This window comes from Cnephaeus nilssonii, assembly GCF_951640355.1.
Source record: "Cnephaeus nilssonii genome assembly, chromosome: 2".
Taxonomy (NCBI): Eukaryota; Metazoa; Chordata; class Mammalia; order Chiroptera; family Vespertilionidae; genus Cnephaeus; species Cnephaeus nilssonii.
The window spans coordinates 114,775,580-114,913,118 of NC_137073.1; the positions used below are offsets into that span (position 1 = coordinate 114,775,580).

At 53.7% G+C, this 137,539-nt stretch overlaps 3 protein-coding genes across 14 annotated transcripts; 2 read left to right on the forward strand and 1 right to left on the reverse strand.

The window, feature by feature from the left end:
* Positions 1-8,528: 8,528 nt before the first annotated feature.
* Positions 8,529-53,900, forward strand: MAP3K1 (mitogen-activated protein kinase kinase kinase 1; the record flags this gene model as incomplete). 2 transcript variants are annotated; one of them, XM_079782430.1, is made up of 20 exons in its annotated part: positions 8,529-8,872; positions 27,703-27,853; positions 29,416-29,613; positions 29,852-30,052; positions 30,817-30,933; positions 31,277-31,425; positions 33,433-33,554; positions 34,036-34,117; positions 34,223-34,403; positions 36,693-36,965; positions 39,131-39,252; positions 40,411-40,502; positions 40,771-40,960; positions 41,219-42,494; positions 42,798-42,950; positions 43,565-43,727; positions 47,821-47,952; positions 49,073-49,215; positions 49,864-49,995; positions 51,410-53,900. In XM_079782430.1, the coding sequence occupies 20 exons, from the start codon at positions 8,529-8,531 to the stop codon at positions 51,557-51,559; spliced, it is 4,371 nt and encodes a 1,456-aa protein (XP_079638556.1). In that variant the 3' UTR covers positions 51,560-53,900. The 2 variants fall into 2 exon arrangements, with proteins under 2 accessions (XP_079638556.1, XP_079638557.1); XM_079782431.1 differs by lacking the exon at positions 8,529-8,872 and adding an exon at positions 17,673-17,883 and having other exon boundaries at positions 51,410-53,899.
* Positions 53,901-55,535: 1,635 nt separating this feature from the next.
* On the forward strand, positions 55,536-63,315 carry SETD9 (SET domain containing 9). Of its 10 annotated transcripts, none has more exons than XM_079782453.1 (6): positions 55,536-56,241; positions 57,476-57,843; positions 59,931-60,054; positions 60,186-60,373; positions 60,801-60,906; positions 62,724-63,315. In XM_079782453.1, exons 1-6 carry the CDS (start codon positions 56,144-56,146, stop codon positions 62,950-62,952), a joined length of 1,113 nt encoding a protein of 370 aa, XP_079638579.1. In that variant the 5' UTR covers positions 55,536-56,143; the 3' UTR covers positions 62,953-63,315. The 10 variants fall into 10 exon arrangements, with proteins under 10 accessions (XP_079638579.1, XP_079638581.1, XP_079638584.1 ...); XM_079782455.1 differs by having other exon boundaries at positions 60,258-60,373; XM_079782458.1 differs by having other exon boundaries at positions 60,258-60,373; positions 62,861-63,315.
* Positions 63,316-63,783: 468 nt separating this feature from the next.
* MIER3 (MIER family member 3) lies at positions 63,784-87,719 on the reverse strand. 2 transcript variants are annotated; one of them, XM_079779980.1, is made up of 14 exons: positions 87,650-87,719; positions 86,788-86,812; positions 83,635-83,780; positions 81,072-81,206; positions 80,521-80,592; positions 79,527-79,647; positions 78,360-78,445; positions 77,649-77,721; positions 76,441-76,592; positions 74,282-74,363; positions 72,997-73,091; positions 68,435-68,562; positions 68,215-68,357; positions 63,784-68,129 (listed from the first exon to the last, which is right to left on the reverse strand). In XM_079779980.1, exons 1-14 carry the CDS (start codon positions 87,656-87,658, stop codon positions 67,681-67,683), a joined length of 1,716 nt encoding a protein of 571 aa, XP_079636106.1. In that variant the 5' UTR covers positions 87,659-87,719; the 3' UTR covers positions 63,784-67,680. The 2 variants fall into 2 exon arrangements, with proteins under 2 accessions (XP_079636106.1, XP_079636107.1); XM_079779981.1 differs by lacking the exon at positions 80,521-80,592 and having other exon boundaries at positions 63,785-68,129.
* Between the last annotated feature and the right edge of the window lie 49,820 nt (positions 87,720-137,539).

Sequence of the window (137,539 nt, forward strand, 5' to 3'; positions counted from 1 at the left end):
AGATGGAAATCTACAGCTTGTGTGTTAATATCTATTCCCAAAGGAGATGCGTCTTGAAAACAGGCTTTTGAGGTCCACTGAGAGAGCAAACGTGATGAAAACAGATAAAGAGTTTGCCTGGCGGCGTGGCTCCGTGGTTGAGCGTCGACCTATGAACCAGGAGGTCACAGTTCAATTCCCGGTCAGGGCACAGGCTGGGGCTGTGGCACATGCTGAGGCCTGGCCGAGGGCACTCGGGCGCGGGCACCTCGGGAGCGGGCACCTCAGGGCGCGGGCGGGGAACGTTCGCTTTCACGCCCACGTTGTTTCCCACACGCTGGAACAGGCATGTTTCCTTCTTAAAATAACACATGACAGACAGCCGACCTGTAAACGTAAGTAACGCGTAACCGTACAACAATGGATCTTCCGAAACGCGTCTCCTCAGCAGTGACGCTGTCGGCTCCCACCGCGCCCTTTGCCAAGGGTTTTCGTGAGGAGCCGTCAGCTGATGAACAGGGCGAAGTTCAGCGGTTTGGGCGGGGTCAGAGGGTGACGTTAAATGCTGGACACCAGACCGTCTTCTGCACACGTAACAACACGTTCACTCACGGACCCCAAGCTCCCGCTGCACATGTTTGACCTACGCAGCCTCTGGGCTTCAGTCTGAGACGACAGCGTTTCGTGCACACTCTGCGTCCGCCAGGAGTTACGCCGGGCGCTCTGGCTGAGTTAAAACCAGCGCCGCCTCCTGGCACGGCCGGCCTGGGCTCCCGGGCTCCGGGCATCGCTGCCGCCGGAGCCCCTGCCAGAGCCTCTCCAACCGCAGACAGTTCTGCAGGGAAACCCGTCCCCGTGAAGGAGGGAGCGTGTGACCGCAGCCCCAGCTCCACTCCAGTCCCCGGGGCCGCCCTCGGCGTGACTGGCGGGGACCGTGGGCGGGCGTCACCGGGCTGTCGGGGAGCACAGGGCGGCTCCCCCAGGTTAAGCAGGAGCCGCTGGGTGTGGGACGTGCTCCAGGTGGTGGGACACTCACAGGCTCTGCTTTGGGGTGACGGGGGGCGGGGGGGGGCGCACTGTGTTCTGGGGCATCGGTGCGCATGGAAGCTGGACGGCGACGTATTTTAAGGCGAGAAAACACGGGGTTCTGCAGAGTCACACCGGGGAAGCGAACGCTGCATCTTTTTTCTTAAAATGTATTTTACCAGAGGCCTGGTGCACGACATTCATGCGCTGGGAAGTGGGGGGGGGGGGGGGGGAGTCCCTCAGCCCCGCCTGCACCTTCTCGCAGTCCTTAGCGCTGCCACGGAGGCAGGAGAGGCTCCCACCACTGCCACTGCGCTCGCCAGCCGTGAGCCCGGCTTCTGGCTGAGCGGCGCTCCCCCTGTGGGAGCGCACTGACCACCAGGGGCAGCTCCTGCGTTGAGCATCTGCCCCCTGGTGGTCAGTGTGCGTCATAGTGACTGGTCATTCCGCCATTCGGTCGATTTGCATATTAAGCCTTTTATTATATAGGATTGGTTTCAGAGAGGAAGGAGAGGGGGAGAGAGAGAGAGAGACATCAGTAATAGGAGAGAGTCATGGATCGGCTGCCTCCTGCACGCCCCACACTGGGGATTGACTGGCCGGGCGCGGCCTCCTGGGGCATACAGGTTGGTTGTCTATCATGTGTTATTTTAAGAAGGAAACATGCCTGTTCTAACGTGTAGGAAACAATGTGGGCGTGAAAGCGAACGTTCCCCCCCACCCCGCCTGCGCCCACGCCGGCGAGCGGGAAGCCCTGGGGCCGCCCCCCGAGGTGCCCGCCCCCGAGGTGCCCGCCCCCCGAGGTGCCCGCCCCCGAGGTGCCCGTCCCCCGAGGTGCCCGCCCCCCGAGGTGCCCGCCCCCGAGGTGCCCGCCCCCCGAGGTGCCCGCCCCCGAGGTGCCCGCCCCCCGAGGTGCCCGCCCCCGAGGTGCCCGCCCCCCGAGGTGCCCGCCCCCCGAGGTGCCCGCCCCCGAGGTGCCCGCCCCTGAGGTGCCCGCCCCCCGAGGTGCCCGCCCCCCGAGGTGCCCGCCCCCCGAGGTGCCCGCCCCCCGAGGTGCCCGCCCCCGAGGTGCCCGCCCCCGAGGTGCCCAGGCAGCACCAGCCCCCCGCCGGGGCCTCTGCCGCGGGTCAGCCTTTCATAAAACATCGGCCCTAAAACAGGTGTGAATGTCCTCCGGGCCAGCTCCTTCCTGTGGAGAGGGAGACACGGAGGCAGGAGGGGAAGCGACCGCCGTTTCCTGGGAAAATGACCGCGGGTTTTCCCACATCCCGTCCTGAGGGAGCGCAGGGGGCCATCCTGCTGGGACACAGGTGAGGGCCGGCTCCACGCGGGCGCCCCGACGGCTGTCTGTGACAGGTGTCAGAGCGGGCGCCCTGGGAGCGAGAGCTGCGCGGACGAGGCTCCGGGCGGGTGCCGTCTCACGTCCCCCGACAGCACGGGCCTGGCGCGGCCCCGAGGCTGACGCTGAGGGTTTGCGGCGCCGACACAAGCATCTGAAGCGAAACGTGAAACACAGCTGACAGCTCCTCACGTGACACCAGAGCCAAGAAGGGCCCTCGCCGGTTCGGCTCGGCGCTCGGACCAAAGGCCCGGTTGGACTCTGGTCAAGGGCCTGTACCTGGGTCACAGGCTCCATCGGCCCCAGGCTGGGGTGTGTGCGGAGGCAGCCCAGCGAAGTGTGTGTCTGTCTCCCGTTCCCTCCCACTCTCTCTGAAAACCAGTGGGACGATGCCCTCGGGTGAGGATCAACCAGTCAGTAAGGGGTCGGAGGCCTCACGTGTCGCCGTTCTCTGGACTCTGTCAGGCCTTGTTTAGGCAGCACCCACCGCAGCCCACACCCCTCGGCTACCAAGGACTGTGGGGTCGGGCGATCAGGTCAGCTTACAACCATAGCCTTTTGGCTGTAATTGTGCCGGGAGGGCTTTGCCACAAGTCAGTCCGAGGCTTAATCCTGTCCGAACGCTGAAGCCACTCTCCACAGGTTCATACTTGTTCGTATGGAAATCCACAAGAATTAATAAATAACACAAGAATAAATCCTGTTTTGTGTACTCACCACTGTAAACCTACTTTTGCCCCACCCTGTATATCTTAAATATTTTACTTTAATTTAAAATATAAATAACAAGGTTTTGCGGTTTGGGGATTTTTCATTCTGTGTAGGGCTGCAGTGCCTCAGTCTTTTGCGTGTGGGTTCACTAGGTAGAGTCCCATATCTCTTTCTTATAAATATTGTCTATAATTTCCACATCTAGTTTTTTTATTTTTTAAATATATTTTTATTGATTTCAGAGAGGAAGGGAGAGGGAGAGAGTGATGGAAGCATCAATCATGAGATCGGCTGCCTCCTGCACGCCCACACTGGGGATCGAGCCCACAACCCCAGCATGCGCCCTGACCAGGAATCGAACTGTGACCTCGGGGTTCATAGGTCGATGCTCAACCACTGAGATACCCGGCCGGGCCACATCTAGTTTCTTTACAGCGAAGTGAAAAGGTTCTAGCAAAGGAAGTCCTTGCAGACTTAAGTGCATTCTTCTCCGTCTTCGCAATCATCATTCCCACAACTAGTTCGACAGACTGTCTCCGAGGACCCAGCCCATTCGTCTTTGAAAGCACGCACCTTAGTTTTCATTGGCGCACCTTTCTTTTTGCACTCACACACTGTTTTAATAATAATCAATTTAATAGAATTTAATTAAATCCCCTTAGGAGAGTGTAATAGGTGTAACCAGGTTTGGGGCCGAGTATGGCGGGTTCTCCTGGGGCCCGTAGCTCCCCCGGTGGGAGGACAGGTGAGCAGGTGCCGGGGCGTGGGCACCCTGTCCCGGGAATGGCGGGTGTGACTGATGAGGCAGCGAAGCAGAAACTGGTTAAGAAACTCTCTACTATCATGTCACCTGTAGTGTCCTTGTTGGGGACCCATCATCCCACAGATGACAAGGTCTTCTGACTTTGAACATCTGGAAACACGTGGGAACTACGGTGGAAAGAGCGTGGAGAAGCCGAGTTCCAGCCCCAACTTCCCTGTGTGTCCCAGGATATTCGTCTCCAGCCTGAGAGAGTAAGGTTCATTCTTACCCACCACCTGGATCTCACTGAGGCGTGAACACACACACACACACACACACACACACACACCCGATGGATCTGAAATGGCACTTAGCTCGATAAATGCCCACTGATACAACTATCTCTAAAAGGGAATATTTTATCTACGTAATTCCGTAAGGATGGAAAACAACATCCTCAGAGGAGACGCGAGCGCCTTGCATGTGCTCAGTAGGCGCTCCCTGCCAGTGCCGGTGACATCTGCCCACGCGACATCTGTGCACGTGAAGACATGCAGCAGCAGACACGGGTCCTCCATGTGAGGCTCCCAGAAGTGCTCTGTGGAGGCAGTGATCTGGGAAACCGGTGCCAAGGTCACTGAGGTCACAGCATCTGACACCATCGCAACGCGGGTCAGAGAGGGTGGACGGGAGGAGCTTGGGAATCATGGCTGGGAGCTCTCCGTGCACAGCAGCCTGCAGCTGTCGTCAAAGAAGTCAATGGCCTGGCTGGTGTGGTTCAGTGGGTAGTGCGTCGGCCTGCCGACTGAAGGGTCCTGGGTTCGATTGTGGTCACGGGCACATGCCAGGGTTGCGGGCTTGATCCCCAGTCGGGGGGCATGCAGGAGGCAGCCGATCAATGATTCTCTGCTATCACTGACGTTTCTCTCCCCCCCTCCCTTCCTCCCTGAAATCAATAAAAATCTATTTTTAAAAAAAGAAATCGGTGCAGGCAGCTGGACACATGCCGCTGGGAAGGGCACAGAGCAGGAGCCACAGCTTCTGGCCCACAGCCCGGGCCCACAGCTCCAGGCCCACAGCTCCAGGCCCACAGCTCCGGGCCCACGGCTCCGGCCCACAGCTCCGGGCCCACAGCCCCGGGGAGCCCACAGCTCCGGGTCCACGGCTCCGGGCCCACAGCTCCGGGCCCACAGCCCCCGGCCCACAGCTCCGGGCCCACAGCTCCAGGCCCACAGCTCCGGGCCCACAGCTCCAGGCCCACAGCTCCGGGCCCACAGCTCCAGGCCCACAGCCCCGGGCCCACAGCTCCGGGCCCACAGCCCCCGGCCCACAGCTCCGGGCCCACAGCCCCCGGCCCACAGCTCCGGGCCCACAGCTCCAGGCCCACAGCTCCAGGCCCACAGCTCCGGGCCCACAGCTCCAGGCCCACGGCTCCGGGCCCACAGCTCCAGGCCCACAGCCCCCGGCCCACAGCTCCGGGCCCACAGCTCCGGGCCCACAGCTCCAGGCCCACAGCTCCGGGCCCACAGCTCCGGGCCCACAGCTCCAGGCCCACAGCTCCAGGCCCACAGCTCCGGGCCCACAGCTCCAGGCCCACAGCCCCCGCCCACAGCTCCGGGCCCACAGCTCCGGGGAGCCCACAGCCCCGGGGAGCCCACAGCTCCGGGCCCACAGCTCCAGGCCCACAGCTCCAGGCCCACAGCCCGGGCCCACAGCTCCGGGCCCACAGCTCCGGGCCCACAGCCCCCGGCCCACAGCTCCGGGCCCACAGCTCCAGGCCCACAGCTCCAGGCCCACAGCTCCGGGCCCACAGCTCCAGGCCCACGGCTCCGGGCCCACAGCTCCAGGCCCACAGCCCCCGGCCCACAGCTCCGGGCCCACAGCTCCGGGCCCACAGCTCCAGGCCCACAGCTCCAGGCCCACAGCTCCGGGCCCACAGCCCCCGGCCCACAGCTCCGGGCCCACAGCTCCAGGCCCACAGCTCCAGGCCCACAGCTCCGGGCCCACAGCTCCAGGCCCACGGCTCCGGGCCCACAGCTCCGGGCCCACAGCCCCCGGCCCACAGCTCCGGGCCCACAGCCCCCGGCCCACAGCTCCGGGCCCACAGCTCCAGGCCCACAGCTCCAGGCCCACAGCTCCGGGCCCACAGCTCCAGGCCCACAGCTCCAGGCCCACAGCTCCGGGCCCACAGCTCCAGGCCCACGGCTCCGGGCCCACAGCTCCGGGCCCACAGCCCCCGGCCCACAGCTCCGGGCCCACAGCCCCCGGCCCACAGCTCCGGGCCCACAGCTCCAGGCCCACAGCTCCAGGCCCACAGCTCCGGGCCCACGGCTCCGGGCCCACAGCTCCAGGCCCACAGCCCCCGGCCCACAGCTCCGGGCCCACAGCTCCGGGCCCACAGCTCCAGGCCCACAGCTCCAGGCCCACAGCTCCGGGCCCACAGCTCCAGGCCCACAGCTCCAGGCCCACAGCTCCGGGCCCACAGCTCCAGGCCCACAGCTCCAGGCCCACAGCTCCGGGCCCACAGCTCCAGGCCCACAGCCCCCGCCCACAGCTCCGGGCCCACAGCTCCAGGCCCACAGCTCCGGGCCCACAGCTCCAGGCCCACAGCTCCGGGCCCACAGCTCCAGGCCCACAGCCCCCGGCCCACAGCTCCGGGCCCACAGCCCCGGGGAGCCCACAGCCCCGGGGAGCCCACAGCTCCGGGCCCACAGCTCCAGGCCCACAGCTCCAGGCCCACAGCCCGGGCCCACAGCTCCGGGCCCACAGCTCCAGGCCCACAGCTCCAGGCCCACAGCCCCGGGGAGCCCACAGCTCCGGGTCCACGGCTCCGGGCCCACAGCCCCGGCCCACAGCTCCGGGCCCACAGCTCTGGGCCCACAGCTCCGGGCCCACAGCTCCCGGCCCACAGCCCCGGGCCCACAGCTCCGGCCCACAGCTCCGGCCCACAGCTCCGGGGCCACAGCTCCGGGGCCACAGCTCCAGGCCCACGGCTCCGGCCCACGGCTCCGGGCCCACAGCTCCGGGCCCACAGCCCCCGGAATTCCCCTCCAGCCGGATTCCCCTCCAGGCGGTTCCCTGGCCGCAGAGGGACACCCATCCGTCAGGCGTGTCCTTCATCTTCCTCTCCATTTTTTTCCGTGTCCAGATGCAGAAGGACAACCAAATATTTGCATAAAAGATTGACGGAGAGAAGGACTCAAAGCCCAGAAACCGGGCAGAGACCAGCGCGGAGCCAGGGCCACGCGGAGCCGTGGACGGAGGTCGGGGACCCGGCAGTGGGCGCTGAACCCGGTCACTCGGTCCAGTTCTCATCGCGACGGACACCCGAGGAGGAGGGGGGCCGTCTTTGCGGGGACCCCGTCTTTGGGGGGGACCCCTCCTCCGATCTCCGGGCCGTTCCCGCCGGAGGCGCGTCCTCTCCTCGTAGGTGCCGGTTCTTCCCTTGAAGGAAGGAGCAGGGGGGGGGGGGTGGGGGCCGCCGGGGCCGCCCTGGAAAGCGCATCATCGCAGCCCCGCGCAGACCGAAACGGGAGCAGATTTGTCTGAACGTCCGGGACGGTCTGGCCGGACTGACCCCGAAGCGCCGGCTGCAGAGGCCGGGGGGGGGGGGGGGGGGGTTGTGAAGCGGGGCGGTCAGAGCCCGGGCCCGTCCCCGTCCCCCGGTACCGCTCAGCCCGAGGACCCCCGCTCTTCGGACTCCGAGAAGTCCGGGCGGCGCTGCCCACAGTTCGGACTCCGAGGCAGCCGCCCCCAGCTCAGGGGGCCCCGCCCCCGCCGCCTCGGGGTTTCGCGGGATCCGGGCGCGGGGGCCCCGGTGGGTGGGGGCGGCGGGAGGTTTCCGCCGGGGGGACAGGAAGCGGGAACGCGACGCAGCGGCTCCCCGCGCCCCGAGAGGGTGGACAACCGAGAACCCGTCCGGGTGGGACTCCCGCCAGCACCGCGCCCTCCCCCAGGGCGGGCGGGGCGCGGGGACGTGGCGGGCGGGCGGGGCGGGGCGCGGGGCAGACCTGGCCGAGGGCCCGGAGCCCCTCCCGCCTCGTCCCGCCCCCGACGCCGTGCGCACCGGGCAGGTGTCGGTCCCGCCGGCCGGGCCGGGTCCCAGAGTCGTGGCTGCCGCGGGGACGCAGGTCCCGGGCCGCGAAGTGCGTTTGCAGCACCGGCCGGGGGAGGGCGGGGGAGGCGGAGCTTTAAGTCAAACACGCAGGTCTCCGGTCCGGGCAGGTCGGCCGGACGTCGGTCCCGTCTGGGGGGGGGGGGGGGGGTCCGCGCGGGGTCCCCGACGCCCAGGGCGGACGGCAAAGGTGAACACGACCCCTGCGCACCGGGTCCGAGCGCAGTCCCGTCGCGGGGGCGGCGTCCCCTCCACCTGCGCTCCCCGCCCCCTGACCCGGGTCCCCGCCCCCGACCCCCGCGTCCCGGTCCCGATCCTCGTCCCGCCCCCCGCGCACGTGCGTCTCCTCCCCATCCGGACCGCGCCCCGAACCCCGAGGTCCCCGCCCCCCGCGCGCGCGGCGCCCCCCACCTGCGACCCGTCCCCGGCCCCGGTGTCCCCGCCCCCCGGAGCCCCGCCCCCCGGAGCCCCGCCCCCGCCCCGGAGCCCCGCCCCCGCGCGCCTGCGTCCCGGCCGGGGCCGCGCTCCCCCCGCGGCTGCGCAGAAGGCCTCGGCCCCGCCGCCCCGGCCCCGCCCCCGCCCCGCCCTCCGCCTGGCGGACGCGGCCGCGACAGAAAATGGCGGCGGCGGCGGGGACTCGCGCGTCGTCGTCGGGACTGGCGGGCGCGGAGGCGGGCGGAGGGTCCCTGCAGGCGGGCGGGGCGCGGGGCGCGGACTGGCGGCGGCGGCAGCTGCGCAAGGTGCGGAGCGTGGAGCTGGACCCGCCGCCGGCCCCGTCCCCGTCCCGGTCCCCGTCCCCGGCGCCCGAGCCCGCGGGCGGCAGCGCTGCGCAGCCCGTGCCCGAGCCGCCGCCCCCCGGAGCCGCCAGCCGCGCCGGCGCCCACGCCCCGGAGCCGGGGGACCGCGGCGACCCGAGCGCCGCAGGGACCGAGCCAGCGGAGCCGCCGCCTGCTGCCGCCGGGTGAGCCGCGGGCGGGACGGGGCGCGGGGCGGGGACGGGGCGCTGGGACGCGGGGCTGCGCGCCCTCCGGGTCCGGATCCGCGATTGTTCGCGGCCGAGTGACAGGCGCGCGCGGGGGCCCCGGGGACCCCCTCCCGGCGCTGTCCCGGGGGCGCAGGGGCAGCGGGAGGCCCGCGACCGGGACCGGCGAGCCCCGGGCGGACACGGGCCCGGCCTCGGGGCAGGCGCGGGGGCGCCTGTCACGGCCGCGGGACCGGCCCTGGTTCCGGACCGGGGCGCCGGCCGCTCCGGGGACGCGGCTGCACCACGAGGACCGCGGCGACTTGGTTGGCCGTTTGCGCGCCGGGCGCGGGGCCGCGTGTCCGCCTTTCCGGGTCCCGGCGGCGACTGTCCCCGCAGCCGCCCCGCGAGGCTGGGACCCCGGGCCGGGCAGCGCCGGTTCGGCCCGTCCGCCGGGGAGGGAGCTCGCACCCGCGGGTCTCGCCGGGCGCGTTTCTGTGCGGGGACCTTCCTCTCCGTGGGGCGGTCACCCGCGCTCCAGGGTCCCCGCGGCGTGGGCGGCCGCCCCTCCCCGAGCAGCGCTGACCTTGGCCGGAGTGTTTCCGAGACGGCACCGGGCAAGCGTTGGCTTCCGTTACCTGGCAAAGTGGTCTGGCGCCTTTTTAAAAACTTGATGATTTAAAACCACCGTGTTTTCATGGAGGTTGTCCACGCGCGCGCACACCCCGACCCCGAAAACACGGTCCCCTGCACCGCGCGCCGAGGGAAGGGCACCGGCCGGCGCTTCCTGTCGGCGCGGGGCGGCCTCCCGAGTGTGCCCGCTCCCGGCCCTGCACGCGGGTTCTCAGAGCAGCCGGCCGCCCACAGGCCCCAGAGAGAACGCGGAACCCCGGGTCTGGTCACCCCCTGCTCTCGGGAGACCGCTGCGTGCGGGGACGGCCCCGGCCCGCCGTGTCCGCCTCTGGTGGGGACGAGCCTCAGCGCTGGCTCGGCGGAGCGGGGACTAGCGGGGGCAGCGGGTCCGGGCTGTGCGTCCGTAACCGAGGTCTTCCCTCTTTGTTTACGGGGCATTCTCACTGCGAAGAGGGTGGAATTATGGGCTTATCAGCATGATCGTTTTTTAAGGATGAATTTCACCGGCCAGAATGCTGGTTTGTTCACCCCAAATGTCACACCTGAAGACTTCATTTATGGTGAAAGATTTATTCTCCAGCTTTTGAAATACAGTGACTCCCCCACCCCCACCCCCAATTTCCTTGTCAGAGGGTTAAAATTCATTTGACTCTGTTGGTATAAACACTTTCATTGTAAGCTGTTCAGTAAAATCTCATTGGAACTCTGCGTTTTAATTTTCCTGACAATAGTTACATTCATACTTCCAGGAGGAAAATCCAGCGGCTTGGAACTGCTTTTACGTGGCAGTACAGCGCGGGTCTGGGACCCCTCTGTCCAGAGAGTTCTGACATTTTATTCCAGCGTTTCCTTCCGTGGTTAATCTTTGGATGTAGAAATCGAACGTGTAGAGAGTGCATTTGTGAAGTATAAATTGCACAAATAATACTCGTATTAAAAATAGAAGGTTCCGGTCCGCCCCTCGTCCTCGGGGTCGCAGCCGAAGTCAGTGAAGACTTTGTGCCTGTAAGTGGCGCCCAAGGGTTTGGAATTTTTCCTTATTTTACAGAATTAGGGGCTTTTTCTTCCAATGTGCTGTCTTTGAAGAAAAATTACAGTGCTGCTCTCCAGCGAGCGGGCTGTTGTGAGTTCGGTGGATACAATTACTCCATCCTATTTTTGTAACAAAAAGGCCTGGCTATCAGTTTGCTGGCCCGATGAGCGAGCGGGGTGTCTGCGCTCGTAAATGTTGGTTTTTGTTTAAAACTGAAGCTGTTTCGTAGGCTGCTTCCTACCTCCTGGCACTCAGCTTTCACTTCCTGTTAGACGCTGCGAGGCTAAAAATACAACGGAGTGATTTACTTTTTTTTTTTTTTTTTACTAAAGGAGGTATAGAAACATTATTACCTAAAAATAAAAGTTTTAATTACGCTGGTGACCTTATAAGATAGTAGAAGCAGTTACATAAGTGAGGCTTCCATGAATGTGTGTGTTCTGTAGCTGTGAAGGGTCTCTGTTTTGAACCAGGGAGGGAATGAGTGGTTCTGCAGGGATTAACCTTATTAAATAAGATTCTGAAAGGGAAAGATGAGCGCTGGCGTGGGTGCCAGCTCCTGCTCTCCTTCCCTATCTGATGCTGCGGGGGACCGGTTCGCCAGCATTCCTCCCGGGGAGGCTCCTGCGCACAGAGCGAAGCAGCCCTCTCGCAGGCAGGCCTGGCTCCCGGCTCCTCCCGCTCCTCGAGCAGAGGGCGCAGGTCCAAGACACGTCCGACCTGTGACCTGTGACCTGTGGCGTGAAGGTTGCCACATAGGGAAAGAGGCGTGGCCTTCGCCTCCAGCCGAGAGGGGCCAGCTGCAGCTTGCCTGGCGTCTGCCCAGCTTCCAGGAGAAATGACGGGGTGGCCAGGCATTCCCGGGCCGGGTCCCCCGAGGGGAAAACGGGGCGCTCGGTGCTCCGAGTGAGAAAGTGCAGCCTTGGCATGTTGCCGCCTGCTGTTCCGGGTGAGAGGCGTTTGGCTGCGGCGGCGGCGGCAGGGAGCCGAGGTGGCGTGGGAAAGCGACCGCCTGGAGCTGCGGCCGCCTCTCACCTGGGCCGCTTCGCGGGTGCCGCTGCTGGGCCTGCCCTGGGCGCGGCGTCGTCGTCGTCCCAGTCCTGGCCGCCTCGCACCGAGCCCAAGTTGGACGGCGCTGGGCAGGGGAACGGGAAGGTTGGTGGGGGGAAATGGACCAGGGATGAACCGCGTTCTTCCAGGAATACTTTAAGGCAGGGGTCCCCAGACTTTGTAAACAGGGCCCAGTTCACTGTCCCTCAGACGTTGGAGGGCCGGACTGTAGTTTAAAAGAAACTATGAACAAATTCCTATGCACACTGCACATATCTTATTTTGAAGTAAAAAAACAAAACGGCAAAACACCCGCATGTGGCCCGCGGGCCGCAGTTTGAGGACGGCTGCTTTAAGGTCGTTGTAAACGGGCGAGGATCAGGAACGGGCTGAAAGCAGGCGGCCCCTCCGGGGGCCAGAAGCGGGTGTGGCTGCAGCGAAGCACGGCCGGGAGCAGTGGGGGGTCTGGTGCCTTTTCCGTGGTCGCCTTCCCTGTGTCGCCATCACCGCTGCCTCTGCTTGCGCTTCTGAGGCGGAACTGAAGCCATCACCACACGACCGGACTGCACGGCCCCCTTTCTCCGCCGCTCTTCGCTGCCTCCGTTTCTTTTTCAAATTAATAAGCAGACTGGCGTGCCTTTAAGGCGGAAGTGGGCCGTAACAAGCTGGCAGGTTTCTCTGCGGGCCCAGCGCCAGCGCTCGCGCCGCAGCCCGGCCGTGCCGCAGCGCAGCCAGCCCGCCGCCTCCTGGCGGGCGGGAGGGCAGTCGGTGGAGTGCCCGGAGATGTCTCGCTCCTGCTGCATTTCATCGTCCGTGGGCGACGCGGACGTCCCTCCCTCGCCTCGGTGACCTCCCGGAGAGACTGTTCCCTGGGCTGGGCGCCCCGGTCTGCGTGGGGGAGGGAGAGCATCCACATAGACCAGTCCTGTGGGTGGATCGCTGGGCGAACAGGTGTTACATGCACCCCCACGTTCAGTGCGGTGACACAGGGGACCCCAGATTACACACGTGTGCTCGGGATCTCACCCGCACGGCCCACACGGCGCCCCTCTGACCTCTGAGGGCCCGGGGTCCCCAGGTGCGTCGTGGGGGGGCCCTGAGCATTGTTCCTCCGCGTGGTCACTGGCGCTGGCTCTGCCCCTGGCCTCCCGTGCTCCTGGGACGCGTGGTCCTCGGGACGGAGGAGCAGTCTCCCCCAGGTTATTCCAGCCCCTCCTGCCTGTGCTCTCCGATCCACGGGAACGCGCACAGGAGGAAAAGTAAAACCGGGGCCTGGGGCGCGAGAAGCTCAGCGCCTGCCATCGCGGCTTTAAATCTGTCTTTGCTACGAGAAGCCCGCTCTGCTGGTGGAGAACAACAGGAGCTCCGGGCGATGGCACAGTGGGTGCCCGGCTCGTGGGCGTGGGGCTGGGGCTGTGGGAGGAGGAGCTGTCCTGGGGCCCGAGCACCAGCCGCGAGAGAGGGAGGGAGGGAGGGAGGGAGGGTGCTGGGCGGTGGCGGAGGCTTCACTCCTGACCGATGTGATGGTCCGTTAGTGCCCGAGGGGTCCTTTAACCGCTGTAGCGTCGAACCCCTTCGGCGGGTCGGCGGCTCTCGGCCTCCTCGCTGTCCTCACCGATGCCGGCTGGTGTCCGGCCCGGGAGCAGTACCGGGTGCCACTTTAAAATCGGTGGATCCGAAGGGACAGTGACCTACCGGCGTGAGTCCGTGCGTGTCTGCTCGGGCACGGCCTGTTCTCAGGAGCTGTGGTGCGGCTTGGGGTCGGCACTCGCTGTCTAACACGGGGGAGTCGGTAACGTGGGCTGATGTGTGTAAAGTAGACCTTCATCCTTCAGTCACCAGGTGTGGCCGGAGCTGTGCTCCAGCTGTCAGGTGCCGGGAGTCGAGGCTCTGCTGTTGGGGAGGGTCTGGCGTCTGGGCTGATGGACGGCCCTCCCTCTGTGGACCTGACCATCCTTCCTCGGCCCGTCGTCCTCTGGGACGAGAACGTGAGAAGACGGGTCCCAGGCTTCGCCGGCTCCTCTGCCCCCGCCAGCCTCCGCGATGCCTTTGGCCCGTGACGGCACGGCCCTCGTGGAGGCTTCCGGGCCTCGCGGGCGTGTGGCCTGCGACCCGCCGCTGTCCCCTGCTGCCCGTCCGCTCCGCTCCTCCGTGTCATGTAGCCAAAGTGACCGTTCACAAGAGTACATCTGGTTATAACAATTTCCTCTGGAAAATGAAGTTAGTTTTTTAAAATTAGCAAATTTAACTTCAAAACGTCCCCGTGTTTCCACTGGAAAAGCCCAGAGAGCTGTGACGTGCCGTGGAGTCCCCGCCGGCCCCAGGCTCCGCCACACTCGCCCCAGCTCCCACAGAACGGCTCTCTTTCAGGTCCTCAAACTCAGCCACACGCCTGCCGCCGGGCCTTTGCACGCCACACCCTCTGCGGGAGCACGCCCCGTCCCCAGCCAGCTCTCGTCATCCTGATCTCAGCTCACTGGTGTGACTTACATGTTATCTCACGCTTTTCCCAGACACGGAGGCCTGAGGGGCAGCGCCCATGGGTGGGTGGGACCCAGCGTCTGGCAGGAGACCTGGCACAGCAGCACTCAGCAAATACCTGACTGAGTGGGGGAGGTGCTGGCAGCCGGGCGTGCACCTGTGGGCCATCTGTCTCCCTTCGGGTCCTCACACTTTTTAAACGGGGCCGGTTCACTGCCCCTCAGACCGCTGGAGGGCCGGACTAGAGTTTAAAAAAAAACTGAACAAATTCCTATGCACACTGCACATATCTTACTTTGAAGTAAAAAAACAAAACAGCAAAAACACCCGCATGTGGCCCCGTGGGCCGTAGTTTGAGGACGCCTGGCCTAGGCAGTCGGCGCTTCCCTATTCCTGCGGGTAGACCCTGGGAGGGCCTGGCTGTTAGCCACGCGGTGCCTCCCGCGAGGGCGGACGGCACAGCCGGGCATGGAGGGAACAGCCACGCTGCAGGGTCACCTGCAGGGCGGAGAGGACTGCTCTGCGTGTAATTCTGCACTTCCCCGGGAGCTGCGCGTGTGTGTGTGTGTGTGTGTGTGCGCGTGCTTGTGTGTGTGTGTGTACGTGTGTGCGCGTGTGTGTACGTGTGTGCGCGCGCGCGTGTGTAAGTGTGTGCGTGTGTGTGCGTGCACGCATGTGTCCATACACATGAATAGGCACCAGAAGGAGTTGTGCGTTAGTGTGACGATTCCTTCTGTCAAGTCCTCAGAACGTCGTGTAAACTTCAGACCACGTTTAGGATTCTTGTCCTAATCACTGCTTTACCCCAAATGTATTAACTTCTGCCAGTCATTCCACTTGGGACAAGTAGAAGTTCACGTTGGCATTAACGCACGGATTTTCGCTTGGCCGGCGTGGCTCAGCGGTTGAGCGTCCACCTATGAACCAGGAAGTCAGGGTTCGATTCCTGGTCAGGGCACATGTCCGAACTGCAGGTTCGATCCCCAGTAGGGGGCGTGCAGGAGGCAGCCGATCCATGATCCTCTCTCGTCATTGGTGTTTCTCTCTCTCCCCCTTCCTCTCTGATGTCAGTAAAAATATATCTTTTTTAAAAAGCAAGGATGTGCTGGGCAAGCACGGCGTGAGGTTCCGAGGACCTGGAGGAGCTGTGAGCCCAGGCGCTGGTGTAACTGAGCCTGCAGCCCTTCCCGCCGCCCGGGGGAGGGAGCCCTGGCCCCAGAGGCTGTAACCAGACCCGGCTTTGAGGTTCTCTGATTTTACACTTGGGCCTGGGCTCTGGGCGGCTCAGCCTCGCGGACACCTCCTTAGGGTCGTGTTCCTGCAGCCTGCGTGCAGCGCCAGGAGAGGCAGCAGCCATGAGAAGGGCTGGCCGTGGGCGAGGCCGAGAGCCAGGAGCGAGGACATGCTCCCTGCAGACGGGGGCCACCTGGTGTCGGCTGGAGCTCACGCGCCTGCACAGCCTCAGGGTTGTGCTGTCCACATCGCAGCACTGCCTCTTGGGCATCCGGTTCCTTGTGGGTAAATGAGTGAGATCCCATGTGCGTGCGTGCGGCTTTTTAAGGGCGACCGAGGCCCGTTCCAGGTTGTCCCGTTTCTCCAGCCGGCGAGCCGAGCCGGAACGCTGGGCCCGAGGAAGGCTTTTACTCCTTGAGGAGCAAACGCCTGGCTGACCTGCAAGAGCGGCTCCTGTGGCCTTGCGGACACGCGTGGGAGTGTCCTCAGAACGCCACGCCATCGGTGCCGCGCGTCAGGGACGCCTCGCGGGTGGTTCAGTGGGAAGGTGTTGCTTTGTCCGTTGGCCATGTTCTCTGCGGTTCCTTTAGGCACTTAGTCATCGGTCACCGCCAACACACTGACTCCTGGGGAGGTGGGGAGCCAGGCAGCGAGGCCAGCGTTGCACGGAGGGCGGGCCCTGCGGGGTTCTGGTTCAGTGAGATGCTCCTGCGAGAGCATTTAACGCCTTCGTGCTCTGAAGTGATGTTTTGAGACAAACGGTTCACATTCCTTCCTTTTTGTTCTCTCCTTCAAAATAATTGGCTATATCTGCTACTTCCTTTCTGGATTTCTGTTGGTGTTCTTAAGTTCCCCTTGGGCAATCAATCAAATGACATCCATTGAGCCTTAGGTTGTGAAGGTGTGCTGGATTGCTGTAGACGTCAGTGTATGTATCTGAAAAAGCGTGAGCGTTTCCGTGTAAGTTTACTTTGAATTTTGAGACTGTGTCTCAGTTGCTCTGGTTCAACGCTCCCCCATGACGTTACACAACGTCCCTCTGTGTGTGGGAATCAGAATTCACAGGATAAAACATCTTCACGGAACCATCGCTCAGTCCTGAAAGCACAGAAGTTACTTTGAAAACGTGTGTCTTCGTCCCTAGCGAAGGGATGGTGCTGTGCGGCCTGGGGAAGCTGCTGTGTCCGCAGCCTGGGTGGCGGTTTGAGTGTCGGGCGTGGAGTGTCTTTTTCATGGCTGCATAGTATTCCATGGTGTGGCCAGCTCATGAAACAGTTTCCTGGTTTTAGACATTTGTATTGTTTGCTTCTCGGCTGTTACACTCGGCTTCAGGGACTACCATTGTGTGTCTGTTTTCGTATGCTCGTGCATTTAGTTCTGTGAAACGTTCAGGAGTGGAATTGCTGAGTCAAAGGACATGCACCTGAGACACAGTCACGTGGCCGTGGCCCTGGAAAGCGCCGGCCAGGTCACGTTGCTCTGGCAGAGAGCCTGCGTGCGAGGGGCCGGCCCGGCTCCCTGGCGGCGAAGGCTGGCTCCTCCTGCTCCTTCCCAGGTTTGGGCATCGCTGCGCCTCGTCCTGACGCCTCCAGGCGCTTCCTCTCCCTCGGAGAGCGCGCTGGCTTCCCGTGCTGAGCGCTGGCGCCCTGCGTGTTAGAAGCTTCGCTCCGACTTCCTCGCGGCTGGTTTTCTCCGCGGCTGTTACGGCTTTGGGGTTCCAAGGATGGGTCGCCTTTGTTTTTTCTGTTCGGCCTCGAGACCCGCCTCTTCGTGAGGGGCGGAGACTTGCTTGGTCCCCTCGCCGCCCTCGGTTCCCTCACCCCTCACTCCCCAGCTCACCCTCCTTTTCCTCCGGGAGCTTCAGCGGGCGCCTCTGGAACACGCGTGGGCCCGCTGCGTTGAGTCTCACGCAGGCGTCACCCGAGCGAGCGGTGGGTTTCCTGCTCGTGCTGCTGGCATTGCAGAGCGCGGCCTCGGGGCAGTATGGGTGCCCAGCAAGTGCTGTCGTGGGAACAGCCCCGGCCGCCACGGCCTTCCACCCCGGCCCACGGCGCAGGCCCCGGGCCTGGCCCGCCGACTGGCTGTGGGAAAAGCACTTCGGGTGTGAGGTTTCTGAGCGCCTCCGTCCGCTCTGGGCAGAGGGGCACACGCCAGGTGGGTGCCCAGCGTCAGATCCGCCATCACTGCAGACCGGGCAGAGGCCCAGCCCCCGAGGAGGCCTGTGAGGTGGCAGGCGGGTCCGTGATTCCTGGGCACAGGAGCCCGCTGGGCCGCAGAGGCAGCGTTTCCGGGGAGGGAAGCTGGAGCCTGCCAGGCCCTGAGGAATGCGGGGAGGTCAGCAGGTGACAGGGGCCGGCAGTTTCGTGGCCTCGGGGCGGGGGCGTGGCGCCGAGACCTGGAGGAGGCGAGGAGGCCCGCTGTGCCCGGAAGCCCCGCTGTGGAACGCAGGGGGCAGGCAGCCGGACCCTCCTGGGTCGGCTCCTGGCTCGGTCAGCCAGCACAGCGCTTCCTGCCGCCTCGTGCTGCACTGGCCAGCCCCCAGGTGCCCCCTGGGGACAGAAGAAGCCTTTGTCGCCGTCAGGTAACCACAGGGCACTTGGAAGTGGGTCAGGAGGCCCGAGGAAGGGCTGCCTCGGCGGGCGTGGGCTGCCTGGGAACCGCTGGGCAGGGTGCGGGCAGCCCCTCGGCCCAGCCTGGTCCTGCACTGGCTCGGCTGCTGGGCTGGTCGCCTTCGGGCGGCCCGCGGCGCAGTGACGTGGTTAGGAGCGGGCCCAGGAGTCAGCTGCCAGCCCTTCTCTGCACCTCCACGTTCCCTCTGGAAATGGGGAGAGTCGTGACCTCACAGGTGAGGGGAGATCAGGCCCTGCTGCTGCCGCGAGTCCCGGGAAGGCAGTGGCACAACCGTGGCCGCCCTGCGAGCTGCTGGGTCCCCCTTGTTTTGAGATTGATGGAGGGAAAGTGCCCGAGGGGGGGGCGCAGACCAGGTCCCCCTGGGTCTCACTTCCTCGCCGGTGACACGAGGCGGCTGGCTGTCCTGGCGTCCTGGCTCCCTCACGCTCTAGCGACTTCCCAGTTCAATTTGAAACACGTTTCTTGCGGCTAAATTTATTCTAATTATTGAAACAATTCACTTTTTGAATTTACAAACTCATGGAATTTAACCTGGGTACCAACCATAAAGAAAATACAAAAGGAAAGCAATGAAGGCTCAGGGAAGAGAAAAATATTTGTTAACTGATATTAAATGATGAGAAAATACTTTTTAAAAAACATAACTGCGTATATGTGCTCAGTAAATACACTTGGAGAGCAGTTTAGGAAATAGTTTAAATCTGATTTTGATGACAATTAAAACCTCTCTCTTTCCCTCGACGTTAACGTGCGAGGAAGGGACGTTTCCGGGGATCCCCTCCGTCGGCAAAGCAGTCCCCGGTTCCTCCTGATGTTTACAAAGCCCTTTCGTGTGTACACGTGTGCAGACGTGTTTGCTGTTATTCGTTGTTACAGCTTCTGTGTACAATGTGTACGGGAGACACAGTGCTTAGAACACTGGTTACGCCTCAGATTTAATTACGTTTGGGGGTTCTTTCCCCATAACCTGGACGGAGGCGGTTACTGGGAGTATGAACTGCACCATCAGTCTTTCTTTTTCCTCTGATAACTCGGGGCTCCAGTGCTAGAACCCGGTGACTTTCCAATAGGTCTGGAGCAGGACTCTAACCGTGTCAGTCACGGGGTTGCCCAGCCGGAAGCACCTTCACACAGAACTCAGCTCCTCGCGGTTCTGCGCCCGCTGGACAGAGCCGCCGGCTCTCGCTGAGCGCGGCACCCAGCAGCACCGCTGGGGTCCCCGGGACCTGCCCCTCCCGCGGCCCGCCGCCACTTCCTTCCTCCCCTGATGGTGGCGGGGGTCACACAGGCCCTGGGAGCAGACGCTGCTCCTGCTCCAGACGCGGCTAATGAGGACCAGAGCCCCGTCCTCTGAGTCTTGGTTGCGGGGCCTGTGCTGCCAGCCGCGGCGACCCGAGAGCCGGCTGCCAGCCGCGTCACCAGTAAACGGGCAGCGAGCCTGTCCTCCGCGCACCCCGGAGTGATCGGCGGTTTTCCGAGTGGACAGTGGATGCTCCCTCCGCTGCAGGAGGGCCTGCTGGGCGAGTTAAATGGAGCAGAGACCGGAGAGCAGGGCCGGCCCAGTGGGGGTGGGTCCCAACGGCAGCCTCTCGTCCAAGAGAAAGGCTTGTGCTCAGGAACTTCCTGCCTCTCCTCCCTCCTCCCTCCACCCTCCTCCCTCCTCCCTCCTCCCTCCTCCCTCCTCCCTCTCACTTCCGGGCCGAGCTCTGGCGAGAGGATGCCGCCACCCGTGTCTGAAGTCAGCTTCTCTCTAGTGAGCAGCTTGCTACAGAAATGTGCTCAGGATCCGCGTGTAGCGCGCTCAGGATCCGCGTGTAGCGCGCTCAGGATCCGCGTGTAGCGCGCTCAGGATCCGCGTGTAGCCCGCTCAGGATCCGCGTGTAGCCCGCTCAGGATCCGCGTGTAGCCCGCTCAGGATCCGCGTGTAGCGCGCTCAGGATCCGCGTGTAGCGCGCTCAGGATCCGCGTGTAGCCCGCTCAGGATCCGCGTGTAGCGCGCTCAGGATCCGCGTGTAGCCCGCTCAGGATCCGCGTGTAGCCCGCTCAGGATCCGCGTGTAGCGCGCTCAGGATCCGCGTGTAGCGCGCTCAGGATCCGCGTGTAGCCCGCTCAGGATCCGCGTGTAGCGCGCTCAGGATCCGTGTGTAACGTGCTCAGGATCCCCGAGCCGGGTGCTCTCGTTAGCGGCTCCCCGAGCCCGCTGCCCCTGCTCTCCGTACGAAGATACTGCGGTCCAAGGCTGACGTTCACATAGAGTTATGCCTGGTGACTGCCATTCACTTATTGATGTTGCTCTTCCCCACGACATGAGGTAGCACATGCCCACCCCTAGTGGGTTCTGCAGGCACCTTCCCTGGGGTTAGGGGAGCCTGGCAGCTCTGAGAGAAGACACAGTCCCCCACCCATGGTCCCCCTGACCTGCATCCCCCCCACCTGCGGGCCCCCACCCGGGCCTCTGGCAGACAAAGGAGATGACCTTTGAGTTGACCTCGAGAGAGGTCACTGGGGTAAAATGAAACCTGCTCCATCCCTTCGCGGCGTCTGACGTCCCACTGTGCGGCCTTCTTAACTTACATTGCGATGTGTCTGCCGTCGCGTTGGTCTCACGCAGCGCGTGCTGCCCATGGAGGCGTGCCCGTGGGTTGGCGTGGCCGCTGACATGCTGCGGTGCCTGTGCCGGCAGCCGGGCCTGGAGACTGGCCCCTGGTCTCAGGGAAACTTGCAGGAAGCCGAGGGCGATGTGAGTGCTGCCCGGGCGGGCCCTGCAGCCACGGTGATGCGAGCAGCAAGGACAGGAGGCAGGACAGTGCTTCAAGGACGTCCTCCTGAGAGAGTTCAGGCCCCGCCCTCAAAGTCCAGGGCGATCCCCTGTCGGGTCCCGGAACCAACTGTCTCCTGTGAGTCTTCCTGGCGTTCCGTGTGGAGACGATCCCTGGGAGGACGTGCTGCTCAGCCCCGTGTTTGACGCCGTCACGTCCAGCTCCGGCTGCAGCCCCTGATGCCGGGGCCGAGGGATGAACGAGTGGCTGCAGGTCCTGCGGGCCCTTGAATTCCTTGATCCGCAGGCCGGGTTCCTCTTGTCGGCTGTGACTCCGCCGTCGGAGGGCGCGGGGCTTTCGGGAGAGCAGGGAGCACGGGGAGCCCGAGGGGCCGGCACGGTGGGAGGGACCTTGTCCAAGGAGAGGATGGTCGGCGTGTCCCTGGCTGGAAGGCCAGGCGGCAGACGGTCTCCACGGGCGGTGTGTGGGTGCCCGTGTTGGAGCGGGTGCCCTTAGGGGTGACAGGTGCCCCTTGAGAGGCCAGAGCAGGACAGAGTGGGGGGCGGGGTGCACAGGGGAGCGGGGTTGGTGCGGCCAGCAGCCTCTGGGTGGTTGGGTTGGTTGGTTTTGAGCAGGAAGATGGCAGAAGCCCCGAGGCTGGAAGGTGGGGAAGGAGGGTTCGCGGTGAAGTAGCGAGCGAGCTCCTGAAACCCTGACGCAGGAGGGCTGGCCCGGGTGCCGGGGAGCAGCCTGTGATGGCGTTTCCATGGTTACTAAATGCTCCATAGCAGTTTTCTCCGAGTTCATCATTGTAGCTGATGCTGTAACAAAACATTCATTCATTCAACAAATTGAGGAAGGGTTGGCTGCGTGCCAGGCCCCGGGTACCAGCGATGACAGAGGGACTCCCGCTCTCGTGGGGGCCGCATTGTGACCGAAGCGTGCACTGGCGTGCTCGGGGCCCCTGCCTGAGGCCGTCCTCGGCCCACACGCTCAGGGGCCCTGTCCACCCTCCTGCGGCCCCTGCCTTCTCCACCTCTTCCCGTCGTCACTGCGAGTGCTGTCCTGGCTCCGTTCTCACGGGGTCAGCGTGGGCCGCCTGCCCCGGTCGGACGGATGCTGAAGGCACAGTGTGGCGGCCGGCAGCTGCTCTGTGGGGGCCGTCGTGCTGACAGAGGGTCTGTGCTGGAAGAGCGTGTGGGCGGCTCCTCGTGTCCCTGGGAGCACGCTGGCCGTCTCGCAGCTGCGGTGCGTCCGTGATCGGCAGCGAGAGGTGACGCTGGCACGGGCAGTTGGCGTTGGTCTCGTCGCCTCAGGAGCGGTGACTCGGTATTGCCTGTGGCCACGGACAAGCCAGGCCCCTGCCCAGCGGACGTTTGCCATCGCGTGTCTGTGAGCAGCGAACGGTGGGAAAGCTGCTGCGTGCGGTGGCTCCGCTTCCGGTGAGTGCTGGGCCCTCAGCAAAGTGCCGTGACGAGACGGGCCCTGGGGACGGGCAGAGCGACCCCGTCCGGCTCGTGCTCCCGATTCCCGTGGACTTCACAGCTCAGGTGCCGCTGTGCCTGCAGCACGAGCTGCCACGGCTCTGCTCTCCCAGCCGGGCCGAGTCCGCATTCTAACCAGGTGCCTGTTCACGCTTCTGCGGGGGCTCCGGTGCACCCCCAGACGGGCGGGGCCGGCCCCCCCTGCCCAGACACCCCACCCCCTGGATGTGGGTGCCAGCCCCCATTCTCCCCGTCACAGCTGGCCCCTTCCCTGCCCCCTTGCTCCCGGCAGGATGTAGGCTGTGGTTCTGCCCTCCCCTCGGGCACGGGACCATCTGGAGTTTCTGGGCCTCTTTCCCGTTGGCCACAGGGAAGTCGCAGCTTCTCCCTGCAGTTTCCCGAGAACCGGCGGTGGGTACCGAGTCGCCAGGGCCTCCGGAAGCTCGTTCTGGCCTGGAGGCTCCTCCCAGCCTGTGTGTGAGTGCAGACGGCCAGGGCTGTCAGGGAAGACAGGAAATGGGAGAGGGAGACGGCTTGGGTGGGGGGGAGGGGGCGGGGTTCTCTCAGGGACAGGAGTCAGGGCCCATGGCTGCCCTCAGAGGCCGCCCAGCCAGGGGGGGGGCACTTGAGGAGGCCTTTAGAACAGGGTGCATCTGCCCATGGGGTGGAGGACGACCCCCAGACTGAGTTAGAGGGCCCGGGACGAGTGGGGGGGACTGGAGGCAGCGTCTGTGACAGCTGCTCCTAGGAAGGGGTGACCCTGAACCTGAGTGGGGACGTGGGCCTGCAGGGTCTCAAACCACGGGAGCCGCCTCAGGAGGGCCTGGCGGGTCTTGGTCATGTTTTGCTTCTGTAACTCATCACCTCACATTTTATCTTGTTGGAGCTTCACGCAAGGATATGTTTGTATTGATTTTGGAGAGAGAGAGAAACAGAGGGGTGAGAGAGGGAGAAACAGAGAGAGAGGCAGAGAGACAGAGAGAGGATGGATGTGAGAAACATCGATGGGTTGCCTTTGGCACATGCCCTGACCAGGGACCCGCAGCCTGGGGATGTGCTGACCGGGACTCGAACCCACAACCTCTTGGTGCACCGGATGATGATCCAGCTCACGGAGCACCGGCCACGGCTAAATTCATATTGATTAATTGCCAGCTTTGTTTCCATTTTCCAACTTGGAGGTTTTGAGGTTAGCATCAGCCGAAGGACAATAACTGAGTCGAGGTTACTCTAGGTCAGTGGTCGGCAAACTCATTAGTCAACAGAGCCAAATATCAACAGTACAATGACTGAAATTTCTTTTGAGAGCCACATTTTTTAAACTTCTTCTAACGCTACTTCTTCAAAATAGACTCTCCCAGGCCGAAAACCGACTTCTGCGCATGGGCCACGAAGTTTCAATCGCACTGTACGTGCGTGCCCGCACGTGGTATTTTGTGAAGAGCCACACTCAAGGGGCCAAGGAGCCGCATGTGGCTCGCGAGCTGGTTTGCCGACCACTGCTCTAGGTCAAGAGGATATTCACACGCACGACCGTGAAAACGGAAGACGATGCGCTTTGTATGTAAATGGTCACTTGCCCACTCCCATTTGCGTTGTTCTTCTGTAACGGAATTCGCTGGAACTAGGACGTGGGGATGGTGGGGGTCTAGAAGCACAGACCAGGCGAGTCAGAGTCGGAGCTGCCGGTTTACAGTAAACCCGTCCGTGCTGGTGCTCCTCAGTCATGGCTTTGGGCTCGGGAAGGAATGGGCACAGCTGTGAACACCTCGGTCCGCGAGAGCGGGGCCGCAGGAGGCAGCACCCGCCGCGTTGAGAACGTCTCAGGTCAGCGCCCACGTGCGCTTCCTTCCCTTCCATCCTTGGGGGAAGGGCGCCACCTAGCGAGGGAAGGTTGCTGTCCTCCCTCCGTCCGGACGCGGTGCACTTCGTGTTCTTGCGTCCAGGCGTGTTCTTGCGTCCAGGCGTGCGCTGTCGTGCATGCCACACGTGCCAGAGCAGTTGGCTCCCTCCTGGGCCCTCCCAGGGGTCAGCCAGGCGACAGGTGTCTTAGGGGGAGTTTGTGTCTTCAAACCAGTTGTGCCGACAGCATCGGAGCAGAAGCGTGAGCCGGCACCTTGCCCGCCGAAAGCCACCCTCCACCCCCACCCGCTCCAGGTGCTCACGGGTGTCCTGTTGCTCGGGGAGCAGGTACGGGGAACCCAGCTGGGCGCAGTCATTCCAGGACCTGGAGGGGGTGGGAGCATAGGACACTGGTCAGGATCTCCTGGGATGTTGTCCCGAGCGGACGATACGGACGCTGTCCACACAGCTGGGCCGCAGGTCATCTGGGCAGGTTCCTGGGTTGCAGACCCCCCTACCTGCTTCCAGGACCCGTGGGCGCTTTGGGGAGTTCTTGACGAGAAGATGGAGTATCAGGGAGAGGTGAGCACTGAGCCCTGGCGAAGACACGCGGTTTTATGGGAATTTCACGAGGCCCGAGCGGCGGTTTATCGGCACACGTGCGTTGTGTGGCGTGTTTGGCTCCCTTCGGCGCTCGGCTCCATTGCTCCCGCCTCCCCCTCGTTCGTTAGGCTCTGCAGGTCGAGCGTGTTTCTTAAACGGAGGCCAGTTGTACGGTCGGTCGATGGATCTCCACGAGCGACGGGCCCTTTCAGTTCCAGCTCTGGGCTCTCCTTGGGGCGTCCAGACTTTAAGAGAAAACGGCTGTCAGGTGGGTTTTGGCTGACGACTTTGTCTTCACCGCAGACCTGAGTCCTTGGCAGAGCGAGTAGCTCGGCAGGGACAGGTCTTGGTGACACGTCAGGGCCTCTGCTGCTGCCCGTCTCTCAGGATGGGCTGCGGGCTGTCGGTCTCCACGGTGGTTCTCGGTGCCTTCGCGCTGAGGAAGCCGAGAGGTCTGTGTTGAGACCCATGACCGCCGCGTGGGTTTCTTCTCTGCGTTTTCTTCCGACGCGTGCTGACCAGCTGAGCCAGAGGGGCGCGAGGGAGGGTCCCGGGCCGGTGTCTGCAGGGCGGACACGTTGCCTTGCCCGCGTGGGTGGAGGGAGTCTGAACCCCGCCCCCCCCATGTTTATGTCACTCCTCACACATCCCCGCCTGGGGCTCGCCACGTCGCACCGAGGGCGTCTTGAAAGGGAACACGCGTTTAGCAAACACTGTGACAAACTGCATCCTTCTCGCTCACCACGTCCCGTCTGTGCTCAGAGGTTGAGGAAGAGGCTGCTCACACGCCTGCTTCCCAGAGGTTTCTGAGGCTTCTTGTCAAGTATAAAGACACAGCGAAGGAAGGGTAAACCACGGGAGTTTTAGCTCCGAATGTGGGCGAGCACAGAGCGCCCTGGCGGCTGCAGCCCGGAAGCAGGTCACTGAGCTGGGGTCCCAGGTGATCGCAGCCTTTCTGAAAAGGGTTGAGTTCGAGAGCAGCGCTCCCGGACAGCTGGCTTCTTCCGCCCACTGGGCCTGTCGGTCCTTCCCTTTCTGTCACTAAGGTGTCATCTGATTGGTGACGTGGTCCTCCTACAAACTCACAAAACCAGCGTCCAGTCCTGACCGCTTTCACTTGTCGCGTAGACATCCCCCTCGGATTTCGGTCCCTAACTTGTGACGCGTCGGTGAGTTCGTGGAGCGTCGACCATCACACACCTGGCCACACGCCGGCTCAGCTGACGTGTGCTTGTGCTGACGGCGAGGTGTCCCCTGACTGCCGTTCAGGAAGTAGTGTTCTCACTGCAGGCTGCTCATCTGGGAACTATTTCCTCCGCCCCTGCCTGGGTCTGCCTGGTCTTCTCTGAGATCTGTGTGGGTGTGGCTGACCCTGGCGCGTCTCCGTCATCCCTGCACCGCTCCCCACCAGCTGGCTGAGTATGTGGTGGTCCCCTGAGTCCCCTCTCGGCAGGTCTTAGCATCGTCCTGACCGGCCGCTCACATGCCTGCCCCCACGGATGCTTGTGAACTTACCTGTCTCCCAGCTCTGTCGGTGCCCAGGGTCAGTCCCGCTTGTGTAGAGGGTTGTTTCACGTTCACCTGTGAGTGCACTTGGGTTTATGGGGAGTCTTGGCCCACTGCGGAGGGCTGTCCTCGAGGTGCATCGTAGACCCACCTGGGCACACGCACAGCCTGCAGGCGAGGCTGAGATGGAACCGCCGCAATGCCTGGGGGGGCGGGGCCGCTGCTGGATGTTCCTCTGGGGCTGAGGGTGTCTGGTCTCGGTTTAGCTGGTCTCAGGCAGGAGCACAGCCTGGGTGTGGTGTCCACGCCAGTTTCAGCTCATCCGCCACGCCCTCCGCCACGCCCTTTGTCTCCCGTTAGTGCCGAGACCACGGAAGCCCGTTGCGTGGACTCCCCGCAAGGCAGCTGCATCGCGCGCGCGACTCCTGCATGCTGTGGTCAGGAAAGGAGTCTTGAGGAGAATTGAACAAAAATGCGGTTCATGAGAGAAAGCAACCTCGCCTCTTCTTCCTTAGCCGTGTCTGCTCGGTCACCGCATCGGTGTCCTCGCGGGCAGTTCGCCGTGGTTTATGTCCGTCTGACCTGTCAGCGGTGTCTGAGTCCATAGCGCACACTGAGTTCTCACCACTGCAGGACGCCAGCACCTTGGGTGTCGGCTGCTTTACATGTCCGCACACATCCCTGCACGCGTGAGGCGTGTGCCGTGAGCACAGTTGGTCTGCGCGGCTCTCTGTCTGGAGGGCGATCTGAAGCCGCTGCTTCAGGTGGTGACACGGCCCAGTGACTCCCCGCCTTTTGTGAACTTCCTGTTGTTGTGTCTGCACAGCGATTGTTGAGCGCTTTACCGTGCACTAATTTAGAAGCAGGAAAGTCTTTCGAACAGTCTTCCTGTTTACTTTGGAATTCTTTATATGCCCCAAAGGGACAGGCAAATTATGGGTTAAACGGCTGCGTGTTGCCATGTGTGCTGAGTACACATGGGCCCGGCCTTATTCGCAGGACTCGGTGATGAGAAGTGACAGCCGTCACTCTGACTCGAGCCCACCGGCTTCGGTCCGGGTCCCGCCACCCCCAGCTGTGTCCCTGCCACGGCTCCCGGCCCCAGGCCCCGGCAGTGCTGCCTGGGGGGGCTGCTGGGAGGGAGAAGTGCGTGTCCCCCGTGCCCATCACCCGATCCCTTAGACACGTCCGTGTCTCTCCCGCCACTGACGGTTGACGAACAGTGTTCCCAAGCTGAGGACGAACCATTAAGAAACACATCAGTTAGCGTGGACGTGTAGGGTTCGGCTTGAGCATGTCGGAGTCTCCCTGGGTGAGGGCTGGTGAGCAGGATGGGTAGGGGCCTTCCTGGTTAGAGGTGTGAAGCCGTGCTACCAGGCAGCCCTAGCACCGGCGCCTGTACACTCCGCAGCCAACGAGCAGGACGCGGGCCACGGTGATGGGCGCACGCCCTCTGAATGCCCGGGGGGTAGCCGTGACCTTTCTAGTTATGTGTCTATGGAAAGTATAAACTGTTGCTTTTCTTGTTCTCACCAATTATTTCTCACCTGTCAACTTCTGCCCCGCCCACTACAGGCCGGAGATGGAGAGCAAGGACACGCTGCGGGGGCTGCACAGGATGGAGGACCGGCCGGAGGAGCGCGTGATCCGCGAGAGGCTGAAGGCCACCTGCATGCCCGCCTGGCGGCACGAGTGGCTGGAGCGCAGGAGCCGCAGGGGCCCGGTGGTGAGTGGGGCCCGCAGGGCAGGAGGAAGGGGCGTCGGCGATGCCCTGGGAGCGGGTGTGACTTCAGTCCAAGTGCACAGGCGGTTTGCTTGCTCTTGTGGCTGCTGAGAACCCACAGCTCACCCTGCTCACTGAGCCCCGGGCACGGGCTGGTGCGGGGGAGCCCATAGTGGGAGCCTCCCGGCCGGAATGCTTGGGCAGCACTGCCCCCTACTGCCAGCACCTAAAATCCTTAGAGTTACAGTGGTCTTAGAACTTTAAAAAAAAGCAATCTTTCAGGTTTTCTTCTGATGCTTTATCTGAAAGGTAGGATCCAAGGATCTTAATAACAGAAATCTTTCAGGAAATCAGAAAAAACGAAGTAGACTCGGGTTTGAGATAAATTAAAAGGATGCCCAGGTTGGGGGCCGCAGCCCAGAGCCTCAGTTCGGAGGGGCCATGGCTTTCCCTCTAAAGTCAGGCGGGCCTCAGACACGTGGCGGGTCGGTTCCAACCACCCCAGCGGAGCAGGCGTGATCTTTCTGCGGGGGGAGGGGTCGCCTTCATTTGTAAAAAGCTCATCTGTGAGCGCGGGAAAGCCACGCGCAGCAGAACGGGACAGGCCCGCCTCTCAGATCCGAGACGTGCTGCTTCTGCCTCGTGGAGGGCGCAGGGTCCCAGTGTTCAGTGACCCAGGCCCATACACACCACGGTGTCTGCTCCTTCTTTATGAACAGATGCCATTGGAGATGCGTGTGCGTGCGGGTGTGTGCGTGTCAGGGGGCAGGGAAGTGGCTAGAATCATGAAAGTTACCGAGCAAACCATTCACTGGGTATTGGAAACGCCTCCACCACAGCCCTGCCCAGTGATGAACTAGCCCTGGATCCACCCCATGTGCCTGTTTAACTTGAAACATGAATAAAAGTAAGAATTCCGTTCCTCGGTCACACCGGCCGCATTGCAGATGCTCTGGCCAGTGGACAGAGGAGAGGGAGCGGGCGGCCGGCTGAGCCGGGACTGGCCTGAGGCCGCAGGGTCAGCGCTCGCTCGCGGCCGGGCTGGGTCTGAAAGCCCAGGTGTAGGAACAGCAGGTTTGGTAAACTGCGTCCCCTTCAGAGACTGACGGCTCAGCCTGTCGCCTGAGCCACCGGCTGTAATGTGACATCGCCCCAGACAAGACACGGTTCCCGGGAGCCAGTCGGAGTATTTGATCCTTCAGGTTATGCCCAGTGGCGTTTTCAGGTCCTGCATGTGTCCGTGCAGGTGAAGAAGAAAACCCTGCTTCGGGCCGGCTGAGTGAATTCCCTGTAGAAGCTGTAGTGCTTGTGTTTCCATTGATTTTGAATGCTACGTGATCAGCGTGTAGTAACAGGGAACACCAGATTCCGGAAGGACGTGTGATAGCGTGTGAACCCGTGAGCAAGCCTGAAGGACTGACATCTGTGGGGGAAACATCTGGCCTTGGTGGTTGAAGTCATGCTAAGTGAAAGCGGACGAGCTGCCCGTTGAATGTGCAGTAAACCTCACTGGGTTCATTCCTTAGTCTGTTTTTAAGTAATCAGAATATTGGCATTTCGTTTAGGTGGTAAAGCCAATCCCTATTAAAGGAGATGGATCGGAAATGAATAACGTGGCAGCTGAGTCGCAAGGAGAGGCCCAGGCGAGCGCGTGCCCAGCTCCCAAAGGACGCCGAAGCCCGTCCCCCGGCGCCTCTCCGGCCGGGCGCCCCGTGAAGGCCGAGTCCCCAGGAGTGAGGAGGAAGCGAGCGTCCCCGGTGCCAGTAAGTTCATGTTTAGCAAACGTGTTGTTTCTGTGACCCTCAGACTCGTGTAACAGACCACCGCCTGGGAGAGCGGTGGGGCTCAGGTGCGTTGAAAGTGCATTCTGTCCCGTTATGTCAAACATGGAGGTATTTCTTCAGAATATGCAGTGCCCCGTGGCCGGCTGATACGACATGTTGGGGTATTGTTTCTTGGGAGAAGTAAGCCATTTTTCTAATACACGCCGATGCTGTGAAGTTTCAGAGCGGGAGGACCACGCCTCCGCGCAGAGCCCCGTCCCCCGACGGCTTCTCGCCGTACAGCCCCGAGGAGACCAGCCGCCGGGTGAACAAGGTGATGCGGGCCCGGCTCTACCTGCTGCAGCAGATCGGCCCCAACTCCTTCCTGATCGGAGGCGACAGCCCGGACAACAAGTACCGCGTGTTCATCGGGCCGCAGGTTGGTCCCGCATGGTCTTTATTCCGACCGCCACCAGCTCAGGTTTATGCACGACAGCTTTCTGAAATTTAGTAAACTAACGCATGAGTTTAAAATATATTTGGGCTAATAAACATTTTTTTGTTGTTTTTTTATCCTCACCCAAGGATATTTTTCCCATCGATTTTAGAGAGAGTGTAAAGCGGGGGAGAAACATTGATGTAAGAGAGAGACATCATTGGTTGCCTCCCGCACACACCCTGACCGGGGCTAAGGATCAAACCTGCAATTCATATGCATAACCCATGGACACAGACAATAGGGTGGTGAAGGCGGGGGGAGGGGGGGCGGGTGTGGCGTCCGGGGACAGGCTAGAAGGGTCAAAGGGATAAAAAAAGGGACATATGTAATACTTTCAACAATAAAGAATTATTTTTTTTAAAAAGCTGTAACCCAAGTACATACCCTTGACCGGGAATCAAACCCAAGATACTTTGGTGGCAGGCCAATGCTCTAACCACTGAGCACACCAGCTAAGGCGGGCTAATACCTATTTTTAATGTGTTTTTGAAGTTTTTTACTCTTGACTTAATATACTTTAGATATATTTAATATACAAATTTGTTCTATTTAATAAATTTACCAAAAATCCGAGATTAATTTGTGGAGATAGCTGTAGACTTTCTTGCATATTAATTAGTAGAAACTTGAGTACAATGAACTTGGAGATACTGTCTAAGAAGTGCTCGCTGAGCCTTCTAGAGCACTTCCCCGTGTCCCCGCAGAACTGCAGCTGCGGGCGTGGTGCGTTCTGCATCCACCTGCTGTTCGTCATGCTCCGCGTGTTTCAGCTGGAACCTTCCGACCCAATGTTGTGGAGGAAAACTTTAAAGAATTTTGAGGTAATTTTAAATAAATGCTTTAGAGTAAAACTGTCAACAAATTTTTATGATATATTTCTAAAAATTTTCCGTGAGCTCTCAATTTAAGCTGTCATTCAGTAGGTTCTGGTCTATAAATAGTTCTCTTATAATCCATTGATGAATTAGTCTTCTGGTCTGAAAACCAGTAAACACTGCCGCTATAGTAACACTGTCTGTGGTAAGCTGTGTGTGTTCTTCGTTCTGAAGCTCTTAGGTGGCTTCATGAAAAACTTTGAAACAAAACACAAATAATTCAGCCTCTAGGACTGTTCCTGTGTATATTATGGCACAAATATCATTGTTATTATCTCTTCAATGGCAGGTTGAGAGTTTGTTCCAGAAATATCACAGCAGGCGTAGCTCGAGGATCAAAGCTCCCTCTCGTAGCACCATCCAGAAGTTCGTGTCCCGCATGTCCAGCTCCCACACCCTGTCCTCGCCGAGCGCAGCCACAGCCAGTGCGGAGAGCAGGTGGGTACTGTGCAGGCACTGAATGCTCCGTCCACTGGGCAAGGACATTTACACCAGCAAGGCCTGTACTTTTCTTCTTTAAGAAGCAAGTTTTAATCTGAGAAATGCACAGGCTGGCAGAGACGGCTACGTCTCACGGTATTATGATGGAAAATTGGGAACAGCTGAAACACCCAGCGAACATGGTTAAAGTACACTCGTGTTCTGAGTCGTTTGTGCAGCCATTAAAATTACACTTCTGAAGAATATTGAACAGCGTGAAACAGTCCAGGTTCTAATACTATATGCCTGAACCCCGTTTTTATATGTCAAAGGTATTAAAGGTGCATAACTGTTGGAATGAGTAAAAGCTACACTGGTTACTAGCAGGTGGTGTGATTAGAGGTGACTTTTTTACGTTCAATATTTCGGGCTTTGAGGGCGGGGAGCCTCGCCCATGCTGCTCAGCTCTGCCCTTGTAGCTGAAGGAGCCACAGATGACCTGTGAGTGAATAGGTGTGACTCTGTTCCAATAAAACTTTATTGACAACCAGGCCGCAGGCTAGTACTAGTCCCTGCCCTCTGCTCAGAGGATTTTAGAAGCCACTCGTCACGTCATGAAGGCCCCGAGAACCCTCTCTCGCTGGCGTGGGTCGTGGTGGCCGCCCTCTCCCCAGCAGTGTCCGAGGGCTGCCTTCTGTGTCGGGACCAGGGCATGTCGCAGCCTAACCCGTGTGTCTGTCAGATTATTTGCCCCCAAAGGACAAAATGGCGTCATTAAATTCAATATGCACTCTGTACTTCCCTCAGGGTTATTGGCATCTTTTTTGCCTTTTTATCTTCTTTGCCCATTTTACTAGTGAGTTATTATTATTTTTCTTACTGATTTTTAAAAGCACTTTGTATATTAGGAATATCCATATATACACAATATAGTTCAAGTATACACAATAAAGCGGCAATTTTGCCACAAATGGTATCATCCTATACAGTTTGAATTCTATCATGCTATCTGCTTTCTTTTCTTTTAATTTATTGTTGAAAGTATTACAGATGCTTCCCCCATTGACCCCTCCACCCACTCCCTCCCCTCCCCAGGGCGCCCTGCCCTGTTGTCTGTCCATGGCGAGCCATATGTGCATCTAAGTTCTTTGGTCTGTCTCTCTCTCCCCCGCCTTCCCTCTGAGACTCCGCAGTCTGTCCCATGCTTCCGTGTCTCTGGATCTATTTTGTCCCTCAGTTTACTTTGCTCATTAGATTCTCCATATGAGTGAGATGATGTGATACTTGCCTTTCTCTGACTATCTCACTCAGAAATCTGCTTTCCTCACCATATCGTGTCTGCGGCATCTTCCCTGTTGCTGTTTGTGGGCCCTGGTCCTTTGTGAAGGCGCCATGGTGCCTGGCGGTGGCTGTGCCGCCCTCCTCCCACCCGCGGGGTCTGAGGACCTGCCTTTCTTAACCTCTCGGTGTCATCTGGTTGGCTTTTCCGTTGTGCTGAGTAACACGGCAGTGAACATCCTCAGGCGTGTGTGTTGTCTCTGTTCCTTCATGACATGTCCCTGGAAGTCCAGGTGAAAGGTGTGTGCACTGAAGATGTGTTTCTCGGAGCGATGGGCCCGTGCACACACCCAGCAGAGGTGTGAAGTGGCCTTCACTCTGGGGTGCGGACGGCTGAGCCCCCGCAGCCTTGAGGTGTTGGCGTGCGGCGTGTGCACATGTAGTCATAGCAGTTGGTTTATTCAGAAGGTGCCAGGCAGAATTTCGGGTGACTTATCTCTAAAGCTGTAGTTCCTGCGTGGCATTCATAGCCAGGAAAGCTAGCTCACACCCACAGCCTGCACTTGCGCATGCGTGCGTCTGAAGGGAGAGAGAGGACAGGAGAAAGAGCCATCGCGTGGGGGCTCGCACACAGGTGCTGCCCGCGGGAACTCCTCGGTCGCACTCTGAGGCCACGTGCCTGTGGCGCTGGCTCGGCCCCCTCGCCCGGCTGACGCCGCCCTCTCGCCCCTGCCTCTCGCCCTGCAGCCTCAAGGACGAGGAGGAGCAGCTGTGCCCCATCTGCCTGCTGGGCATGCTGGACGAGGAGAGCCTGACCGTGTGTGAGGACGGCTGCCGCAACAAGCTGCACCACCACTGCATGTCCATCTGTAGGTGGCGCCACCGCCCGCCCTCCCGTGGCCTGTCCACGTCCTCCCTCTCCTCCGCTGACTGTGGTTAGGGCTCCTGCCAGGTTCTCAGAGGCCTGGAGGTTGGGGTCCATCCCAGATGAGCTGTGGCAGTGAAGAGATGTAGTCCCGTGTGAGGGCCAGACGGACCGAGTGCGGAGAGGAAGCGCAGCTATGATCTGGAAGGCGCACACGCAGGGAGAGGGGCACGGACAGATCACAGACCAACCTCAGAGCGAGGGTGGGAAGGACGGGCCAGGGCGCTGAGTGGCAGACGGTTTGAAACACAGCAGCAAAGCCCGTGTGATCACTAATGACATGGCACTTCCCTGCTGCCTTGCCTGCTTTCGGGTCAGTGCTTCATCACATTGTCCTCCGAGGTCCCCTCCGTCTGTGCACCCTGTACCAGCCACTGCACAATTACTACGGATAATAACGAGTAATAAGGTATATTTTTTCCCAGGGGCAGAAGAATGTCGAAGAAATCGGGAGCCTTTGATCTGTCCCCTCTGCAGGTCTAAGTGGCGGTCCCATGATTTCTACAGGTGAGTTCCAGGGAATGGCTGGATGCGTCAGATAAAAACTGCAATGTTCTCCGGGGTTATTTGCATCTGTCGGTTATCTTAGCAAGTTGTTGCTTTTTCACTTAGTCACGAGCTGTCAAGCCCCGCGGACTCCCCGTCCTCCCTGCGGGCGGCCCCGCAGCCCCCAGCACAGCCTCCACTGGTGGGACCGCAGCACAGGGACCAGGAAAGCAGCTCCGGCCTCACGCACTACGGGGCCCAGCACGTCCCCGCTGCCTACAGAGACCTGGCTGAGCCCTGGGTCCAGGTGAGCCCGCAGGTCTCCCAGGTGCTGGTCAGCTAGGAAGGGCTTGCTCTGTGCCCTGGAGACATTCAGTCCCCTGGGTGATGGTGCCGTGCCTTCGTGGAGGTCAGCTTCAGCGTCTCCAGAAACCCTGTCTGACGAGAGACGGACGGTTGTCCGGGCCAGGCAGCAGCCTTCAGGGCCCTCCTGCCAGTGCTCAGTCCATCCCGCTGGGCTTGTCCTGGTCCGTCCTTGTTGCCGTTGGAACTCGGCTCCTCCCTCTGTGCCGCCCGCTGCAGCCGGTGCTCTGCTGCCGAGTGTGGGAGCCGAGAGGTGGCATCTCTCGTCTTGGCCATTTTTTAGGAAGGGTCTCCCTCCCCCTTCTCTGCCGACGGATGCTTTTTGTCCTCAGTCGTTGGAATTTCAGTTGCTTGGTTGTTCAGTCCGTTATGTTTAAATAGAATTCAGAGCAGACAGTGCCTTCAGGAGACAGAGGAGTGGAATATTTCCGATAGTCTGTTAAGTTCTGTTTCCTGCTCTGAAATGTGTAAACAGGCACAGCACCTCATCAAGCTTGTGCACCATTAGGATTTCTTTCCTTCTTCGTGGCATATCCTGCAGCTTTTGAATTCTCTGTTCTCAGCGTGTTAGCAACCTCATATGAGTCGAATGAATTTGCAGACTTAGTGAACGTATCTTCTTTCTTTTGCCTGGTTCATGCACGGCATGTGCATAGGCCCTCGCCTGCCCCTTCCTGAGTCCTCAGGAGAGCTCTGGCGTCGACATGGAGATATGGGCGATTCCAGGCTGTGGTCTGGTTTGTTTTGCGGAAGCTCTAGGTTGGATGAGCTGTATATTCCCAGTTTCTTAGGAAGAAGATCCCGGGAGACTGAACTAGGGCTTAGCCACACACTGTCTAACACGCCGGGTGCAGAATCAGTTCCCTATTTCTAGTCGATTTGTTCGCTTTTATGTCACTTTATAACAAACACACAGGTAAATACGTCATTTGTTTTCCCCAGAATTGTCTCTTCATCTCTGATATTTAGAAATTGTCCGTGTAAGTTATTGTAGGTGTGAAGTTTGCCTGTAGCTGATTGGCCATCATCTCGGGTTCCCGGTGGCTTCACGGGTGGTGACACACACCTTCACGCAGGCGCCGCATCCCCCTCGGCTGGTTTGAACACGAACTTTTCTTTCGTCTTGATTTTTCACTCACTGGTTACAGTCCCGCCTGTTTTGTCTAGTTTATCTAACTTTTGTACAAGACAGAATTCAAGTAAAAGCCTGTGACTCACCACTGTCACCTGTGGGACGAGGCCCCTCTTACTCCCACCCCTAGTGCCTTTCTGGAGGTGGCTGGTCTTGATCTTGCTTGTTTTTCTCTGTAAACTCCCACAACGCAAACACGGAGCTGGGGTCTGCCCTGCCGTGTTGCTGTGTCAGCAGAGGAGCACAGAAATAAGTGTGACACACGCGTGTGCCCATCCACTCACTGGAGGTCACTCCTGAGTTCACCGCAGCTGATAATTACAGTTCAACTTGAGGCTAAAATTCCTTCTTATGATTTTTTAATTGATTTCAGAGAGAGAGAGATCAATCGATGGTCTCCTGCTTGAGCCTTTTAGTGCACAGGACAATGCTCCGACCAGCTGAGCCACCTGTCAGGGTCCGTCTTATGGTTTGTAAGTGGCTGGACGTATTTGAAATTGTGTGGTGCAGTGAAGGTTTAAGAAATGCCCAATCTCCTGGCTGGCGTGGCTTGGTGGTTGAACATCAACCTATGAACCGGGAGGTCAGGGTTCAATTCCCAGTCAGGGCACATGCCCAGGTTGCAGGCTCGATCCCCAGTGTGGGACATGCAGGAGACAGCCGATCCATGATTCTCTGTCACCATTGATGATTCTATCTCTCCCTCTCCTTCTCCCTTCTATGAAATCAATAAAGATATTTTTTAAGAAAAGAAATGCCTAATTTATCAATTAAAAACAGCATTTAAAAAATTACAGCAGCATGGCTCAGTGGTTGAGTGTCGACCTATGAACCAGGAGGTCAGAGTTCAATTCCCGGTCAGGGCACATGCCCGAGTTGCAGGTTCGATCCCCAGTGTTGGACGTGCAGGAGGCAGCCGATCCATGATGCTCCCTCATCAGTGATGTTTCTATCCCTCTCTCCCTCTCCCTTCCTCTCTCTGAAGTTTAAAGCACACACATATGTGTACATACGTGTAGGAAGAAATGCCAGTTTTCCTTGGTAATAAGAGGAGACTCGGCCGCTCCTTTCTCCCCACTGAGGCTCTGTGTTTGGTTGCAGGTGTTTGGGACGGAGCTCGTTGGCTGCTTGTTTTCTAGAAACTGGAACGTCCGCGAGATGGCTCTGCGGCGACTCTCCCATGACGTCAGCGGGGCGCTGCTGCTGGCCCACGGGGAGAGCACCGGGCACTCGGGGGGCGGGGGCCGGAGCAGCCCGGGGGCCGGGGCCAGCAGCGCGCCCTCCCCACCCGCGGGCGACGTGGTGGGGGCCTGCTGCAGCGTGCTGTCCATGGTCTGTGCCGACCCTGTCTACAAAGTGTACGTTGCTGCTTTAGTAAGTAGCTTCCCTCCCTAACCACGCGTCGGGGGCGGGTGGCTGGTTCTCGATTGATTCTAGGTAGCGTTTTTAAGACCCAGTAACACATCACCTAATTTAACTGGGGAAAATCCTAATTGTGTTTTCATTCCGTAATCCCAGGAAATGGCCATTTCCATTTAACCCCTCCATCGGGCTCCACTGTTACCCTGCTGGGCTTTCCTGCAGACTGCTCACTCTCCTCCCCGAGCAGCCACGTCTCGCTGTCCACATCTTTACATCTTCCTTACTTCACATGCGACCCAGCTCACAGGACTTGGGGGGGTGCCCTCAGAGTGACCGGTTACGTGTTAAATGCGTATGAGCAGCCATTGAGGGGACGGACTTAGTGAGCCCTGTGGACTCAAGAGTGTTCTCGCAGACGAGGGCCCATGACCTAGACCACGGCCGCCTTGTTTTCCTGGCTCACACCGTGAGAATTCTCCGTGCGTGGGTGACGTGGCGAGGCTGCGTGGATCTGTGGAGGCTGGTCTGACCTTCCCCTTCTGAGTGGAGAGCAGGTTGGCCGCAGGTTCTCGGCCTCAGCACTATGGAGCCATGTAGCTCTTCGTTGGGGGCAGGGCTGTCCTGTGCCGGTAGGATGCTCAGCCGCACTCCTGGCCTCCACCCTCCGTCCTGGGAGCACCCTCTCCCCCCCCTCAGGACACCGGGGGTCTGCTGAAGTCCCGAGGTCACGATGCCCCCAGTGCAGAACCACTGCGGCAGGAGAATTCCTACCCAGTTTGGTTTGAAAACTCATATTTTTCCTGCTCCCACTGGCGGTCTCTTCCTGACCCTCCTCAGCCGCCATGCCTAAGGCATCTCTGGTTGAGCAGTGCCCGCGGTGGTTCTGAACCTGCGTTTGGGGCCAGAATTGAGTGGCCTCATGCGTTAGCCTCCACATAGGACACGGGAATGAGCAGCTAGTTACTGGGCTGACCTGGGCAGTCTGGACTGTGGCCAAGGTGGTGGAGACGCGGCTCCGTCCTGGGGTGCCACCTGCTGGGGTGACTGCAGGGCTCCCAGACCAGCTATCCCACCTGTGACAGTGATGTCACCTCCCGGATTTGAAGGAGAAACCCCTAAGCATAGTGCGGAGCGCAGCATAGGAGCGCTGAGCGCAGACGAGCCACCGCTCTGCCTGGAGCATCACTTCGCTATCCCGGCTCGGAGACAGTCGGGATATCTGTTGCCTTCGCAGCATGTCCTGGCGCATGTCCATGGCAGGTGGGCGGGGCTGTGAAAAGTTCCCTGAGGAAGGAGCCGTGTTCACTTAAAACCGAGGAACACAGTCACATGGGGCTCGCTGGGTCCGCAGGGGCAGGGCCAGGGGCTTCGATGCTGTAGCCATCGGGAGTCGGTCGGTACGATCATGGGAGGAGCATCACTTCCCAGTGGGTCTCCCAGGCATTTCCCATGGCCTCTGGAAGGCCCAGCACAGCGCAGAAGACAGACCCGTGTTCCTGGCCCAACTTCTGGCCTCTTCCCACTGTTCCCAGCACAAACCTCAGGCACACGTGATGCTCAGCCCACGCCTGCCTGGCTGGCTCTTCTCGGTCAGCTGTGTCCGAGTGGCTGTGAGCTTCGGGCGTGCAGGGCCGTGGACTGTGCCCCGTGCTGATCCTCTAGGGGTCGTGTGTCCGCTCAGTGAGCAAGGCGACTCCTGGCTGGGAACCTTCCGCCTCCCCACCCACATGCAGCATCGCGCCACTTCCCCGTAGCTGGGACTGTCTCCTCAAAAATGACACTCCCCATGAAACCACAGGGCATGCGCAGTCCTGAGCAAGGCCACGTGGCTGACAGCGTCACAGCCCACGCCGTGCCAGTGCCCGCAGCGTCCTGAGCCGCCCGTCGCCGTCAGCTGTGGCTCGGTTCCTCCTGCTTTGGCCGGGGAGCTCCCTCAGGGTGGCTCCTGTCCTTTTTTTTAAATCTTTTTTTGACTTTTCACTTTGAAACTAATCAGACTTTAAAAAGATGCAGAAATAGCTCGGAGCTCCTTCCTACCGTGGGCTTTGCAGTCACTGTTCTATGGTGGTTGTCCTATTCCTGTCACCGCTCGTTCTGCTTCTCACGTTGCCTCAGAGGAGCGCGGTGCCCTGCTGTTCCTTAGACGTAGTTGAACTGACCTTCCGTTCCGTCCTCAGAAAACCCTGCGGGCCATGCTCGTGTACACGCCCTGCCACAGCCTGGCCGAGAGGATCAAGCTGCAGAGGCTTCTGCGGCCGGTCGTGGACACCATCCTGGTCAAGTGCGCAGACGCCAACAGGTAAGGCCGCCCGATGGGCCAGGCTCGCCTGGGAAGGTCCGAGGCATGTGACTCAGTGAGGCTCTGGGGACCGGGAGGAGTCACAGCTGCCAGAGCTCGCTGTGGGGTCCCCTGTAGAGACCTTCCCATCTGAAGTCCCGCTGGTAAGGACACTGCAGTGTACATACCACAGGCGTGACCTCATCTTAGGGAGCAGTCCCACAGCATAGGGACCAATGAAGTCACTGCACCTGCTTCGCCTTGTTTTCAGGACCCCCACAGAAACCCTTTCTGTGTAATGAACTCTTCCTCTAATTACGACAGTTCGCTCTAATTGTGTCAGTAACCCCACCCCCAGTCCTATCTATCCCTGCATTATCCTTGAACGTCGACAAGGAATGAGAACAGCCCTAACTGGGGGCAGAGATCCACACAGGAGGGGGGTGGGGACGGCCCAGGTGAGCCCGGCGGTGCTTGTCAGACTCGGTTCCTTCCGTCGAGTGGGGAAGACCTCGCTGAGCAGCATAGCTAGGGAGCTGGTGTTGAGCGGCCCCGTCTCTCCGTGTCCCCCAGACCTCCGTGGTGTGAGCATTGACTGTCCCGAGTCCTCTGTCCGTAGAGGTCTCGGAACCAGGTGCTGGCTCCGACCTTCCGCCCGTCGCCCCTGCTCACAGGCACAGACGGCACGTGTGCGAGGTGTTCTCGTTGCTCAGAGAGAACACACGTCTGAAAGCCGGGGCAAGCGAACAGCTTGTGAAGTGCATAGGGAATCATGTCGTTGCCAACATGGGGGCATGCGTTTTTCTGAGACGCCACTGTTTCTGTGGCGTGGATGCTGTTGTCCGCTTTCTGCCGTCCTAAAGTCAGGTTGCCTGCGTGGCCGCTTGAATGAACCTAAGAAACACTGTGAGGCGCTTCAGTTTTGTTTTAACAAGATGTGAGCGTGAGAACACGCCCTTTACTGTATCTGCTGGCTGCTCAGGCGGCTCTGCTGTCAGCCCGGGAGGTCCTGGGGGCGACACAGAGTGGGGTTAACTGCGTGCGTGTTACGTACGGCGACGTGAACGCAGGCTCTGAGGTGGAGGGCACGGTCCTGGGAGCCTCCCCTTCCCCCCAGGCCGTGCCTTCCTGCTCCCTCCGTGTGCCTCACCCAAGCCCGTCTGACGCCTGTCGTTGCAGCCGCACCAGCCAGCTGTCTGTGTCCACGCTGCTGGAGCTGTGCAGAGGCCAGGCGGGGGAGCTGGCGGTCGGCAGAGAAATACTTAAAGCTGGTAACAACTCTTCCCTTCACCTCGGCACGTGTTAGCACGGTCCTTAGCAAGCTGTCGAATCTCCTCACCTCTGTTGGGCAGTTACGGGATTTCTAAGTGATTTTGGAACTTGAGTCCATCAGCTCCCATTAGAAATAGAACGTGACCCTAAGAGAGTAGTTTTTAAACGAGTACGACCCAGGGCACTGTGTTGTGCCATTTGATCACGTTTTGTTTTCTACTTTAATGTCCTGTGTTTCAGTCACTTACTCTTACTTTCCTTTTGCAGGATCCATTGGTATTGGTGGTGTGGATTACGTCTTAAATTGTATTCTTGGGAACCAGATGGAGTTGAACAACTGGCAGGAGCTGCTGGGCCGCCTCTGCCTGGTGGACCGGCTGCTGCTGGAGTTCCCCGCCGAATTCTACCCACACACCGTCGGCGCCGAGGCGAACCCCGCCGAGCCCGTGGAAGTCAGGTAATTTCTCTGAGGGTGCCTGTCCTGTGCCTCCCCGCCGCGCCCACACCCGCCCCAAGGACGCGGTCTAGATGCACGGGACTCAGAAATCAGAGGAACATATAGGTCACTGATGTTTGACTAACAACCGAAGTCTATGCTGGTTACTTAAAAACGTCTAGACCTTGATTATATTTTTGGAATACACACGCATAATTATTGCTATCTCTTTGTTTGCATTTGCGGTGGTAACTGTGGGCTGATACGTGTTTTCTGCAGGTATAAGAAGCTGCTGTCCCTGCTGGCCTTCGCCCTGCAGTCCATCGACCACACCCACGCAGTGGTCGGGAAGCTCGCGCGCAGGGTCTACCTGAGTTCCGCGAGGATGGTCACCGCTGTGCCCCCCGTGTTTGTGAAGCTGTTAGAAATGCTGAGTGCTTCCAGCTCCACCCACTTCGCCCGGATGCGCCGCCGCCTGATGGCGATCGCAGAAGAGGTGGACATCGCCGAGGCCGTCCAGCGGGGCCTCGAGGATGCCTGGGACGGCCGACGTGATAGCTTCCCGCAGGCGTCGGCCCCTGAGAGCCATCCCGAGGCCCCAGGGAGCAGCCCTCGGCAGGCCCCAGACCATGCGGAGAAAACTGGAAGAGGACTGCGCCCTGCGAGGCTGAGCGCCAGCTCGGAGGACATCTCTGGTCGGCCGGCCAGCACTGCCCTGGGGCCTCCTAGTTCAGCAACGACGGAGCAGCCAAAGCCAGCGGTGCAAGCAAAGGGCAGGCCCCTCAGCCAGTGTCTGAGCTCCTCTCCCCTGTCCCCTCCCTCCCAGCCAGTGCTCCCGCCCTCATCCACCTCGGCTTCATCGGCCCAGACGGCACCAGTGGGCCCCGGGGACTCCTCCAAGCACAGACCTCAGGGATTCGTTCCCTACAACATACCTTCCGCGTCGCCTCCGCCACAGCGCAAGTTTTCCCTGCAGTTCCAGAGAAACTTTTCCGAAAACAGAGACTCGGACAAGCTCTCCCCCATCTTCACGCAGTCCCGGCCCCTGCCCTGTAGTAGTATACACAGGCCCAAGCCCTCTCGGCCCTCCCCTGGCAGCCCCGGGAGACAGGCCGACGCCGCGACAGGCAGCATGAACCTGGACCTGCACGCGGCCTCTGAGGGCGGCGACAGCTTTGGCAGCGGCAGCAGCAGCAGCGCCGTGATCCCCAGCGAGGAGACAGTGTTCACCCCGGTGGAGGACAAAAGCCGGCTGGACGCCAGCACCGAGCTCAGCTCCAGCATCGAGGACCTGCTCGAAGCGTCCATGCCCTCCGCTGACACCACAGTGACGTTTAAGTCAGAGGTTGCCGTCCTCTCTCCTGAAAAGGACGAAAGTGATGATACCTACAAAGACGACGTGAGTCATAATCAGAAGTGCAAAGAAAAGATGGAGGCTGAGGAGGAGGAAGCTTTGGCGATTGCCATGGCGATGTCCGCCTCTCAGGACGCCCTCCCCGTGGTGCCTCAGCTGCAGGTGGAGAACGGAGAGGACGTCATCATCATCCAGCAGGACGTAAGTACGCTCGGGGAGGCTGGGAGCGTCCTCGGACCACGTGCGATAAACCCGATTCAGACGAGTTCATCGCTAGAAGTGGGTCTTGCGTGTGGAATCAGAGTGTTTATGTTGCTGTGGGAACAGATAAGTCCTTGCCTGTTTCAGAGGCGTTTCTGTGGACACTGTGCATGGCGCCCAGCACTGTCCATTCCGCAGTTCAGAGGTGGCTCGGGAAGCCAGACCGAACGGGAGTAGTGTTGGCCAGGCTCACTGCACAGGCTTCCTCTTAACAGTAAAGAGCTGCTTTCCTTTGCTGCACAGACGCCCGAGACCCTCCCAGGACACACCAAAGCGAAGCTGCCGTACCGGGAGGACGCGGACTGGCTGAAGGGCCAGCAGATCGGCCTCGGGGCCTTCTCTTCCTGCTACCAGGCTCAGGACGTGGGGACCGGGACCTTAATGGCCGTGAAACAGGTAAGCAGCTAGTGAGGGTGGACATGACGAAGGTGGTCACGGTGGAGCATGAGCGACTGAGAATGATGTGTCCTGTGTGCATGTACTTCGTTCTCTACGTTTTCAGAGACCTGAAGGTCAGAGTAGACATTGCCACTGCCGTGAGCTCTGCTACGGTTGGAGCAGGGTCGTGGGAGACGCACTCCAGGGCCTCTGCCGGCCGGGCTGCTGCTGTGCTTGTCACACCCAGAGCAGCCAGGCCAGGGTGCAGGTCGTCCTGGGCTTCCGGGCTCACTTTCCATAGCGAGCATGCGGATCAACGTGAGAAGACTGCAGAGCTTCCACCTTAAAACCATGGGCTTTTCTCACTTTCACTGTCTTCAGACAGTTTGGGAAGACGGGTTATATTCCTTTTTTGGGGTCATTTTCCTTCTATTTCATCGCTTCTAAAGTTAGATTCTTATTTAAAAGAGTTTTTGGTAAAGTATCTACACTGCACCCATGAACATAAATGCCATTTGCTATTTAAATATAGAAGCTAATTTGCATTTGTCCACTTAGATCAGATTGTTAGTGAGAACCGTAAATAGAAGCTCAGCAGAGTGAAAACTCTGTCCACGTGTTTACTGCAACAGGTGACGTATGTCAGAAACACGTCGTCAGAGCAGGAAGAAGTCGTGGAGGCGCTGAGAGAGGAGATCAGAATGATGAGCCACCTGAACCACCCGAACATCATCAGGATGCTGGGAGCCACCTGCGAGAAGAGCAATTACAACCTCTTCATCGAGTGGATGGCAGGTGTGTTCATGTCCTAAATTGTGAACATCGTACACGGATTTAACTTTCTGCTTGATATTTAGGAAAAACGTTTTAATGAACACTTATTTTTACACCAATCACCTCTAATGTAGTATGACAGGCTGCAAATATTGGTGTTGTCTTTCACTTAAACTTAAATGAAACATTCATTACCCCTACCTTTTAAACTTTTTCAGTGTTTCTTTTAAAACGATTGTGTACACTGTTTTATAGGAATGATTTTTTTGAAACATGGTAGATACAGAATCCATATTTTCCCAGGGAGCCTTCATTAATTGGACAGGTTTAAGAGATGATTTAACATGACAGTGTGAAAGTACAATTGATTACTGTGTAACTTTGAAATTTTACTCTAGGTAAACTAGCACTGGAGCATCAAGTTGAACCTTGTCATCCACTTCAGCAAATAAAGACCATATGTTTCATCTTGTATTATGCAGTGTACATAGTAAAACAAAGACTTAGGATGGAATCAGTAGATAAGTGCTTGGTTTAACTTCTTAGACCTTTTGTGTTTGGAGAGTGTATATCTATTTACAAATCAGCTCTTCTTTTTAATTGAAGTACACTTTACATACAGTATGTGTACAGGTGTACAACATAGTGATTCAACCTTTACATACTTTTCAATGTGATCACCATACTAAGTTTAGTAACCATCTGTCACCATACAAAATTATTAAGATATTGTTGACGATTGTTCCTATCCTATACACTACATCCTGTGACTTACTTTATAACTATAAGTTTATACCTCTTATTTCCCTTCACCTTTTCTAAACATCCTCCCACCGCCCTCTCCTCTGACAACCATCAGCTTATTCTGTCTGTGAGTCTATTTCTGTTTTGTTTGCTCATTTACTTTGTTCTTTAGATTCCACATGTAAGTGAAATTATATGGTGTTTGTCTTTCTCTGACGCATTTCACTTAGCATAATACTCTTTAGGTCTATCCATGTTGTCACAAATGGCAAATTTTCCTTTTTTATGACTGAGTAATATTTCATTATCTATATATACAACATCTTTAGCCATTCGTCTATCGTTGGACTCCTACGTTGCTTCCATATCTTAGGTATTGTTAATAGTGCTACAGTGAACATAGGGGTACCTAAATCTTTTCAAATTAGTACTTTCTTCTTTAGATAAAAGAATTGCTGGATCATATGTAATTTTATTCATTTATTTGTTTTGAGCAAACTCCACACTTTTCCAGTGGCTGCAGCAGTCTGCATTCCCACCAACAGTGCACAGGGGGTTGCCTTTTCTCCACATCCTCGCCAACACTTACTATTTGTTGTCTTTTTGATAACCATTCTGACAGGTGTAAAGGCATATCTCACTGTGGTTTTGATTTTCATTTCCCTGATGATTAGTGATTGTTGGGCATCTTTTCTTATGTCTGTTGACCATCTGTATGTTCTCTTTGAAGAAATGTCTGTTCAAGTCCTCTGCCCATTTTTTAATAGGATTGTTTGGTTTTCTTTCTTTTGTTTAGTTTTTTGGTGTTGAGTTATAGGAGTTCTTTATATATTTTAGATCTTAACCCCTTATAAAAAGTACCATTTGTGAATATCTTCTCCCATTCAATGGGTTGCCTTTTCGTTTTGTTGGTTTCCTTTACTGTGTAAAAACTTTCTTTGATGTAGTCCCATTTTAATTTTCCTTTTGTTGCCCTTTCCTGAGGGAAACATATCCAAAAAAATTGCTAAGACTGCTGTCAAAGAGTTTATGCCTGTATTTTCTTCTAGAAGTTCTATGGTTTCAGGTCTTACATTTCAATTTTTAAGCCATTTTGAGTTTATGTGTTTGTATATGGTAGAAGAGAATGGTCCCGTTTCCCTAACACCATTTATTGAAGAGACTGCTTTTTTTCCCTATTGTATATTCCTGCCTCCTTTGTCGTAGATTAATTGACCATATAAGTGTGGGTTAATTTCTGATCTTCCTAGTTTGTTTGGTGCATTGATTTATATATCTGATTTTATGCCAATAACATACTATTTTGATTATTTTGTCTCATGATATTGTTTTTATTTCCTTTGATTGTTTAGTAGCATGTTGTTTAGTCTCCTCGCGTATGTGTTTTTCCCAGTTTTCTTCCTGTAGTTGACTTCTAGTTCCATACTACTAGGTTAGAGAAGGTGCTTGATATGATTCCAATCTTTCTTAATGTATTCAGACTTCTTTTGTGGCCTAATATCTGGTTTGTCCTGTGCACTTGAAAAGAAGGCATATTGTGCTGCTTTTGGGTGAAATGCTTTTAAAATATCAATTAAGTCCATGTAGTCTAATGTATCACAGAAGGCCACTGTTTCTTATTGATTTTTCTATCAAGATGATCTATCCATTGATGTGTATTAGGTAGACCAGCTGCACTTCCCAGTCTTATAAGTGATCTTATGTAGATGTTTTGTGGGGCCCAGTGTCCTAATCTTCCTTGGTCCCCAGAGTCAGGTGTTCCCTGTGTGGGTTGAGTGCACCCTCCTGTGTAGTTGGGCCGTGAGTGCTGTGGGCAGGCCAGTGGGTGAGGTTTACCCTCAGGCTGACTGACTCTGTTTCCCATAATGTGAGGGAGAACCCATCCTCCTGGTGCACTTCCCTCATGGCATAACAGCTGGGTATGGGTCACATGGGGTGTGGGTCCCGATCAGACCACAGTTCTGCCCTACTACTGTTTCACTGTGTCTTTTTTATATCCTGGGTGTAGAGAGTCTTCTCAGCTAGTCTTCTCAGCCGTGGTTGTTCTGTGTATCGTTTTGGTTCCGGTGTGCTCAGGGGAGGAGGTGAGCTAGGATCTGCGCTGTGATCTCCGCCTCTGCAGATCAGTTCTTTCGTATAGTCTCTGATGCTGGTTGTACTGGGTTGATTGTTGTATTTAGGTTGATGATTATAAATACTTTTAAATGAGGTTCACTGAGTTTGTGGCTTGCCCCAGATTAGACCTAATAAATAGTAGGATATCAAGCCCAACTCTGGGTCTTCTGCTTCGTACTGTTCTCTTTCCCTTCTGTTGAATAACATGTTAGCACTGTTTACTCAGGGTCATTAAGAAAGACATTTTGGCTGAAACCGGTTTGGCTCAGTGGATAGAGCGTCGGCCTGCGGACTGAGGGGTCCTGGGTTCGATTCCGGTCAAGGGCATGTACCTTGGTTGCGGGCACATCTCCAGTAGGGGGTGTGCAGAAGGCAGCTGATCGATGTTTCTCTCTCATCGATGTTTCTAACTCTCTATCTCTCTCCCTTCCTCTCTGTAAAAAAAAAAAAAAAGAAAGACATTTTGGCCGAAACCGGTTTGGCTCAGTGGATAGAGCGTCGGCCTGGGGACTGAAGGGTCCCAGGTTCGATTCCGGTCAAGGGCATGTACCTTGGTTGCGGGCACATCCCCAGTAGGGGGTGTGCAGGAGGCAGCTGATGGATGTTTCTCTCTCATTGATGTTTCTAACTAACTCTCTATCCCTCTCCCTTCCTCTCTGTGAAAAATCAATAAGATATATTTTTAAAAAAAAACAAAACATTTTGGCCCTAGCCCGTTTGGCTCAGTGGGCGTCGGCCTGTGGACTGAAGGGTCCTGGGTTCGATTCCAGTCAAGGGCACATGCCCAGATTGCAGGCTCAATCCCCAGTAGGGGGCGTGCAGGAGGCAGCCAATCAATGATTCTCATCATTGATGTTTCTATCTCTCCCTCCCTCTCCCTTCCTCTCTGACATCAATAAAAATATATTTGTTTAAAAAGGCATTTTGTATATCTTGGTCAAAAAGACAGAGAAGTGAATTGTACATTTCAGAAATAGTTTCACCCAAAATTGTTAACTTTGAAAGCTTTCTGAAATCTTGACCTTTCAGAAAACTAGTTCATGAGGGCTCTATAAAAATACCTAATAGGTTCTGAGATTACTTAAATGTATTAGTTTTTAAATCAGTTGCACTTCCTGGTGCAGAATATAAATGAACATTTCAAAAGTGAACGTGATCTCATAAAGTACAACCTTATGTAACTAAAAGGTAATAAGTAATTTTAATTCTGCTTTAAGTTTACAATAATTATTAACATTTTATGTTTGTCTTGTAGGGGGATCTGTGGCTCATTTGCTCAGTAAATACGGAGCCTTCAAGGAATCAGTGGTCATTAACTACACTGAGCAGTTACTCCGCGGCCTCTCCTATCTCCATGAAAACCAGATCATCCACAGAGATGTCAAAGGTAGGGATTCTTTCGTTGTTGTTCACCAGCAATAAATAGAAAACAAATGTAATTTTAAACTTGGACCTTTGCTGCTAGTTTCAAACGTGAAATCAACTAGAGGATTGTTTCTCCTGAGTCACTCAAATCACCGGATGTGAAGGAATCTTCAGGGTCACATGACCTGACTTCCTCAGAGAGGCTGTAATTTTTCTGAAGCCAACTGATGGGAAACCACGTACATAATCGGCTCTCCAGTCCCTGTCTTGATCTTATAATGTACTGCCTCCCCAAAAGTTCCTGTTCCTGGTTTTATTTAGAATAATGGCAATATTATAAACTTTCAAGAAAAATCCTTTCCAGTCTTTTGCAGTTTAATTAACAGCAGCTTTGATTTTGACATAATGTATTCAAGTAGTTTAATAATATTAATTTTTATTAAAGCTGTAATTATGAAACTACAGTAATTTGAATTGGTCCAGGTCAGTATGTTTCAACAAAATTTTGTCTGAAAATGTAAATGATGCTAAAATTTGAATTTTGAGGAAAGATTTTTGTTGAGAATCATTCTTTTTTTCTTTTCTTCCTTTTATTCATTTTTTTAATCCTCACCCAAGGATATTTTTCCATAGATTTTAGAGAGAGTGGAAGGGAAAAGGAAAGACAAGAGAAATGTCGACGTGAGAGACACATCAATTGGTTGCCTCCTGCACGTGCCCCGACCAGGGCCTGGGCTGGGGAAGAGCCTGCAACCCAGGTACATGCCCTTGACCGGAATCAAACCCAGATGCTTTGGTCCACAGGCTGACACTCGATCCACTGAACAAACCAGCTAGGGCAGGGAATCATTCTATTAAAGGTTCAGCACTTACCTGGTTTCACTGAACCTGTGCCTGTCTCCTTGTGCCTGATGCTCTGTCAGCTGTCTCACTGAGGCTGTGGTTGTGTTTGTGTTTGTCTTACACTGCGGAGGCCTGTGTGTCTTCAGCAGGAACGGGTGAGCCGACAGGGGGAGTAACCAAACCTGACATGTGGTCCACTTCTCCTCATCTTTGTCCTCTGTCGTTGTAGTATTTTACAGAGTGTGTCATCTGTCCTTTGGTGTTTAACATACACGCTCACTTGCTGTTTTCGTTGACAGGTGCCAACCTGCTCATTGACAGCACAGGTCAGAGACTGCGAATCGCAGACTTCGGAGCGGCAGCCAGGCTGGCATCAAAGGGAACTGGCGCAGGAGAGTTTCAGGGACAGTTGCTGGGGACAATCGCATTTATGGCGCCTGAGGTGAGAAGCAGCTTTGAGTGTGGCAGGAGAAAATATACCAAATTAGTTTGCAGTGTTATCCAGTCTGTGCTTACCAGTTAGAAGTCATGACCCTAAGCATGAGGCTTTAATGATATCCTTAATTTCAAACCCTTAATCCCTGCTTTTCCATCTTGTCTTAACACAATTTTAAAAGATACGTTTTAATAGAGTTGCTTGAAGGCTATTTCTAACGAAGACTTGTTGGGTAACTGATAGCAGTTGTTTTGTAGTAAACACAGTACACCTGTCAGAGACTTCTTACATTGCTCTCTGTTCCAGAGGGCGGTCCTCCTGTAGAGGAGGAAGTATAAGCAAGCGCTGCTGTTGCTGCTCTGAACTTGGCCTCTGCTTCGTGGTCAGACTCCTGGTGCTCACGCAGTGATTCTCACTGCCTCTTGCCCCATAGCTTACTGAGTGCACTGGGCAGCGCTGAAATTCTGTGATTACTTGTGACTCTCTAAAATATCTGTGCCACGTCGATTAGTAAGCTCTTTAATGAAATAAATGAGACATCAGATCATCCGCAGAGTTGCTGTTTGTACCTAGTTTTGCTCTGAAGTGAAAAACTAGAATCCATAACTACAGGGTGGCTTTCTGTTTTTTAACTAAAACTCCGCTTTCTTTTAGGTCCTCCGAGGTCAGCAGTATGGGAGGAGCTGTGATGTGTGGAGTGTCGGCTGTGCCATCATAGAAATGGCTTGTGCTAAACCGCCTTGGAATGCAGAGAAACACTCCAATCATCTCGCTTTGATATTTAAGGTAATTATGAGATGAAAACTATTTCTTTCTGCTAAAATTGACAGCAAGCAGATACTCATGGGTTCTCCTTAACTGTCAATCTGAAATGAAGGCACACCTTTCCTCAGATAACTGTGTGCACACCTTTCCTCAGATAACTGTGTGCACACCTGCAGGACCGCCCGAGGCAGACAGCCAGGCCTCACTCCTCCAGGCAGTGACGTTCTGTGAAGTTGTTGCGACAATGAATTAGCAAACACTGAGCCATTGCTCCCGGCTGAAATAGGCACATAGATATCCCTGTCAGACTTGCAAATTTTAAAACTTGAAGCTCTTCACATATTGTATACAACCCATGCATTTTCTAGACTCCAATTTACTATTTTCTACATTTTAAAAACTCACACCTTTAAAAAACAAAACAAAAACTCACCTTTGCCCTGGCCGGTAGCTCAGTTGTCTCAATACTCCAAGGTTGCAGGTTCAATCCCCAATCGGCACAAAAAGCAACCAATGAATGCATCAATAAGAGGAACAACAAATCGATGTTCCTTTCTCTCTTCACCTCCACCCCCTTCCTCTCTCTCTAAAATCAATTTAAAATTTTTTTTTAAAAGTTCAGTTTGCAAATCCTGTCTGTTCTACCTTTCTGACAACTCAAGTCCATTCTGTTCATTTCCACCAGAGATCAGTGCAGTGGTTCAGATTGTTAGCTTTGAGTCGGCCAGGTGCTGGGTAAAAGATTGGGCTTGGGAGTCGTGCAGAACTATTCCAGCCCTGCTCCATCCTGTGGTAGCCACGGACCAGGAAAATTCCTTGTTCTGTCTGCCGTTTTGTTGTGGTTGTTTGTTTATAAGGTGGGTGTGATACACACCTACTTCACCGGACTGTGATGAGGACACAGAATGAGCCCTAGGCCTGAGGAAAGCACGTACACACACACACACACTCACATTCACTCCTGTGCGTGGCCTCTGCCTGTCCTCCTGCGCCTCCTGTCTTCCTTGGCCGCCTGAGGAAACCAGGGCAGGGTTTCTGATGCTCTGAGTGACTGGCAGGGCTTAGTCTTCCTCACTCTCCGTGCTGAAGCAGTAGGCACTGTGCAGGGAGCCTGGGGACAGCATCTAGGAGAGCAAGTTCATTGAGTGAGCACTTTACCCTGATCATTTGGATGCACTTGGCCTGCATTTGAGACAGTAAGGGACAGAGCAGATCCACCTGACAGGATGCAGTTGATCAAGTTTTAATGCCCTAACGTTGGAAGGATTCTTAGATCCTTCCATCCAGTGGCGAGTTTCTGCCTCACACCGTTAGCAGAGTGTTCCCCCTGGTTTGCCCCTCCATGCGGAGGGCACATGTGCAGAGGCCACGAACTCTGGCACTTCTGGGTCAGGAGTCCCGCATGGGACGCTTCAGCCTGGTGTTTCTCCCACAGATCGCGAGTGCGACGACTGCCCCATCGATCCCGTCACACTTGTCTCCCGGGTTACGCGACGTGGCTCTTCGCTGCTTAGAACTTCAACCTCAGGACAGACCTCCGTCACGGGAGCTGCTGAAGCACCCGGTCTTCCGCACCACGTGGTAGCCAGCTGTGCAGACGGACGCACAGACGGATGCTCAGTAAGAGAAACACGTCAGTGGGAACCACGGTGATAATCCGCTGGCCTTCCTGCCGCTGAACAGCTATGAACAAGCCCCGTGGGGAGCCCTTACCTAAGTATGTGATTGACAAATCATGTCTGTACCTAAGCTGAGTCTGCACCTGTGCCGAACTGCAAACCGTGCCTTTCAGGGACTGGCCCTCGGTGACAGGACAGCAAGGAGTTTGCATGACTAAGTAACAGAAGCATAGTTTTATGATTATTTCTCTCGGAGCACTTTTTCAGCAATATTAGCAGCTGAGGGGCTCAGGATCTGTTTTACTGTCTCAACTACTCTTCCATTTCGTATCGCAATCACAAGCAGGGGTCTGCTTTCGTGCAGTTTTTTGTCACTGGCTATATAAATCAGTATCTGCCTCTTTTTAGGTCAGACTATGCTATAAGTAGCAGTAAAGAAATATATTTTTTAAAGTTGGTAACTTCTTTATGACCCACAGTTGACCTCTATTTTTTTAAAAGCCTGGGCAATTGTGGCTCATTGTGCATTTTACTGTTGGCCCATTCATTTCGTTTTTGGAAATTATGGTTCTATGTTTTCATTTCACCTTCATTTTTTGTTTAATATTCAGGGAAAGGTGATCTTTTCAATCCAGAAAAAAAAAATAGAACTAAGTGTGAACTAGAGTTTGTTGAATATCTTGCTGTGGCAAGAGTTTTTTAATACAGAATTTTGTTTGTTTGTTTTTTAAATTGGGTTTTACTACTACCTTCATTGAGTCCGTCACTGCTCTTCTGGTGCAGGTTAAACGTAAATTCAGAGAAAAGCAACTGTTCTCGGTGAGGCAGCGAGCCAAGATCAAGGTTACCTTGGAATCTGAGTTTCTGTAATTGGTTTCATTTGTAGGAAGCTTCACCATCTAAGTCTCACTCGTGTGGAAGTCGCCACCTCTGGTGAGCGCGGAGCTGCTGTTTTCCTTCTCTTCACAGGCGGCCCTGCTGGGGAATGAAAGAAAAATTAACTTCATTCCTCAACCACCAATGAGTGATAGTGTTTTTAAACTAGAAGTTTGCTTTGAACTTGGAAAATGTCCTCATAGAAAAGTGAACTGAATTTCAATTACAAACTAATTCACTGGATCCTGCACAATTATCTAATGGTTTTTGTCTCAGTTTAATTCGAATCCTGAAGGAAAATGGCAGCTCTTTATCCTTTTTTTTGTGAGTCTCTAAATCAAGTACTGATTAAGTTTTAACTCTTCAGAAGCCAGTTGAATCGTGGCGGGATGATAGAATTGGTTATTCTCAAAGACTCAGGATAAACTAAATAAGCTACACAGATTACATTTTAAATGTACATCACAAATTGGAAGTCACAAATAACTTACCAGGTAAGTTTACAGGGATATATTGCATATAATTTTTAAAAGGCAGTTTTTAAAATGTGAATGTGTTTCTTAGTGAAATTTTACATTCCTTTGTTTTGGAAGATTGGCAATATTTGAAGAGTTAAAAATAGTACCGAAATGTGAAGTTTGGTAGCTCTAAATGTGTTGTACTTGACTTTCTTTTTTATTTCCTCTTTTTTGACTACTTGGCATTTTCGCAGTCTAATGAGATTGTTTCGAGTCCCACGTGCAGGCTTTAAAGGATGCACTCTTGCCATTTTATTACTGGAAGATCACTGGTCAGACGAATCCGGTCTGACAGCAACGTAAACTGTGTATACTGAGGAACCGCAGCGCATCAGTATTACTCTGCAGATCACCATGCCCGCCAGAGTGCAAGCTCAGACAGCGTGGCATGTCAAAGCCCATTGTTTGAGTGTGTGTGCAGTTCCCTCAGCTTGCTGGTAATTGTGTTTTGTTTTGTTTTTGTTTTGTTTTCAATGCAAATGTGATGTAATATTCTTATTTTCTTTGGATCAAAGCTGGACTGAAAATTGTATTGTGTAATTATTTTTGTTCTTAATGTTATTTGGTACTCAAGTTGTAAATAACGTCTACTGCTGTGTATTCCAGTTTCTACTACCTCAGGTGTCCTATAGATTTTTCTTCTACCAAAGTTCACTTTCACAATGAAATTATATTTGCTGTGTGACTATGATTCCTAAGACTTCCAGGGCTTAAGGGCTAACTTCTATTAGCACCTTACTGTGTAAAGCAAATGTTACAAAAAAATCTCTGGGTTAAGAAAATTTGGCTTAAATGTATCCTTTGTTATTTTAAATATATCGAGATATTTTAATTAAAATTTTTACCCCATCGAACCAATTTTATAGTATTTGTACCGATTTTGGTGTTTTGTCTTTATAGTAAATAAAAGTTTTTGAACAAAGGTTGTTACTTTTACTTACTTTGAAATAATTTCATACTTAGGAGGAGGTTGTGAGAACACCACAAAGAACTCTCATCTACCCAGAGGCCCTGCTTGGGTTTTGCCAGCTGCCCAGTTATGTCCTTGAGAGCAAGAGGAGCCAAACCAAGGTCACGTGCTGCTCTTTAGGTGTCCTGTTTCTTCAGTCTCATTCCGTCCAGAACTATTCCTGAGTTCTCCCTGACCATTGACATTATGTACGTCCACATAAATATCTCACTGTTCCAGACGCCATAGGTCAAATTCAATCAGTTCTATTCACATCTCTCTCTTGATACACTATGGCATTTAAAAAAAAACAAAAAACTTTTAATATGGCATTTTTTTAAAAGCATGACATCTGCCCTCCTTGTTCCGCTTGTGGGGAGAATGAAGGCTCCCTCCCCACCGTGTCAGGCACACGGAGCACAGTGACTGCTCCATCTGACCAGAGGGGAGACGTGATTTCGTTCCTGCTGCACAGGAGCTCAGGCGGCTGCAGATTTAGCCTCAGATCATACTTGTGGTTGCAGTTTCTACTTTGTCCTTCATTGTTCTGCTCAGCAGTCGGTTTCTCACGTGAATCAGAATCAGAAACGCACTGATCTGACCCTGCGCGGCAAGAGGCATCACTGAGTAGCTGAGCTCACCAGCCCGTCCGCGTGTCTAGGTTAAGTTTCTGTATAAAGGGCACATGTTCGTCAATTTAGGAAAATATTAACTGCAGGCCACATAGACTCGAACAATGTTGGGTCTCCTGCCCACACAAAGTGCCAGTGAGTGCATCTGTGAACCGATGCAGCAATCCTCCTGTACAGAGCAACTGCACCGATGCTGCCGTCAGGGAACTAGTGACCAACAGAAACGGGGAAACGGCCGTCTTCCTATGTCAGGACAGCTTTGTAGGTTCACTTCACGGTGACTGGACGTAAGGGAGGTGCTGACGGACCTGGTGACCACTGAGCCTCAGGCATGACCCGGGTTGAATCTGGCTCTGCCACTTGCCAGCCGTGTAACCAACCCGTGGCTTTCGGAACCCCCCTTTCTGCATCTGTCAGAGGAAAGCGACAGTGTTGGGCGAAGAGAACTGATGTGGACCCCCAGGGCCAGGCACATTGGGTGCTCAGTACCTGTGTGTATGAACGAGTGTGTGACCAGAAGGGGGCAGACTCGCGCCTGTGGGGCTAGCATGTCCTCAGCGGGGCTGATGCTGACGGGTGTCCCGTGCCAATTTGTGTCTAAGGGGCCGGGGTGGCCAAGTTGGAATGAAGGGGGGAATGAAGCAGCCGTGTTCCAAAGCCTCCAAGTTTCCAAAAGAAGCTGGAAATCTATATTTTATGTGCTATTTCCTGACGTTTAAACATCGGACACGAACTTACCATGAACTGTAGCACTAAATCAAACTCATACGCTGGATTTGGCCTCTTTTTGACCTCTGACCTGGGTCCAGGCACATGGAAATGAGATAGAAAACTGGAGGGGAACCTCGGCTTTGGGGACCTGTTTCTCCTCAGATAAATGGATAAACGAGAGGAGGGGCAGGTGGAGGCGCCGGCTGCAGACACGGGAGAGCGGGCCTCTGGCGCCGACGGGACCTGCTCACCACGGAAGCCTGGTTGCCCGGCAGCCGACGGTGCGTCTCGGCGTGAACAGCCGCCGGCGTGGGCAGTGGGCCCGCGCTGACTCCGCAGCGATGCTCCGCCGGGACCTGCGACTCCGCCGGCCGGGCCTCCCCACAGCCACCCGCCGTCGCCACGGCCCAGGCCTGCTCGGCTCCGCCCTCCCGGCTGTGGGGGGCCGGCGAGGCGGGGTGTGCGGCAGGGCCCGCGGGCCCCGAGCTGAGGTCCCGGCTCCGGCGTGCTTCGGAGGCAGCGTTTTCCCTCGGAGCCGAGGTGCTCCACGCGCTTTCTCCACACGGGGAGGGCGGGCGGGGCGGCGACACGGACGGAGGCGGCGGCGAGGCGCTGACACGCACCCCGGAGAGCCGCAACCTCAGGTGCGAGCCGAAGGCCGGGCAGCAGACCCGCGGCTCCAGGTGCGGCATCAGACCAGGCTCCTCCCGCCACCGCGTCGGAACGACCGCAGGCTGTAGGCCGACCCTCCAGAACCGCCCGGGCGGGTCCCGGAACCCGGTGCTCGCCAGCCGGGCCCGGCGCCGAGCCGAGGGCGGGACTCGCGCCGCCGCTCCGCGTCCGTCCGGGCGCCGCGGGGCCGCCATGCCGGGCCGCCTGCTGCGGGGCCTGCGGCAGTGGTGGCACCGTTACCGGTACCGCTTCGTACCTTGGATCGCGCTGAACATAAACCACAACCCCAGGTGAGCGCACGAGGCGGCTCACCGCGGGGAATCCCTTCAGCCGGGGGGCGCCACCGCGGCCGCGCCCCCTGAAGCCCGCGGGCCCGGGGTGGGCGGAGCCTCAGGCCGGCAGAGCTTCCGGTGGCCGCAGGCTTTGTGGTGGGCGGGGCCTATGGGTGGGCGGGGCCTCGGGGAGGAGGAGCTTCCGGCGGCCGGTGGGTCTGTGAGACCGCAGGCTCGTGGTGGGCGGAGCCCGAGGTGGGCGGGGCTACGGCTGAGAAGGCCGGAGTCGGTGGGCTGGGGGCCGCTCGGGGCGTGCGGCTTTGGGTGGGCGGGGCCTGAGGCCTAGTTCCCGTCGTGCCCCGCGCTGCCAGGTGGGCCCGGTAGGGGTCGCCCGCGGGCGGGGTCGCTGTTGTCCCTCGCGGTCGGCGCGTCGGGGCAAAACAGAGGAACTTTGGAGAGAGAAGGAAACGCCTGCGGCGTGAGGGCGCGTGGCCCTTCTCCCCGCCGAGGAGTCGTCAGGCGCTGGGAGCGCCGTAGGGAGGCCAAGCCGAGTTGTTGACGCGGTGAGAGCACCTCGGCCCCGCGGTGCGGGAACGGCTCCGAGTGGCGGGTGCATGAAAAGGAGCCCAAAGACCCTAAGAACGCGGAGTGTGGCGTTCAAACAGCGGGGAGAGTGGGTGCCGGGGGCAGCGATGGGACAAGCCCACGGATGTCCACGAAAGCGACCGATAACCAGAGTTTTCTGGCGCATCGTTAACTCTCTGTCCAGAAATAAGAATAAAACTTACGGGGGTGAACGTGATGCTGTCATTGAGGGGTGCTCACTCCCGGGGGAGAGAGTGACCGCGGAAGGCGTCACCCTAAATTTGTGCTGGAAACCACGCCCAGGGAGGGCCGTCACGTGAGGGCTCTCGGCGGCGGCCTCCCGTGAGGCTGTGCGTGCGGCCCCTCCCCCCGCCGGCCGCCCCGGACCCGGCGCCCCTGAGGCCTCCCGCCGCAGCTTCCTGGTCTGGAGAACCGAGGGCGAACGTGGGGGCCCAGCAGCGTTTGGTCCAGACCGGGCCTTCCTGAGTCCGCTGCTCGGGGCTCGGGTCGGGCTTGTTGGCAGTTGGGTCACTCTCCCCCAAATAACTCCTTTTATGAAATTCTCAGCGCTCCGCCCCTTGAACCGGAGAGGAGCCTGCTCTGGGCCGGTGACCAGAGGGTCAGGCAGGCTGCTCTGGGGGAAGGGCGGTGACCCCTCCGTTTCCAGGACCCTCCGGGACGTCCCAGGGGAAGCCAAAGACAAAGTCATCTCAGACGAAGAGGTCCTGGGGGCATTGCTGCGCCTCTTCCAGGCGCTCTTCACCCACGACCTCCCTCGCCAGCGGGAGGTCCTGACGGTGCTCCCAGAACCCGTCCGGTCCAAGTATCAAGACCTGCTGTCAGTCCAGCCTCCAAGGGCGAAGGTGCTGGAACACAGACACCACCAGCCAAATACCTTCAACCCAGAAGACGTTCTCTATGAGACGCTGGGTTTCAGTGTTGCCCGAGCAGCCAGCTCGTTGGTGTCCGCCGGAAGGGGTGTCTTCGTCACGAAAGGACTGGCACGAAAAGGCGCCGTTGTCTCCATGTACCCTGGTAATGGTCCAGCTCGTACTTGGCCCGGGCGTTCTCATATGCCCATAAACAAAAGCTCAAAAACACAGCCAACCTGTAACCCGCACCGTGAGAATTTGCATTGGAAACTCGGATTTCCACAGGTTTTTAAATCCCGGTTTGGCAGTTAACTGCTTGTAAATTATCTTACGTTAGAAAGTATCCATGTGTACTTGTGGGATACACGCACTCTTCTTTTAAGGAAATTTTTCTACTCAATGTTTAAATTCAGGAGAATACGGTATGGCCTGCTTTGATCAGACTTCAGACATGTTACTTAGAAAGCACTAGAGAATAAGTCAGTTTGGTTTAGATTAATGTAAAACTGATAGGGGTTGAAACATGGAAGATAGAACATAAACTCATAAATCACTAAATAGCCCTAGCTGGTTTTGCTCAGTGGATAGAGCGTCGGTCTGCGGACTGAAGGGTCCCGGGTTCTATTCCAGTCAGGGCACATGCCGAGGTTGTGAGCTCCATCCCCCGTGGGGGGCATGCAGGAGGCAGCCGATCAATGATTCTCTCTCATCATTGATGTTTCCCGCCCCCCCCTCTCTCTTTCTCTCTTCCTTCCTCTCTGAAATCAATAAAAATATATTAAAAATAAGTAAATCACTGAATAAAGACCTTCCTGCCATTTCTGCACTGGAAAGTAAGCAGCTTCTTTGCAGATGATGAACTAGAACAGCGGTCGCCAACCGGTGGTCCGTGAGGTCTGAAAGGTTGGCGACCGCTGAACTAGAAGGCTCAGGAAGATGTGTCATTGGTTGAACTGGTAAGGGTTTGGCGAAATGGAAAATATATGTGGATGCTCCAGTCAGAGCTGTTTCCAAGAAGTCCTCTGACCATTTTCTAATCGGCATCCCTAAGCAAGGGAGGCTCACGCGACACAGTTAGCTCTGTGAAGACTGAACAGGACAGGCCAGCAACAAGTTAACACGGAAACAAGCGTGATAGGTCCACATGCCTGGCACCACGCAGCACCGGCGTGTGTCCTTTTCTCCTTTGCCAGTGAAAGGAGGGACAGCCGGAATGCCCGGCTCATCTGTTCCCGTGTATGGCTACATTATTTGTCATTGACAAATATATTTCTTAAAAGAGGCTTTGATAGATGTCTAATCACACTTTACTGAAAACAAAGGAACAAAAACCACAAAGCAGCCTGGCTGGCATGGCTCAGTAGTTGAGCATCGACCTATGAACCAGGAGGTCACGGCTCAATTTCTGGTCAGGGCACATGCCCAGGTTGCGGGCTCGATCCCCAGTAGGGGGTGTGCAGGAGGCAGCCAATCAATGATTCTCATCATTGATGTTTCACTCTCCTTCTCCCTTCCTCTCTGAAATCAATAATAGATACATATTTTTTAAATATTTTTTATTGATTTTTTTACAGAGTGGAAGAGAGAGGGATAGAGTTAGAAACATCGATGAGAGAGAAACATCGATTGGCTGCCTCCTGCACACTCCCTACCGGGGATGTGCCCGCAACCAAGGTACATGCCCTTGACCAGAATCAAACCTGGGACCCTTGAGTCCGCAGGCCAACGTTCTATCCACTGAGCCAAACCGGTTCCAGCTAGATACGTATTTTTTAAAAAACACACAGCAGCTCTGTCTGGGTAGCTCATAGGGTTAGGGTTAGGAATTACTCAGGGTTAGGGTTAGGGTTAGTTAGGGCTGCAGGTGTGATCCCCTATCAGGGCACATACAAGAATCAACCAACGAATGCATAAATGAGTGGAACAGCATATTGATGTCTCTCAAATGAATTAAAACGAAACCCAAGGATTGTACAACTGAGTCTGAAATGTGTTCACATTTTTATTAACCAAGTCATATTTCCAGCTGTGTGGGCATGTTGGTTCTGTGCTCTATCTGCTATTGGGCCCTCTTCAAAGGGTGAAATTGCCCGAGAATGTGATAGTCTAAGCTGGAGGTAAGAGATTAGAGAAAAGTTTGAGAAAACAAGTTCTTACAAGTTATGTATATGTTCCAGAGAAAGGTCCTTATCATGGTGTTAGTGGGCTTTACATGTTGCTGTAATGTCCCTTTGTCTTGTTGTATGGCAGGTACAGTATATCAGAAATACGAGCCAATCTTTTTCCAGTCGATTGGAAATCCATTTATTTTTAGATGCTTGGATGGCGTACTCATTGATGGAAATGACAAGGGAATATCGAAAGTCGTGTACAGGTAAGTTGGTGCCTATGTTTGAACTTCATTATAGGAGACGAAATCACACAGCAATGACTATGACCAGTAGCGTTGGTTGCCCTATTGGTGGAAGTGATTTTGTAAGAGAAATCGCACTTTCTCGGTTGTAGGGCTGGTTTTGTAATTTTGAATTTTCGGATCCAGACGAGCAGTCGGTTGGCTGAAGCTCTCACCGGTTTCAGGTCTTGCAGTGGAAGGGACCGACGTGGCCCTTTGAGAATGAGTGACAGCACCTGGCTGACATCGGAAGCTCAGAACCCTCTGGCGGTAGGCCAGTATGTCAACAATTGTTCCAATGGTAAGTGGGCACCATGGGGTGAGAGAGACGGGGTGTGCTTCCTTCCTGTGCCACGTGACCGAGAGCCGGAGGCGGAGGAGCTGAGCATGTCAGCTCGTCAGAGCCTGGAGTAAACACACACACGCACACACAGGCATCCCAAAACTGTAGATGCACTTTAACAGCTGATTTCCGTTATATTTTGAAGATGAAATGCATTTTAATAAACACTGCCCTTATAATTATTCAAAGTGTGTATGCATTTTGGGGGGACACTTTATATATATGTTTTGTACATATAAAAACCAGCAGTGCCCAGGACGTAATAGGGATTATTAATTTGCGCATGTTCTCATGGTTTAGAAATCCATACGAGTGTCATAATTCAGTGCTGGTTTCCGTGGCCTAGTAAAAGGGCTGTTTCTAAAAGTTACACACTTGTTCCTAGACAGACCAGCCAACGTCTGCTATCAGGAGTTCGACGTGCCCCCGGGTTTCCCTGTGGAACTGAAGCAGTACCTCCCCAACACCGCCTACAGCTGCGCCCAGCAGAGGTGAGCCTCCCAGGAGCCTGCCTGCCTTGTCCTGAGCTGTACACATTTTGTCTTAAAAAAAAAAAAAAAAGCTGTATAGAATTTGGGGTACGTAGTTTCTTTCTTTAGTGAAAAATGATAACTTAGATTTTTTTAAAAATATATTTTTATTGATTTTTTACAGAGAGGAAGGGAGAGGGATAGAGAGTTAGAAACATCAATGAGAGAGAAACATTGGGGATGTGCCCGCAACCAAGGTACATGCCCTTGACCGGAATCAAACCTGGGACCCTTCAGTCCACAGGCCACTGAGCCAAACCAGTTAGGGCGATAACTTAGACTTTTAACACCTTAATGTGTTCATGTAAACTTACTTGAAAATAAAAATTCTCCATGAGCTTATTAGCTCATTCTTATTATTGTTGCCCATTTTTATTCTAGGTAGTACTTTATAAGTATCAACCTTAAAGTTTTTTTTAAGTGATTCTACTGTTTTTTCCAGCTACAAAATCTTCAAAAACGTTTGTACTCTAGTCATTTTAAGGATCACGCCTCCAAATGACAGGATTGGACCTAGCTGAAGGGGCCAAATTACACGTGATTTCTTTGCTCTTTCCACGATTAGATTTGGAAACTTGATCGTGAAAAAAGGAGTAGGCCGACTATACTTAAATTAAAAAATAAAATTTTAAAAAATAGTGACAAAAGGGAAATATTCAGAAGATAACATTTTTATTGTAGCAATTTTCTGTCCATTAAGTCTTCTGAGAATACTCAAGTAACAGTTTTCTTTTTTTTCAAGTAACAGTTTTTAATAAGTGATTCTGTGGAGTTATCAACAATGCGGTAGGAAAATGTAATCTTTATATCATTTCACTGAGTTGTCATTTGCTAGCAAACTTAATTTTGTATGGGCCCTATTGTCCTTTTAAAATGAATAGTACTTAAAACTTGATAACTTTTCTCCATGTGTGTGTGTTGGGTATTTATGTTTAGTTTTCTTTAACATACTCTGGGGCATAATGTGTTACTACCCAACCAGTACAGGAAACACTACATGAATAGGAACATTGAAGATTACACCTCTTGCCCTGGCCAGTGGTTAGAGCGTCAGCCGCACATGGGACAATCGGTCTGGGGTTCAATTCGCCATGAAGGGCACAAACCTGGGTTGCAGGTTCAATCCCCAGATCAATAGGATACGTGCAGCAAGCAGCTAGTCGATGTCTCTCTCATATCAATGTTGCTCTCTCTCTCCCCTTCCCACTCTCTCTAAAAAAAAAAAATCCATGGAAAAGGTATCCTCAGGTGAGGATTAACAAAACAAAAAAGATTACATGTCTTGGTGTGTCCATAAAAAGTATTTTTTAATCCAATTAATTTCAAGTAATGTTTCTAGCTTTGCAGAATACAAACATACAAATTAATTTTAAAATGCTAAACTTATAATGAATATCATTTTTAAATGCTTTTTTGCGATACCAGTTTTAAGGACCTGAGCATAGGTGTTCAGAAGTAGTCAGTTGTATAAGCTCATTGATCTGCCCTAGCTGGTTTGGCTCAGTGGACAGAGCGTCAGCCTGCCGTCTGAAGGGTCCCGGGTTCCATTCCAGTCAAAGGCACATGACCGAGTCGCAGGCTCAGTCCCCAGTAGGCAGGAGGCAGCCGATCAAGGATTCTCTCATCATTGATGTTTCTATCTATCTCTCCCCTCTCTCCCTTCTTCTCTGAAATCAATAAAAATATATTTTTAAAAATTAAATTAAAAAAATAAACTCATTGACCTGTGGTCTTTTTAAATGACATAGTCATAGTCGCCTTTTAAACACCTCCGTCAGGGATAGTATCGCCTCATGGAGATCAAGTGCATCCACCAAAGGCAGTGAGGAATGTGAACAAAATGGCGCCCGCGAACCCCATCTGGTTGTTGGCCGAGCTCTCCCTGTCCGCACTGACGGGTGCTTCTTGCTCTCAGGCCCCTTCGCTGTGTCGTCCTCGTTGCTCTCAGGGACGTCGGCCAAGGAGAAGAGCTTCTCTCCAACTACTACACCATTGTCCGCTGACTGAACAAGGAAGCAGGTTTTCTACTCAGTCCATGTGAAGATTTTGGTTAGTCATTTCTGAATTCCAGAGTGGGAACTTTTTTCTATTTTGTTTCAATTCCATGATAAAAATTATTTGCTTAATTTCAATTTCAAATTTGCAGTGCAACTCCAATTTTACTTCATCTTCACCTAAATAAAGTAGCTTATTAAAACCTACTGCCTGAATTTATAATTTTAGTTTTTCTTTTACTATATCTTGTGTCCATAGACATGTGTGGTTTACAAAATTTTAGCCAAGTCCTCAACAATTCTTTTACTGTTGATGTACATGAACTTCTGAAAAATGTTTTTACAGAATAAAGCCAAACATTTTTTGTTACCATGAGTTAATTGGTGTGTGTGTGTATCTGTGTGTAGATTGTTTTAGCTAAGGGAGAAACTGGGGCGGAGGGGCGGTATACTACTTTATTTGCACATTTACACAGACATTAAAACAGCATGTGAGCCTGGCATGGGAATAGTCAACACAGTAGTGGTGGGGTAACACCAGCACCTAGCTCTTATGTCTCCACGTGGCGTCCCTGACACCAGTGTGAACCCGGAGTGCGCCTAGTGAAGTGTCCGTGTCTCTATCAGGGCCAGGGCCTGGGAGCAGTCAGAGAAGCAGCAGGCTCAGACCCTGCCATTGACTGCGACTGTGGCCCAAAGGAACGAGGCCTGGAAGTCACCCGGTTGTTCTGCTCCGCCCCTGGGTGCCTCAATCACTCTGTAGCTCTCACGGGGCACTTGGCTGCCATCAGATATGGCCCAGAGGGCAGTGTCCCCGAGCCCTGCACAGCGGGGCTCGCTGGTGTCTGCGGGTGAAGGAATGTGGTTTTAGACAAGTAACCAGAGCCGGGGAGTCATGGTTTCGTTTTCCCTTTCCCTCTCCTGTCCTTACACAGAGTCCGGACATCGTGTGCCATCTGATCGGAGCAGACTAAGGGAGCCACAGAGAACGCTCTGGTCAGAGCAAGTGCCGTAGGGGACACCTGGGAAGTGAGGCTGAAAGGTTTTAGCTTGAAAAGGTGAAGGCTTAGAAAAGAGTTCTGGAGTCTACTGAACTGTGACTGTTACGAAGAAAACCACCATAAATATGTCAAATCATGTGGCCAAATTTCAGGTATCATGTCTTCTTAAAAGCCACTTAGAATAGTGTCTGAAACATTAAGATTTCATTAGATATGTCCTGAATTAAATTTAAAGTGTAATCCTCTTTAAATGGATGGCTAGTTGTATTATAAATGCAAATTTATTATAGAGAATTTACAGAAAACTTATTTTATCTACCAAATATCTTATTAACTCCATCTAAAACCAATTTAACAGTGGTTAAATATCTCCCTGTGCATTATAGCTTAAGACTCATTAAATAAAACCTATTTGTGGCAAATAGTCACACAAGCCAAGAAAGAAGAAAAAGATTTCCAGATTTTTATTTCTGGAACTGTACAGGTATTAAAGTACAACAGATACAAAATAATGCTCAAAAAAATCAGTGTTTATGTACAAATATTAAAATCAATGCAACAATAGCAACTTCCTCTTGAATATCTGTTACTAAGACTTGTTCTGATTGTCACTAATTCATTTCATACTCACAGGGTACTTAGCTCAAACTGGGACCATTGGATCACTGGTTTTCTAAGAGGAATTTTAATATCTACCATATTTAATAATAAAACTAATAGCTTCCTCCTTTAGTGAAAAATTAAGAACTTTTTAAAAAACATAGTAATGTCAATATTCTTATAAATTATTTCAATTTCCATTTGTAGACAATGTGCTTTGAAACGGGGCAGACAATCTCCGTGGTGGCCGGGGGTTCCTCCATTAGTTTACATTCAGAGTTGAAAGAGTCACTGAAGACTTTGGTTAAATTCAACAGTTAAAATCACTCTGCTCTGTGAGAGCCGACGTCCGCACACACTCAGGACCCTCAGTCGTACAAATTAATAGGAAACAATTGCACAATGCTTTGACCTAATTGTACACACTTTAGTATCGTTTAAAAATTACTCTACATCCTTCAAGTAAATTCAGCAGCTGACCGAGGAGAGCCGGCGCTGAGCTCGGCTGCAGGGAAGTATTGCTCTAGTCGCAGCACCATCGCACCCACCGCTGTCCCCAAGTCTCCACAGAAAAGACGCATCAGCCCACACTGCAACCGCTCACCATGGATTTTTGGTTTGTTCATATGAAAATAATGCAGCGAAGGAAAAAAAAAAGAATTTATCACAGTTTGTTATAAGAATTGTGCTTAACACTTAATAAAGGCATTGTTGTCTCTTCATATGATTGCAAATCGTTATCTTCATGCTCTCAAACGCAATTCTTCTAATAAACAGTAACAAATTCTGTGTTAAGATGCTTCAATGGAGAGGGGGAAAACAGTCAATCCAGCTTTTAAAAGAAAATTCAATAAATAGCTATTTTACATGGACAAAGTGGTATCGTTTATGTATGTCACATCAAGCATGCACAAAAATGCTATTATACATGGCAGACGCAGTCAAAAAAATACGGAATCAGATCTAAAAAGACAGGAAGAATTTACACATATATACAAGAACCTTGCAGATTATTGCCTCATTTTCACAAGGAATTAAAAGTAAACATCGCCAGCCCGCCAGCACTCTCTAAGAGGCTGAACTAGGTTGGCATTTAAACATCTATAAACTAGCTGGAGTTTATGTTTCTCTCATATCATTTTCTGAATTTTGGTCAAAAATCTTTATTCAGATAACGTGTCCATTCCACCTGCTGATAATCAAAACTTGTGGTAAGAAACACCGTTTCCATCCTGATCGAGCCCCAGCAATGCATAGCTACACTGACCAGACGGCTGCACTGGGCCTGGGCGTGCTCGGGTAGTGTGGCTGGTGTTAGCACTCGACCATCTCTGTGTAAGTCGTCACACCGACCAGCCACTGTAAACCTCGTGAAAATTAAAGTCATAACAATGGAAGATGATGGCCAATACCTTACTAATCACAGCTGTACTGATTCTTACCGAACGAATTCAGGTCCAAAGCTAGCACACCACTACAGCAGAAAGAGCCGATGGCTCAGAAAACCTGACCGAAGCTACGGCAGCACGCAGCCAGGCTCCCCTAGCTGCTGTGTGCACAGGACGCTAGGCTTCGGGTCTATAAGTTAGAGACTGGTTTAAGTTATTAACTTACCTACTTCTGTCCACTGTGCTAAACTAAGTTTTATGGTAAATGTGCTATACTGTGTAAACACTTCAAAGCAATCTTCATTAAAATGCTGCAAAGAAAAACAAGAATACGCTTCATCCAAACCCAGGATGCCATTGCAGTTCACAGTCTGTGTAATAAATACCCTCCCTGCCCACAGGGCTAAGGTCACTACCATCTACCTACGCGCCAGCACCACCTCGAGGTGACGTAGACTCACAAGATCGGCAACGCGGCCACACGTTTCAGCCACCTGCAAAGCAAGACACTTGCAGAAACGGAAAATCCTAACAAAAGCGGTGCAAATGAAACAAGTACAAGTCTGTGTCTTAACTGAACTATAAAAGCAAAGCTTAGCGCGTCCTAACACTGTACTGCATGTTGTCACCTCGATGCAGGCCATGGCGCACGATGGCCAAGGTGCAGGACAACGGCTTCTCGTTCGTTCGCGTGATGTCTGCGATGGACGTGAAACAGCTCGAGCATCCGAGTGCCTAAACCTGCTTTAAACTTAAAGTGGTCGAGTACCGTTCTATCTCAGACAGTAACTCCCATTTTTCTTGTCACCTGTTCAAATTAAACAAAACACGTGAATCTACTTCAAGGTTCTCCTGCCGCGTGTGGAACCTCGACGTCGCTCCTCGGCATTCACACCGAACTGCAGCGCCGCCCACGCCTGTCCCACAGTGTAAACAGGAGCCTGCCCGCCGGGCCACTGCCCGGGAGACTCCACCATCGATGGCGGTGTGGCTTCCCAATCACAACCTTGACAAGGGTGGGCAGACCCGATCCGATACCACATCTTCAACGCCCGATCTGTAGCCAATACATGAAGTTCACAGATCTTCCGACAGTAAAACAGCCACTCTGTGGAAGGTGCCCTGGTCGAGAATCCGGAAACATCCGAGCGTCTCGCCTGCGCTCCGCGCACAGCCCCTCGCCAGCTCCCAGAGGTGGACGTGCTGTTTGTAAACGGAAGTGCTCTAGCTGAGGAACATGAGAGAAGTTTCCATTTAAAAAACCCTTGCATGTCTGTGCAGTTTAAAGAAACCTACCCCTGCTTTTGCTTAATTAAGAAAACCAAAAAATGCTACATTTCGCAGGGATGAGGGTCGGCACCTGTAAACACTTATTCCGCTGCATCCGTTACGGCAAAAGGAACTTACACGCGAAGAAGCCACTCCTTCAGTCCTGAACATGTGCTGGTTTTAAGCTGGTGGCCTGTCTACAGGTTTTAAACGTGGGAGCAAGAGACTGGAAGGGGGACGTGGAGGGGTCTGGGAGGTGAGGGGGGGAGAGCAGAGCTTAAAGCTGCCGAGTCCCACCTTCGTTCCCAGCTCTGCTGCTCACGGTTTTCCACATTTATGGATTGAGAAATGAAAATATTCTTGATAAATCAAGATAGAGTCTATACATGCTGACATCACTGATGTCATAGTGAACACGTTCGAGCTTCCAGTGAAAGACTAAGCCGGCCAACGTGTCCTCGCGCACGGGCTGCAGGCCGCCGGTCACTCGGAGTGGAGGGCGGCGTGCGGGTGCAGGGCGTGGGCACTGAGGAAGCCATTGGCCTCGCCGGCAGACAGGCTGCCAAAGTCAGCCACAGACACGGCCATCTTGGCGCTGGCGATGTGGTGCGTGTGACTCTCGAAGTCCACCCCCAGGCTGCTCACAGAGACCTCGCTCATGAAGGGCTCCGGGACAGCCAGGCCCATTTTCAACCTCTTGGCTGGTCTCTCCGGCTCCTCGCTGCACAGGGTCACGGGGTTGAGCTCCGAGTGGTAAAACCCCGTCTCAAACAGGTTAAAGCAGTCGCTCTCCCCGTTGCTGGGCAGGGCGAGCAGCTCCTCCGTCGCCACGGGCACGGGCGTCACTGGGCCGCGGGGCAGGCTGCCCAGCGGAGGAAAGCCTTCATCCAGGCAGCTCACAGCCCCGGGGGCCGCTGCGCTGCCGGTCAGAGCTGGAAGGAAAGGAAGGGAAGGGTTAACCGGCGTGAGGACGCGAAGGAGAGGACTCCAGGCCGAGCTGAGCACCCAGGCCCTTACCCGTCAGGTCGCCTGCGGTGAAGGAGTTGAGGATGTTCAGCTGCGGATCAGGAACAGGCTCAGGGCGGTTGGCGGTTAAGACGGGAGAGCTGACGGTCCCGCCCAGAGCTTCTGTCTCATCCACCAGGCGATCCATGTAGTCCCTGGAAAACAGCCCGTGACCAGCACATCCCGCGAGGCAGCCCGCCCGCCCACCCGCCCGCCCGGAGCCAGCACTCACGTCACTCCAGGGTGGTGGTTGTAGCGCTTCTTCCCGAACCGCGTCTGCTGGGCGAAGTAGTCGTAACGCTCCGACTTCTTCCACATGTAGTAGAACGCCACGCACTCGGCCACTGTTCTGGTTTTCACCTACCCAAAAGCGGGATGTTTAAAAACAGACCCAATACTTCTTACTACCTCTTTTTACAACACCAGTAACTTCCATCCATGGAACATCTTCCATCCTCTCAATTATGAAATCCTGAAGATCTTCTTAGTGAAAACCTTTACATTTACACTCCTTAGTAATGAGGCTACCTTCAAAAGCCCAAGGTTTGTTTTTACTTAAACCAAAAAGTACTAGTCTTACCTAATAATAGAGAAACATGTAAACTGACAGTACCTGTGCTACGCCCACAGCCAATCAGAGTGAGTATGCAAATTAACCCAACAAAGATGGCAGTTGATTTGCATACATACCTGGGTCCCGGGAACCTCCTCAGCACCCAGGTCACTCCCAGCCGGCCATCGGGGCAGGGGGGGGGGGGGGAGAGGGGGGTGTCACGGCCCTGCCCAAGCCTAAACCTGGGGCGGAGGCTGTAGGCTTGGGCAGGGGCCGAGCCTGGGATCGGAGGGAAGGGGAAAATCATTGGAAACATATCCTCAGGTGAGGACAAAAAGAAAAATAAAGAAAGAAATGCATATCCTATGAAAGACACATCTTGAAAATGCTTAAAGAAAGTTGTCATTTTTTCATGGTAAAGGGACTGGAGTCCGTGTTGATGAAAACACCTTGGTGGCTGTGACTGGCAGTGGCTGCAGCAGCAGGGTGATGGGGGCAGCGCCCTCCCCTGATCAGCCCGGTGGTCAGACTGCGGCCTAGGTCCACTCCCAACGGGGAGTGGGCCTAAGCCATCAGTAGGACATCCCCTGAGGGCTCCCAGTATGTGAGAGGGGCAGGCTGGGCTGAGGGACCCCTCCCCAGTGCACGAACGTCGTGCACCGGGCCCCTAGTTTATAATAAATGTGTATCTACAAGTCACTTCACCTTCAATCACACCTTCACACACCAGCCTCGTTACTTCTCGGCGCTGACCTCTCTGACTCTGGCTGCAGCAGGTCCTTGACCCGCGGGCCGTCCATGAATGGGCGCCGGGGAATCCATGAAGTCCCGACGTTATGTGCAGGTGCCCTTTTCTGGAAAGGACTGCAGCCTCGTCATACTACCAAAGGGTTCCATGACCCTAGAGAGCCTTGGGATCCCGTTGGAGAAGGGACCAGCTTCTCCTGCATCTGGAGTTTGGGGACTTTCTATCTGAAAGCAGGGCTCCCTCCGCAGCGTTTGGCTCGGGCTCCCCATGAGAACAGGCGCCTCTCTTCAGTGCAGGGAGGAGCTCAGACACAACCCCCTGCGGACCCGGTGCCCAAGGACAAAGTGTCAGTAACTCGACCCTGATCAGTGAGCATGACATGGTATAAGATAATGATACAGGGACAAGCTTCTTACACCAAAAGATAAAGTCTACCTTTCAACAAACATCACTAACTTTAAGTCTTTGTAGAAAATATAGGATCCTCGCCCTAGTTGGTTTGGCTCAGTGGATAGATCATTGGCCTGAGGACTGAAGGGTCCTGGGTTCGATTCTGGTCAAGGGCACATGCCCGGGTTGCAGGCTCGATCCCAGTAGGGGGCGTGTAGGAGGCAGCCAATCCATGATTCTCTCTCATTGGTGTTTCTATCTCTCCCTCTCCCTTCCTCTGATATCAATAAAAATGTATTTTAAAAAAAAAGAAAGAAAGAAAGAATGGGCTAGAGACCAGACCAGACCCCACAGATGTGCAGATGCACGGCAACACCTGACAGCCCCCACCGCCCATGTCCTGGGGGGAGAGGGGGGAGCACACGGCCGCACCCGCCGTCAGGACAGCCCAGACCGCCATGTCCTCGGGGGGGGGAGGGGGGAGCACACGGCCGCACCCGCCGTCAGGACAGCCCCCACCGCCATGTCCTGGGGGGGGAGGGGGGAGCACACGGCCGCACCCGCCGTCAGGACAGCCCAGACCGCCATGTCCTCGGGGGGGGAGGGGGGAGCACACGGCCGCACCCGCCGTCAGGACAGCCCAGACCGCCATGTCCTCGGGGGGGGAGGGGGGAGCACACGGCCGCACCCGCCGTCAGGACAGCCCCCACCGCCATGTCCTGGGGGGGGGGGGAGGGGGGTGCACACGGCCGCGCCCGCCGTCAGGACAGCCCTAACTACACACACCACACGCGGCCAGGATGTGGCCAGGGCAGCGCATCCCTTGCTGGTGGGTGTGCACCACGCTGCAGCCACTGGGAAGACAGTTTCTTGCAAAACCACACACACTTTTGGCCGCAGGACCCAGCCGTCACCCCCACGTGAAAGCCACACCAGCCCAAGGAGCGACGCTCTGTCCACAGGGAAGCCTCACACGGTGTCCCAGGCCTTCGCTCAAACCATCAACGCCTGAGTGACCACGCTGTCCCCATCGCTGACGAGGCCAACCAGCTGGGACACCCACGGGTGGAGGAAAAAGAAATGTGACAAGAGAAATGTACCGCTCGGCCGGTGTGGCTCAGCGGTTGAACGTTGACCTATGAATCAGGAGGTTCGATTCCCAGTCGGGGCACATGCCCAGGTTGTGGGCTGGACTCCCAGTGGGGGGCGTGCAGGCAGCTGATCAATGATTCTCTCTCACCACTGTCTCCCCCTTACCCTTCCTCTCTGAATCAATACAAACGTATTCTTTAAAAAAGAAGAAATGATCTCTCCAGTCATGAAAACACACGGAGGAACCTTGGATGCAGGTTGCTAAGTCAAACACGTCAGTCCGAAGACTGCACTGCGCGGCATCCGATCCCAGCTCCACGCCCTCCGGGAAAGGAAACCGGTTGGAGAGACGAGTGGTTTCAGGGATGATGGGCGGATGCTTAGGGCCGTGGAAGTGCTCTGTGTGACACCACAGTGGTGGATGCACACCATCACATATTTGTCCAAACCCACAGAACGTTCAGCACAGAGTGAGCCCACGTGTAAACTAGGGACTTCAATTGATAAAAATGTATCAACATTGCCCTCGCAAGTTTGGCTCAGTGGCTACAGGGCCGGCCTGTGGACCAAAGGGTCCCGGGTTTGATCCTGGTCAAGGGCATGTACCGAGGTTGTAGGCTCCTCCCCGGCCCAGGCTCTGATCAGGGCCCGTACAGGAGGCAACCAATCGATGTGTTTCTCTCACATCCATGTTTCTCTCTGTCTTTCCCTCTCTCCCACTCTCCCTAAATATCAGGGGAAAAATACCCTCGGGTGAAGATTAACAAACAAATAAATCAAACAAACAAACTTAAAAAAATACGGACCTGCCTATCTAAATAGTTCAGAGTCCTATGTTCCTTCAGGATGAAGAGAGATCATCATAAACAAGGCAAACGCTAATGAGACTAAGCTATTCCACACCATTAGAATACACACACACACACACCCTTTTGAAAAAAATACTCTGTTCGTCACCAAAGCCCATCGCTGACATTGGGTTCACTCCTGGTGCTGGACTAAGGCATGACGACACGTGTCCACCGTCACAGTCACGCAGAGCGGTCTCCTGCCCCAAGCATCCTGTGCTCCACGTCACCCCCCTCCTCGCTAACCCTGAACCACTAACCTTCTGCCTCCCCAGAGCTGCCCTTCCCAGAATCAGTCGCTGAAATCGCCGTCTGCAGCCTTTCCAGGCTGAATCCTCTGACTTAGCGATATAACTGAAGGAGCCTCGGTGACTTGGCGGCTAGACAGCTGATCTCTTTTTAGAGCTAATACTCCTTCCTGAATGCACCAGTTGATCCATTCACTTCAAAGACATCTTAACCCTTTGTACTCGCTTGCTTTTTTCTCGATTCCTGCTACCGATGCTAACCGTGTCGAGTCATACTCGACATCCGAGTGCAAGAGGTTAATTGCTTCCTCGGGTTGGCAATTATGAATAAAGCCGCTATCAACAGTTGTGTAAAAGCTTTCATGTGGACAAAGTTTTCAGCTGCTCTAGGTAAATACCAGTGAGCACGGCTGAGGATCGCATGATGACGGTATTTAGTTTTGTAAGAGATCGCCAGCCTGCCTTCCGCAGCGGCGGCACCGTTTTGCATTCTCACCAGCAATGAGTGAGTTTCCGCGGCTGCCCGTGCTGCCGGCACGTGGTGGTATTAGGGTCTTTTTAGTTGCTTTTAGGGACCAGTTTCTTCAGCACCTGCACTTCGTGCTAAAGAGAAACAGTTTTGAGGCCACGAACCTCTGAACAGTTTAGAGATAAATGAAAGTCAAAGAAATGGTAGAAGAGTAAGACTTTCTGAAACTTCAGTAAATCCCTTTTTGAGTGGAGGACGCAGACTCGCACGTCAAGAGGATGCGGGTGTCCCGTCAGCCACCCCGTGAGCAGGGCACAGCTGGGAGCCAAGCCCCACGCTCAGAGCAGGGACGCGTGAGCAGGCCGCGCCTGTTTCTACCCAGGTGACAGCGGCTCACAATCATCGCAACGACCAACAGCCTCTCTGCAGTCATGTGTCTGACTCACCTTGTTCTTCTGTATCAGGTAAAAGTCTTTTCCGAACAGCATGAGTGCATGTTCAAAGCTTCGGCATTCCTCTTCTGTCCACGCAGCCATTCCCTCTAAGGAAAATGTAAAATGAAATTCATTCGACTCAAAACACGTTTATATGAATCACTGACTTTCAGTATGTCTTCCATATAAAAGGCCATACACACACACAGGTTCTAGATGTCGGAGATTTCAGTTAGAATTACCAATAAGTATGCATACCATAAGTCTTACCAGAAGTCTAGAATACCAAAATATAAACACTGATTATTTTTTCTGCATGGTGGGATAAGAATTGAATGTTTTTCTTTAATTTATGCTCACTGTTGGTCTGATTTTTTAAAACAATGAACATAAACTTACTTTAATTAGAAAAAATGTTTTACTTTATGGGGGGGAAAAGCCTTATTTTGCTCTTACATTAAAACCCTAAGTTCTTTAATTAGACCATAAAGTCAACACGTATTTATTGAAAGTCAGTCTTCAGAGCCATCCTCTGGAAAGGAGAAACGCCCATGCACGCAGCTTCCTGGTGGAAGCCAATCCTGGTGAGCTCAGTCTCCGGACACTCGAGGCAGGACCCTGACAGGTCACGTGACACAGGGCCCAGGTCCCCAACGCCATGAGCGTCCACAGATCAGGTGAGAGATACTTTGAACTAAGGAGGAAGCTTTTATAAGGAAACATTTCAATAGACTATCTCAGTGATGGCGAACCTATGACACGCATGTCAGCACTGACACGCGTAGCCATTTCTGATGACACGCGGCCGCTGAGGCGGCCGCATGCCGAGGATGAAACATTTGCTGCTCCTGAGGATGAAACATTTGCAAAATAACGTTTTTTCCTCAAAGTGACACACTACCCGAGTTATGCTCAGTTTTTTGGAGAAGTTTGACAAACCAAGCTCCAAAGGTTGCCCATCACTGGACTATCTGAACCTACAAGTTTCAATGTACTGTTTCCAGCTGTGACATTTCCCAAGCCACTTCTATAATATCAGTAAGTACTAGTTCTCCTACTTAGTGAAAGCTATGGGGCGTGCAACCTATTCACGGAATGACAAAGCACTGAAATCAAAGTTATGCATCTGATTAAGCAAAACAAAACCTAAGCCATGTGGAAATGCTGTGCCGGGGACTGATCTGTCCCCTCGGGGGAGTCTGAGAACAGAGGCCAGAGAGAGGAAGCCATCATCTGCCGAAGGCCGGCAGAGACCTTGAGGGGCTGGGCGTGCTCTGACCCGAGGCGCAGTGCTCACCCTGAGAGGCCTTTCCGCTGCGGCAATACCTCTCCACAGCCTCCTGGACGTTATGGTCACACCTGAGCAGTTCATACAAGGCCTGGAGAGAGGGAGACAATTCAGTAAAACAACAAAAACTCCTACTTAGCAGCATCAACAACAGGCGAACAAAACCCCCGGTGTATTTCCAAGTCCTGGCCAACACTGGGGAGAGGCTCTGACTTCGGGACGCGGGGGGAGGTCTGCTCAGCCTGCAGCCTGACGGCCATCCCGGGCCCTGCTCGTTCCCACGCCAGGCACAGAGCATCCACCAGTATCATTCCCGACTGCTCTTCACTGCCTGGCCTCTGAACTGGGGAAGCCCCTATCCGACGTTACGTTTCCAGTTGGGAAATGAGAACTCGAGTCCTCGCGTCGCCCCTACTCCCTGCCTGTGAGTGCTTTAGAGAGAGCAGCAGCAGGCCTGGCCAGGAGTGTGGGCACGTCAGCAAATGGGTTTACAATGGTCTCAGCCATCTTCATCCGCCATGAAGGGTCGCTTTTTAAATTAGAATTTCTTCCTATTAAACCTGCTGGACATTATGAATATACTAAATAGAAGCAAACAGAAACTACAAGTTAGTAATACTCCACCCTCCCAAGTAAGATTCAAGAAAGGCAAGGATAGCTCAATATTGGTAAGCCTATTAACATATCAACAGGTTAATAATCAATGCATTATCAATCTCAACAGCTGCTAAAAAAGCATATGATAAATTGGTGCCCATTTCTAACTTTAATAACAACAACTGCAGCAGCGATCAGGAGGTGGCCACCAGCTCACGATCTGACGACAGCGGTCGGCCAGGCTGGTCGCACTCCTAGCGTGAAGTCTAAGAGCAGGCCGGGGGCTTCCGGCCCGCGCCGCAGGAGGCCCGAGACACCGTTGGGTCGGGCCCTGCCAAGGCCTGAGGGCGAGTGAATTAGACCAGACAGAGCAGGCCGATTGCCGAGTTAATAATTCTGTGCGGCCCCAAATGACGTTCTAAATCTCCCGTCGGCCTTGGCAGGAAGAAGGTCCCCAGCCCTGCCTCAGGCGCATCACCTCCCGGAAAAGCAGGCCTCGGTCGTTATCGCTCCAGGCCCGAGAGCCACGGCAGCGCAGCTCAGAGAGCCGGGAGCCAGAGGCCCGATGAAGTGCGAGGAGCACAAGCCTGCCGCAGTGCAGCTAGGCGGCTAGAAAACCCCAGAGAAGCACCTGGAATCATCACCTTCGTTTCAACAGCTTGAGAAAAAGTTTAAAAGTAACTGGCATTCCTCTATACAGACAACGTTTAATTATAAATATAACAGATCCCATTTGTAATAGCATTGAGGACATACATACTGTAAAAATATTGAAGAATTAAGTTAATCAGATGCATGTCATATTCAAATAAACAAAAACATCTGAGTGATAAGAAAGTCCCATTAAATGGAGAGTCACAGATCGTACTCCTGAAGTGTCAGGGCTAGTGTGTTAAAGGCATTAATTCTTCCAAAACTAATTTGTAGTTTTAATGGAATAGCAGCACAAAACCCAATGGGAGTTCCTTTGACGGCTGATAAAACTCTGAAGTTCAGCTACTGTGACTCCTCTGTTACTTGGGAATAAGTCTAAGTCCCCCCACCCCTGGGTGCCCATTAGGATCCCGTGGGCTGGTGGGAAAGGTGCATTAGGGGCAAAATATGTTAGGGGCAAAACAAGGGTTTTCAAAGGGTCCTCAATGGGCAATACTCCCACCCACCCCACCCAACCAGGAGGGTGAAGCTCAAGAATAAACTAAAAGGCCCAGAATGTCTAAGTGATATTACACCTACAGGACGGAGCCCAGGCATCAGGAATGAGGTCGTCAAGAACTCTCAATGGCAAGCAAAAATAAGATTAAGTGACTAAAGAATATAAAACAGTCCCTAAAGGAAGATAGGTATGTTATGTACAGAAAAAGAACAGGAAAGAAATGAGTAGAGTGAGGATCACTAGGGCTGAGATTCTTTTTAACCAGTATGTTCCCGGTTTTTTAAAGAACCTATCAGAAGAGATACCCAAATAAATAAGTAAGTAAGGGAAGAGACGCCCAGCGGACGTGAGAAACACTGGCTTCCCTGTGACCAGCCAAGCAGACGCGGCGGCTGCGTCCACAGCAGCGGGTGCCCACCTGCTCGCTGTCCCTGGTGAGTGCGCCGGCGGAAACCCTGTCCACCATCTTCTCGTTTCCGGTTCTGAATGCGGCCTCGACAAGGTACTCCTTCACTTGGCTCTCCGCAACCACGCCGGGACGCCAAAGGAGCTGGTCTCCGTCCTCAGACCCTGAGAAAGGACCGTTCGCCAGGGAACAGTGAGCACCGAGCCCAGGGGACAGGGCTTCCTCTCCCTCCGCGCCGGGACGGGACGGGCTGCCATGCGGAGCCGTCACCAGCAACGTTAGCGCCTCATTCACTTTATGAGGAACCAGTTCCGGGGCTAAAGGAGGGAGTTGGGGCTCATTCCCTCAGAAGACAGACGTCACGCCGTCTCTCCTGTGTGAGGAGGCGACCTCCACGCGTGCACTCTCAGGACGACAGGTGCACGCACGGCACGGGCTCCGGGAGTGTGGCATGTGGGTGGTGGGTGGAGGCGGGGACTGAAGCCGACCCGCGTGCGGCTGCCTCCCAGGCATCTGCCCAGCACTCTGCAAGCGGCTTAGGGGAGGGCGGCCAGTCCCGCCAGGCCGATGACCCGCGGCCAGTCCTGCCTCCCTCTCCTGGGGGCAGCCTGACCCGCAGGAGGAAGAACGAACTCAGGACGCGTGTGCTGTGTGGCTCTGCGGCAATGACTGCACAGGACGAAGCAACGCGCTGGGAGAAAGGCCAGTCCCGTGGCCAAACCTTCAGCGAGGAAGGTACAACCCTTTACTTCCCACCACCTCTCCCTCCACTTTCAGAAACAACTGCAGCTGGCGTCCGCGACAGCGCGAGGAGAAACTCATCCCAGCAAGAGGGTGCACCACACAGAGCAGACCTTCCACCACCGCCTGCCCGCGCTGGGCAGGGGCCTTCGGCCGCGTCCCCAACACCCTCAGGGCCTGGGGACAGGATGGACCAGCGTGCTGAGCCGGATGCGTGCAGAGCCGGATGCGGGCCGGCAGCTGTCCCCGGGCCGCGCCCGCCGTCCGCAGTCCTGCGCACACTGGCCGAGGGGCGCCGTCCAGGGAAGGCGCCGTCCAGGCCTGCGCTAATTCTGACGCAGCGTTCCTATGCCCGCCCCGTGTCCCCGGTTCAAGTCCATCTTTGCATTACCAAGACTGGTTTCCAATCAGACATTTAAATAAGCGCATGAGGGGTAACCTGGCCTACAAATATTATAGAAATCAAAAGCCTCCCTTACCGTCTTCATTATCATCATACTCGCCAAGGTAAGGGGGGATCTCGGCCTGATACTGTAAACCGATCATTATTTCCTGCAGGAAAATTCACAAGTAAAGACAACGTATTATAAAAATAAATATTGGAAAAAATTTCCAACTCATTACTTGGTTACTGCAGATCAAAAATCCTCATCATGTAATAACAAAATTACAACTTTTTTTTTTTTTTGAGAAGGAGAGGGAGAGAGAAACATGGATATGAGAGGGCAACATCATCGATTGGTTGCCTACTGCACACACCCACACTAAGAACTGAACCAGCAACCTGGGTATGTGCCCTGACCAGGAATCGAACCCTCAACCTCTTGGTGTATAGGACGACCAACTGAACCAACTGAATCACACTGGCCAGGGGCAAATCTCTTAAATTATTTTTAAAATGTTTTAAGCCCTGGCCAGTTTTGCTCAGTGGATAGAGCGCTGGCCTGCAGACTGAAGGGTCCTGCTCTCCGTTCTCATCAGGGCACACGCCTGGGTTGTAGGCTTGATCCCAGTAGGGGCATGCAGGAGGCAACCGATCCATGAGTCTCTCATCACTGATGTTTCTATCTCCCTCTCTCTCTCTTCCTTCCTCTCTGAAATCAATAAAAATGTATTTTTTTAGAATTTTTAAAATGCTCCTTTAATACATTGGTCCAAATAGCCCACTAAGTTATGGCAACTCAAATTACCTTCCTCAGATCTTCAGGTGAGTTACCACTGTCTGTTTCAACATCTTCAGTCTCTGATTCTTTATCTCCGTCACAAGTAGTATTTGCTGAGAAGAAGAAAGTTAAATGTTTAAAGGAGGTTTTTATTGGCTGTTTCTGTAGCGTCTGAAGAGGGCCGGCACTTGGAACTTACTGAAATTTGCTGAATAACTGAGATCAGCAGACTATCCTAACCCCTTGTGCTTCTCCCGTTTCTGACACGTCAAAGCCAGCCCTGCAGCTGCCGCGGCAGGGACAGCGCCCTCCTGCCTCTTGTGCTCGGCCAGGCGCCGGGGAAGGCACAAGGCCGACCAAACGGCCACCTCGGAAAGCCAGGGCCCGAGCGCCGCTCCCGTAACCTGAGCCCCGGAGCCGCACACGCGGCCGTCGGGCCCGCCCGCACAGTGTGCCGGTGTGTCTCAGCTGGTCAGCTGAGCGGCTCGGACACAGACTCCTTGGGAAATAAGCAAGCTGCACAGAAGAAATTATTTCTGTTCAAAGACCTCCTAAATGTTACTGATAAATATTAAGGGATAACACCGGAAAGAAAAGGAGTAAACAAATCACTAAAAATAAAAAACGCCAGCCCAGCCCGTGTTGCTCAGTGGTTGAGCATCAACCTATGAACCAGGTTGCGGTTGAGGGTTCAATCCCCAGTGGGGGGGGGTGTGGGAGGTGGCCAATCAATGATTCTCTCTCTCTCTCCGCCCTCTCCCTTCCTCTCTGAAATCAATAAAAATACATATTTTTTAAATTGCTTTTTGAGCAACTGATAGTTTTCAAAATCAGGGGAGTGAGAACTATTTTATTTTTTATTTAAATTTTTTATTGTTGAAAGAGAGGAAGGGCTTTTTAACTGAAGTCCAAAAAAATGCCTATAAGGTTCATGGTTGAACTAGGGTTATCAGAGCAATAGAGGAATCCTGGGAAAGAAAGCAGCCTTCAAAATAGGCAAATGTTTTGATTTTTAATGAAATATTATCTGACCTCTATCCCAATAAAAAAAGGTTATATTCTTATTCAGATTATAATAGCATTTTATGTCAATTAAGTAAAACACTTAGAATACTTTGACAAACTACTGAAGGCAATAAAATGTACTCAAGCTAGAGCAGCGTCCCGCTCCCTCAGCAAGGACGGGTTTCTTACAGCGCAGAGGCCTCGGGAAGAAGTCGGAAGCCTCGTGGGAAGTCACAGACGGCGTCAGGTCGTCTGCGGAAGACTGCGTCTCCTCGTCGTCCCCGGACAACAGGTCTTTTGCTATTTCCTCCTGTAAGAACAGGAATGCAGTGCTACAATTAGAAATAATCCCACCTCCCAATTTTTAAAAATGTCTTCTTGTGACATTATTCATAAACATTATTGTGGTGTTATGACATAATTAAGAACTAGTTGAAGCTCCCTTAGTTTTGAGAATTTGAAATTCTGTAATTTATGTCATGTAAATATTTAATAACATTTAAGACTTAGTCCTACTTAATAACTATACATTTACAACACGTTGCCTTATCTGAAGCTGCAGGCTAGTTTTCAGTCACTTTAAAACAAAAACAATCTCACTTCTAAGTGGTTAACAATTAAAATCACTTTCTGCCAAAATAAATATATAAATAAATAGTAGCCTGCCCTCAGTATCTGAGGTTTCGCATCCACAAGTCAACCCACTGCAGATCAAAAACATTTGGGAATAAAAATAAGTAAATAAATAAAAAACGGGGGAAATGTCCCGGGTTGCGCACGCGCACGCGCACTGCCCGCAAAGGCTGTCAGCACGGAACGCAGACTTTTCCCCGTCCTTTTCCCCAAACGAGCAGCACACTCTGGGCAGTTCCCACAGCGCTGGGTCTGACCAGTGACCTGAGGCTCTGGTGCCTGGGCTGATGGGTGTGCCATGTCACACAAGGGACTCGAGCATGCTGGGTATTTCCATTCGGGGGACTGGATCCAACCCCCACCCGCCCCAACAGATACTGAGGGTGACTTCCACACCAGCCGAGCCCCTCAGCCCCTCCCCGCAGCCTGGAGCGCAGCAGGCAGTGCCGTCACTCGTGCTGACAGCGGACACTCCGTGGCTGCGGGACGTGGTCACTGAGGTCTGAGGGGCATGAGTATCACATGTGACTGAAAGGGGGACGTAACTCACAGGAAGAGGCTCCAAGATGTGGATTCCTCTCCCTGCCTGAGCTCGGAAAGGCGAGGGACACTTCCCCGGGATCTGTTAGCAGAGACAGTGGCTGTGAGTCCTCCTCAGCGGGACAGGCCTCCCCGCAGCCTGCAGACGCGTCCCCGAGCCTCGGCCGCTCGGCCGCTGTCCCTCGCAGGGCCCAATACGCAGAACTTCTCGCCAACCCTCCCGCCTGAGCCAGCTTGGTCTGAAGGCTTCTGGGGGTTTACTGATTGAGGCATTCAAGTGTTCACGGACCCACAGAGGTTAGGACAGAATCTAAGTTCAGGCACAATATGTCGACAGGAAAGATGGGAAACATGGACGAACACTGAAACATGCAAAGTCTTGTGGAGCCACTACTTTTAAAGGAGCGCGATCAAGGCCAAACAGTAGGCAAACCAGTCACAGCGTGGAGCCAGCGGTGGGCCGCGAGGTCCCACTTCAGATGAGGGACGCCACTGCGTTCAGGAAACGGTGATGCGTCAGCGGCAATGGCCCTGGACTGCCTCCTGGGGGACGGGACTTACCTTGTCCAGCGTCATGTCCGGCAGCTCATCGGCAAGTTCACTTGGGGAGCTGTTGGCACTGGGCTCCACCACGGCGGGCAGCACGGGCTCGTAGCCGTAGAAGGCCAGCAGGTCTTCCAGAGGCATGCTTCCTTCCTGTGCGGGCGGGGCAAAGGGAACTCAGGGCACGCGCACAGCCAGCGGCCCCCACCGGCCCATCAGGCCCATGATCAGGAGCATCGAGTCACAGGCCAGCGTGAGTTTTCCTTTTTGTTCTGCTGCCAGAAAGCAGCCTCAGCACCAGCTATTGTCAATGTGCTAACAAAAGCCTCACACTTAGCATCTCCTTTCCATTTTCCAGCTCTTTTTAAGGAATTCCTCAAATAGTTGCTTTAATATAGACTTTTTTTCTCTAGCTTTCATACCTGCATGAGGATTTGCCTTCAAAACATTTCCAATCAATCACTTCATGTAACTTTCTGTGTGTTTCCTTGCAACTGACAGCTTACCACGTGGTTTATCTGCATGTTAATTACAAGATACCTGATGGGAAGCTTTTGCTGAACATTTACTAACACCAACAACATTTATTACTAATGTTCACAGCACACTGATCCTTCCGTATTCCTACTACGCACCTGTCTATCTTCTGCACCAGCTGTTTGGTTTCGTTTTCCTGAACCGCCCGGTGAAATCGGTACTACTGCCACCCCCTGACAGATGAGGAAACTGAGGCTTCGCTCTGGGTTCGAATCCAGGACCCCAGCTCTCTTCCTGGCCATGCCCCACAGTGGCCCCGTCCCGATCGCCCTAATGGCCCATCTGAAAGTAGTGTCCATGTGAGCCTCAAAGCACAGCTTGAATGGTATGGGCGCGCCTAGACTTGGGGTTTTTCCAATATATTTACTGGGAAAACTTTTTGGAGATTTGTGACTTCTTAGAAACTTGCAGACAAACTTTATAGTTTTCTTTTCTCCTACTTACTTGATTATAAGAATACAGTGTATAACACACACATAATATGGGTTAACTGGTTATTTGTATTATCATTAAGGCTTCTGGTCAAAGTACGTTATTAGTGCCCTGGCTGGTGTGGCTCAGTGGATGGAGCATCGGTCTGCGGACTGAAGGGTCCCAGGTTTGATTCCAGTCAAGGGCACATGCCTAGGTTGTGGGCTCAATCCCCAGTGGGGGCGTGCCGGAGGCAGCCAATCAATGACTCTTTCTCATCATTAATGTTTCTATCTCTCCCTCTCCCTTCCTCTCTGAAATCAATAAAAATATATCTTTAAAAAAAAAGAGTAGGTTATTAGTTAAGTTTTTGGGGAATCAAAAGTTACATTGGATTTTCTACTGTGTGGGGATCAGCGCTCCTAACTTCACACTGTTCAAGGGTAATTTAACTACTAAAGTGTATAGAACTACTTATAATTATTCAAACAAATAATTTTAAAACAATCTATTCATGGACCAGTTAACTTGTTACATAAACTGTGGGTACAGGGAATGGGAGACAGACACCAGGAAGGATGGTACGGGGCAGGGAGACCCACGCGGGCAAAGGCTGAGCTCCGCCTTGAGGCAGGAGGGGTGCTGCCAGGCAGGCTGTGTCCCAGGACTCGTGGTGTCCGCAGACGCTGCCCGAGCAGTGCCTGCACCCAGAGGCCGTGCCAGCGTGGGGACACAGGAAGGTCTTGCCCTTCTACTGCTTACAGCCTCGGGGCACACTGAAGATGCCAAACAAGAAAAAAGGGTATGAAAACTCAAAAGATTGGCCCTGGCCGGTGTGGCTCAGTGGATAGAATGTCAGCCTGTGGACCAAAGGGCCCCGGGTTCGATCCTGGTCCAGGGCATGGACCTTGGTTGCAGACTCCTCGGGCCCTGGCCCTGGTCAGAGGCAACCAATCGATGTGTTTCTCTCACATCGATGTTTCTCTCTGTCTTTCCAGCTGTCTTCCACTCTCCCTAAAAAAAAAAAAATCAATGGAAAAATATCCTTGGGTGAGGATTAACAAAAAAATAAAAATAAATTTTAAAATCTTCAAAAGATTATTATATTTAATAGTATTTCTGAAAAGTTTTGTTATTCTGGGCTGATTAGAAATTTGCCAGTTGGGTTCATTTATAATTATAATCCTACATTTTTTCAAGCTGACTCCTAGGGCAGGCCTCTCTTTGTAGTCCTGGTATAAATATGTGATTTAAAATCCAGTTCATTTGAATTTATATTGATTTTGGATTTAAAGTTAAAAACTAAACAGTGCGATCTAATGCGTGGAGGCGGGGCTAAGATTCAGAACTAAGTCCAGGGCCTGCACCCCACTGCCAGGAGTCCATCTGTACAATCATCAGAGCACCTCCTTCACTGTGCTGGTGTACACTTGAAAATTAGGTTAATAGACGTAAAATAATTTTGAAAAATTAAATTAAAATGTATTTATTAGGCTATCCTCCAAAATAATGAGAAAATCAGTGACATTCTGTAAAAGTTAGATCAAAAACAGATTGTAAAATAATTTACAATAGAATTTCAAAATCTTTGCTGAAAGTTTGTATTAAAATACTAAAGTATACGATCCTTTACCTTTTCTAAGTCTTCAATTTCAGAGCTGAAGTTTTTACCCTCGTCCATCATCTCCTCTTCTTCAAGAGTTCTTTCGTCATCATAGTCATGGACCAACATCTCAGCCGTAGGGTCAAAATCATGATCCTCAGAAGACAAAGACCCAACTGGAATGAAACAAACACAATCACTTTACAAGTTCATAAGGCTACTTACAAAAGAAAATAACATGTGTTCTGCCAGTTCCTTTTAACGCTTCATGTGAGCTTTATTGACTGCATTTACTATATACCTTACAGCTTATAAACAAGACCATACAGTTCTGAAAAGGTATCTAAACCAGCAAAGGAAGCAGGCAGAGTAACTTAACAACTTTCACAAGGGGTCCAACCCATGCGAGTAAGACTTATAATAGCAGCAAAGTGATTTTTAAATGGAGTGGCCCTAAAAAATGTTCTAATAGAAAAGTCAAACCTGCTCATGAGGCTAGTTACATTTGTCTAAAGCAATGGAAAAATATCAGCAGGATTATGAATGGAATATTCCACAAGAATCTGTTATAAACTAAGGCTAAACACTTTGGGAGAAGAGAATATAGCCCTAGCCGGTTTGGCTCAGTCAGTAAGAGCATCAGCCTGTGGACTAAAGAGAATACAAATGTTACCCAAATTCTAAACCTCAAAAAAAGGTGCAAAATACAGCAGAAATCTGGTTTTGGAACACACTCGAGTTTCTGTGCAGCAAGCAGCTTCCAGCAATTCCGCCAGTAAGAGCCTATACCTAGTCACGTTGACAATGGCATTGAAGCGCCCCGCATTCCGGGAGGCATCACACTGAGAGAGATGCTCCTCTCTGGGTTACGAGGAAGTTCCTGCGCTATCTGGGGGAACGCAGGAAGCCAGGGCTGCAGGTTTTGGAAGGTGTATCCCGCTGCAAGTTGTTTTGGTCAAGTCATACTTGCTTATATAATTGTAATGCATTTCAACGGCCAACATGAAGTTAGTAGGATACTCTGAAAACCAAGTGGAAAGAAAATAAGATCGATAATCCCGAGAATAGTATCAATGATGAAAAACGGGTTTTCTCCATTTGCTGATCAGACCAGTGACATTCAGAGCAGAGAGAAGGATCAGAATCTTGAGGTGAATGGAGGGAGAAGTGGAAAGACATTCAACATAAAAAGTTTGATCTCCTTTAAGTCAAGCTATTTATTTTAAAATTTCAAACATGTACAGTGTGAGGTCATTAATAAAATCCTGAACTAGACCTAAGATTCTTCACTATGGAAAAAACACACAGACTTAAGTCAATGTTCATAATTCTGAGTTCGGAGAACTCTGATCTTTGCTCCAAAAACCACGTAATTTCTATAGGACTTAATTCTTTAGGAGGTTTACATTATGATGTTTCCTTTGTAATGCTGAAAACTAGTATTTGCTCATTTTAAAACCAGTTAAAGTATATAAGTGAATTAACTCAATTTTAAGGGGAAAAAATATTAAATAGCTCAAAAGCAAAACATCCACCATTACAAATTTCCTTCTTTTGAGGAATTCCTGGAAACCTGAGTGCGCCCAGTGTCAGGGTGACATAGGGGTAACTTTCTGCCGTCGTGCCCCCACTCGCTGCAGCAGGCTCCCGGTCGAGTGGAAGGTATTCACGAACAGCCAGCACGAGGGGCCGTGGGTCTGCTCTTGGCTCTACCCCTGGCTTCTGGGACCTGAAGCAGTCATTTAAACTTCTGGGCCTAGGTCCAGTTTTTCATTTGTAAAACACACAGGGTTGGCTTAAATGACCTCGAGAGTCTCTTCTAGCTCTAAAATTCTCTTTAAAATCGACTAATCGATTGAAAACAGGTTATAAATTTGTTTAAACACCAAAACCACAGTCTTTTTGCTTTTTATTTAGATTGCAATGTCTTAAAAGCAGACAGTGATACAAAATGGAAAAATTCCATTATCATCCAGATGTTTGGCAACATGCACATAAATATTCTTTTCCTGAAATCAGTTCAACAAAAAAATGTTTGTCTCAAAATTAGAGAAAGGTTGTAAAACCATTTTTAAATGTAAAGACAGAGACAGCTATTTCTAAAAGAGCCAAAAATGTCCTGTACTTGGTGCTGCTATCTGACAACACCCTAAATGAGAATTACGTGAGACCTCAGAAGCGGGCTGACACACGGGACCGCCAGGAGATGGGCCACTCGCTAAGGCGGCGGGAAGGACTGGGAGCTCGTCCAGGCTGCTACGGGGACTCTGCAGCTATTCCAATGGTCCTGAGTGTACAGCGAGGCTGGACTAGTTCGCAGGAACTTTTCCTGCAGACGGAGGGGAAGGAGGCAGCCAAGAGGGGGCTGGGCAGCGGTGAGATGGAAACAAAGCGACCCTCACATTTGAGCACGAGGCAAGGCCCTCACCAGGGACCCCAAACTGGAGCAATGGTGCCTATGCAGATTCTGGGGACCATCCTCGCTTTCATGGCCTCGACACAGGGCTTCCGAGCCCCAAAGGCTAAGAAACAGGGTCTCAGGTTGTCACCTCAAAAATGGTCACCACTTTTCTGGGCCAAACTCGGAAGTTCTGCATTCCTTTTGATTAAGGCAGCTTTATGTAACTCTCAAAATTCGCTTTTAACACCATCTGGAGACGTTTCTCAATTATGAAAAATGTAGGAGACAAAGTCACGGGGGAGGGGTGCATGGTCAACCGATGGCAGCGTTCTGACCGATTACCGATTTCTGGAGGACCCCAAAGTTAACACTAAACTCGTGATGGTTTCGGATGAACCGCTTCCAGCTGGGAGGCAAACACCTGCTGAGAACCAGGAGCGGCGTCTGGGGGGCAGCTTCCAACACCGTGTTTTCAGCAACAGGAGCAGGAGGCCCGAGGGCGGCAGGCGATGAGGGCTCAGGTCCTGGCCCCCGGGCCGAGCACAACCAACTACCAACACGGACCCTGACACCACCACCACCACCGAGGAGGCACTCGGGGCAAACTCGTGGGGAACCTTCAGCTGCAGGTCCGGGCCCCAGCACCCGGGGACCCAGCACCGGGGGACCCAGCACCGGGGACCCAGCACCCGGGGACCCAGCACCGGGGACCCAGCACCCGGGGAACCCAGCACCGGGGGACCCAGCCCCCGGGGACCCGGGGAGCAGAGAACGGGACGCACCTGGGCTGGAACTCCCGAAGGAAGCCTGGAGAGAGAAGAGACGTGCGGTGAGCGGGCGGCGGGGCGGCCGCCCAAGTGCGAGGGAGACCGGCCCGCCCCGGCCCCTCCCGGCCGCCCCGCCGCCCTCCGAGCCGGTGCGCGCAGGCGAGCTGACAGGCGCCGGGCGCTCGGCGAGTTGCAGCCCGCAGCAGTGGGTGCGCAGCCCCGGCGCCACCCCACACCTCGGGGACCCCGAGCCCCGGCGCTCCGGTCCCGGCCGCGTCCTCCGGCACCTGCGCACCCCGCGCCGGGGCCCCTGTCCGGGCCGAGCGGAGGCCGGAGCGCAGCCGGACCGTCTCCCCAAACAGGAGCGGACCCACCCTCGGTCCCGAGTGCGGAGACGCCGGTCCCTCCCGAGGGGTCTGGTCCCCCGGCCTGCCCTCCGCCCCCGGCTCCCCGGTCCCGGGGGACGCGCCCCCAGCCTGCAGGGGACAGGCCGCCGAGGGCCGGAGCGGGCGCAGTGTCCGCCGACCCCGCAGCCCGGCTCCCGCAGCCCGCCCGGCGCTCCGCTCCGCGCCCGCGGCCGGGACCCCGCGGCCCCAGCCCGCTCCCGCCCGGGCGCTGCCGCAGCCCCCGCCCCGCCCGCTCCCGCCCGGAGGCAGCGCCCGGGCTCCGCGTCCACCGCGGCCGCGACTCGGCGCCGTCCCCGCCGGCTCCCCTGCCCGCCGCCCCCGTCCGCCGCCGCGGCCTAGTCCCGCCCGGAGCCGCGTCCGCCCGCCCCGCCGCCGCCGCCGCCCGGGGACGCGGGGAGGCCGGACGCCCAGGCCGCCGGAGACGCGGGGACGCCGGGCCGCGCAGCCGCCTCCCGCCGGGCCCCGCTCACCTCCGCCATGTTGCTGCCTTCAGGGCGACGAGCGGCGCCGAGCAGGCCCCGGATGGCGCCCCGGCCTATCGCCGCCCGCGCCCCGCCCGAGGCCCCGCCCCGCCGCGCCCGCGCCCCGCCCCGAGGCCCCGCCCCCGCCCTCCCCGCCCGCGCCCCGCCCTCCACGCCCCTGGCCCGCGGCCCCGCGCGCCCCCCGCCCGAAGCCCCGCCCGCCACGCCCGCCACGCCCGCCCCCGCCCCAGGCGCCCCGCCCCAGGCGCCCCGCCCTCCACGCCCCTGGCCCGCGGCCCCCGCCCGAAGCCACGCCCGCCACGCCCGCCCCCCGCCCGGCGGTCCGACGCGCCCCCGCCCGGCCGCAGAGAAGTTCCTGCCCTGCGGGGGGCGAGCGGGGCGCGCGCGGACGCAGGGGCAACGGACAGACACGGACCCCGCGGGCGGGACTCGTGCGGGGGCCCCGGCGCGGGGGCGGCGGCGGCCCAGGAGGACGGCGCCTGGCGGACCTGCCGGCCTGGCTCACCTCGCCGCGGCCGGGGAGCGGCCCGTGCCGACCGGCTCCGGAGGACCCGGCACCGGGCAGCGCCGACGACGAGCCGACGGACTCGCGCAACTCGGAGAGGACGCGCGTGAGACGGACGTGCGCGCAGGAGGGAGCGCGGCGTCCTGGCTGTCAGTCCCTCGGAGGGACACACCGGCACACCGGGGGGCGGGCCCCGACGGCCTCAGACTCCACCCCGCCTCCCTCCCAAAGGCCCAACCTCACAGTCCGAAGGGAAGCTGGCCCTTCGGGCAGGTGGCCGAGGGGATGGAGGGGGGTCGGGGGGGTGGAGGGGGGCCGGAGGGATGGAGGAGGGCCGGGGGGATGGAAGGGGGGCCGGGGGGATGGAGGGGGGCCGGGGGGATGGAGGGGGCTGAGGCGCTACAGGTGAGCCTGCTCCTTTGCGCGCCTGTGGCCATCGGCTCCTCCTTGCTTCCCTGGGAGGCCTAAGTCGAGCCCATTCTGAGCAACTCTGAGCAGAGTACACAAAAATACTAAGGACTGCCCTGGCCGGTGTGGCTCAGTGGATAGAGCGTCAGCCTGTGGACTGAAGGGTCCCAGGTTCGATTCCGTTCAAGGGCACCTGCCCAGGTTGCCGGCTGGATCCCCAGTGGGGGCATGCAGGAGGCAGCGGAGCCATGATTCTCTCATCATTGATCTTTCTATGTCTCTCTCCCTCTCCCTTACTCACTGAAATCAATACAAATATATTTTTTAAAAAACGCTAAAAACTCGTTGGCCCACAGAGGTAAATCCTGCAAGTTCAACTCGGCATTCCAAGTTGCCTTGACACAGGATCCTCTTGCGGAACTAACGGTGTAGAAAAGAAAGTCCAAAATTGCGGGAAGTCTGCCCTAAGGTCCGGGAAAATCAGAAGAGCAAGGCTGGACAGGTGAAGGTTCCCAGACCCCAGAGCTCTCCGCCCAACTCCTGCCCAGACGGGATGGCGAGGGTTTTGCTGTGATCTCAAATATCAGCGCTCTGGGCTTTAACCTGGGGTGACCCCCCCCCCACCCCCCTGCAGACTGGGGTCCAGACAGGAGGGGAGAGGGTTACTCTGCATGTTTTGCCAAGGCATCTCTAAAGTTATTTATTTGTGGAAATTCCAGGGAGAAATCACTCCAGCCATTTCCAGACGTCATGAAGACATGGAAAAGTACACTTTCCTGCTGAGAGAGCTCGCTGGAGCTTTTGTCCAGTCAGATAACTCAGAAACAGCTCAACTGTGAAGCCAGAGGCCTGGGTCATGTTGGAGCACTGTCCTCAACGAGGCAGGCAGAGTTTTCAAAGTCACAGTGGCCTGAGCCTTGGATGGTGTTGCTCAGTGGATAGAGCACCGGCCTTCGGACTGAAGGGTCCCGGGCACAATTCCGGTCAAGGGCACATGCCCAGGGATTTCAGACTATGTGGGACGTGCGGGAGGCAGCCAATCAATGATTCTCTTTCATCATGGATGTTTCTATCTCTCCTCCCTTCCTCCCTGAAATCAATAAAAATATTTTTTTTAAAAAAAGTGGCTTGAAACAAAGGGCGAGTAAGATTAACTTAGATCTGTGGCGGTGAGCACGCCCTGTGGACAGAGCCATGAAACAGGGCCTGGAGCTTGACCACAGGGCCCGGGACTCAGTCCAACAGCCTGCTCGGACTTAACGCTTCACACCAGAACAGGGCCAATCCAGACGAGCTGCAGCCACGGGTTCCATTTTGCCGTATGTGAGGAGTCCGGACTCATGCACTCGCAAGAACGTGGTCGAGTGTCTGCAGATTCCCCTTTTATTAAACTGCAAAAATTTTGCATAAGCATGTGACTGATGATATTCTTCCCATTGTAGTGCACAGCCATGGGGTCGGTGTCCAGGGTATTGGGGAAGGATTTATAGAAAGATCGTGCAGCTAAATCAATCCCCAGCTTGAGGAAACAGCTCCTTTCCCACCCTGCTCGCCCAGTGTTACTTAACACACTCCTTTCGCGATAGAGTGCGTAAAGTCTACCGTCAGGCACGCATCTTTCATCCTCGTGACACGAGTTGCAGGAGTTGGTACAGATACAACAAAGTCCCCTTATTCCAGGGAGTTGTGATAAGAAATTACTTTTAGCCAAAACCGGTTTGGCTCAGTGGATAGAGCGTCGGTCTGCGTACTGGGGGGTCCCGGGTTTGATTCCGGTCAAGGGCATGTGCATTGGTTGTGGGCACATCCCCGGTGGGGGGTGTGCAGGAGGCAGCTGATCGATGTTTCTCTCTCATCGATGTTTCTAGCTCTCTGTCCCTCTCCCTTCCTCTCTGTAAAAAATCAATAAAATATATTTTAAAAAAAAAGAAATTACTTTTACTGTTGGTGTTGTTATGCTGTCCCTGCACGGCAGGTGACGTTCTATAGAAAGCAAGTCCTGTGCTGGACACCGGGCACCGCAGCCCTCATCCCTCGGAAGCTCATGCAACCGAGTGAGCGCTCTGCGTGGCAGATGGCACAGGGGCTCAGAAACAGAGGGAACCGTGGGGCCTCCTAAGGCCGTGGTGGGCAAACCGCGGCTCTCGAGCCACATGCGGCTCTTTGGCCCCTTGAGTGTGGCTCTTCCACAAAATACCACGGCCTGGGCGAGTCTATTTTGAAGAAGTGGTGTTAGAAGAAGTTTAAGTTTAAACAATTTGGCTCTCAAAAGAAATTTCAATCGTCGTACTGTTGATATTTGGCTCTGTTGACTAATGAGTTTGCCGACCACGGTCCTAAGGAGAGCCTCAGCCACCTTGAGAAATGAGGCCGATCCAGAAGAGAACATGGGATTTGAGGCGCTGGACAATGAATACATGCCCTAACATAAGAAAAGGTGAGGAGGAATGATGAGGGCCAGGGGAACTGATTAGGCTGGGAGGTTAACGCCCGGGAAAGCGTTCAAACAAGCAGGACACAGAACACGAGAGCAAAGCCTAAATGTGGCTTGGAGCTTTCTGGAGCCAACGCAAAAAGATTAAAAAGTAAATACAAACCGTGGCGTGGTTCTCGTTGTCTTTGGGGAGAAAGACACACATTCCTCGGTGGGAGCCAGGCTTGCAGGACACTCTACCCGGGACGCGTTGTGGGAGCGCCACTGGAGCAGGGACCAGAGGGGCACGTCCTCTCCCACGGGAGTCTCAGGGGTCACCAGGAGCCCACGGCCACTGATGCCGCGTGGACGGACCGGGCGCTGCAATGAGTCCACAACCGACGGAGAACAGCAGACACCCGCAGTCAGTCTGTCTGGCCGTCGGGCAGCACAGGAATGAGGGGAGCAAGCCAGGGTGAGGTGGGGCAGCAGCAAACAGGAGGGCGAGGGGAATGCCCCCTAATAGGGGCCTCCAACATCTCAGCAGACATCTCAGCAGACAGCGCTTCCTCGTGCCTGTGTCAGCCCAGCGCCCCCAGACATTCTCATTGTCCAGAAACAGCTGGAAAGCCGGATTTTTATGTGAATTCTCCTGCTTTTTAAAACGTGTCAGCTAGCTGGCTCAGTGGTTGAGTCAGCCCAGGGACCAGGAGGTCACCGGTTCGCTTCCCAGTCATGATCCCCTATTGGGAGGCGTGCAGGACGCAGCCAATCTATGATCCTTTCTCATCGATGTTTCCTCTATCCCTCTCTTTTCCTCTCTAAAAATCTATAACAAAGAATAATAATAAAACTTGTCAACTAACTTAAACATTTTTTAAAGACCACGTAGGCCAAATAAATCCCGTTAAGTAAATCATGCTCACCATGAGCTTCCACGTGGCTTGGGATAAGCGTGTCAGGCCCGCCCTGACCGGTTTGGCTCAGTGGATAGAGCGTCGGCCTGCGGACTGAAGGGTCCCAGGTTCGATTCTGGTCAAGGGCATGTACCTTGGTTGTGGGCACATCCCCAGTAGGGAGTGTGCAGGAGGCAGCTGATTGATGTTTCTCTCTAATCGGTGTTTCTAACTCTCTCTCCCTCCCCTTTCCTCTCTGTAAAAAATCAATAAAATAGATTTAAAAATAAAAGAGTGTCAGGCCCACAGTTCAGCTCTCCATCACATCACACTTTTTGCATTTTTCTAAACATATCCACTTCTGTGTGAAACAAGTATATTTTGTAGGAATGAACAACTATGCTCTGAGAAAGGGAATTCATTGTAGTAAACTTTGCCTGAACAGAATGGCTCACAGAAGGGAGGTTATCTGCATGGCACCTGAAACAAGGACAGGACTCACACCTGTCAGAATGGCTATCATCAACAAACGACAAGTGCTGGCGAGGATGCGGAGAAAAAGGGACCCTCGTGCACTGCTGGTGGGAATGCAGACTGGTGCAGCCACTGTGGAGAACAGTATGGAGTTTCCTCAAAAAACTAAAAATGGAACTCCCATTTGACCCAGTAATCCCACTTCTAGGAATATATCCCAAGAAATTAGAAACATGAATCAGAAAGGATATATGCACCTCTATGTTCATAGCAGCACAATTCACCATAGCTAAGATTTAGAAACAGCCTAGGTGCCCATCAGTAGATGAGTGGATTAAAAAATTGTGGTACATCTACACAATGGAAGACTACGCTGTGGTAAAAAAGAAAGAATTCTTGCCAAAACCGGTTTGGCTCAGTGGATAGAGCATCAGCCTGCGGACTGAAGGGTCCCGGGTTCGATTCCGGTCAAGGGCATGTACTTTGGTTGCGGGCACATCCCCAGTGGGGGGTGTGCGGGAGGCAGCTGATTGATGTTTCTCTCTCATCGATGTTTCTAACTCTCTATCTCTCTTCCTTCCTCTCTGTAAAAAATCAATAAAATATAAAAAACAAAAAAAGAGAATTCTTACCATTTGCAACAGCATGGATGGATCTGGAGAGCATTTTGCTAAGCGAAATAAGCAGGTCAGAGAAAGATAAATATCACATGATCTCACTCATTTATGGAATACAATGAACAACATAAACTGATGAATAAAAACAGATCCAGAGACAGAGAAACATAGATCAGACCGTTAAACCTCAGAGGGAAGGTAGGGGAGGGTGGGGGTAAGGGGGAGAGATCAATCAAAGGACTTGTATGCATGCATATAAGCCTAACCAATGGACACAGACAACAGGGGGGTGAGGGCATGAGTGGGAGGGGTTCAGGGGGGGGGGTGGGGGGGATAAGGACACATATGTAATACCTTAATCAATAAAGAAATTTTTTTAAAAAAAGGACAGGAGCCTTCGCGAGGTGGGAAAGAGTGAACCCCAGTTCATACAGGAGGGCCCCTGGCCCCCAGGCCATCTTCCCCACGAGACCAGCGCCCCATTGCACATTCCCCCTTACAACTCAGTGACCTCACATTTCAGGGGTATTCTCAGAAGAATTTCAAAGAACTGTACCCCTTCCCACAAGTCCATGCTGGCATCTAATTTTTTCACATGAGTTTAAGTAGTTGCTAACATATGGTCATGGTCATTTTAAAAGAGTCTTCACACAACACTTTTTTTTTTTCATACAATACTGTAAAGTGGATGCAATGGAATCTAAATGCCATAGCAATTTGATATATCTATCCTTCTTTTTAAAAATGAATGTTTAACAATGAGCATTTTATGATGGCCTTTCTCCTTGAACTCACATTCCCATTTTCTTTCCCCCAAAGGATTTCATCCCAATGAACTATGCTTCATGGCTTGAAGTCTTTTGTTGATCCCCTACTATCTTGCTCTAAAACAAAAATATCTCACCATAATCGGTTTTGCTCAGTGGATAGTGTCCCAAGTAGATCCCGGGAAAGGATCTGGGGTGTTTATCCAAGGCGTCCCTTGAGATGAACTCTAACCGTGCAGGAGTTGGGACATTCAAGTAGTTGCTAGCGAAGAGGCTGCTCTACGCAAGCAGGACCAAGGACAGGCCTAGGACCGAAAAGACCAGAAGCTTTAATTTCAGTTTTAAGCGCACGCACAATAATTCAATTAACTGCCGGGGAATTACACCACATGGCACAGATGCAGTTGCAGATCACACGGCACTTTATTACTCACACATGTTCCTGATGCTGCGGGTACAGGCCTAACGGGATCCCGGTGGTGCTGTCCTCTGGGGTCCGGCAGCTGGGCTGGGCTGGTCCGGATGCAGGGGGCTGGCGTTCCTCGGTCACGTCTCGATCGGGAGGTACTAGCCGTTCTTCTGTAGTCTGGCAGAGAGAGGAGCGTCGCTTGCCGGACTGGCAGAAGGACGTGCCTTTGTGGTGGTCTCCACAGGCGAGCACTGTTGGCTGGTCAGGACCCGTTTTTAAAGCCTGTTCGGACCCCAGCCGTCCAGGTGGCTATCAGTGAATGACGTCAATGCCCACATGTTAATCTCAAACAGGGCGGGGGGCTACATGTGGTTATCTAGGGGGAGTACATCACTCACACATACGGTTACCTTAGCAAGTCATTCTGAGTCAGTAACTGAAGTTCAAATCCTTATCTGTACACATGCTCCAGGGCAGTGGGGACTGTGTCCTTAATATCACACTTCAGGTTTTAAGAAAGTTAACTCAAACCTTTTAAAACCTTTTTAACATTTTTAGACATTTTTAAAAACATTTGTAAACATTTCCATATATTACTATAACAGATAGAGTGTAGGCCCGCGGACTGGAGGGTCCCAGGTTCAATTCTGGTCAAGGCCATGTACCTTGGTTGCGGGCTTGATCCCCAGTAGGGGGTGTGCAGGAGGCAGCTGATGGATGTTTCTCTCTCATGGATGTTTCTATCTCTCTCTCTTCCTCTCTGTAAAATCAATAAAATATGTTAAAAAATAATAATAATAAGTAAAACAAAAATGTCTCTATAAATTGACACTCAAAATTAATAGCCTTCCTCTAGATTATCAGTACAATTATTAATTCACAACTGATTAAAACAATATATATGCATTACAAATTTTTGTTAAAATGTATTGAACAAAAATAAAAATTGCGTTGGAAATCAATCTCTTAATAAGATGAATGGGACCTTAAAAATTAGTTTATTTACCACTATTGCTTGTCTCATTTTCGGTTCTTATAAGTGTATTTCTAATAGCACATGATCTCACTCATCTAGGGGAAATAATGAACAACATAGACTGATGAACAAGAACAGACCCAGAAACAAGGAGGCATGGATCAGAGTGTCAGGCCTTAGAGGGAGGGTGGGGGTAAAGGGGAGAGATCAACCAAAGGACTTGTGTGCAAGCATATGAGCCTAACCAGCAGTTAAGGACAACAGGGGGGTGGGGGCATGTGAGGGGAGGGGTGTGGGATGGGAATGGGGGGATGAGGACAAATATGTGATACCTTAATCAATAAAGAAATTTAAAAAAATTAGTTTATGTATCTGTGGATGAATATTACTTAATGCCAGAATGAGCATGAGTCTAGCATCAATTACATTCTTAACCTTTCTTTGTTTAGAAGTAAGCTCAGAGAAACCATATTCAGACAATAAGTACATGGCAAGAGAAGGGTTTTATTATTAAACCATCACTCAGTTCTTTGAACTCAGTAATGTATCATGCTGTGATCTTCTGTCAAACATTATTTTCGATGTTCTTACACTGATATTTTGATTGCCTTCAATTTTGCTGAGAGCAAAGAATTAAAAGCTACCTGACTGGCAAAAGGATTTATTATCCAGCCCTTACAGTCCTTCATTATAATCCACTTAAGATTTTATGAAAAAGACTTTGCTAAGACTTACACAACTGTTCATTGTACCGGCTATTTTTTTTTTTTCTCTTACAAGTACCTCTTTACCCCCAACACACTCAGAAAAAGGAGGGGAAATGAAAATATTATTAATTTTAATACTTTCTTGCCAATATAGTATTTTTAAGTAAAATGTTTTATTGTGTCACACATTTAAAACATATTTTTGGCCCAGCCAGTGTGGCTAAGTGGTTGAGAATCAACCTATGAACCAGGAGGTCACAGTTCAATTCCCGGTCAGGGCACACGCCTGGTTACAGGTTTGACCCCCAGTGTGGGGTGTGCAGGAGGCAGCCGATCAATGATATTCTTTCATCATTGATGCTTCTGTCTCTCTCTCACTTTTCCTTCCTCTATGAAATCAATAAAAGTATATTTTAAAAAAATAAAATATATTTTTGTGAAAACCTTGGAGCTGTACATTTATCCCAATGAGCAGAGACTCTTCTTTGTCAAACCTCAGTGCCAAGCCAGGCCCACTTCCTTTCAGAAGCCTGACTTCATCTTTCAGTTCTAATGAGCATGTTGAATCTTATTTTGAAGCATATTAAAAGCCATTGACAAGTAAATTACAAACCATGTACTTTAAAGAAGGCAACTGAAGATTAATATAATTTATTCACTTTATAATAAGATAAAAAGAAGAGAAATCAATATTTAGCTCCTCATTACTTAGTTTATTATGATTCACTGTGATGTGTAGCAAAAATTGACGTTATTTATATTGCAAGGAATATAAAAGGCATAGTAGTCCTTTGGCAAACGTGTCACATGTACTATTGAACATTGGTATTTGCTTTAGAAATAAGAATTATGAGTAGTCCAGCCGGTGTGGCTCAGTGGTTGAGTGTCGACCTATGAACCAGGAGGTCATGGTTCTATTCCTGGTCAGAGAACATGCCCGGGTTGCAGGCTCGATCCCCTGTAGAGCGCGTGCAGGAGGCAATTGACCAATGTTTCTCTCTCATTGTTGTTTCTCCCTTCCTCTCTCTCCAAAATCAATAAAAACATATTTTAAAAAGAATTATGAGTTAAAAATAGGAAACAACCCATTGATTTCATTTGTGTTGAAACTTTTCTTATATAGTATATTTGATAACAGATAAAGGTAAACATACTCAGCCCAGGAGTTAGCCTTCCGTGCTATTTTTAATAGGAAGAGGAAAAATGTAAGAGGAAATCATACAAGGATTTTTATCAGTGCTTTGATCCAGGGTCCACAGAAATGTGGAGGTCCGCTTCCTCTCCCCAAACGCTCCACAGGTGAGTGTGCAGACCAGTTGAAAATACCGGCTTAACATTAAATAGTGGAGTATTTCCTGCCGAGGATTTACCTTGCTCTCAACAGAGCCCTCCTTCCAGGGCAAGGCAATATTTGACAACCGTCAAGAGAGAGAAGACAAGAAAAATCACAAAATGAAAATTACTCTCCCTTCACTACCTGCTCCACAGCACTGTCGCTGAGATCAGGAAGTTCCAGCAAGAACCAAATGCTCCATTTCTTACACTGAGCAAGCGGGATATGGAGTTGGTCAACTAAAAATGGAGCCTCATAAAAGGCCACACGTGTGCCAAACGTTTTCTTTTAACTTAGCGCCTACCAACATGCATTTATCTCTGCGCCTCTGTGCAGAGCTCAGCCTTTCCTTTGGGAGACTGTACTTCGCCGACTTTTCTTTTCTTTTTTTAAAAATCTAATCCAGGTCCATAATGCAATGCCAACCATTTCCAGTTGGGGATTCTTTAAGGCAGAGTGAGAACGTGTATCTTCTAGATGTTTGCGGTTTTGCTACCTGTTACAATTGTGCCCGCCCGTATTTAACGGACAGAAAGGGTTTTTTTTAATCAAATTGTTCCAGAGGGTCCCGCTTGCTGTCTACCCCTCTCCCCAGGCTCACTCCCTGCGCGCGTGTTTGATCAGACGGCACGATGGTGGCCCGGGCACCAGCACCAACAGATCTGCGGACAAAGCGCTTCTTTCTGGGACGGAGCCTCGGTGACTCACCCGCGGGAGGCGCACAGGGGACCGGAGCGCGCGGTCCCGGGGCGCTCTCAGCCGGGAGCCCCTCACGCGCCCTGGGATCGCCCCTGCGGGTCGCGGGGGGCCGGGGCTGCTCCGCGGGGTCTGCCCAGGGCTTCCTCGTTCCCCCCGGTGCTGGCTGGGCTGACAGCGCCCGGCGCCCGGGCAGCGCCCCGGGGTCGCTCATCGTTACCAGCTGGACCAGGGCTTCCTTCCCGATCCTGGCGGCCCTGCCCCTCCCCGCCCCCCAGGAACAGCTGCCGCGTCTGCAGACACGGGGGCCGGCGCACTGGAGACGGTACTGATGCTAGTGGGTGGGGCCACAAACGCTGCGGACCGGGCAGTCCCCCGACAAAGCGCCCCCGGGCCGGCCGCCGTGCAGGTGTCCATCCAGCTGCGTCTCCAGCGCTGCGCTCCTCTCCGCGCAGTGCGGCCCCTACCCGCACGGACGCGGTGAGAGAAAGGCCCGGGGACGCGTGAGCACCGCCTCGGAGTCAGGCCCAGGCCTGCGGAGGGCCACGCACGGGCCCCTCCAGAAAATGCGTCCCGACCGCTCTGCTCCCGCTCCCGCTCCCGCTCGGTGCTCGTGCACCACAGCGGTCGGCCGGCGGCCGCCGAGCTCGCCCTGACCTGCGTGGACCGCCCGCCTGTGCCGGCACCCGCTTCAGTGCTGTTCCCACAGCCGACCTCCGCGCCCCGGGGAGCTGGCTGCACCCCTGCGCGGCCCCGCCCCCTAGCTGGCCCCGCCCCCGCTGGGCCCGCCCCGATGGCTGCACACCTGAGTTGGCCCCGCCCCCGAGCTGGCCCCGCCTCCGAGCTGGCTGCACCCCCGAGCTGGCCCCGCCCCCCGCTGGGCCCGCCCCCGATGGCTGCACACCTGAGTTGGCCCCGCCCCCGAGCTGGCCCCGCCTCCGAGCTGGCTGCACCCCCGAGCTGGCCCCGCCCCCCGCTGGGCCCGCCCCCGATGGCTGCACACCTGCGTTGGCCCCGCCCCCGAGCTGGCTGCACACCTGCGTTGGCCCCGCCCCCGAGCTGGCTGCACACCTGAGTTGGCCCCGCCCCCGAGCTGGCGGCACACCTGCGTTGGCCCCGCCCCCGAGCTGGCTGCACACCTGCGTTGGCCCCGCCCCCGAGCTGGCCCCGCCCTCCACCTGCGCCCACTTCTCTGGAGACCGTAGCCCCACCGTCAGGTGTCAGCACCTGGCCCCCGGGCACTGGGCACCTGGTGCAGCTTTCCCGGCCGAGGCGCCTGGACCCAGGGCGGGAGGACGTGCCGGCGGAGCCGCTGAGAGCGAGGCCAGCGCGGGAACGGAAGCAGCCTGGCCCCGGCCGACCTGGGCGCAGGCCCGGGTCTCCTGCTTCTCGGAAATATCCCCTTGGTCTGTGCGTGACGGTCAGTGGGCCCAGGGCCTTTCTGCCGGGGCCAAGCCCGGGTTTAGGGAGCTTGGCAGAGGGTCTGGCTGGGAGGAAGACGGTCAGAGGATCACAGCCCAGCTCTGCTCCCCCTCCGAAAGCCCCTGCCGACGACGCCTCATCTTCAGGCTCACCTGCAAGTCAGAGAGCGGCCGCTTCACCAGCTGAGGACCTGGGGGCAGGAGAGGAGGGACCGGGGCTCAGAGGGTCCCGGGGCGATGCTCATCATCAGGAACGTCCACCAGGCGAGGCTCCGTCTCAGAATATCTGCTCTCCATTAGAGAACCCTCCCACCGTCAACACACCTTCTCCTGAAGCCACAGCCAGGGTCACGGCCACGGCCCCCATTGGGGCTCGAGCCTGCAACCCGGGCATGTGCCCTTGACCAGAATGGAACCCGGGCCCCTTCAGTCCGCAGGCCGACGCTCTATCCACTGAGCCACACCAGCTAAGGCTCTATACTGTATTCTTAAATAAAAGAAAAAAAATCAGCCATGTTGACAATGGGACAGGGTACCCTAGGCCCGTGGTCGGCAAACTGCGGCTGGCGAGCCACATGTGGCTCTTTGGCCCCTTGAGTGTGGCTCTTCCACAAAATACCACGGCCTGGGAGAGTCTATTTTGAAGAAGTGGCGTTAGAAGAAGTTCAAGTTTAAAAAATTTGGCTCTCGCCGAAACCGGTTTGGCTCAGTGGATAGAGCGTCGGTCTGCGGACTGAAAGGTCCCGGGTTCAATTCCGGTCAAGGGCATGTACATTGGTTGCGGGCACATCCCTGGTGGGGGGTGTGCAGGAGGCAGCTGATCGATGTTTCTCCCTCATCGATGTTTCTAGCTCTCTGTCGCTCTCCTTTCCTCTCTGTAAAAAATCAATTAAAAAAAAATTGGCTCTCAGAAGAAATTTCAATCGTTGTACCGTTGATATTTGGCTCTGTGGACTAATGAGTTTGCCGACCACGGCCCTAGGGCCTGTATAAGATTCCACTCATAAGTAAATGTAGACATTTGTGAACCAATAGGTTCGCTTTCAGGTTTGCAGATTAATCTTCTAGAAAGTTGATCAACATGAGAAGATCCCTCACCCCCTGAGCATCTGGTCATTTCGCTCTGTGGTTTGGGCAGAGTGACCAGCCCCCCGCCTGGCCCAGGCCTCCTGCCTTTAACCCTGGAAGTTCCACATCCCAGGAGAGTCCTCTCCTCGGTGAGTACAGGCGGCAGGCCGACCAGCTCACCCCAGTTTGCCTTAGGCTGTCCCATGTTCTGAAGTTCAAGGTCCCCTGTCCCGGGAGGCGCCCCCCCCCCCCCCCCGAGGCCCAGGCAGGCTGCGGTGTCTGGTCACCCTCACTGGTCACCCTCACTGCCTCCTCATGGCACTCTCTCTGTGATGCCCTCGGACAAATTATTTTATTTTTTACTGAACTATAACATTCCGAGACTCAGTGATATCAAAGATGAGGTAGTTTCTACGGAGGGCTCATACATATTTAAAAACAGTTTACTAGTCGAGGCCACTGTGGAGACGTGCTGAGAAAAGAAAGTCTCCATTCAGGGTTTCTCAGAAATGGGGTGCTCCGGAACGTCCCCTCATCCTTTCATGCATGGGCCTGAGCAAGCAAACCACAGCGTGTGGATACCTAGCTCCACACCGTGAGGGGAGGGGGTCCGAGGGCCACACCAGAGATGCCATGGAAACTCAGTGGCCCCTGGAGCCTGCAGGAAAGACTTTGGGGTCACCAGTGCTCCCGGGCGAAGAAGGCCCCCGGGGCCCCCTCCTTGTCCGAATGCCTGACTTGGGGTTCGGGCTTTGTTCCCCAACTCTCACGCTCTTTATGTTTCACGCGAGTGGCCCGAGTGAGTGCGTTTGCCTCGTTGGTTTTCACTTCGTGTCTGAGAAGTTCTCTTCCTGGGAGAATTGGTGGATGCTGGGCCAGTCGTTTATGCATTTACACATCTGCATATTCATAAGCAGAGGCTCCCAGAGTCTGCTTCATGAATAATTCACGTGTTTGACAGTAACCTGTGTTATCCAATTTATTTAAAGAGTACAATCAATACAGCTCACAGCTCTGAACACGCAGCAGCCAGTCCTTGACTGCGGCGAGCTTTAAAGTTTCTTTTTAGTTCTTTCTTCATCCCATTGCACTGCAAATACAGGGTAATTGCTAATAATTCCATCTCCATTTTGCCTGTCACCACAATCAACATATTGATTGCTTTTTGATGATGATAAATGGTTGGTTACATTGAAGGTTTGCGATTAAGAATGTTAAGCTCCGATATTCATTTGATTCAGCTGCACCAATTTAGGTTGTACATGGTAATTTCATAAAAAGCTTTTGAGAATCAGAGCAGTTATTTGAATCGAGTTATAAAGAGCCCGTTTCTCCAGGAGAATCAGGCTTTTGAGTCGATTACACCAACTAGGGGCTGGACTTTGCCTCCCGGAGTACACAAGCCACCCAGCGCGATGTAAATAGGCTAGACCCGTGGTCGGCAAACTCATTAGTCCACAGAGCCAAATATCAACAGGACAACCACTGAAATTTCTTCTGAGAGCCAATTTTTTTAAACTTAAACTATATAGGTAGGTACATTGTTATTAACTTAATTAGGGTCCTCCTAAGCTGGCCTTTGCTAAAAACTCAAGGGGCCAAAGAGCCGCATGTGGCTCTCGAGCCGCAGTTTGCCGACCACTGGGATAGAGGAACACTTAGGTAATTTCTTTGGTTAACTCCTTATTTTAGGATTTAAAGAAGCAAGTGTCAGAGAAAGACAGACGAAGCCTCATGTACACGGAATTTTGCTCTCCCAGGTATAAATAAGCAAGGGCCCAAACTGGCTGAATTATGACACAAACAAGAATTATGGAAGAAATATGTGGACGAAAGGGGCCACATGCTGACCTGACAAGCTCATGGCGGTCTTACAAACTCAGAGCCCTAAAGTAACCACAAGGATGGTCTGAAATTAAAACTAAAAGCAGTGATGGTGGGTAGTCACCTCCTAGGCTGGTATCTTTCCTGACAAGGTCAATCTTTACCTTAACGGAGCCTGTTGTCTTTTTGCATCTATGATAGCATATCCTTGAAATGTCAGGGTAACTTTAACTTCCCTTTTTTCGGACCCCTCAGGGCACAACCGAATGCCCTGGGCTCCAGGACAGATACCACAAATCCCTTCATTGTTATTGCTATCATGTTAATTGCTGACTGTTAACTCTCCTGTACCCACCCAAGTAAAAGAATTATGTGTCCATCATTTTACTTTTTATCCAGTCCCAGAGGTTCCCCCCACCTTTGTCCCCCGCCCCCCGCCCCCTATCACCCATGGATTTCATGTCACCCACCTACCTCTCCTCCTTTGATTGCAATGTATAAAAGTATATGAAAAACCACCATTCTCTGGAGCATTAACCCTGGTCTATATATAGATCTTTTTGATTGCCTTAAAATGTTTTTTAAAAATATATATATTTTTATTGATTTCACAGAGGAAGGGAGAGGGAGAGAAACATCAATGATGAGACAGAATCATAGATTGGCTGCCTCCTGCATGCCTCCCAATTCGGATCGAGCCCACAACCTGGGCATGTGCCCTGACCGGGAATTGAACCTGGGACCCTTCAGTCTGCAGGCGGACGCTCTATCCACTGAGTCAAACCAGCCAGGGACCCTCATTTTCTTAACCTATATCCCATCTCCCCCCGCTCTCTATAGGGGACTTCACCTCAAGGAAAACAGAAGCTATCATTTGGGAACGCTTGCCTTTCTGCTGCCCAATGCACAATGCCCTTTCCGAACCTCTTCCCTCTTTCCTCCACTGCGGAGCGGGAAATAAGTCTATTCTCTCGGTGTAACCTAATGAGCTTGGTCCTGCCGCTTCTCAGTATTTTATCTTCACTGTTGTCCTCCTGGTTCCTCCTTCCTGAAGTCCTTCATAGTCCTGGTGGCCCCACCTTAGAAGTAAACCCACTCCCAGCTCCATGTCCCCCCTTTCGGCATTGTTCCCCTTTCACAGAGCAGGCGTCTGCACCCCTCAGCTCCTCTTCCTTACGTCACCGCACCTGGGCTGGCTTCTCAGTCCGCTGAAGTACCCCCGCCCCCCGAGATCTCCACCCCTGTCCTCCCCGCCAGAGGACACTTCCAAGTCCTGCCGTGGCCGCACCAGCCTGGCAATTCTTGTGGAAGCTTCCTTCTGGGCCGCCATGTTCTCCCGGCCCCCACCTTGCTCCTGTGGCCACTTCCTCTCAGCCTTTTCCCCACACGCCTTTTGCGCTGCCCACCCTGTGCGTGGGCGACCCTCGGTGCTGTAGAACAGTGAGAAGCTAGAAAACTCCAGCACAAGCAGAACAGGGAAACTGAGACAGACAGCGAACAGCAGTGTGCAGCCGCCGAGTAAACCCTGCCTTCCCTAACCAAGGACACCTAAGGGATTTGCACTTCTCCCCCCCAACGGGAGAGCAAATCGCTTAAATCCTCCGACTCAGGGAGACCGAGAGCAGACATCCCATTAAGTGCCATTTGGCAACCACACCCAAGGACGGACAGATTAAGAGAATAAATCTCATTTTGGTCCCTCAGCATAAAGCTGATGAATAGTCTATTGATCTGCCCCGAAGACCTCCCCTAAAGGCCCAGCCTTTAAAACCCCTAAAAATAAGCCCCCCACCCCAGTACGTGACCCCAAACCTCTAAGGGACCCCATGAGACTTGCAACCAGGGGAGCAATGGTCCTTGTTCACTGTCCTCAGTATGTTTTTGTTGCAGTCAATACCTTCTTGCTTGCTTTTCTACACTCTGTCTCTTGATTGAAGTCTCTCCTTCGAGAAGACAAGCACGGGGTCTCCTCGTCTCACCGGTAACATCAGGGTTCGGTGTGGGCCCCCTCTTTCCTCCACTGGACCATCTCCACCACTTCTGTGCCTTTGGTGACCGTACATGGTAGCTCACGTGCTCCCAGCAGGATCCACCAAGATGCGATTCCATGTGCAAGGACTTACTGGGGGGAACGTCAGTGAAGGACAAAGGGGAGAAGTAGGTGTGGGGCACCCCGCTAGATCCCAGTGTCATCTGACACGTGGCAGAGGAGGGGGAGGAGAGGAGCTGGATCGGAAGAGTCACAGACTGCCATACTGTGAGGGGCACAAAGAGAATATGGGGGACTAGCTATCGTTACAAGAAATATTAATCATGCTCTGTTAGCCGTGATTGCCTGGGTCTGATTAAAGAAAGGACAGTCTAACCTGGCTGGGAGTTGTGTGCCCCCAGGACCTGGGAGTCAACCTTGGAATGTGATCCATTCTCATTCAAGAACTGCCTGTTATCATGGAAAGATTAGCAACCGCCTCCCCACACAATGGAGCCCAGCCAGCCCAGCCCCTATTGCCTACTTCCCATGCCTGTGGTTCCTACTTCCCCACGTGATCTTTGTCCTTCTTCCCAATATAAGCAGCTGGCCGATGGTGGGGGGCAGGCGGATTTTTGTGGATGACCTGCTGCGCCCCCCTATTGCCGGCGGTATTGGAATGAACACTCAGACCATGTATACGGTTCACCCCGGTCTCTGCTTCATCGGCTCAGGTAGTGATAGGCAGCCCGACCCCCTGGCTGTCAGCTACAATGCAGGCCTCAGAAGTTCCCGCCCGGCCCACGGCGGACTCCAAAGTCGCCTGTGAAGTTTCTCTGTGGCTCGCTGAGAAGGGTGACCCTGGGGGGAGCACCTCGAGGATCCGAGGGGATCAGTCAACCACGCTTCTCACAGCAGATTCTCCTGAAGGTCCGGGCGCTGCCCGTCCACGCTAAGACCGTCAGCAATTCCAGCCTTTGGGGCATGAGTCTCCGCGGAGCCCTGTGTCCGGATCCTGACTCCTGGAGGTTTTGATGTGGTTGGATGACAGTGATTGATGTGGTCCTTTCGGTGCGATGTGCCTTCGTCGGTGTAACATCCCCAGTACTTAGCACGGTGCTCAGCTCAAGGCAGACCCCGGCTGTGGAACTAGGCCTCTGGGACCCATCTCCAGCACAGGCGACGTTTAATGGAAACGGTGACCGAGTTTCCCCAGGGGAGGAGGGGAGAGGACATAAGAACAAAGAACTGTGGACGTGGGCCAGCATCACAGGGTTTCTCGCTGTCTCAACTACACAGGGGGATCGGGAGGCAACTAGAAAAGGCCTCAGCCCAGTTTCTTAAATGGCCCAATGGGAGACAAGGAGACCTCGGTGATGTATGAGGAAACTGTGAACCCCATAGTACTCAGCCAGTGAGGAGCCGGAGGAGGGACTCTCGCACCCTAGGGCAGTGGTCGGCAAACTCATTAGTCAACAGAGCCAAATGTCAACAGTACAACGACTGAAATTTCTTTGGAGAGCCAAATTTTTTAAACTTAAACTTCTTCTAATGCCACTTCTTCAAAATAGACTCGCCCAGGCCGTGGTATTTTGTGGAAGAGCCACACTCAAGGGGCCAAAGAGCCGCATGTGGCTCGCGAGCCACAGTTTGCCGACCACGGGCCTAGGTGCATATAGCCTGTGATGGCTGCTCCGTGTGCCTGTTCAAAGACAGGGACACCCGCTCTTGCAGCAGGTATTGAAAGTCTCGTTTCACCACACGTCTGTCTCTGAGTCCGTTGTTTTAATCCGAACACGTGAGCGTGTCTCACACTCACTCGATATCCAGCTATAAACGAACGAGGGAGTGAGTGAGGGATGCTCGGCCTCTGCACTAGGCACTGACGGTCTGCGTGCCATGAAGGCCACCAGCATAGGAAGCACGCAGGCGTGGGGCCCGCCTGGCCCTTGCTGGGTCACCTCGGACACGTAGGTAAGGTCTTTGACCTACAGTTTTCTTATCTGTAAACAGGAAGTCATCTCTCTGGATGGCTGTGATGATTAAATGAGTCATTATTTCAAACACGGTGCCTGTCGTATGGAAGGCGCACCCTAAAATTATCTTCACTTTCGCAAAAATCTCAGTTTAACGCTTCATCCATTCGCATGCGACGTGCCTTCTCCATTCCTTCTCCAGAGCTGCCTCCTTCCTGCATTAGGTCATCTTCCCACAACTCATCTTCCCCTCGGTTTCCTCCCAGAGCGATGGCTGTGCCTTGCTGCTGAGGCAGACACTGCTAATGGCTTTTGCAGAAACCGTGGCGTCAGACACAGCAAATCCATAAGTTACTGACACGTCCGCGTGAGCAAAGGAGCGGGCCAGAGTCCCCAGGTGGGAGATGATCAACGTAATTGCCGAAGTGGATGCCATTAATGGTTTCTGCAGAAACTAGCTGTCAGCTCCTTCATCTTGTGGACACGGTGCTCCCCGAGCTGCCAGGGTAATAACTGTGGGCGTGTCGGGAGCTCTTGCCCGGGGTCTTGGGCGCCAGAGCACAGCCTCCCGTGGACATCTGACGGGGACAAGGGAGAGGCTAGATAAGGATTCCTTCTCACCCACATGACAGGAAAACTGGCTTAGGACTCCTCTCCTCCGCAGAATAATCAGCTAAGTCACTAGTGAGCTCCAGCACTGACTGGGTGCCGTGCGTGTGTGCGTGCGTGCGTGTGTGTGCGTGCGTGTGCATGCGTGTGTGTGTGCGTGTGTGTGCGTGTGTGCGTGTGTGTGTGCGCGTGCGTGTGTGCATGTGCGTGTGCGTGTGTGTGTGCGTGTAATAGGAGGGCTGTGGGGAGGGTGACAGAGGTGCCCCCAGGTCTTCCTTTGTCCCTTCCTGTTACACTCTCCTCCACCCACTCTCTGTCCCGAGTTGACTTCTACAGTCGACTTCGGTGGCTCCCTTGCTCACTGGTGTCAGGGAGCAGCCCCGAGGGGCCACCCCAGGAGGGAGGACATTACTCTCCAGGTTCCCTCCCTCTGGGCCCCAGCAAGCGAGCAGCGGATATCAATCACCTCCTCACCCAGCACAGAGGGAGTCCCAGCCCAGGACAACCCCAGGGGAGGGGCGTGACCACGCCCGACATTCCTTGGATCCTTGGCTATTGCTAACACCACTGGACTTCTGTGAGCCTGTCCCAAGTAGATCCCGGGAAAGGATCTGGGGTGTTTATCCAAGGCGTCCCTTGAGATGAACTCTAACCGTGCAGGTGTGGGACATTCAAGTAGTTGCAAGCGAAGAGGCTGCTCTACGCAAGCAGGACCGAGGGCAGGCCTAGGACCGAAAAGACCAGAAGCTTTAATTTCAGTTTTAAGCTCAAAACGATCCAATTAACTGCCGGGGAATTACACCACGTGACACAGGTGCAGCTGCAGATCACACGGCACTTTATTACTCACACACGTTCCTGATGCTGCGGGTACAGGCCTAACGGGATCCCGGTGGTGCTGTCCTCTGGGATCTGGCAGCTGGGCTGGGCTGGGCTGGTCCGGATGCAGGGGGCTGGCGTTCCTCGGTCACGTCTCGATCGGAGGTACTAGCCGTTCTTCTGTCCTCTGGCAGAGAGAGGAGCGTGGAGCGGCGTCGCTTGCCGGACTGGCAGAAGGACGTGCCTTTGTGGCGGTCTCCACAGGCGAGCACTGTTGGCTGGTCAGGACCCGTTTTTAAAGCCTGTTCGGACCCCAGCCGTCCAGGTGGCTATCAGTGAATGACGTCAATGCCCACATGTTAATCTCAAACAGGGCGGGGGGGCTACATGTGGTTATCTAGGGGGAGTACATCACTCACACATACGGTTACCTTAGCAAGTCACTCTGAGTCAGTAACTGAAGTTCAAATCCTTATCTGTGGGCTACACACGCTTCAGGGCAGTGGGGACTGTGTCCTTAATATCACACTTCAGGTTTTAAGAAAGTTAACTCAAACCTTTTAGGACCTTTTTAACATTTTTAGACATTTTTTAAAACATTTTAAAACATTTCTATATATTACTATAGCAGAGCCCAATCCAAGAGTCAGCCCTGAGGAGCAGAGAGAAGCAAGCTCACCTTCTCTTTGTGCACATGCCCTCTTTCCGTGTGTGTGTGTGTGTGTGTGTGTGTGTGTGTGTGTGTGTTGGGGTGAGGGACCCGGTCGGTTTGAGGGACAGAGGTGTGGACTTCACCGTCACTTCCTCTGGGTCACGTCCTCCTTGTTTGTGGGGCAGGCGGCTCAGCGGCCTAACCTGGGAGGGGATTGTGTCTGCTTCAGGCTGGGCCATGGGCCTCGCGGTCTGAGGGCCTTGGGAGTGGCTCTGGGGGTGACGTGACCCCAGAGGACACACACACACACCGGTCAATGCGCTCCTGGGCTTTACCCGCCGCACCTGCCTGGTGGTCAGTGCGTGCCGGGCACAGAGCCCCTGCCACGCCGCGAGCTGCAGGTGAGGCAGCGACTTGGCGGCTCCTGCTCCCTGGAGCCCATCGTCCCTCCTGTGCACTGACCCCCATAGCTCTCTCCACTGCACCCAGCCGACCACCGGCCCACGCTCCTTCTTTCCCTCAATGTTATGGTCTGTAGTATTACAGGTATCTCCCAGTTTCTCCCCCTCCCCCCCCTCCTCCCAGCCCCTCCCCCCCCAGGTCTTTTTATTTTTTAATATATTTTATTGATTTTTTACAGAGAGGAAGGGAGAGGGATAGAGAGTTAGAAACATCAATGAGAGAGAAACATCGATCAGCCACCTCCTGCACACTCCCCACTGGGGATGTGCCCGCAACCAAGGTACATGCCCTTGACCGGAATCCAACCCGGGACCTCTCAGTCCGCAGGCCGATGCTCTATCCACTGAGCCAAACCGGCCAGGGCATCCAGGTCTTGATTGCATGGTCTTAACCCTGCATCTGTTCTTACGTGTGGAGCTGTGGCAGGAAGAGCTGGTTCGATCCTGTCCTCACTTGCCAGGCTCGTCGGCGGCTGTCCTGGTTCCCAGCACCCTCGGCTCTGCCCCGGAAGCTCACCTCTGGGTGGGACCACCAGCCCCAGGGCTCACCTGTGCAATGTCACCCCTAACCCGGAGGCTGTGGCACTACCAGTCCTGGCCGCCAGGGGCACTCGGTCCCTCCAGCCACCGGAGCCCAGGGGTCAGGCAGAGACCATGGGAATGGGCTCTTGTCCACAACACCAGCTCTGGACCCTGATGAGAAGTTTCTGGAAGAGCCAGCGGGTTCCGGCTGCGCTCTCCCGGGGCTCACAGGGCTGGGTCCTCCTCTGTGGCGCAGCCTCGTGTGGGTGGTCGACCGAGGAGCATGCACTGGGCGAAGGACGGCTTGGGGATCCAGGGTGACGGTGGTTTATCGGCCTTTCCCGGAGCCTCCACCACCTGTCCCTGTCGGGGCGCCTGCGGGGCGTCCTGCCCGGCCTGCGGGGCTCACGGCGGCTGGGCCGACTGGGGGAGGAGTGTGTTCTGGCTGAACCCCACCCACCCGGCTGCGGCTCCTGGACCTCAGGACTCCCACCCTGGAGCCCGCTCAGCCCAGGATCCATTCCTCTTACTCTGTTCGTTTTGCTGGACGAGGTGGTCAGGGCTGGTTCTGTCTCATTCAACTCAGGGTCCCGGGGTGTGGTCTGGGGGCCCCAGACGTCAGAGCCACAAGGATGTTTGTTCAAACTGACCACGTCCCTCACCCCAATACTCACACACCCCCCTAGCTATCAGATACAAAATCTTAGCAAGTAAAACCCAACAATGTGTTAACAGAATAATGCATTAAGCCCGGTCGGCATGGCTTCGTGATTAAGTGTTGACCTATGAACCAAGAGGTCACGGTTTGATTCCCAGTTAAGGCACATGCCTGGGTTGCGGGCTCGACCCCCAGTGGGGGGTGTGCAGGAGGCAGCTGATCAGTGATTCTCTCTCATCATGGATGTTTCTCTCTCCCTCTCCCTCTTCTCTGAAATCAATAATCTATATTATAAAACGTCAGTGGCCATAACACCAGAACGACCAAACGACTGCTCACCAGGAGGTGCAGTGATGGGTCCCGGTGTGGCGGGAGGGAGTCTGGGTCCCGCCGGAGGCGGATCTGGGTCTCATGCGATTTTGCGCGCTGGGCCTCTAGTCTATATATATAAAAGCCTAAGCAACCTTATGATGGAACGACCAGTCGCAATGACACCCACTGACCACCAGGGGGCAGACGCTCAATGCAGGAGCTGCCCCCTGGTGGTCAGTGCGCTCCCACAGCGGGAGCGCCACTCAGCCAGAAGCCGTGCTCACAGGGAGAGCGGCGAGAGAGCGGCGAGAGCACCAAGCACCGAATACCAAGCCGGGGGATATCGCACACTGCTATATCCCCCAAGGGGTCCCGGATTGCGAGAGGGCGCAGGCCAGCTGAGGAACTCCCGCACCCCCCCTCCGTGCATGAATCCGTGCACCGGGCCTCTAGTCTATGATAATAAAAGTGTAATATGCTAATTAGACCAGATGTCCTTCCAGAGGACCTTCGGGACGAAGCCACGGCAGTGGGGGCCGAGGCAGAGGAGGTGGAGGCGGCCGCCCCCGCGGCGGGGCCCGAGCCCCGTGTACGAGTTGTGTGCACGGGGCCGCTAGTCTCCATATAAAGAATAACACACCCAGAGTCTTGAGGAGCCCAAAGGGAGGGGACAGCACCGGCTTCCGGCTCCAAACCCTGGGCCCCGTCCGACGTCTTCCGAAGGCCAAGGCCGCGGCCGCGTGAGCAGCCGTTCCTCCTTGGGCTCCCCGTTCTGGACCTGCGCCCCTCGGCAGTGCAGGCCGGGGCAGCCTGGACATCTGTATTTTAACCATCGGCTAACTGATCCGCACCGAACCAGCACGCTAGGTGACGTGGGTGTCCGCCCCGTCATTCTACATTAACGTTCCAAGGCCCCCGGAGGTGCCAGGGGGGACAGAGGAGCCGTGAGCTTTGCTACACACACATCTCCCAGCACGTCTGGCTCCGGCCATGTCATAGGTCACGCTTCCCACTGGAAGGGACCACCCCCCCTCTTGGCGTGGCCCACGCCCCCACCTCTGCGCCCCTCTCCCGGCAGTGGCCCTTTGCATTTCACCTGGAGATGCACCCGTGGCATCCAGGGTCTTGGGGTCGAAATGGGGATCTTCTGCCCTGGCCGGTGTGGCTCAGTGGGTAGAGTGTCGCCTGCGGACTGAAGGGTCCCAGGTTCGATTCCAGTCACGGGCACATGCCCGGGTTGTGGGCTCGATCCCCAGTGTGGGGCGTGTAGGAGGCGGCCGATCCATGGTTCTCTCTCATCATTAATGTTTCAATCTCTCCCTCTCCCTTCCTCTCTGAAATCAATAAAAATATATTTTTAAAAAAATTATACAAAATGAGGATCTTTTGAAAGGTACAAATGAGCTGATTCTAGAATAGAACGTGTACCCTTTCAGCTCGTGACCCGCAGGTGGTCAAGAACGAGAAGACATCCCCCGTCAGAACGAGAGCTCTGGCCTCCGTTCATCACACCTGCCTGCGTGGGGCGAGGTCCCGAGCTCAGCGGAGAGATCCCATTTCTTCCCAAATCTATTGAAGGCAAACAGGGGCTTCAAAAACGGCACACAAGTTACCCCGAAGCCGCAGAGAAAGGACCCCGGGAGCCAGCTGCTCCCGCCCAGCTTGCCTGCAGCCCCACAGCCGGCCCCTCGGAAACGGAGGATTGGGTTCCAGAGGGGAAGCGGGGCTGAGCCTTCCCCGGAGCACCAGGATGTAGCGTGGAATTCTGATTGACTAGGCAAGTGGTCGGCAAACTCCTTACTTAGTCCACAGAGCCAAATATCAACAGTACAACGATTGAAATTTCTTTTGAGAGCCAAATTTTTTAAACTTAAACTTCTTCTAACGCCATTTCTTCAGAATAGACTCGCCCAGGCCGTGGTATTTTGTGGAAGAGCCACACTCAAGGGGCCAAAGAGCCGCATGTGGCTCGCGAGCCGCAGTTTGCCGACCACCGGACTAGGCAAGTGACCACACCAAAGAAATGGTCACAGAGGGGTGGAGGCCCTGGGGAGGGGCAGGCAGGGGGGCTGCTGGCTGGAGGCCCTGGCAGCAAGGACCTCTCGGCTCACTCAGGGCCTCGGAGGACAGGGGGTGGTCCTACACCTCCCTCTCTCTGCCACAGGCACATGGGGGACACGAGCAGGGACTGCACGTTCCCGGGAACTCCTCTCGGCCCCGGCACCGCTCAGAAGACTCGGTTGCAAACAAGACGCAAAGATTTGGGGGATTAAGAACAGAAAGACCATCCGGAACCCTGCAGGGCCTGGCTGGGAAAAGGAGTGTGAGCCAAGGTGGTTGCGCTGCTGGGCCCACTGCCAAGGTCGTGCCAGCTTGGGTGGGGGCTGCTGCGGCACACACTGGGCGTGGCCAAGGGCTCAGGGACGCTGGGATGGGGCACCACTCCTGTCACCAGCACCAGGGGAGCTGCCTCCTCCTCCCCCCGCCCCCAGGAAAAAGGTGAATCAGGTGGAAATCGGGACCTTCAGGAGTGTAGTCTGTAAACTAGTATTTTATTTTATTTTTAAAATATTTTTTAAAATTTTATTTTTAGCCCGGCTGGTGTTGCTTAGTGGTTAAGCGTCGACTTATGAACCAGGAGGTCACAGTTTGATTCCTGGTCAGGGCACAAGCCCTGGTTGTAGGAACTGATCCCCAGTAGGGGGCGTGCAGGAGGCAGCCCATCAATGATTCTCTCTCATCAAATGTGTCTATGTCTCCCTCCCTCTCCCTTCCTCTCTGAGATCAATAAAATATATTTTAGAAGAAGAAGAAAAGAAAATGTGGACTATGGTAACACCTTTGGGTTTCTGAGTCCCTGCGTGGCCACGCGGATGGCCCGGAAGACAGAAGGAAACGCCGTTCCTCTACCTTCATGTCCTCAACCCGCAAGCCCACGTGGGCACACAGGACACGCAGGGGCTGGCGTGCCCTCCGGGCCCCTCGGAGCCGGGCAGCGGGAGCCCACCGCTCTGACGGGCGTCCTTCCACGCAGGCAGCGCCCACCTTGAGGATACAGACTTGTCCCGAGGTGACTGATGCCAGGACACAACACGCGCATCATGCAGGAAGGCCTCGGCCTGTGTGAGGCCGCCGAGCGAGGAACACGCGGCGGAGCAGGAAAGCAGACCCCGCTGAGCAGAGCCACCGGGGACACGCAATACCCCGCACACACACGCGCCTCAGACACCCGCCAGCTCCCCGGGTTCACTGCGGGACGCGTCCCACCCCCACGCCTGGTGTTGCTGTTCCCCTCGGATTCTCGACAACGTGCCTTCCTGCACTTGACAATGAGCCGTAAGCTGGCCTCCAGTTGTACTTCCTCAACAAACTTCACGTCTCCCCGGTCAAGTGCCATCCTGCGGCGTTAGCTAGGAGGGCCCTTGGCACCTTGGAGGCTGTGACTGCACGACCGGCTTACACAATAACACCCTGGGCTCACCCTTCCCATCAGCCTCCCTGTTACCAGCAGCTCCACCTTCTAAGTGGGTGGTCTCTCTTCGTTCCACCTCCTACAAATCATTTGAAGGATTTGAAGAAACTGTTTGCTTTTTTTTTTAATTGATTTCAGAGAGGAAGGGAAAGGGGGAGAGAGAGAGAGAGAGAGAAACATCAATGGTGAGAGATCATCATCTATCGTCTGCCTCCTGCACGCCCACATGGGGATCGAGCCTGCAACCCAGGCCTGTGCCCCGAGCGGGAATTGAACCGTGACCTCCTGGTTCACGGGTCGACGCTCAGCCACGGAGCCACCGGCCGGGCCCACCGTCACTCTTTCCTCTTTGGACGCTGAGTGCACTCCCCGAGAGCGGGACTCGGGTGCAGCCAGCACGGCGGCTCTGCCTGGGCCGTCCTCACAGGGTCAGTCCTCCGGTTGACGAGGGGTGTCCTTGTCGGAGCGGGAACAAAGTGAGGGGCTCCGCAGAGAAGGACTGCACGTGTCTCAGACCAACGCAGCGGCCACCCGGAGCGGCTCCTCCGCGGTGAGCCCACGAGCAGGTTTATTTGCCGATGAAACGACGAGGCGGTTATTCGTGAGGGGGAGCCGCGTGTCCTCCTGGAAGAGGCACCGGGGTGTTGTTTGCGTGTGTGTGTTCCCTGCGTTTCCGTTTCAGGAACTGGAAGCCGCTGCCAGCCCGTCACGGCTCCCTCTCCCGCTCTCCCCGTCTCAGCCTCTCACACGGGCGGGTGGCTCTGGGCAGAGGGCACATCGCCCATCAGGCTGAGGACCAGGCTCAGTTCGGCCGGTTTTACTTGCCAGGGAATTGGCTCCTTCACTCGCCTCACCTCACCTCCTGGAGCTCAGCAGCCCGGCTCTCTCCAATCCGTCATTTAAATCCCCTTCCCCGAAACAGGAGCGCGATATTCTCTCTCTCTCTCTCTTCCTCTCTCTCTCTCTCCCCCCCTCCCTCCCTCCTCTCGCTCTCGCTCTTTCTTTTCCCTCAGCTTCTGTTTCTATGAGTCCAGCAAATGACCGCTTTCTGAGTTGCTAATATTAGCCTCAGGCTGTGGCCCACTAGCCCTTCACAGCTGGCTCCCTCGGGCACCTGCTGGACCATGTGGTTCCACATTCCACAGGATCCACAAATTCTTTTTTTTTAAATATATTTTTATTGATTTCAGAGAGGAAGGGAGAGGAGAGGAGAGGAGAGAGAGAGAGAGAGAGAGAGAGAGAGAGAGAGAATCATTGATTGGCTGTCTCCTGCACACCCCACACCGGGGATCGAGCCTGCAACCGGGGCATGTGCCCTGACCGGGAATCGAACCCACGACCTCCTGGTACGCAGGTGGACGCTCAACCACGGAGCCACACCAGCCGGGCGGAGCCACAGGTTCTTAGAGCACACCTGGGGATGCTGGTGCCCACGGCCCTAGGAAGGCGCGTTCCTGGCACGGACACTCCTAACGAGCGCGGTTGGACCAGGTGAGTTCTCCGCCGAGTAGGGGGTGGGCCCGGGCGTGCCAATGGCCAACTCTTCCCAGCTCCCTCACCACCAGCACCTGCTCCCGGAGGCGTGGCCCGAGCTCGGGCCGACAGGCCCAGACCCGGTGCCGGCTGGGGTTGTCTGCCGCCCCTACAAGGGACCGCTCTTCTAAGGCTGTACGCCAGCCTGGGCAGCAGGTGAGGGTCAAGGCTGGGGAGACTCACCAGTCAAAACAAGCAAACAACACCAAACCCCACAAGTTCTGATCACCGTACCTTCGAGCACAGAGGGATGTTTTCCCGGACCCGGTAACAAGGCCAGAAGGACGTTCATCCAAATGCTGGCAGTGTTATATCAGGGCCGGAGGACCACCTGGATTCTTTTCTTCCTTAATTGTCTTCTTCTTCTTTCTTTTTTTTTTTTTTTTTGCTTGACTATCATTTTGATTTCTAAGAGTTTTGAATACTTTTATACTGTTATATCAGCTCTATGAAAGTGAATTTATGTTTCACCAACTTTCTTCCTAAAACGCCAACTCATTTAGACTGAAGTATAAACGTAAACAGTATCACAGTCACGTCTCTGCTCTTTGGTGTTTTTTTAATTTCTTTATTGATTAAGGTATTACATATGTGTCCTTATTCCCCCATTACCCCCCACCTCCCATTCGTGCCCCCACCCCCCTGTTGTCTGTGTCCATCGATTAGGCTTATATGCATGCATATAAGTCCTTTGGTTGATCTAATTGTCTTCTTTTTAAGTATATTTTTATTGATTTCAGAGAGGAAGGGAGAGGGAGAGGGAGGTAGGAACATCAACGATGAGAGAGAATCATTCACCGGCTGCCTCCTGCACGCCCTCTACTGGGGATCAAGCCCGCAACCCGGGCATGTGCCCTGACCAGGCATCAGACCGTGACCTCCTGGTTCATAGGTCGACGCTCAGCCACAGAGCCACGTTTCTTGGTGGTGGCATGTGCAGCACAAAAGCTCTGAATGGGGATGGAATCCAACTTCATCCAATTAAATATCTTTTCTTTTGCTGCCTGTGCTTGTTGTTACATCTCAGAAGCTCTGCCTCGTCCACAGTCCTGAAGGCTCACTGCCATGTTTTCTTCGGGGAGTTTTGTAGCGTTCGCCCTTTGCCTGGGGTCTGTGCTCCGTTGTGAGGCGCGATAGCAGCTTCGTTCTCTGCACGTGGGCATGGCGTGGTTTCGTCCCTGGTTTCTGCCTCCTTCCCCCAGTGGATTGGTCAGAAAAGCAGTCGACCAGAAAGGAAAGAGCCTATTTCTGGGCCCCGAGTTCCGTCCCACTGGTCGCTCCGTCCACCCTCAGCCAGTCCCACGCTGTCTCCATTCCTTGCAGCTTTGCAGTAAGTTTTAAAATCTGGAAAAGTGAATCCTCTCTCTGCCACTTTAAATCGCGAGCAAGTTACTTAAACTTTTCTCTTTCCCGTTTTCTAATTCTGTCCAATGATGTAGAAAGTGTACCTCCTGCCCTACCCGGTTTGGCTGAGTGGAGAGAGTGTTGGCCCTCGGACGGAAGGGTCTCGGGTTCGATTCCAGTCAAGGGCACGTACCTGGGTTACAAGCTTGATCCCCAGCCCCAGTCGGGGTGCATGCAGGAGGCAGCCAATCCACGTGTCTCTCTCTCTCACTGATGTTTCTCTCTCAGTCTCTCCCCCTCCCATCTACTCCCTCTAAAAATCAATGGGAAAAATCCTCGGGTGAGGATTAATAAAAAAAGAAAAAGAAAGAGTCCCTCCTTGAGAACACAGAGGTAAGTTCCAAACTCCTCGGGGAAACCCCAGGTGTCTACACCAACAGCCCTACACGTGTGATTACAGTTTTATTATAAAGAATGCAATGCAGCCCAGCCGGTGTGGCTCAGTGGTGAGCGTCAACCTATGGACCGGAGGTCACGGTTCGATTCCTGGTCAGGGCACGTGCCCAGGTTGTGGGCTTGATCCTGTGTGGGGCGCGCAGGGAGCAGCCGGTCAATGTTTCTATCTCTCCCTTCCTCTCTTAAATCAATAATAAAAATATATACTAACTAGAGGCCCGGTGCACGAAAATTCATGCACTGGGGGGGGGGGTGTCCCTCAGCCCAGCCTGTACCCTCTCACAGTCCGGGCCCTTTGAGGGATGTCCACCTGCTGGTTTAGGCCTGCTCCCCGGGGGATCGGGCCTAAGCCGTTAGTCAGACATCCTTAGCGCTGTTGGGGAGGCGGGAGAGGCTCCCACCACCGCCGCTGTGCTGGCCAGCCATGAGCCGGCTTCTGGCTAAGTGGCACTCCCCCTGTGAAAGCGCACTGACCATCAGGGGGGAAGCTCCTGCATTGAGCGTCTGCCCCCTGGTGGTCAGTGAGCGTCATAGTGCCTGGTTGTTCCTGGTAGTTCCACCGTTAGGGTCAATTTGCATATTACCCTTTTATTATATAGGATACATATACTAGAAGCCCAATGCACGAAGATTCGTACAAGAATGGGCCTTCCTTCCCCTGGCTGCCGGCAATGCCTCCGCTCTGACCAGAGCCGCCTTTCCGCCTTCCCACGCTGTCCAGAGGCCCGGAGCGGCTGGGGTGGTGTGGAACGCCTGCATCATCACCATGGCAATGACGCAAGTGTCCCACCCCACCCTCGGCCGCTCAGTGCCTGTGTATGCAAATTAACCGGCCGTCTTTGTTGGGTTAATTTGCATACTCACTCCTGATTGGCTAGTGGGCATCGTGAAGGTACGGTCAATTAGCATGTTACTTTTATTAGGTATATAAAAGAATACAAGGCAGGAACCACTAAATGAAAGGGACATAGGCAAGTCGAGAGGACACATGCCCTCACCTCCTAAAATCCAGGGTGTCATTCTCCCCAAACATCAGGGTGCTCATCAGCCAGGAAGCTCCCCTGAGGCCCCGAGGCCAGAGTTTTTGGTGGTTTTTCTTTAAATTGGGGCTTCATTATATAAGCACAAGAGATGAAATCAACGGTCACCTGATTGAACTCACCCTCCAGCCCCTCCTCACCTTGGAGGTAGCGTGGCCAGAACTTCCAACCACTAATTTCAGGTTTGGTCTTTCTGAAGATCAACCCTGACCCAGAGGCCATTGGGGCACCCCACCCCCACCCCCACCCCCTACACTGTCATTAGCATCACAAGGATGCTCCCGCCACCCAGAACATTCCAGAGGTTCCTGAAACTGCCAAGGACCCAGGTCCCCTTTCACAAAGCAGCTCATCAACATATTAACCACCTGCTTCCCCTGCATTTCCTCAAGGCACTTGACCATGAAGCCCCATTGTGTGGGCTCTGCTCCCCCTCCCACAACACCTACCACCCCCCCTGACAAACGCACTGTAGGGAGCCCTTCTCAAACCCTTATTTCTCTGAGCTCCACCCACTGCTGCACTTGCCAATGCCTGGTGGCGTGACCCACTCCATCATTTGTGGGGCCTAGTACAGTGATCGGCAAACTCATTAGTCAACAGAGCCAAATATCAACAGTACAGCGATTGAAATTTCTTTTGAGAGACAATTTTTTTAAACTTAAAACTTCTTCTAACGCCACTTCTTCAAAATAGACTCGCCCAGGCCGTGGTATTTTGTGGAAGAGCCACACTCAAGGGGCCAAAGAGCCGCCTGTGGCTCATGAGCCGCGGTTTGCCGACCACTGGCTAGTGCAAAGCCAGTGTGGAGCTCCTTGTTCAAATACAGGGAGTCCCCCCAAAATGTAGACACACTGTGTTTTTTGTTTTTAAATATATTTTTATTGATTTCAGAGAGGAAGGGAGAGGGAGAGAGAGATAGAAACATCAATGATGAGAGAATCATGGATCGGCTGCCTCCTGCACGCCCCACACTGGGGATCGAGCCCACAACTTGGGCATGTGCCCTTGGCCGGAATCGAACCCTGACCTCCTGGTTCATAGGTCGACGCTCAACCACTGAGCCACACCAGCCGGGCCTACACACTCTGAATGATTAATTCCAATGGGTTAAATCTGACAAGAAAGACACATCAGTTAAGCTATCAGCTGCTAGGTGTGCAGACATTTGGGAGACACCCGGTATTATCAGGCGTGGCGGCCCCCTGGGCGCAGGGCCCTGTGAGGCGGCACAGGCCACACGCCCGCCCGAGGCCGCCCCGCCGAGGGGCTCCCTCCGCAGCCTGTCCGCTGACTGGCATCGACCCAGCCTCCCAGGCTGCCCTTCTAGTCTTTTCCTCCCCCTCGCCCCTCACGCCCAATACATCACCGAGATTGAATTCTCTCAGGTACCGCTGCACCTTGTCCACACTCCGGACCCCCGGCTGCCTCCCCACTGGGCTGCCATCACCCTGCACCTGGGAGCCCCCAGCCCCGCCTTCCATGGCTCCCCCAGACGGCGCCGGGCACTCGCCGTCAGTGAGATCTCACCATGGCCACCCCTGCCCTGGGGACAGCACCTCAGTGCACCCTGCTCTGGGGACAAAGGTCAAGCACCCGGTGGCTGGGGAGCCCCTTCCTGGCGGGGTCCCTGCTCGCTTTTCAAGCCTCAACTCATTGCAGCTCTTTTCTCTCTGGGGGACATTCTTTCTCCTCTGTCCGCGGGGTGATAAGCTCGGACCCTCGGGCAGAGCCAGACTCCCTAAAATCCCAGGACGGGGCACAGGGGCCTCAGGAGGGACAACAGGGGCTGGACCGGCGGTCGGTCAAGTGGCCAAAAGCAGGGCCCTCGAGACTTAATGCTTTCCTGCCTCGATTTCCTCAGATGTCCATGCAGACCCTCGCCACGAGCTGTGAGCACGCTGAGCTCTGTGCACACAGCTTCACCCTCCCTCGCAGTTACCACCGTCCTCCTTGCGCTCCTGCCTCCTGCCGCCACCCCCCGCAGTTCTGCAGGAGGCTTCCTCTTGGTGAGTCTAGCTCCCACCACAATTTGCCAATGCTCAGCTCTCCCTGGGAGCTTTCCCAACGCCCCAAGAGTGAGGATCCATCGGACTGGACGGAGCGGGTGGTCCAGGATGTCCCTGCAGTCATCCAGGCAGCAGCAGGGGGGCGGGCTGCTCCCCTGGGGCTCAGGGAGGGAGCGCGGGAGGGAATGGGGGTCGAGGGAACATTCCCGGAACATTCCGGGCAAAGGGCTGTCCAGTCTACCTGTCACTCAGCCCCAAAGCTCTGTGCTGTCCCGGCCAGTCCCAGTGCCTCGGTCCCCACAGCCCAATGGTTACCCTCGCCTTCTTTTATTTATTTATTTATTTATTTATTATTTATTTTTATTTTATTTATTTTATTTTTTTACCCTCGTCTTCTTTTAAAAGAATGTCTTCAGCCCGGCCAGCGTGGCTCAGTGGTTGAGCGTCGACCTATGAACCAGGAGGTCACGGTTCCATTCCCGGTCAGGGCACACGCCCGGGTGGTGGGCTCCATCCCCAGTCGGGGGCGTGCAGGAGGCAGCCGATCCATGATTCTCTCTCATCATTGATGTTTCTATCTCTCTCTCTCTCCTCCCATCCTCTCTGAAATCAATAAAAATATACTTAAAATTAAAATAAAAAATAAGTGTCTTCATACTTCCTCCTGGAAAGCCACCCGTGACCTTCATTTTCTAAATTACATTTATGTGGGTGGCATTGGCTCCGAGCTGATACAGGGTTCGAGTGTCCATGTCTGTGCTGCACCCACAGTCCAATCTCCTGCCGTCGCCTCGTGTTTCTCACCTTTGCCCTTGGCTACCCCACCCACTTCTCGGTCACCACCGCGGTGGTCTATGGGAGTTTTTTTGTTTGTCATTTGTTGCTTTCAGTTGTCTATCCCACATCTGAGTGAAAGTATCACCTTCAGTTCTTTGTACTTTAAATCACTTTACATCTACGTCTGTGAAAATACCGCCTGCATTTGGGGTAAAAAAAAAAAAAAAAAGAAATTCTAGAAATAGTTTCAGGAATATAAGAAATTTCCAACTTAAATGGCAGAGAAGTACATTCCAGTGACTGCTGACTACAGATATTGTTGTGTTTTCCATGTTTTTGAAATAACTATGCTGTTCGGTACCTGGACTCAAGCAGCAACTATGAAAAAGCCAGACAACCCTGGCTTTTCTAAAAGACAACCCTGGAGATTTCTAAAAATCTCCCCAAAAATCTGCTGGCCTCGGCTCTCCTTCTCCCGGGGTGCCATGTGATCAAGTGAAATCCACGCTTTAGTAAAACACAGCCCTGGCTGGCCGTTGTGGTGCTGCCTGTTGGAGCGCAGTCCCATGCACGGAAAGGTGGCGGGTTCGTTTTTGGTCAGGACACATGTCCAGGTTTCAGGTTTGATCCCCAGTTGGGGCATGTGTGGGGGCAACCAATCATGTGTCTCTCTCACATCAATGCTTCTCTCTCTCCCTCTCTCTCTCCCCTTCTCTCCTTCCCTACCTCTCTCTAAAAAGAAATCAATAAAATGCATGCTAAATTTGAAAATATTCAAATTTATCAAACACGCAGCTATGCCATATCATAAAATACCCAGCTATGCCGTATTATAAAACACGCAGCTATGCTGTATTATAAAACACGCAGCTATGCCGTATTATAAAACACGCAGCTATGCTGTATTATAAAACACGCAGCTATGCCGTATTATAAAATACCCAGCTATGCCGTATTATAAAACACACAACTATGCCGTATTATAAAACACGCAGCTATGCCGTATTATAAAACACCCAGCTATGCCGTATTATAAAATACCCAGCTATGCCGTATTATAAAATACCCAGCTATGCCGTATTATAAATCACCCAGCTATGCCGTATTATAAAACACGCAGCTATGCCGTATTATAAAATACCCAGCTATGCCATATCATAAAATACCCAGCTATGCCGTATTATAAAACACGCAGCTATGCTGTATTATAAAACACGCAGCTATGCCGTATTATAAAACACGCAGCTATGCCGTATTATAAAACACGCAGCTATGCCGTATTATAAAATACCCAGCTATGCCATATTATAAAACACACAACTATGCCGTATTATAAAACACGCAGCTATGCCGTATTATAAAACACCCAGCTATGCCGTATTATAAAATACCCAGCTATGCCGTATTATAAAATACCCAGCTATGCCGTATTATAAAACACCCAGCTATGCCGTATTATAAAACACGCAGCTATGCCGTATTATAAAATACCCAGCTATGCCATATCATAAAATACCCAGCTATGCCGTATTATAAAACACGCAGCTATGCTGTATTATAAAATACCCAGCTATGCCGTATTATAAAACACGCAGCTATGCCGTATTATAAAACACGCAGCTATGCCGTATTATAAAACACGCAGCTATGCCGTATTATAAAACACGCAGCTATGCCGTATTATAAAACACCCAGCTATGCCGTATTATAAAACACCCAGCTATGCTGTATTATAAAACACGCAGCTATGCCGTATTATAAAATACCCAGCTATGCCGTATTATAAAATACCCAGCTATGCCATATTATAAAACACGCAGCTATGCCGTATTATAAAACACGCAGCTATGCCGTATTATAAAATACCCAGCTATGCCGTATTATAAAATACCCACCTATGCCGTATTATAAAACACCCAGCTATGCCGTATTATAAAACACCCAGCTATGCCGTATTATAAAACACGCAGCTATGCCGTATTATAAAACACGCAGCTATGCCGTATTATAAAATACCCAGCTATGCCGTATTATAAAACACACAGCTATGCCGTATTATAAAACACGCAGCTATGCCGTATTATAAAATACCCAGCTATGCCGTATTATAAAACACGCAGCTATGCCGTATTATAAATATGCAGCTATGCCGTATTATAAAATACGCAGCTATGTCGTATTATAAAATACGCAGCTATGCCGTATTATAAAACACGCAGCTATGCCATATTATAAAATACGCAGCTATGCCGTATTATAAAATACGCAGCTACACTATATAAGACAAAATAGAAATGCTGTTATGTAACGTGTGCGGGTCCTTGCCAGCCCTGAGTTCATTGCAGATGGGGATGCCCAGCTTAAGTCAGAAGCATCTGAGCACCCTGCGGTGTGGGTTTCTCTTCTGTACCTTTCTGCCCAACATCTTATTACGAAAAATTTCAAAAATATAGAAAAGCTGCCAGGTCCTCACCCATATGTCCATGGTTTATGTATCCCTTCCGCTGACAGACACGTGGGCCACTTCCCGTGTTTGACTACTACGAGTAAAACGGCTATAAATATCCCGGACAATTCTCTTTGTAGCCATCTGATTTTATTTTACAGGGCTTTTGACGAGCAGAAGTTTTTAATTTTGACGAAGTCTGGTTTGCCGGCGTTTCTTTCTTTTAAGGTTAATTCATTTGGGTCCCAGGTATAATGTTTTGGCCTACCCCAGTTCCAGGAAGATGTTATCTGACATGTTTTTTAGAAGTATCATAGGTTTACTTTGCACATTTAGATCAGTGATTTAATCTCAAATTAATTTCTGAGTATGTTATAAGGCAGAGTATGTTACTAGGGTCTTTTTAGTTGATGTTAATATTTACATTGTTCCAACACCATTCAAAACACACTGAGTGGCCAGATTATTATGATCTCTGAACGCATAATAATGTGTGTGTGTGTGTGTGTGTGTGTGTGTGTGTGTGTGTGTGTATTAGAGGCCTGATGCACGAATTCGTGCATGGGTGGGGTCTGGCCATTCTGGCCAGGGGGAGGGGACATGGGCGGTTGGCCGGCCTGCCTGCTGGTCGAGGGGCAATTTGCATATTAGCCTTTTATTACATAGGATATACACTGAGTGGCCAGATTATTATGTGTCCAGAGATCATCATAATCTGGCCACTCAGTGTAGGTCATCCTGTCCCACTGAGCTGCACTGGTGACCTCGTTATAAATCGGGGAACCCTGTGTGCGTGGGTCTGTCTACTTGGCCTCTATGCGATTCCATTGGCTCATCTGTCCTCATTCAATAGCACATTGTCTTCATTTCACTTTCAGACTAAGTTTTAGATAAATTCTTTGTTTGTTTGTTTGATTGTTGTTTTGTTAATCCTCACTCAAGGATACTTTTCCATTGATTTTATTTCATTTTTTTTGTTGTTGTTAATCCTCACCCGAGGATCGTTTTCCATTGATTTTTAGAGAGAGTGGAAGGAAGAGGGAGAGTCAGGGAGACACATCGATTGGTTGCCTCCCACACCAGAACCAGGGATCGAGCCTGCAACTTAGGTAGGTGCCCTTGACCAGAATTGTACCCGGGACCCTTCAGTCCGCAGGCCGACGCTCTAGCCACTGAGCCAAACCAGCTAGGGCTAGATTAATTCTTGATGTCTGGCAGATTCATCCTTCAAACCCATTCTTCTTCATGATTGATTAGTACAGATTTATCTTGCATTTCTTATACAAATTATTTAAATCAGTTTGTTAAGGTCTACCAGAACGCTGTGGAGATTTTTATGGACTTACATTAAGTCTGTAGATCAATCCAGGGAGAACTGACATCTCCACAATATTGAACCTTCTAACCCCAGACGTGGTCTGTCTCTCTTTAATCAGGGCTTCTTGCATTTCTCTTGGCCATATTTTGTAGTTTTTACTGTAGAATTCTTGCACATCTTCGGTTGATTTCATTCCTGGGAATCTGATGTTATTCTGGGCAATTGTAAATAGTCGCTTGAACCTTTTAATTTTCTAGTGGGTTTTCACAGATATGAAAAAATATAACATTTTTTCCTATGGACCTTGTGTCTAGATATCTTTGCTGAATTCAACTTATTCTAGAAGTGTATCTGTAGCCCTAGCCAGTTTGGCTCAGTGGATAGAGCGTCGGCCTATGGACTGAAGGGTCCCGGGTTCAATTCCGGCCAAGGGCACATGCCCGGGTTGTGGGCTCGATTCCCAATAGGGGGCGTGCAGGAGGCAGCCGATCAATGATTCTCTCTCATCATTGATGTTTCTATCTCTCTCCCTCTCCCTTCCTCTCTGAAATCAATAAAGAAGTATATTTAAAAAAAAAGAAATGTATCTGTAGACTCATCTGGCTTTTCTAAGTACACAATCCAGTCACTCGTGAATACAGAGAATTTTACTTCTTCCTTGCCGATGGTGCACTCTTTCTTCTTATTGTTTTGTGTTTTTTGGTTTTGTTTGCCTGGCTGGGTCACCAGACCCTGTGAACAGAAGGTGGGAGTGAGACACGCAATAGTGCACCCTGGAAGCGGATTGGCTGCTGTGAGCCTCCCTGGAAGCAGATTGGCTACTGTGAGCCTCCCTGGAAGTGGATTGGCTGCTGTGAGCCTCCCTGGAAGCGGATTGGCTGCTGTGAGCCTCCCTGGAAGTGGATTGGCTGCTGAGCCTCCCCAGGTGATGGCGCCCATCCTGGTTGACTGAGAGTCACATCCGCTGCTCTCGACTTCCTTGACTTTGTCTCGCCTCTTTCCTGCTGCAAATACTGGCCCCTGATCATGTTGGCAGAATTGCTTGCTTTTGTCTTACCCTGTGATTTGCATGAAGTCGTTTCACAATTATATTGAGAGTAGCCCTAGCTGGTTTGGCTCAGTGTATAGAGCAGTGATGGGCAACCTTTTGAGCTTGGTGTGTCAAACTTCGCCAAAAAACTGAGCATAACTCGGGTAGTGTGTTACTTTGAGGAAAAAACATTATTTCGCAAATGTTTCATCCTCAGGAGCAGCAAATGTTTCATCCTCGGCATGCGGCCGCCTCCGTGGCCGCGTGTCATCAGAAATGGCTACGCGTGTCAGCGTCATAGGTTCGCCATCACTGGTCTAGAGTGTCAGCCTGAGGACTGAAGGGTCCTGGGTTCGATTCCGGTCAAGGGCATGTACCTCGGGGGCAGGCTCAATCCCTGGCCCTGGTTGGGGCGCATGTGGGAGGCAACCAATCGACGTGTCTCGCTCACATCGATGTTTCTCTCTCTGTCTCTCTCTCTCCCTTCCACTCTCTCTAAAAAAATCAAGGGGAAAACAACCTCTGGTGAGGATTCACAACAACAAAAAATTATCCTGAGCGTAACACCACGGCTCCTACAAGCGAATTCCAGGTCTCTGCCCCTGGGGCTCACCCATGTCCCCCGGAGGACAGGGGTGCTAACTCTTCCTCTTCAGGGGCACATCCCCTTGTTTTCAATTGTGGAGTTTTTTTTAAAGGTAAACGATCATATCATCTGGAAATAAAGATGGTTTTGCCTCTTCCTTTTTCACTTTTAACATTTGAACTGTTTTCTACTGCGTGACCCCATGGCTCAAGTCTGACGGAGATGATTTGCTGTGGGGATGCTGGTGGTTCTTGCCTGGTGCCGACTCTGCCAGGAGGGCAACTCTGTCCCCGAAACTACGATCCTGCTTCGAGGTGACCGCGCATCTTAGAATGGCTCCCTCCTCGCCCTTCCCATCAGCCCAGCCACGCCCGCTGTGCAGGACGCCTCTGTGCCTCCATCTCCCGCTCCCGGCACCTCCGGGCGGTCGTCCCTCCTGGGGTCTGGTCTGGGCCATGAAAACGCCTTTGCTGGGGTGCAGCGAGTGCATGAGGTGTGGCTGCTGCGCTTTCCTGGCGTGCGGGCTGGGGGTGGATTAGAAGAGTCGGGGTAGGTGGGTGGGGAGCAGAGATGATCCCGTCTGACAGGACGCCCCAAGCCCCAGCGCTGGCTGGGGAGGAGTAAGGGCGGGCGTTTCCTGGGAATGGACCGGAAAGTTCTGAGTAACTTCGAGAGTGATGGCCGCACCGTGGCCCGAGGGACCGAGGGCCCAGCACTGCTTTTGCTGGACTTTCAGGAGCACGACCTCTGACCTCCGGCTGCCCTCGGGGTTCCTGGCGGTGAGCTGCCGGGCAACAGACCTGAAACCCAGACCCTTGGCTTTTCTGAAAACAGGAATTTTGTTTTTACTCCACGTTTTCTTCCCGCTGGTGAGGCTGATCTTTACGAGTTAAGTGTGGGCACCCCGGCCGGTTCGGCTCCGTGGCTAGAGCGTCAGCCTGGGCACCAAAGGGTCTCGGGTTCGATTCCCGGTCGAGGGCACGTGCCTCGGTTGCAGGTTTGATCCTTGGCCCAGGCTGGGGCGTGTGCTGGTCGGCGTGTCTCTCTCACATGGATGTTTCTCCCCCGCCCCCCCACCTCCTCCTTCCCTTCCGCTCTGTCTGAAAATCAACGGGAACATTTCCTCCGGTGAGGATTCAAGTGTAGCCTGACTGGCCCGGGCCGACTTCATCCTCTGTGGCCTGTGGAGGGAGGCCTTGGGGCCACCACCCTAACCTGCTCCTCCAGCGTTCAGTCGTCTGCCTGCTCGGTAGTCAATAAAAATACGAATAACCCGTGACTCCTGAATAAAACTACAAAAGGAGAAAAAAGGAAGAGAGGAAACCCTCCAGGTCAGCTTGCTGACTGGTCAGAGCTTTCGGCCCCCGGTGTTAAATCGCCTAAAATCGAACCCACACACTCCATCGCGTGCCTCCCCAGGTGCACCCGGGACGCGCCCCCGAGGTGCCGCTTGTCTGTCAGGGGTCCCCTGTCCCCAGCTCCCCTCTGGCGTCCGGGGGCGCCCTGCGGGGCTCGCCCTGCGGAGCCCGAATTTGTTCACAGACGGACACTGCGGCCAGCACCCCGGTGGAGGGGGAGTGACGGCTGCAGGAACACAGCAGCCGGGCGCTCCCGGGAGAGGTCACGCCTGTGGAGGGGGTCACACTGACATCGCCGCGCGTGAGGGAAGTGGGGGGGCCTGACCCGTTTCCAGCACCCGCCTCCGCCGGCTCCCCAACGAGACCAGCCTTCCGATGCCGCTCCCTGCCGTCCACGCTCTAACCACCCGGCCGCACTCAGGGTGCCGGGGGCTGGAAGGGCCGTTCCTCAGCCGTTCCCAAGACACGGGCCTTTCCGGCCCCATGAGGGACGCATAGAGACGGATGGGGGGGGGGGGGCTGCGTCCCCACAGAGGCGCCTGTGGCCTGTCGCCCCGCGTTCTCCTAAGCTCAGCTCCTCCCTGCCGTCGGTGTACACCCAGTGGGTCAGCGCTTGAGCTTCCTGGTGGCACCATCTCTGCCGTGACCTGGTCCCAGCAGCCACCTGCCCCACAGGCCACGGGCCCTTGCACACCCCCGTGCCCACCCCTGCTGTGTGAGTCCCCGTCACCGCCCCCCACTCTCCCTTCTCGCCCCTGCCCGGGGCCTTGACCTCGCCCAGCCCCCGGGACCGCCTCCTGCTCCCCGAACTTCAGACCCTTCTGCCCTCTCGCCTGTCTTTCCTCAGCCGAGACCAGGGTGTCCCCATTCCTCTCACCCCGCCTCGGTCCACCCCCTCTGGGCCCTGCACTCAGGCTGCTGTGGAGCCGCTGAGAGCCACGGGGTGAGTCTCTCCAACCTCTCTGCGCCCTCCCCCAGCCCAGGACCCGCGGGTGGCTGAGCCCCTGTGAGACCGGGGCCCCGTTCAAGCCGCTGGACTGTCCTCCCTCTCCGCAGCCGGGCGGGCACTGCCGCCTTCCCAGGGGTAGCAGGTGCAGGTGCCCACAGACGGGTCTTGGCCTGCGGAGCCCAAAGTCCGGAACAGGAACTCCGCACCTTCCCCTGAAGTCTCCACTCCCCCGCTGCGCTGTCTCCCAGCCAGGGTTCACAGCCCGAGTATCCCCCACTATCCTCACCTGAGGGATGAGCATCCCCCCCTGTGCGCACCTGAGCGGAGGTGGCTCTGGAGTCCCCCGAGGACCCACGTCCTTGGTGTGTGCCGACGGATCGTTGACACCTACTGGGCCGGGGCCCCTGCTCCCAGCTCCTGGTGACCCTGCGGGGGCTGTGACCTCTTTCAAACCTCACCCCTCAGGGTCTCAGAGTTCCGGACCCCGAGTGTCCTGTGTGCACAGCTGGCCAGCGGCTGCGCCGACCAAGGCTCCTCACGGGCGTCTGGCCTCGGTGTCTGGCTCATCCACGCAGCGCCGTGGCCTCAGGGTGCGCCCCGGGGGTGGCGGGTGGCAGGGGTGACTTCCTTCTCAAGGCTGGGTGACATTCAGACCATATTTTATCTCCCCACTCAGCCACTGGCACCGGCTGGCTCCCAGTGCCTGGCCACGTGGGTGATGCTGCTGGAACTCGGGGAGCGAACACCCGTTTGAGTCCCTGGTTTCAGTCTGTGGGTGCAGCCCCCGCAGTGGAGGTGGGGGTCCCACGGCTTCCTACTGTTCACTGTCTGGGGAACACTGTGCTGTGTTTCAAAGCAGCGACACCCCCGTCCCCACCAGAGAGCACGGGGTGCCAGGTCTCCAGTCCTCCCATCCCCACCAGAGAGCACGGGGCGCCAGGTCTCCAGTCCTCCCGTCCCCACCAGAGAGCACGGGGCGCCAGGTCTCCAGTCCTGCTTTGGGGGCAGAGCCATTCCTCCTCTTCTTACTGATGTCAGAGAGGAAAGGAGAGGAGGGAGAAACAGCAACGGTGAGAGAGAACCCGTGATCGGCTGCCTCCCACACCCCACACCCCACCCTGGGGACTGAGCCCACAGCCTGGGACGTGAACCTGGACCCCCTGGTTCCCCGGTGGCCGCCCAGCGAGGCAGTAGCTATTCTAACGTGTGTGCAGCGGTACCGCTCTGTGGTTTTGGTTTGCATTCCCTTCACGATGACCGGCCCTGAGCATCTTTCCCTGTGCCCTTTTGGCCACTTATAGACCTTCTTCAAAGAAAAATATCTACACGTTTTTAACTCAGGTAATTTTGTTGTTGTTACTGTTGAGTTGAACAAGTTCTTTGCATGTTCTGGATAAGAGCCCCTTTCAGGTACTGTCTATGGTGTGCAAGTATTGTCTCCCATCCCAGGGGTGGTTTGCTTTTAAACCCGGCGTGATGTGCGTATTTGTGTTTTCCGCCAGGTCCTCTGTGAGCGTTTGAGTTGCTGACCCCTGGCTTCCACTTCCTTGGCTGCAACGTTGAACACGCCTCCCTGAAGTTAACACGACTCTCCGTAATTAGATTTTGAATATTTTCCAAATTCTTCAGTTGGTATTTGAAGGCAATTTCTTTTGTTGTATCATGTGTAAAGTAGCTAAATCCCATCATTACATGTGGACTCTACCTAATTTCATTTCTCATTAACTTTAATTTGGAAGTGCCTTGCTGTAATCCCCATGTATAAGTGGTTTTAGCTTCATTGATCTTATTCTACCAGCTCTTTTTATTTTGCTCTAGTTTTTAACCACAATACTTTCATTGTAATCTTTCTTTCCTAAGAGAGAGAGAGAGAGAGAGAGAGAGAGAGAGAGAGAGAGAGAAATTTCAAACCCATACTCAAATGCTGCTATTCCAGTGATACCTGATACCTGCTTGGTTAAATTGATTACTTCTCCATATTTTAAAATTCTAAGCAGCTCCTTCTGGAAGCAAAAGTAAGTGTACAGTGGGAAGCCAAGGCCGTGAGCTAACCGCTGTGAAGTGCGTTTGATGCTAAATTTCTCCTTTGAAAAAACATTTTTGTGGCCCAGCCGGCGTGGCTCAGTGGTTGAACATTGACCTATGAACCAGGAGGTCACAGTTCAATTCCCAGTCAGGGCACATGCCCGGGTTGTGGGCTCGATCCCCAGTGTGGGGCGTGCAGGAGGCAGCCGATCAATGATTCCCTCTCCTCATTGATGTTTCTATCTCTCTCTCCCCGCTCCCTTCCTCTCTGAAATCAATAAACAATACTTAAAAAAAAAAAAAGAAGAAGAAGAGCAAAGAGGGCTATTTGCTTTCCAGACAGTAAAGCACACTATGATGCAACAATAATTTATATAACGGAACAAAACAGGTTGATGGACCTGAACAGGAGCCCCAGAAACAGAACATACTCCACACACTGATTGAACATATAATAAAAAGACGCCGTATGCCCCAGCCAGTTTGGCGCAGTGGCTAGAGCATCGGCCCTCGGACTGAAGGGTCTGGAGTTCGATTCCGGTCAAGGGCACATGCCTTCGTTGCAGGCTGGATCCCTGGTGCTGGTCCAGGCCCATGCAGGAGTCAACCAATTGATGTGTCTCTCTCACATCGATGTTTTTCTCTCTCTGTCCCTCCCCCTCCCTTCCACTCTCTCTAAAAAAGTGTCATTGGCTACCTCGCTGGTTGAAAGTAAAGGCAGTCTCTCCCTAAAGTTCTCTTCCTCCCGTGCCCACCTGAGGAAGAAACGTCTCTGCTTTCATTTCACTGATCATGCCCACAGGGCCGGGCTCAGCCTCCAGGGAGAGTCCCCAGAGACCCAGGTCCGCCCTTTGGGGCCTGTGAGACTCCCATTTCAGCAACGTTGAAGGTGCGCGACGCCATGGTGCCCAGAGTGTATCGTAGGGCTTTTCCAAGGCCCAGATGGGTCTGCTCGAGGCCCAGATATGGCATCTAGTTCTGAAGGTGGGTTTCTGCAGCTGAAGGGGTTTGCATACCTTTGTTATATCAGAGGAAAACAATTCTGCCAGCTCACAGTGGGTCCAAAAGGTGTTCCTCCAATCTCCTGCTGTGAGCTGGTTCTCCAACTCCTTCCTGGCCCGCTGTGGCTTTAAGTCTCTCTTCCCGGCCAGGGGCTGCAGGAGATGGATTTGCCTGTGCCTTCCACAGCACATTCCACAGAAATGGTTTGTTTGTTTGTTTGTTTTTAATATATGTCAACTGGTAGGCGTTCAACCACTGAACCACACCAGCGGGCTTAGCGCTTCCTTTTGGCGTTATTCTTTGATATAATCTGTCTTTGTATGTAGTGAACTTTCTACCAGTTTTTTTTTCCTAAGAAAAATCCCACTGGTGTTTTGATTGGAATGATGTAAAATTACACCTTGGCTTAGAAAGAATAACATAGTTATGGTACTTGCTTTGTTTTTCTTTTCTTTTTTTAAATATTTTTATTGATTTCAGAAAGGAAGGGAGAGAGAGAGAGAGAGAGAGATAGAAACATCAATGATGAGAGAGAACCATTGATCGGCTGCCTCCTGCATGCCCCACACTGGGGACCAAGCCCGCAACCCAGGCATGCGCCCCCGACCAGAATCGAACCCAGGACCCTTTGGTCCGCAAGCCGACACTCCATCCACTGAGCCAAACCATCCAGGGCACTTTGTTTTTCTTCATCCCTTCCAGAACCCTTCAGCTCATCCATCTTTTCTTTTTTTATATTTTTTAATTGATTTCAGAGAGGAAGGGTGAGGGAGAGAGATAGAAACATCAATGATGAAAGAGAATCATCCATCGGCTGCCTCCTGCACGCCCCACACTGGGGATTGAGCCTGTAGCCCGGGCTTGACCGGAATTAAACCTGGGAACTTTCAGTCCACAGGCGGACGCTTTATCCACTGAGCCAAAGCAGCTAGGGTTCATGCAGGGCCAATGCAGGAATGCAGTTCCCTTATGTGTATTTTTTACCATTTTTTCAATTATCCATTACTCTTATTGTAATATTTTCAAGATAGTTAATGCTAGATAAGCACATATTTTTTTTAACTTTTCATATTAGGCTTTAGTTGGAGAAAAATTAATTACTCATACCTCTCAATTCATTGCTTACTATCAAGAGCAGCTATGTAATGCCTATTAATGGTTCGTTCATTTTAATTTCTTTTAACCTTAATCACTCATCTTATTTTTCTTTCATCACTTTAATATGTTTGATCCAGGTTATAAACTATGCATATGTTCTTGTAAAACATGTCATTTTGCATTGCAAGTCTATGTGTTTTAATCTATATTAATGATATATGCCATGTATTCTATTTCTTACTTCTTTCTTCCTCACCATTATATTTTTATGACCTGCCCACACTGCTGAGTACATATATGTTAAATATATATATTGCTTCTACCTGCATAGCACACCGCAGATACCACATTATTTTTTTGGTTAATCCTCACTGGAGGATATTTTTCCATTGATTTTTTAAAAAATAGATTTTTATTGATTTCAGAGAGGAAGGGAAGGGGAGAGACAGAGAGAGTGAAACATCGATGTGTGAGAGACACATGGGTTGGTTGCCTCTTCCATGCACCCTGACTGGGGCTGGGGATTGAGCCTGCAACCAAGGTATGTGCCCTTGACCAGAATCGGACCCAGGACCCTTCAGTCCACAAGCCGATGCTCTATCCACTGAGCAAAACTGGCTAGGGCACATCACCCACATTTTACCTACCTACTCCCAGCACATATCAGGCTCACCACTACCATGAACACTGGGATGAACATCCTGTGTAACCTGCCTTCATATCTGTGCAGGAATTCCTTCCTATTTTTTATTTTAAAAGCATTTTTATTGACTTCAGAGAGGAAGGAAGGGAGAGAGAGAGAGAGAGAGCGAGAAACACCAATGATGAGAGAGAATCATTGACTGGCTGCCTGTGCGGGAATTTCTGAGATAACGGAGTCTGAGTCGGGCACTAACTCCTTACCCCTGAGTCCTGCCAGAACGCTTTCTAGAATATCCTTGACACTGGCTCCCCGTGTTCTTGCCACTCTGCCCATCTGATAGGTGCAAAGTGGGTGCCACCTTTGCTTTAATTTTTATTTCTCTGTTTACTCGTGAGGTCGAGTGGCTCGTCAGTATGTGCCAGCCTATCTCTTATCCATCTTCCCAGACAGTTTCCAATTTCATCTCTGCTGACTGTGGGAGCTGTTGGCGTGTTCGACTTTTAACGCCCTGCAGGTTTTAGTCATTGCTAATCTCTTCTCCGAGTCAGGCACCTGTTTCCTAAGTTTGTATTTCATTGGCCAGATTTTTTAAATTGTATGCAGTCACAATCATCGTTTTTCACCTCACAGTTGTATTTTATATATATGTTTTTTGTGTTTTTTTTTATTGGTTTCAGAGAGGAAGGGAGAGATAGAAACATCAATGATGAGAGAATCATTGATCGGCTGCCGCCTGCACGCCCCACACTGGGGATGGAGCCCACAGCCCGGGCCTGTGCCCTTGACCGTAATCGAACCTGGGACCCTTCAGTCCGCAGGCTGATGCTCTATCCACTGAGCCACACCGTCCAGGGCTCATTGGTATTTTTATTTATTTATCATTTTTCACGTTGGTATTTTTAAGCACAAGTTCCCCTGGTCTAGGGCAGCCCTGCACCTTGTTCCCCGCCGCGGGCTCTGCAGGTGAGAGCTCTCAGGCCACCAGCGCAGCCTCCTCCCGCGGGGCGTGGGGTGCTGCCTCCCCAACACCCAGCTCCACGTCTGTCCGTCCGTCCATCTGTCTGTCTGTCTGTCTGTCCGTCTGTCCGTCCGTCTGTGGTCCCCCGAGTCTAGGGCACTCGCTGTTAGGCCTTTGGGTACACCGGCTGGTTTTCCGCTCGTGCTGCACGCGGTCATTTGTACGGAGCTTCGGGGGCTCCCCCGGCCCCCCAGTTCCTCCTTCCTGTCCAGCAGGCAGCGGTCACCGCTGGGGCCGGGGGATGGGCAGCAGCAGGTCCACCGAATCGCAGGCTCCCCAGGGATGGGGCTCCTTCATGGCCTCAGAGTCCAGGGTCTTCAGTCCCACGGAGCCCGAGTGTTTGGGGAGATCCTTTCAGCCACTTTCCTCGTGGGCGGCCTTCTCCTCCTCCGGGCACCGGGCACCGGGCACCGAGCGTCCCCAGCGCGCATCTTCCCGCATCCAGACGCAGACAGCTGCGCACCTGTCTCCATCGGAAACCTTACACCTTTCACCAACAGGGAGAGTTTGTGGCAGAAAAGGTGGGGGGGGGGGGGGGGAGAGAGAGAGAGAGAGAGAGAGAGAGAGAGAGAGAGAGAGAGAGAGAGAGAAACATTCCGTGAACTCAGTGACTGAGAACAGAGAACACGGGCTATGAAACCACGCTTCCTACAAATGTTACCTGTGGGTCTCACATCGTAACCATTAAGAAATTTCTCTCCCAGCCCTAACCGGTTTGGCTCAGTGGATAGAGCGTCGGCCTGCGGACTCAAGGGTCCCAGGTTCGATTCTGGTCAAGGGCATGGACCTTGGTTGCGGGCACATCCCCAGGAGGGAGTGTGCAGGAGGCAGCTGATGGATGTTTCTCTCTCATCAATGTTTCTCTCTCTCTCTCTCTCTCTCTCTCTCTCTCTCTCTCTCTCATATATATATATGTATATAAAATACCTCTCCTTCCCTCCCATCCCTTCCTCCTCCCTCCCCTTACCTTAAAAAAACAAACCAACCTCAAAGTCGTAATAAAAGTTATGCTATTGGGGTGCGGGAACCCCTTTCACGTCCCGAATGGTTCAGGGTTCGGCCGCACACAAATGAAAAGAGACGAGAAAAGAATTAATTTGGGAATACTGGGGGCCAGGCGAGAGCCCACCTCTAGGGGGAGGACTACCTCGGGCTCTGGCCTGGCAATCCCTTTTATTAAGGTTTTGGGATCCACCCATAGCCTTCAGGCAGGAAATTCCAATAATAGCCAATCAGCACGAATTTACATGAGACTAACAGGTGGAGGCTGCTTCAGCTGCCATTGTCTCAGCTAAACAGTGAGTGATTGGCTGTGACCTTTCAGAGCTGCAAGGCTGACCAGCCTTCGGGGTTCCCTGTCCACACCTCTCTGCTAGTGGGACAATGATCGGGGATGGCTAATTTTTAAAGATTATGTTGAAATACAAAGAGCAGGGAATATGTTCCATGTCCCTCACGTTTGCAGGTCCCAGTTGGCCCCTGGATTTTCCAAGAACATGAACACACATTCCCTCTACACACACTTCTTTCAGAGATCGGTAAGAATTAAACAGCTTAGTTTCAATGTTCAAGTCCTTCTCTAGCCATGAACATAGCTCTTCCTGAATTAAGAGTCTCTTCCCAATACATGGGAACAGTTGTGAGGTCTGGGCCAAAACACAAAGAAAAGGCAGCCAGCAAAAGAGAAGAATTCTCCGACATTGCTGGCGGGAGCGGAAATTACTTAACCCACGACTTTGGTGGTTTCTACTGACGCTCCAGATGTGCCCTCCATTCTGTGACACCAGCATTTTCACACGGAAGCTTCACCCAGGAGAAATGAAAACATGTCCACGTGGAGACATGCATGCATGTTCACGGCAGTTTAATTTATAAGCGTCCCAACTAGAAAAACCCCAGGTCCATTAGCACCGGAATGAACAAGCAAACGCCGATAGGTTCATGGAATGGGATCCCAGCAACCACGACAGACAGAACGGCGGCAACCGCTGGCTGAATCGCAAACGCTCTGTGCTGAGCAGGCATGGGAGGAATCACGCGGTTCAGCTCCGTTTGTACAAAGTTCTAGAAAAGACAAAGCGGCAACATGATTCTAGGGCACTGGAGGCCAGAGCAGAGGCCGCCTCTGGCCGTGGACCGGTGGTCCCTGGTGGAACGGGCTGGAGAGAAATGTCTGGGGCGATGAAGATGGTCCGTGCGTGCCTGGGCAGGGGCTCCGGGGGTGTACGTAGGCCCACAGGCCCTGGAGTTAGACTCTCGCGGGTAATGTTCCCAGTTCCACCGCCTGCCACTCGTGTGGCTCTAGGCAAGCCACTTCCCCTGTCGGTGCCTCGGTTTCCTCATCCGTCGAACAGGACACCAGTGAGGAGGAGGACAGCCCTACCACACTGCTGCCCAGGAGCCACGAGTGCCACACTGCTGCCCAGGAGCCACGAGAGCTCAGGGTAGCATCTGGCACGGAGTAAACGCTACACCACTGTCTTCAGAGCAAAGGCAACTCATCACCTTTAAAATGATTCCTCCCTGTGATCTGACGCACTCTAGAAGAGCTGGCCTTGAGAAATTGTTTTACTTTTTTAAAAAATAGTGTATTCCCTCATTTAATTTATTTTTTAAAATTTATTTTTATTGATTTCAGAGAGAAAGGGAGAGGGAGAGAGAGAGAGAAATATCAATGATGAGAATTACTGATTGGCTGCCTCCTGCAGGCCCCCCCACCGGGGATGGAGCCCTTGACTGGAATCGAACCCCGACCTCCTGGTTCATAGGTCGACGCTCAACCACTGAGGCAGGGCGGCTGGGCCTGCTTCGCTTTTGCACACTTCGTAAGGACCTCTCTCTTCAGCGCCCCCTGTCGGTCTGCCTCTTGGTGTTCCACGGGATTTGTAATCGGAAGCAGCGTGAAGACACGGGCAGCGGAAGGCCAGAGGCACGGAGATCGCGCGGGGAGCCCACCTGTGTCGGTGTGCTGTGATCTCACGCTCACCTGCCTGTGATTCCAGGTTGTCAATCCACTTGTTGAAGACAAAGACGAGACGTGCGTTACGAGAAGCACCAGTGGGGTCAGGACGTGGCCACTGCATCTGCTGTCCGTGAGAGCAGCCAGGCACTGAGCGCCCAGGGAGAAGACGCTGAGGGGTAACTATGGCAACCGCACCTGCAGACTGAGCTGAGCGTTGGTGGGGCTGTTGGAGAGTTTCGACTTGAGCAAGGCCACTCGTTACTAATCTGAAAGCTCTGGAGAGTATGGGGTCCTGGAGGGTGGTGATAAAGGGGGTCCCC

What these genes read in the sequence shown, in the direction of transcription:
- SETD9 (XM_079782451.1), top strand. Translation starts at nt 57,363, where the DNA reads ATGAAATTCTCAGCGCTCCGCCCCTTGAACCGGAGAGGAGCCTGCTCT. An exon ending in CGTTGTCTCCATGTACCCTG is followed by an intron (nt 57,844 to 59,930) that starts GTAATGGTCCAG and finishes GTTGTATGGCAG; the next exon opens with GTACAGTATATCAGAAATAC. An exon ending in ATATCGAAAGTCGTGTACAG is followed by an intron (nt 60,055 to 60,185) that starts GTAAGTTGGTGC and finishes TCTCGGTTGTAG; the next exon opens with GGCTGGTTTTGTAATTTTGA.
- MIER3 (XM_079779980.1), bottom strand. An exon ending in CGGACATGACGCTGGACAAG is followed by an intron (nt 80,593 to 81,071) that starts GTAAGTCCCGTC and finishes CTCTGCTAACAG; the next exon opens with ATCCCGGGGAAGTGTCCCTC. An exon ending in CTTCCCGAGGCCTCTGCGCT is followed by an intron (nt 78,446 to 79,526) that starts GTAAGAAACCCG and finishes TCTTCTTCTCAG; the next exon opens with CAAATACTACTTGTGACGGA.